At 45.5% G+C, this 142,368-nt stretch overlaps 2 protein-coding genes across 9 annotated transcripts; both read left to right on the top strand.

Annotated features, from left to right (window-relative positions):
• Positions 1 to 2,010: 2,010 nt before the first annotated feature.
• Positions 2,011 to 25,636, top strand: TTF1 (transcription termination factor 1). Of its 5 annotated transcripts, none has more exons than XM_047700025.1 (11): positions 2,057 to 2,092; positions 2,777 to 3,843; positions 5,660 to 5,886; positions 7,520 to 7,705; positions 9,001 to 9,079; positions 12,841 to 12,971; positions 15,219 to 15,453; positions 17,616 to 17,705; positions 18,818 to 18,883; positions 22,037 to 22,122; positions 22,989 to 25,636. In XM_047700025.1, exons 2-11 carry the CDS (start codon positions 2,840 to 2,842, stop codon positions 23,168 to 23,170), a joined length of 2,286 nt encoding a protein of 761 aa, XP_047555981.1. In that variant the 5' UTR covers positions 2,057 to 2,092; positions 2,777 to 2,839; the 3' UTR covers positions 23,171 to 25,636. The 5 variants fall into 5 exon arrangements, 4 of the variants coding, with proteins under 4 accessions (XP_047555983.1, XP_047555982.1, XP_047555981.1 ...); XM_047700024.1 differs by having other exon boundaries at positions 2,074 to 2,159; positions 2,821 to 3,843; XR_007122276.1 differs by lacking the exons at positions 22,037 to 22,122; positions 22,989 to 25,636 and having other exon boundaries at positions 2,011 to 2,092; positions 2,776 to 3,843; positions 15,219 to 15,446.
• An 18,677-nt stretch (positions 25,637 to 44,313) lies between these two features.
• Positions 44,314 to 129,147, top strand: SETX (senataxin). 4 transcript variants are annotated; one of them, XM_047701124.1, is made up of 27 exons: positions 44,315 to 44,481; positions 45,214 to 45,327; positions 45,715 to 45,883; positions 51,059 to 51,242; positions 52,444 to 52,654; positions 54,569 to 54,678; positions 60,754 to 60,973; positions 61,716 to 61,835; positions 64,969 to 65,140; positions 65,254 to 65,338; positions 65,815 to 70,008; positions 89,429 to 89,528; positions 98,480 to 98,653; positions 100,843 to 101,075; positions 102,047 to 102,214; positions 102,761 to 102,917; positions 106,195 to 106,296; positions 106,488 to 106,603; positions 108,356 to 108,427; positions 110,518 to 110,667; positions 111,894 to 112,001; positions 115,038 to 115,225; positions 116,411 to 116,503; positions 118,378 to 118,542; positions 122,567 to 122,665; positions 123,735 to 123,822; positions 126,984 to 129,147. In XM_047701124.1, the coding sequence occupies exons 3-27, from the start codon at positions 45,816 to 45,818 to the stop codon at positions 127,725 to 127,727; spliced, it is 8,121 nt and encodes a 2,706-aa protein (XP_047557080.1). In that variant the 5' UTR covers positions 44,315 to 44,481; positions 45,214 to 45,327; positions 45,715 to 45,815; the 3' UTR covers positions 127,728 to 129,147. The 4 variants fall into 4 exon arrangements, with proteins under 4 accessions (XP_047557084.1, XP_047557080.1, XP_047557082.1 ...); XM_047701128.1 differs by lacking the exon at positions 118,378 to 118,542 and having other exon boundaries at positions 44,314 to 44,481; XM_047701126.1 differs by lacking the exon at positions 45,715 to 45,883.
• Positions 129,148 to 142,368: the final 13,221 nt, after the last annotated feature.

The raw sequence follows: 142,368 nt of genomic DNA, 5'->3' as shown, positions 1-142,368 counted from the left end.
GTTACCACTCGGCTAAGGGCAAAGGGCAGTCTTAGCCCAACCCTGAGGATCCTAGAAGTCTACTTTAATATATAAAAATTCCTTTGGAAACTTCCTTTATCTCCATCCCCCAAGATATATGTTTGTTGGCAACCATCCCTGAAGCATATGACCTATCGATATACATCTGAAGGGTCTCATGACTCGTTTTCTTAGACAGTAATAAATGATCTTTCCCTAACAGCAACTAGCATCCTCAAGGTCCTGGAAACTTTGCTTCCAAAATTCCCTAGAGACTTACGCTAGCCCTAACCCCCTCCCAACTTGAAAGTATATAATCTGCCACTCCTCGTTGTTACGCCCCCCAAAATAGGTCCGTGATTAAAGGAGCGAGACTGATATAAAGCGAAGGTCAAGCAAAGCTTTATTTCGCGCCAAGCATCAAGAATCAAACTGACTGGCCAGGGCCGCACCTCTTACAGAGAGGGGTGACCCTTCTCTGTTTCACAGACTAGCTTCTAAGGGCAAAGGCCATGCGGTTGGGCCTGGCCACGCACAGGTGGACAATGAGATTGTCAACACACACAGGAAACTCCACAGTGATACTAGGTGACCAAATGAATTACAATTTACTTTAGTAGACATTTGATTTAGCCTATCACACCTTGGTTAGGATTGGTGCCAAAAGGCTCCCAAAGGGCAGGGGCCCATACTCCTTGGTAGCTAGGGAGACAGTGTGCAACACCGCACTGATCAGAAGTCTCCCCCTGGCCTGACCCACCCCTGTATTTGAGCTTTGTTACCTGGAGCTGGTTTCTGGGACTTGTTTCCAAGTAAGTCCCCTGGGGGAAGGGGAGCAGGGACAGTTTAAGGGTTAAACAACGTTATTGTTTTAACCTTGATGGAAGCCTCTTGCTAAATAGGTCCTTACACTCATCACCCCAGTGCAGCTCTTTCTGCCCACAGGTCCTGTTCCCATGCTTTTAAAAAACCATCTCTGTCTCTTTTTTTTTTTTTTTTTTGCACCAAAGGTATCTCAAGAATTCTTTCTTGGCGGTGGGCTTGGAACCCCAACATGTTTCCTACATCACAGGGAGGGGCAGGTAGTGGAGTAGTGGAGAGAACACAGGTTTGAATCCTGCCAGGCCACCTAAGTCCCCTTGGACAAGATACAGGAAGCCTTGGTTTTCTCATCCAGAGGGTGTGGCTGATAACACCTAGTAAATAATAACAATCCCACGATACCCACGTGGGGTTGTTGCAGGATTCAGGGGAAAACTAGCTGCCAACATGGTTATGTTCACAATTCAGTGAGTCTAAATGTTTGAGTGGCTTATATACCGGCCTCGACTTAAAAACTTTACTTTGAACCATAAGTCAGGCTTCTTCAGGGCGCAGTTGCACCGGGAGGACTGGAATACAAGGCTCCTTCTAGCTTCATGCAAGCGTAACCCAGCAGCCTCCGCCCAGCGCCGCCTTCCCCGTCCGGCACCCTCCGCGGCACCCACTCGGCTCCAGCTGCCCCGGCCGGCTTCCGGCTCCTCCGGCGACCAAGTGCAGAGCCTTGGCCCTTGCTCCCAGGCTGGAACAACCTTCCATCATGACTTCTGCTCGCCGTCTTCGGTTACAGCTCAGCTCCAGGGCTACTCCTCGAAGAGCCTACCCTTCGGTCTGCAGTGGCATCGCTGTCGCCTCGCTCTCCCACACAGCGCTGTTTCCCTTTTCTCCTCTCTCTGCAGGAGACCTGACCCGGTCCGGCTCGCGGTGTCACGTCTTCCCCAGGTCCGGAGCTCCCCGCCGGCCTCGGTGCTGCGCGGGCACAGGGCTCCGCAAACACGGAACTCGGCGGGGCGCGCGCGCGAGCGAGGACGCCAGGAGGGGATTCGGTCCCCTCTCTCGGCTTTGGGACCACGCTCCACCCCACCCTCACGCGACTCCCCGATGACCCCCGGAACGAAACCCGCGGGCTACTACGCCTGCGTCACGTCGCGGCGGCGGGCGTGTTGCCATGGCAGCGTGACGCCGAGGCGGGGCCGGAAGCGACGCACGGCTACTTCCGCTTCCACCGGGGCAGCACTTCCGGATTGGGAGAAAGGTGGCGGCGCTTGGCGCGGTAGCTTGAAAGCGCTTTCCGGGTTTTCGGTTGTTGGGGTTTATTTGATCCGCGTGTGGAGTCCGAGGTGGGTGGTGGTGTCTTCGCCTCGCAGAGCTGGCTTTGGCGGAGGTCTCCAGGGTGGGGAGGCAGCGGAGAGCCTTCTAGAAAGTGGAATTGTGTGCTCCAAGACCTTGAGCCAGGGGAGGATTGTGGCGGGTTTGAGGAACCCAGAAAAACGCGTTGTGTGGCCAGACCACAGCGTTGGACGGGAGGTTAGAGACGAGGCTGGAGGGGAAGACGGCCTGATCCTGCCTGGCACTGTTCCCCGTTAACTGTTTTTTGTGTTTTTTTTTAAGATTTTATTTATTTATTTGACAGATCACAAGCAGGCAGAGAGGCAGGCAGAGAGAGAGGAGGAAAGCAGGTTCCCTGCTGAGCAGAGATCCCAATGCGGGGCTCGATCCCAGGACCCTGAGACCATGACCAGAGCTGAAGGCAGAGGCTTAACCCACTGAGCCACCCAGGCGCCCCCCTACCCCGCTTAACTGTTTTTTAACCGCATCGTAAAGGCAGCAGGACCAGACCGTAAATTACACGGAGCCTCCTGAGCGTTCAGAGTAATATTACATTTATAATCGTGACTCCACTCTTGACATTGTCCTGCAGTCTCATTTTTCTGTGTTTTTTTTTTTTCTCCTGAGGGTGGTATTTAAAGACGTTTTGCCAAAATAAACCATTGTTGTCAAGTTGCCCCACAGGAACAGAATGGAAGGAGAATTGAGTAGACTGGAAATTCACACTCCAGTTTTTGACAAGAAAAAGAAAAAGTACTCTGTATATAAGGAAGGCCATCTGAGGCATCCCCATGAAAGTGTCAGAGACTCCCCCCTGGCAAGCGAGCCGTCTCACGGAACCAAGAGTAAAAAAAAAAGAAAGGATCGCCAACATCTTCTTCCTCCCCCTTTGGAAAAATCAGAAATTTGTGATGAGATGGAGAAGGCCACTTCTAAACCCAAAAAGAATAAAAAGAAAAGGCTTAAGGCTTCAGAGATGGATGAGCAAACAGGTGTGGTGTATGTCGTGGTGGATAAAGAAAATATTGAGAACACACCAAAGAATTTTAGGAGGGACGTTGACGTTGTATATGTTGACGTGAGCCAGGAACAGAAGCCAACAAAAGAGTCTGAAGCAGACGAACCGCACTCAGTTCCAAAGTCACAGAAGAACGAGTCGGAAGAGCTGCACCATAAAGTTAGGGAGAGAAAGAGGAGAAAACATCAGAGGCACATGGCCTCCTGGGGTGCCGAGCAGGAGAGCCTTGCCGCCCTGCCTGAGTCGGAGCCCTGGGAGCAGGAAACCCCACTTTCTGTGGGCCCAGGAGGCGGAATCCCACAACACCCAGTATCAGCTGATAAAAAAAAGTCTAAGAAAAAAAAGCGAAAAATTGCACATGACCAGGAACTGGAGGCATTGCCCGGGCATGAGAGTCTCGAAGTCACGTACTCTGAGGGATGGCAAGGGGTCAGCAAGGTCGGGACTGCAGAAGGCAGTAAGGAAGCCGGCCGGGTAAAGAAAAAGTCTAAGAAAAGGAAGCGAAGGGCTTCTGTTGAAGGTCCTGTAACTCCTGGGGGTGATTTTGCAGCGCCTGCTGCAAGCTTTGAGGACACACACTCGGATTCACTGGAACGTAGCAGTGCCCTGATTGAAGAAAGCGCGAAACCCAGGCCACAGGAGAAGAAAACCCAGGCCTGTTTGGGAGAGGAGCAGAGGTAATGTGAGAGTGCCGTGCGTTGCGATGTGTGTGTCTTCTGTGTGAATTCTGCCTGTGACCTCTTTATCCAGCACGCTTGTAGTAGATGGCAGGATTCATAGACACTGGATGGGTCAGTTGGATAGAACAATGTATATACATTGTAACAGAGTAACTTGGCAGGAACTTCTTTTCTTCATGTATAAAGTAGGGCAGTTAGATCAGGTTTTTACTGAGAACTATTCCAGCCCTGAAATTCTACAAATAAGTTTAAAAGGGCATTTTAAGGGGCGCTTGGGTGGCTCACTGGGTTAAAGGCTCTGCATTCGGCTCAGGTCATGATCTCGGGGTCCTGGGATCAAGCCCCGCATTGGGCTCTCTGTTCAGCGGGGAGCCTGCTTCCTCCTCTCTCTCTCTGCCTGCTTCTCTGACTACTTCGAATGATCTCTGTTTGTCAAATAAATAAATAAAGTCTTTAAAAAAAAAAAAGAATAACGTAAAATTCTAAAAAAAAAAAAAAAAAAGGCATTTTAAGTCCCCCACATTATCTTTGTTTGTCCATACACATATACATAGAAGATAGAATTACATCGAATTTTTACAGAGCAGGAAAAAACCTTGAATTAGGGTTCTCCATAATAAAATAAATTTAGATGTCATTATTTATATAATTACTGTTTAAGTTAGCTCCCGATATAATAAGCACAGCGTTTTTTTTTTAATTTAACAGGTTTTTTTAAGGATTTTATTTATTTATTTGGCAGACAGAGATCACAACAAGTACGCAGAGAGGCAGGCAGAGAGAGAGGAGGAAGTAGGCTCTCTGCTGAGCAGAGAACCCAATGCAGGGCTCCTATCCCAGGACATCGGGATCATGACCTGAGCCGAAGGCAGGGGCTTTAACTCACTGAGCCACCCATGCGCCCCCAATTTAGCAGTTTTTTAAGCCACATTATCGTTATGGGTTCCTAGGACTTGGGACAGATTTTTCTCTCCATTTTTACTCAATAGCTTTTTTTTTTTTTTTTTTTTTAAACATTTGTTAGGTTGTCCTGGCCTAAAATAGTTCCACCAAGAAGTTCATTGGGAGAGGATGGCACTTCATCTTCTGGTGGTATCAGAGTGGCCCACTCACTCACCTCCTCTCATCAGGGCTAATACTGCTATGAGGCAGGCATGTCGAGGGCAGTGGTTTTGAACTTGTACTGGGCTGTGGGCCCTGTGAAAGCTGCTGACCCTTTGTTCAGACAAATGCATAATAATTTTTAAAGTTTCCTGCCTGTCTGGCTAGCTGATAGGATTGAGCACAGTAAGGGGATTCGGACATCTGGAGGAAAGTTTGGGGATGAATTAGTGACAGGTGCATAGAAAACTAAGCAGAGGGGGAAGATGTGGCCATTGTTACCTGCAGCAAAGCAACTGTAACTATAGGGACCCCGAATGGTGATTTAATTAATTAGTAACTATTATCACAAAAATTAAAATCCCTGGAAGGGTTGGGGGGGGAGGTGTCTTTAGTGTCCATGGGGTAGAAGAGGGCTTAGCTCATTAGGAAGTCAGTGTCTAAAGCCAGAAAAGTTGGGAAGTAGTGACCCAAGAACTAACACGTGCTGAAAATCAAGCTTCAGGCCACATGGGTCCCTGGGAGAGCGCCTCTGAGTCCTGCGCCTGTTAGTCACATTACCTGAGTCCACGCGTCACAGACCGAATTGCTCCAGTGTCCCTCCTAGCGTTAGCACCGGCCTTGTCTCCATGAGGCTCCTTTTCAGAAAAGAACTGGAACGCCACGAGGGCAGGTGACAGGTGAACGTGAGTCAACTCCGTTTTCCCCGCAGGTCGGAACCGACAAATGAAGAGGAAAGCCGTTTGGAATTGGCCAAAGGTTCCAAAACAAGATACTTATCAGAAGACTCGAGAGATTGGGGTGACTCGGATGTGGACTTGGACTCCGCCGTAAGGCAGCTCCAGGAGTTCATCCCGGACATCAAGGAGAGGGCCGCCACCACCATCAAGCGGATGTACCGGGATGACTTGGGGCGGTTTAAGGAGTTTAAAGCCCAGGGTGAGCTGGTGGCACTTTAATATTTGTCGTTCTTGCCTGTCCACCTAAGGAGCTCCTGCCTTTGTTCTGTGAATGTTGCAGATTTCTAGAGTTGCAGGAAGCATCCGCAAGGATCCTTCCAGAATTGTTGTCCGAGCCATAAAATGCACAAAATGAAGGGCCCTGGTTTTGCTCTTCTCCACCTCGCTTCTGGTAGGAAAGAAGAGGAAGAAGAGGCTGAGTGGCTGAGCCCTTGGGGAAGATGCGGGAATAAAAGAATGAAAATGCTGTTGTCAGCTTTGATGAGCTGCAGCTTCGTCCTGAGGCACTGAGTGGAGGCTAAGCCAGTTGTAGTGGCCTTGGTTCCCATGAGACCCAGCATGGCCTTTTTTTTTTTTTTTAAGATCTTATTTATTTGACAGAGATCACAAGTAGGCAGAGAGGCAGGCAGAGAGAGAGGAGGAAGCAGGCTCCCCACTGAGCAGAGAGCCCGATGTGGGGCTCGATCCCAGGGCTCTGGGACCATGACCTGAGCCGAAGGCAGAGGCTTTAACCCACTGAGCCACCCAGGCACCCCTCATATGGCTTTTTGATTTCACTGTGTTGTAAGAACCTCCCAGAAAGCTTATGGAATTCGAGTCAACTACACATTGAAGGCTGTGTGCTCCAAACGAGTGATACTGAGTGGCTGTGTGAGGCCCGGTATGGCTGGTCACTGTGAAAAGTAAAATGTGGAGCCTTAGGGAGTTAATCGTGGTGAAGAGATTGGTTTTAAAAAATAGCCAAGTTAAGGAAGAAACAAGTAATTCACAGAGCAGTAGCTATAAAATGGTCCCAGTTCTACTTGTGTATTCTCTGTGCAAACATTTGTGAGTGTGTATCTTATAAAAGGTACTCTTGAAGTAAGTCTAAGAATAGAAAAACACAGTATGGGATACCTGGGCGGCTCAGTTGGTTAAGCGGCTGCCTTCGGCTCAGGTCATGATCCCAGCGTCTTGGGATCAAGTCCCACATCGGGCTCCTTGCTCTGCAGGGAGCCTGCTTCTCCCTCTGCCTATTGCTCTGCCTGCCTGTACTCCCTCTCTCTCTCTGACAAATAAATAAATAAAATCTTAAAAAAAAAAAAAGAAAAGAAAAACACCGTTTGTAAGATTGTCAGTACATAATAAAATTTGGTTGATTTGAATTAACAAGAGGACTAGCTTGGATCCCATTGCTACCCCCACCCCACATACATATGCACAGAGAACGTATGCGAATGTTCGTGTCCTTGCTGGCCAGTTCCTACCACCGCCTTGGGGGGAGGAGTGAGGCAGAAGAAAGTAAACAGGAGGTTTCTTTTAAAAGTTTATTTCCGTACTGCTTGAATTTTTAAATGAACATATATTCCTTTTTAATATAAAGAAGAACTCTTCAAAAAGCTGATTGATAAATGGGGAAGGACGCTTTGGAAGGGGATGACCTGGGAAGACTTTGGGAGAGAAGGGTCGGGGGTGGTGCAGGGCAGGGGAGCTAAGGTCAAGTGCACAGCTGGGGCTGTTCCCAGCAGGGGGGAGCTGCCAAGCCACTGTGTCAACTGCTGAAGACCAGGTGGTAGGTTTGCTTTTTCTCCGTGATTGACAATGCATGCTTTTTCTCCCCGCCCAAATTCTAGGTGTCGCTATTAGATTTGGCAAGTTTTCTGTAAAGGAAAACAAGCAGTTAGAGAAAAACGTGCAAGACTTTCTGTCCCTGACAGGAATTGAGAATGCCGACAAGCTGCTGTACACAGACAGATACCCAGAGGAGAAATCTGTGATCACCGACTTAAAAAGAAAATACGCATTTCGATTGCATATTGGTAAGTTTCAAACCGTTCCCTCTTTGACCCTCCACAGCCTTCCAGCCCTAAGCGCAGAGCCCTCGGCGGGAAGCATTTAGCAAAGCGCCTGGCCCAGTCAGCGTGCATGAGGCATGCTATCTGCTGCCATGCAGCCTGCACTTTTGAGGATTTGGAATTTGTTCGTGTCTCTCAAGTGTAGTGTTTTTACAGATTTTACAAAAAGTGACACGATCAACTTTCCTACTTGGTAATAAGTATCATTTTGGTTTCTCTTTATTTATCTGTTTATTCTTGATTATGTGTTGTTTCACATATGCTGCACAGAGCACACTTTTTTTTTTTCAAGATTTAATTTACTTATTTATTAGGGAGTGCGGGGAGGGGCCAGAGGGAGAGAGAATCTCAAGCAGACTCTGCGCTGAGCACAGAGCATGAAGCCGGACTCGATCTCACAACCCTGAGATCATGACCTGAGCTGAAATCAAGAGTCAGACGCCCAGGGGCGTCTGGGTGGCTCAGTGGGTTAAGCCTCTGACTTCGGCTCAGGTCATGATCTCAGGGTCCTGGGATCGCAGGGAGCCTGCTTCCCCCTCTCTCTCTGCCTGCCTCTCTGCCTACTTGTGATCTCTATCTGTCAAATAAATAAATAAAATTTCAAAAAACAAAGAGTTGGACGCCCAACCGACTGCGCCACCCAGGCACTCCAAAGCATGTTCTGATATGCACCAGGATCTTCGAAGTTTTCCGAGTATAGCCTTATCTGTGCTTTGTGTCTGGAACCCTCCTCCTACAGCCTTGCTTGGAAAGTGAGAGAGTCTTGCAGCAACATGGGATTGGACTGAAAAAAATCCGTGAATTTAAAGAGGATGATTTCTTAGGTGTTCTCCTGCATGTGCAAGGGGAAGCAGGCCAGGGCCCCCCTGTTGAGGGCCTGTTCCGTCCTTAGAGTGAGGAAGAAAGCCAGTCTTGCTGGATTACAAAGCTCTTCGTCTTAATGGAGAACTGTGGGCATGTGTACCCCACCTTCGCATCCTTTCCTCTTGATTCAAATTTTGTTAACATTACATTGCTGTATAAGGGCTTTTCACTGAAATTTAGTAGACCAGAAGCTGGAGCCTTGATGTATTAAGTGTGTCGTTTCCAGAGCTCTCCAAGGAGACTGGAGATTCTGTGCGGAACGTGTGAAATCCCAGCCTTGACACAGGGTCTAGGGTAGTGGTGGTAACAGGAGCCACGCTGGGTTCCTTTTCTACTACTGACTCCATTCCAGGCTGCCTTGTGGGCCCCTCTGACTGCCTTTCTTCTGACTTTAGGAAAGGGCATTGCCCGGCCTTGGAAACTCGTTTACTATCGAGCAAAGAAGATGTTTGATGTCAACAATTACAAAGGGAGGTAAGAAAAGGTCTTAGCAGCTGAGACAGAACATTTTTGCTGATCGTGTAAATTAAAACGTCCACAACAGATGAAAGGTAAAAAACCATAAAGACTTTGTGTGTGTGAAGGTAGACTGTGTGTCTGTTGTCAGTGGTATGTCCTCAAAGCCCATTTCGGTTTCTGCCTCTCGAGTAACGTTTGTGCTGTTCCCTTTTCTAAATCCGTGGCTTTTCTTTATACTTTCCTTGGCCCTCAGCCTGCAGTGCCTCTTATATTATTTATGAGGTTTTCTTTGCTAGTTTGTGAGCTCCCTGTGTACCCAAACGTTCCTTTTGTTTTGTTTTTAAGCTTTTATTTATTTGAGAGGAAGAGACTGAGATAGCGAGAGATAGCACAGGGGGGAGGAGAGGGAGAAGCAGTCTCCCAGCTGAACAGGGAGCCTGCCACAAGGCGCGATCCCAGGACCCCGAGATCATGACCTGAGCGGAAGGCAGATGCTTAACCAACGAAGCCCATCAGATGTTCCCTTTCAATGCAATGGTTCCTTCAGCGCTCAGCCCAGTTCTTTGGGTTCTTAGTGAATATTTGAAATTCAGCTGAGCACTAAGGTAAGGTCACATAGGAGCAGGTCAGTACTGACCATACAGAGTGTCCTGGGGTGATAGTCATTCTCCTTTTCTCCCCAAGCAAAATACCCAATTATATCTTGTTCTGAACATTCCAGATAAAAGCGGTGTGGATCAGGTGTCGGCTGTGGGTGAGCACTCTGCCTCAGGCCAGAGGGTCAGGCAGCAAAGCATCCACGCCCCCCTGAGGGCGCAGCCCACCAAGCAGCAGCTCAGCTACTCCTCTCACTCTGGAGGCGGATTTAGTAAATCTGACAAGCCCAGTTGCCTTCTAGTTAGCTGCATGATTTTAAACCAACGCATACATATCCTCTGACCTCCAAGCACTGATACCATCTTGGTTTCTTAACTTTTGACCAAAAGAAAGAAACTGTCAGCAGAGGCAAAGGTTGCCCACAAACTAGTACCTGCCCTCACCCTTTTCCCGCGGCCCTGGGCTTGGGCATCTGTAGACAGAGCTTTAAGGAAATTCACTTAAGGTATCATGTGAAATGGGACTTGAAAGAATGCTTTTGGCAAATGAATAGCGGCAGCTGAGGTGACATTTTTCTACCTGTGAACTAAGCGTGGGAATGAAAGTTTTAGAGCAAGACAAGTCTGTCATTCCAGTGAGAAAGTTCATTTGTTTGCACCATATGATTTGTGTGTGATGACCATTTGCCCCTAAGACTATCCTTCCTAAGTTAAGGAATTCTTAACTGGAAAAAAGAAAAAAAACAACAACACAGCCAAAAATCAAAGAATTTTGAGGCTCTGGGGGATGTCAGACATCAGTACACCTGTTTTCTCATTTTTATGCACTCACTTTCTCTCTGATGTCCTCCTTCGTATAGCTTCAAGGGTGCCTTTAAGTTTGATCTCAGAAACTGGGTGGCTCAGTTGATTAAGCATCTTTTTTCAGCTAAGGTCATGATCCTGGGGTCCTAGGATCAAGCCCCTCATCGGGCTCCTTGCTCGGCGGGGAGCCTGCTTCTCCCTCTGCCTGCTGCTCCCTGTGCTTGTGCTCGCGTGCACAGCTTTCTCTCTTGCTCACTGACAAATAAATAAAATATTAAAAATAAATAAAGGGAAAGATCCTGCTCGCCTTGAGAAGGAAACTACTAGAAAGCATGAGTCTTCACAGTGAAGGATTACACGTCTCTACTTACCACGCTCTGCATTTGTAGATGACTTTCTGAGAGTGCTAGGCCCTTACTGTCGGATGTAATTCTGCATCACCGTCATCGGGAACGGTTAGTATTTTGCTAGGGCTTCTCTTGGGTTGAGTTAGCAGAAACCGCCATTCCCCGCCCCCCTGGCACTTCCTGACGGCACATGGGAGAAGAATGAGGCACAAACAAATCAGTGGCAGGAGAAGGGGAACAGGGGACCACAGGAGAAAAGACTGTCGCCCCGAACAGCTCCTTAGTCCCGTAGTTATTAGATACAGACAGTAATCAACAAAGGAGCCGACGAAGGCTACAATTAATCATATGCCTTGTAGATAAACAAGAAGGAAGGCGAAATACATCTGGGCTAGCAGTAAAGCTTACAGTTGAGCAAGCACATTCAGAGGGCTCGTCTGGTTAGTCACAGGTGCTCCCCGGGGAAGGGGAGATAACGGGAGAACGAAGCAGGCGGCATCCGCCTTCATCGGGCTGGCGGCCCCAGATGCTTGGCTTCAAGGACATCCGTCGTCCTCTCCCCCAGAGGCCTGTTGCCAGCATGTGTTTTTGTTAAGGCCGTACCTAAACATGCTTGGTAACTAGTGTAATTTCTCACGGGTTCTGTTGTAAGTAATACATTGTTCTGAGGGACACTTACAGCCCCCTGTATGAAGAAATTCTAGAATGCCCTCAGGATTGCTTTCCCTTCACTTAATCACTTGTGTTTCATCTCCAAACCCACCGATAGTGTTTTCTGGTGCTTTTCCTTAGTATATTTGTTTTTTGTTTTTCATTTCTAAAGATTTTATTTATTTATTTAGTTGACAGAGATCACAAGTAAGCAGAGAGGCAGGCAGAGAGAGGGGGAAGCAGGCTCCCTGCTGAGCAGAGAGCCCGATGCGGGGCTCGATCCCAGAGCCCTGGGATCATGACCTGAGCTGAAGGCAGAGGCTTTAACCTGCTGAGCCACCCAGGTGCCCCCAGTATATTTGTTTTCATGTGGGACGAGTACACCGTACATTCCTTAAATAATTGTGCACTCATGTGAAGTCAGTGTCTGTTGTCTGTCAAGCCTTTGCAGATACCGTGGTGTAGAAAACCAGTAGGGCTCCAGCCCTTGTAGGATGTCCCCTCCAGAGCTGTGCTGTGCCTCACAGTGGCCACCAGCCTCACAGGGCTGGGGAGCCCTTGAAATACATTCAGTCCAAGTTGAGAGACGCCGTAAGGGTGGTGCCCATGCTGGAGTTGGAGGGAGAGAACGTAAAATACCTCATTAATGTGTTCGGATTCTGATCGCGTGTTGAAATGGCTGCATTTTTAATAGAATGGGTTAAGTAAAATATTTTATTAGGTTCATTAAAGTGAAATAAAAGTCATTTTTACGTGGCTACTACAAGGTTTAGGTGACGTGTATGGTGCATATTACGTTTCTGTTGGGCAGCACTGGTCCAGAGGCAGAGACGGGCCAACAAGGGGACCCCTCGATGTCCAACCGCCCGTCCGAGGGGTGCAGTGAGGGGGCAGGGCTTTCTCTGGGGGAGAGCGGGGCAGGGGGGTAGGGTGTTCAGGTATCCAGGCAGCCTCACGGATGATGGTCCACCTGCAGGGTTTATAGGGGCTGTCCAGGCGGGTGGAGAAAGGCCGTTTCCACTGCAGCAGGAGGCCCTGAGAGGAAAAAGGCCTGAAGGCCAGTGGGGCTGAACCGTAAGGAGCGCCGGGCTCTGCGGGCACATGGAGGAGCTCGTGTTTGGTGTGCGCGGTGCAAAGCTTTTGGGGTTTGGATGGGGAATACGTGACCCAGTGACTTGCTCTGGCCCCTGTTTCGCTGAGCCAGGGCCCTGGCCTGGGACTGCGGTGACTCACAGGATGACCACAGTGAGGCGCTGGGGCAGGAGCTGACGGGACCGTCTGCTGGACAACTTTTCCCAGGACCACTGCGGACGGCCGTGAAAGTAGTTTTTAGTCGTTGCCCTTCAGCGGGAATTGTAACACGTTTTCACTTTTTCAGGTATAGCAAAGGAGACACAGAGAAGTTAAAGATATACCATTCCCTGCATGGGAACGACTGGAAAAAGATCGGCGAGATGGTCGCTCGGAGCAGCCTCTCTGTCGCCCTGAAGTTCTCCCAGATCAGCAGTCGTAAGTGGGGGTCTTGGTGCCCCACCGGGTGAGCAGATGAGCCCCTGCTCCCCACCCCGCCCCGCGCCGGTGCGGGCCTCCTTGCTGGCTTGTCTGCTGAGAGAGCGGTCATGTTTTAAGCCACTCTCTGACCGATCCACTGCATTTCCTCCTGCGCGTTCATGAGACCGCACGGCCTTCACTCCCACGACCGATGGCGGCCGCACCTGAGGTCCTTCGCGTTTAGCGAAGCTCTTGCGCCAGCCTGACAAGACCCTAGGGAGCTGCGGGGGAGAGAGCCCACCAGAGGGCAGGGGAGGCTGCAGGAGGCCAGAGTGCAGTTCGTTTGGCCTGTTAGGCAGGGACTTTTCCAAAACCTCGTGTGTCTTTTTCTCTTTTTTCCTAAAAAGGAAAATTTCCTTGGGCATATTCCTTGCATCATAAAATCCGAGGCTACTTCAAGAAGACAGCCCACAGGCAGTGTCTCTGTCGGCACGGGGGGGGGCGGGGGGGATGTGCTCCGTCACGTGGCAGAGTGCGCGTGGGGCAGAGCGGCCCGGGGGGGGGGGGGGGCCGGGCCCAGGGCCATGCCTTTTGTGCTCCCACGTCCAGCCACTGGTGCCACTTGAGGACTCGGTGTGGCCAGTACTTCCGGTTTCCAGGAAGTAAGGCAAAAGTTTGCATTGAGGGGTGGGGGTATGTGTACGTGTTGGGGGGGGTGATCTACGTTTTTTTTTTTTTTCTTTTGGAACTCTTGATCTTTAAATATTCACCAAAATTGTTGAGAAAAAGTAATAACACCACTCTGTGTGCCAGATCAGACAGTCGTAGACTGCTGGTTTGAGGCGTCTTCCTTTGCCTGATGGTGACCCCCTAGATGTGGAGGATGAACCACCGATGGTCTGATGCCCTCTCAGAGGCCAATTTGAGGCTCGGGGTCTTTGTCCCTGTGATCTGAGGTCCCATTTGCTGCTTAGTGCCACACTGGGAGTTCCTGGGAAGAGTTATGGTGGCAGTGTGAAATCGTTCAGTTATTTTTGTCCCCGTTAAATGTTTGAGAATCTACCAGTTTCACACAAGAGACATTACTGTCAGAAATGAGAAGAACATTTTTTTGAAGTTAAGAAACAAACATTGCTTTAAGAAAGGACTTTCCTGGCATTGGTTCTTTTTTTTTTTTTTTTTAAGATTTTATTTATTTATTTGACAGACGGAGATCACAAGTAGGCAGAGAGGCAGGCGGGGGGCTGGGGGAAGGAGGCTTCCGGCTGAGCAGAGAGCCGGATGCAGGGCTTGATCCCAGAACCCTGGGATCTGACCTGAGCTGAAGGCAGAGGCTTTAACCCACTGAGCCACCCAGGTGCCCCAGTTTTTTTTTTTTTTTAAAGAGTTATTTATTCCAGAGAGAGCATGCACAAGCAGAGAGGGTGGTGGGCAGGGGGAGATAATAGCCAAGCAGACTCTTGCTGAGTGTGGAGCCCGATGCAGGGCTTGATCTCACGAGCCGTGCCGTGATTTCGGGATCTGAGCTAAATCCAAGAGCGATGCTTAACCAGCTGAGCCATCCAGGTGCGCCTCACATTGGTTCTTAAAAAGAAGGGGATCCGCTTTAATTTCCATCTAGCTGTGTTTGATAGCTGTATGTCTGTGTCATCAAGATGTTGCGCTCCGTCATCTGAAAAGTGCCTGGTTTATTTACTTATTTTTTTCAAGGGTTTATTTTTTTTTTTAGAGAGAAGGAGAGAGAGAGTACGTGGGGGGAGGAACAGAAGGAGAGGGAAAGAGAGAATCTCAAGCAGATTCCACACTCAGTGCAGAGCCTGACGCAGGACTGGATCTCATGACCCCGAGATCATGACCTGAGCCAAAATCATGAGTCAGACGCTTAACAGACTGAGCCACTCAGGTGCCCCTTTAAGACTTTATTTTTTTAGAGCAGCTTTGGGTTTGCAATAAAATTGAAAGGGAGGTGCAGAGATTTCCCATAGCAGTCTGCCCCCACATACAGCCTCTGCCATTGTCAGCATCTCCCCCCAGGAGTGGGACCTTGGTTCCAGTCCGTGACCCTACATTGCCACATCATCATCTTCCAGGGTCCATAGTTCACGTCAGGATCCCCCCGCCCCCCCCCCCCCGGTGGTGGTGTCTGTGCTGTGGCTTTGGACAAGTGTGTAATGACGTGTATGCACCATTGTCATTTTTTTTTTAACACCGTGCTTGAAAACAAATAGATTAGTAACTATAAGATCGTTTCTTTTGGGTCTGTAGCAAGAAATCATGGTGCTTGGAGTAAGACGGAAACCCAGAAACTAATCAAGGCCGTCGAAGAAGTGATTCTAAAGAAAATGTCTCCCCACGAGTTAAAGGAAGTGGATTCTGAACTCCAAGAAAACCCCGAAGGCCGCCTGTCCATCGTGAGGGAGAAACTCTATAAGGGCATATCTTGGGTAGAAGTAGAAGCCAAAGTAGAAACCAGAAATTGGATGCAGTGTAAAAGTAAGTGGTAAGTTTTAAGGTTTCTTATGTAAATTTCCACAAGATAGTTCCCTACCCCCTCCCCACACCTCGCACACCGCCGGAGCGGGTACATGAGTGGGCTTAGTGGGGAGAGCTGTGTGAGTATCGTGTGCAAAGCCTTCATGTCAGGAAGGATCATCTCCGGCAGCCGTCCCAGCCCCTTCAGTGTCCACATCCGATCTAAGTTAGCACATAACTAACCCTGATTCATCGTGTGGTTTCCTCCAAAGCTTGAACCTTTTTAATACTGAATATTGGCTTTTGGTTTCTTCCTTAAGTTCTGGTTTCTTCACTCTGTCCCTTGCTAAGTCTTTAGTAAAACAAAACAGTTCTCTCTGCAGCATTAAAAAACAAACGAAAACAACAGGAAACTCCCCTTTGGCAGAGAGATCACAAGCACTTGATGTGCAGGAACTTGCCCCTCCCCTGAGCCTGTCTCCGCCGGGGTCCCCTCTAGCCTCACTGACGCGAGGTGGCTGTGTTCACTGCAGAACTTGAGACTCGCTAGTCACACAGAAGCATTTTCAGGCCTGATCTCGCTGCACCATCTTAGCTTGACGGGGCTTTTTCGAGCCCCAGAGGGTCTCTGAGCGGGATGTTCCGCTGCTGCAGGAGCCCCTGGACCGGCGGTCCCGCAGCTCACGACCCACGTCTGGTGCAGAAAATGGGTGCGGTCATTGTCAGCATCAGATAAGAGAGCCACTAGTAGGTATGTTTTATATTAAAAGCACATTCCTGAATTACACCATTTATTGTTACCTTGGAAATCTGCTGTGGGATTATCTCTATTTTCATAGGAGACTACAGTCAGGGGCATGAACTCCACAGAACAGATAACGTGTTGGGGAAGGAAGAGTGTAACACAGAGGAACCAGAGTCCTTTCTGCCCTTGGAGTTTATAAAAGGAGTGTTTGTTAGCATCAGTCAGAGATGATTGATCGGTGCTTAAAAGGGAAGTGCTACAGAGAAACCCCGTATCAGGAGCAATGTAATTCAGATAACGCGTAAGGGTGACAGCTTTTTAACGAGAAGAGAAAAGCAACAAACTTAAAATCTGAATGTAGATTTCCCTCACGTACATGGCAATGACCGCAGATGGTGCATGTCTTTTTTCCTTGAAGATGGATTTATTAGAGAGCGTGGGGGAAGGGGAGAGGCAGAGGGAGAATGGGAGAGAGTCCAAAGCAGACTCTTCCCGAGCTGATCTCACAACCCTGAGATCACGACTTGAGCTGAAACCAAGAGTCAGATGCTCACCTGCCCCCCACAGGCACCCCAAAGGCTGCATCTCGAACGAACGCATTGGCCGCTGGTACAAACAGCAGAGTCCTCGCCTGTGTATCGTGGACCCCCTACTCCAGAATGTAACAGCTCGCGATCTGCTGTCAGATCGCGACACACTTTGCGATTTGAGATGAGTACTTAAAACATACTTCGAGCTGGGTTGCTGCTCTCGTTAGGACCTCTGGTCACCCTTCCCTTCAGCCATTAGCTGTGACCGTCAGAGGAGTCGTTGATGACTGTATCAAATCTCCCTTGGTGTTCCGACAGCTGGTGACAGTCCCAACAGCAGTGTCCCCCTGTTTTCTAAACAGTCAGGAACAGAGTTTACAGTTCCCCTTAGCACCTGCTAAAGGGCTTATTCTCCTCTCGTGTTTGTAACTTTGTATTACGGAAATTTCACAACACACAGATTTAGATAGAACTCCTTGTGTCCCTCATCCAGTTTCGATAACCATCAACTTTCTTTCGTCTTATTTATCATTTGCCTTTTTTTTTTTTTAAGGTTTTATTTATGTATTAGACAGAGATCATAAGTAGGCAGAGAGGCAGGCAGATAGGAGGAGGCAGGCTCCCCGCTGAGCAGAGAGCCCGATGCGGGGCTCGATCCCAGGACCTGGGACCATGACCTGAGCCGAAGGCAGAGGCTTTAACCCACTGAGCCACCCAGGCGCCCCTCATTTGCCTTTTAAAAGAAAAAAAAATCAGCCTACTCTCCATGGTGGTCAGTGTTAGCAGTGATGAGTCATACAAGTTAGAGACTGGTTCTGAGTAGGGGTGTCGTAGGTGAGAAAAGTGCAGGAAATCACAGTGGAAACTTCACCCCTGAAAGTTTAAAGTACATTATGTGTGTGTTTCCTTGAACAGGACGGAAATCCTAACCAAGAGGATGACGAACGGTCGGGACGTGTACCGCGGAGTTAACGCCCTACAGGCCAAAATCAACCTCATCGAAAGGTAGGGAGCTCGAGCGCAGTGCCGCGGGGCTGCTCCTCTCTCCGGCCAGAGAGTGGCTCTTGAGCACCGGGATCCACGTGGCCAAGGCTCAGATCCATCTTGCCTACCCGTATGGCCCTGGGGACGTTCCCTGCCTCTCTAGGTCTCGGTGTGTGCCTCTCCAGTGAGGGCGTTCATGATAGTACCTGCCTCTTGGGGTTATTGGGAGGAGAAACAAAATAACAGAGTGATTTTAGTCTTTGGAAGTTTCTGGGTAGGTGGAATTTGTTTCTGTCCACTGGAAGGTAGAGGTGACGTAGTTCGGGCTGAGCCCCGCCACTCTCCTGCACGCCTAAGTGCAGTCGCTGTGGCCTGGTCTTTGGTTTTGTCTTTGGTCCCTGGTCCATGCAGAGTCCTCCCTCCGCTGAAGGCAGGGAGGCGCGGGCCTGTTTTGCAAAGCCTTCCCGGCTCGTGGGCTGGGCTCGGGTCGAATGAGTAACAGCAAAAAGCAGAGGACACTTGGGATTCTGGCCACCCCGTAGGCTCCGTTCTTCCCGCTCGCTGTCCTGAGCCCCGCTGGAAGTTCTCCTCGCCTGCCTGGCTCGTGGAGCCTCCACTTCTCTTCCCCCCAGAGGCAGAACGTAGACCAGCAGACCTGAGGAGCCATCGTGTCAGGCAAGCCTGGGCTCCAGTGATGGCAGCCCCTGTTAGTCATGAAACCTTGAGCCACTGACTAGGGCCCTCGGCCCTGGTTCCTTCCCCGTAGACCAGAGATACTCGCCTGACCTCAGTAGCTGTGAAACTTTTCACACGGCTCTGTCCCACCATGAGGCCGAGCGCGTGCTTACCATTACGATGTGTCTACACTCACTGTCGACTGTGGGGAGGCAGCACGGTTTGGTGGGAGCTGCAGAGGGCCCAGAAGGAGGAGAGATGGCTTTTCTTGTTGGGCTGCAGCTCACTGAATGACCTTGGGCTAACCTTGGGCTGGCAGGCCAACCTCGCCGGGCCTGAGGGAGCTGGGACAGGGGTGAACACGTTGGTGCCCCCGAGCGTTTCACACATGTGAGTCCGTGAAGGCGTCTATCGTGCTGACTTGTGCTTGAAAACCTCGTGTGTATTTTTTCCCGTAGACTGTATGAGATCAATGTGGAGGACACGAACGAGATAGACTGGGAAGACCTTGCTAGCGCCATAGGGTAAGGCTGTGTGTTCATTGTGAGGCTAATTAAAAGGTAAGACGTGGCCTCACGAGTGACAGATTGGACAGGACTCACGTGTAGACTGTCCTGTGCGTGTGTGTTTGCCTGTGCGTGCGTGTTTGGAGCCTCCGCTCTGGGTGTTGTGGGCCAGCCGGACCCTCCCTCCTCCCCTCCCCTCCCTGAGGACACGTAGCGATGATGAGTGGAATGTGTGCAGAGTCTCCTGAGAGCTTCAAGGAGCTAACCAGTTGAATGACCGGTAGACGCACCGCACACTCTTTGCCCCAATTCGTATTTTCTTCTTAAGCCTGCACGTTAGCTCCACCATCCGCCCGCCCCCTCCCGCTCCCGTGTCTAAGGGAATAAAGTCATTTTCCTTCCTTAACCACTTGAGAGTTGGTGGTGGGCAGTGTGGCCTAAACAGGAATGTCATTCTGTGTAATCACAGTACGGTTGTCAGATGCAGGACATCAGACGCTGGGACAGCTCTGTGCTCTAAGAAAGCTCACGTTCAAATGTCCCCACTAATGATGTCCCAGCAATGGCCCTTTTATTTTCCTTAAGATTTTATTTATTCATCAGAGCAGAAGCAGGGAGCGCGGGGGAGGGAGAAACAGGTTCCTTACCAAGCGGGGAGCCCAACTGCAGGGCTTGATCCCAGGACCCCAGGATCACGACATGAGCCAAAGGCAGATGCTTCACCGACTGAGCCCCCCAAGGCGTCCCATCCCAGTAATGGCCTTTATAGCATTTCCCCCCAATGTACCATCCAGTCCAGCACCACACATTAAAGTGTCCTGTGTCCTCAGTGGCCTTCCGTCGGTAAAGCTCTTCCGCCTTTGTCTTTGATGCCCTTGAAACTGTGGGCGAGCACAGGTCAGTGGTTTGTCGCTGCTCGTGAGGCCCAAGATTCTGATTTCTAGTCCTTTGGCTCTGGTGGCATCTGGCGCGTTCCCCACTGTATGAAAGTACCAGTCGTTCTCTTGGGGATAAGAAGGGGCCGTGGGAGATATTTTGAGACCATGTAAAGATCCTCTTCCTCTTCGAGCTCTCAGGGCGGGTTCATTTGCATCTCTCATCTGTGGGGTGACGTTGAACTTTGTTTCCTGTGTTTGTGAGTTGCCTCCTTTTGCCTTCACTGGGAAACTTTGTTGCACAAGGTCCTTATATTTTGAATCCCTTCCTGCTACCGAAGACTGAGGCCACCACTGTCCATATCTGAATTTATTGCTTACAAAGCACGGCCCCTGTACACAGAGAAGATCATTGAGGGTTGTGGGGTGCGGGGCTTGGGGGGGCTCTCGGAAGAGGGGTGTTAGGGGTTGTTTGGCCTTCAGTTTTGGAAGGGTGGATAGTGGGGCAGGGCGGCTGCCGCCTGGCTGACTTCAGAAGTGTGACGCTGTCCTTGGTCCACGAGGAAGGGCTTAAGCTGGTTCTCGTGGTTATTTGCTCCTGGGGATCAGGGACAAAGAACAATCAGTTTGGTTTTCATAACTTGGAGAATGGAAAGTTTGTCACGACCCAGACATCATGCTCATGGTTCCAAACCCTTCCCTTTTCCAGTTGACATAAGTGAGAGATGGGGCTCCCACTGCTCAGAATCATGGGTCCCTGAGAGGTGGGGGTGGCAGGTGCTTTTGAAAGTGGGGACCTTGCTCTGGACCCACCAGCTCCCATCCTGAGAAGCACCCATGGCTCCGAAGCCCTCCCTTTGTAATAGCAAACCACTTTTTGAAAAACTGGACGTTTCCAGTAAATTCTTGTGCATTTTGTGATGTTGCTTCAGATCACAAGTTCTTAAAGTTTTGAGTAAAATTATATATTTAAGAACAGATTGTCTCACTTAAGATTTATTAATCTTATATAACGGTGATTATGGTGTCGTTCAAATACTGTTTGAAAGAATACGTTGTCAAGTTTTAATAATCAACACAATGAAAAATGATAAAATGACGTGTTCAGTCTCTTTGGAGTCTTAAAGCCTTGGGAATTATTTTGGCAAAATGTAAAGAAAGCGCGTCCGGATAATGAGTTACAATGCGTGCTTGGTTTGAAAATGTCCAGATCCATGATCGTGACCTCAAGCCCTAGTTGGGTCCATGGCCGGTCCCATGGGGTGCATGGCACTACGGGAAGAGAGAGGGCGTGGGGGCCTTAGAGCTTGGCCTCTGCTGTCGGACTGACCTGGCGTTGACTCCTGGTACTCATTTAGCCGTCCTCGGGCACGTTGTTCCTAACTTGTGTCTGAGTCTCGGTTTCTTCATCCACAAAATGTTTTAACGGGACCATAGCGAGGACCAAGGAGATGGCACGTAGAGGACACGTAGCCCGGTGCACGCCCAGCTAGTGGTTAGTGTTAGGAAGAACCCAGTAAGAATAAATGTGTTCACGTGAATTACTTTAACTGCTAGATTAATTATTGAAACAAATAAGTCATGCTTTTGTCGTCTAAGAGAAAGTGGCCAGGAAGTGAAGTGAAGAGATTTTCATTTAAAAAAAAAACAAAAAACTTAAGATTTGGTGGTTTCTGTCCTACTTACAGTAAATTGCAAGTATATTTGACTCACTAAAACATCATAAGCATCTGCTTTTTTTTAGTTTTGCAAAATTAGAAATCGGGGGACATCTGCCTCTGGATTGTGACAGATAGGCGTCTGTCCTAAGTGCAGTGGTGACCAGTGTGCGGAGTTGGGGTCAGGCCACCCCGATGAAGTCCCGGCTCTATCACTTGTTAGCTGTAAGATCTCGGGCTGCCTCTGTATCCCTCAGTTTCCCCACCTCTAGAATGAGGCATAGAGCAGTAGCTCCTCACAGAGCTGCTGTGTGGGTTGTTTTCGGCTAGACAGGAAACTCTTAGGGCAGGGCCAAGTACAAGGTGAACGTCAGCATATGTTAGTGTTGTGATTTATACAGGATCTGTCTTGTGCTTTTCACTTTCTTTTTTTGGTGTGTATTCTTCTGACCGAAATGAATGACAGCATTTTGATATGTGTCTTATTTCTGTCACGCATTTGTGGACATGATGGTTTCCTGTTCAGGATTAAGAAAGTTACTGATGTCTGTAGATTCCCCTGAATCAGTGTACTTACTACATGTAGTGAAGTGGCCCGTTTTTAAACTGATACTTTTTTTTTCTTTTCCTTTCTAAAGTGATGTTCCTCCGTCCTATGTTCAAACTAAATTTTATAAGCTGAAAGCTACCTGTGTTCCCTTTTGGCAGAAGAAGACTTTTCCAGGTCAGTATTTCCAGTATTTAAATACGTAAGAGGACAGCAGGTGGTGCGGGGTGCTGGCAGCGTGACCCTGGGGGCGACTTTACTTTTGGGAGTCTCGGTTTCTTCGGTTATAGAACGGGAGAAATCCTCACCTACTCAACCCCCCACCCCAACCAGGACTTTGAGAAGTTCTAAACCAGATAACAGGTGAATGGTGGTCAGCAGGGTGCTGGGGGCGTGGTCAGCCCTCAGTAAATGACGGAGTGCTCCTGGCTGGCCACACGCTGGCACACGCAGTTCCAGAACAAACCTGAGGTACCCAGTTCCTTCCTGGCAGCCCTTTGTGGGTGATTTCAGTATTCCCAAACTCAGATCCTCTGAGTCCTCGTGGACCTTGTTGAACACATGCATACCCGGGCCTCATCCCATACGTACTGAATCCTAACCTCCACGCTGCATCCAGAGGCCAGATTTCCTGAACAGGCTCCCAGGAGAGCCTCAAGCGGTCTGCCTAGCACCAGCATTTGGGAACCATGAGTTTGGGTGATGCTTTGCCCCGGCGTGTGTGATGATTACTTCTGACCCTCAACAGACAGCCCCGCCTGGGTTTGAATCTGGCCACATTTGCCCCTACTAACTCCATGACCTTGGCCATGATTCATAACGTCTCTCCACCCGTTTCCTCATTTGAAGAATGGGCTGACAGTAAGGCCTGCCTCCTAGGATTTTGAGGGGACTGGTCAAGTGAGTACAGGCAAACCAGTTAGAAAAGGACCACACACACAGTAACAGCAGCACCAGGCCACCCGCACCCGTGCCCTCTGCCCTTTGACCTTGGGAAGGAGGCTTTGTACAAATAATGTCAAAATTACATTTTTTGTCTTTAGAGATTATAGACTACCTTTACGAGACCACCCTGCCTCTGCTTAAGGAAAAGTTAGAGAAGAAGATGGAGAAAACGGGTACCGAAATCCAGAGTCCCGCGGTGCCCAGGCAAGTCTTCCTGTTCAGAGACATCTTTTATCTTGACGACGACAGTGAGGGAGAAGACGGGGAGGAGCGGAGATAGGGGACGGTGTTGTGTCCTGTCCGCCTCTCCAGGTTTGGTTGGGTTCCTGTGCCTGGGGCAGAGCAGCTGCTTGCAGGACTGGTGTTTAGTAGAGAAGGGGCGGCGGCCAGAGGAAGGGGACGGCGGCCATGCTTCTTGTTACGGAGCCTCCGGAGTGACTCACCCATTCAGACTCTGGTGTGTTTGCACGCACGGAGGAAGGGGAGCCTCGGAGTTGGTTTGCTACAGCTGGACCACTGAGGACAAGCACAACCGGTGGACTTTATGGAACAGTGTCCCCCGTCCCTCTCGTTGTGGCAGAGGGTAGAGTCACGTCCCGTGAACGTTCCTGTGGATTTCACCGCATGCACGCTCCCCAAAAGGGGGACCGCTGACAGTTTTAGTAAGGCACACCAGCAGGTTCCTTTCCGTTTTCCCATTTGTTATCTCTGTTCCCAGAGTATGTGAGTGCGGGATAAGCATTGTGAGGGCGTGGATCTGCTGGTCTCTCAAACCGGCTTCTGTTGGCACGTCCCTGACTTGGTGCGCGGAGCTCCTCTTCCTCACGTGTTTTGCATACAAGATGCCTTCTCGAAGCCAGTCGCTGAGTTTGTCTGGTGTTCCAGCTGGAAAAAAAAAAAAAAACCAAACCACAAACCCAGCAGTCTCTTCCACTGCTTCCAGAAAATCTGGCTCTGTTACACTTATGGAAGGATGCCACGTGGGTCTAAGGCACAGCTCACACCTCTCGGAATTGCGAATCGCAAGGATAATTTACATGTTGGGCTATTCTGTCAAGTCGGGCAAACGAAACCACTCTAGGTGTTTCAAACAGAGAAGGATTTAGTGCAGGAATTAGGTTACAAAATTGTTAAACAGGATTGAGCGCACGTGGGAAGGCTGACTTCCGGAGCCCTGGGGGACTAGGGGAGTTGCTGCAGCCCCTGATGTGCCCCCATCCCGGTCCCGCCCCCACCACTGCTGCCTCTGCCATCTCTGGGTTGTGTCCTGCCTCCCTCCTGCCTTCCAGCGTCTCCCGAGTGCCTCCCATGGGCCGCCCCTCAGCAGAACCCTGCCGGCAAGGGGAAGGAGCGTTCCAGGCTCCTGGCCACACGTGAACATGGAAGGAAGGGCGAGTGAGCGAGATCCCAGGCAGCCATGTCCCCATCTGTGCCAAGACAGAACTCCACCATCTCCTGAGAGTTCTGCCTGATGTCATTTATCTCACATCATGATGTGTGTGCCGTCTGTTAATTTCATCCACAAAGCTAGACATTTTTCCAAAGCAGCCGTACTTGGAGAAGGAAGAATACAGAGACAAGTCTAGGAGGCTGGCCAGCGGCATGTCGCCAGCGGCATGTCCCCAGCACCTGTCACCCTGGTTGCACGCGTAAGAGACATTCAGTACATATGCAGCAAACAACTGGGATATTTCTTTTTAGCACGCATTTTACCTTTAGTCACTTCCTGTCTGTCAAATCTGCCCCATGAAGACGGGAATGAAAGTTCCTTTTGGAGGACAGTCCAGTGAAATATATCAGAGCCTTAAGAATGTATTTTATGATCTAGCGATTTCATTATAGAGATAAAGCAGATTCACTTTCCAGAAATAAAAAAACTCGTGTATATGAATGGTGTCTTTCTAGTTTGAAAGGCAGACAAAAATGTAAATGTTCCTTAATGGAAATCTGTTAAATTATGGTATATTTCTAGAATGGGATATTATCCAGTAATTAAAAATGATTGTGATAGATTGGGTCAACATGAAAAGTAAACAATATTATCAACTAAAATATTTCAGAAGAATATATATTTTCAGTTTTATAAAAGTAAGAAAGGAAATGGTGTATACATAGATGCATTAAAATGTACGGGAGAAATTAAAACTGTAATGTCAACAGTGTTTCTCGGGGCAGTGGGACTGTGAATTTATAGGGTGGAATTTTGGATTTGCAAGTGCCAGAAAATGGGACCCACATGGATCTAAGGAATCCGGGGACTATAAGGACTGACGCAGCGACTTGTGGTCATCAAAGATGGGGTTTCTGGTGGATTCTCTGCTCCCCCTTCGCCATTGTCCATCTCAGCATCTGTCCGCACACGGGGGCTCCTTCCCATAGTCACGTGCTTTGGCGGACCTGCTGCCCCTGCAGAGGAAGGGAAAAGGGTCTCTTCCAATGGCTCTTGATTAAGCCCGGGGTTCTGCTCCCCGTGTCCAAATTAGGGTCTGTGCCCAGCTCTGAACCATCACTGGAGCCTCGAAGGCAGGACTGTGTTCAGCCGGTCTGGGCTCAGCTCTGGAGCTGGGATTGAGCGCAACACGCCCAGAGCGGCTGAGAGGGTAAAAACCCCAGTGGGAAACCAGGGTCCCATCAGCAGAGGAGGGGAAGGGCACTCCGAGAAGCAGCCCACAGGTGTGCGTTGACCGTGGGTGTGCTCCTGTCAGTGCTGTGAATTGCCCAATAAACTTGTGTACTTTTTGTAAAAGTTCTATTTTTGTAATTTTTTCTCATCGATATCTCCATGCCTACCCCCCCCCGAAAAAAACTGCACCAGACAAATGTCTTTGCCAAACACTTTTTACATATAAGAGTCCAGGAGTATGGAAGAAAAGGAAGGGTAGGGTCGTAGACTGTACATGTCGAATGCAGGTCCAGGCGAAGAGAGGATTGTGCGGGAAACCGTGCCTTTACTCTGGGCTCTGCGGGCTGTGCGGAGACCCCTGGTCTGCGGCACGAGGAGGAGCAGCCCAGCGAGAGAGGCGGGTCTGTCAGCCCCACGCGGGTGAGGGCTGATCCGCTTCACGGATCAGTTTAGTCTGAAAAGAGGGAAAGTTGTGTAAGGGCCATACTTGGGAGGATGTCAGACCAAGACCCCGGTTCTCCTCCACGCCACTTTCAGTTCCACGGGTTTGACCACACAGTGAGTTGGGCTCTGCTAGGAGCCGAAGATGCCAGAGGGAGCCGTGCAGACTTGCAGGCGACACGATCTGGAGCTTGCTGAACACCGTTGCCCGTTCATCTCCTGAAATACACGCCAGTCCTAATCTGACCTCATCAAACAGCGCATCCGTCCACCAGTTGGCTCAGAGCCTGACCAAGCTGTCACCAAGTCTGTTGTTACCGCCTCTCTCTTCCCAACACCCTGTGCTCTGTATTCTCTTCCTTGGTGGCACGTCCCTGTTCAAGATGCCACGCCTGGGTGGGCCCTTCCATCTGCCTCCTCCTTGCCCCCAACAGGTGACTATTTCTGGAAGAAAACCCTGCAGCTGGGTGGTTAAGTATCTGCCTTCAGCTCAGGCCATGATCCCAGGGTCCTGGGACTGAGCCCCGCATTGGGTTCCCTGCTCAGCGGGAAGCCTGGCTGTCCTCAGTCTCTCTCCAATAAATAAAATCTTTGGGGGGAGCGGGGGAAGAAAACCGCTGAGCTGGCTGATTTCACTTTAGTGACTGTCCGCCTCAGACACTGTCACCAGAGGATCTGCTTGGATTGTCTGATACGTTTGCTGTTCTTCCCCCACATCAGCCGTTATGCCCTCAGCCCTCCCACACTCTTCTGCCCTTTCCACGACTCACGGAGCAGGTTGAAGGCGGTGGACATCAACTCCCTCTCCCCTGCACCCACCAGGTGAACCTGCCTCCATCTGCACGTGCTCCTCCTGCCAGAAGCCATGCGCGAGCCGGAGCCGAAGTCTGCCCTTTACTTTGTCTCGGAGATTGTGATCTTTTGCTGATCCCTCCTGTAACTTGTCAGTCTCTCCTGTTCTGGATCATCATGACTATAATCATGCTCCCAAATCACGCATATCTCTCCCTCTCGCGTGCACGCTCTGTGTGTGTGTGTGTTTGTATAAGTGTGGAATCAGCGCTTTCCTCTGTGCTCCCCCTGCCGCACCCAACTTCTAAATGTCTGTGGTCCTTGGGACTTCTGGGAGCTCTCTTCACATCCTCAGTGCCTTGGAGTAACCTCTGCGTGCTGACGGCTTCCAGTTGTGTGGTTAGAGATCAGATTCTCCCCTGAACTCCAGGCTAAAAAATGCATCTGCAGGTGTGGGGGTGAGGAGTGGGGCTCCTGGCTGGTGCAGTCGGTAGAGCGTGCACTGTGGTTCTCAGGGTTGTGAGTTTGAGCCCTATGTTGGGGGAAGAGATGACTTAATAAATAAAAGGGTTTTTTTGAAAAATGAAAACCACATCTGCTGACTTGTGTCTCACATCTTAAGTCTGACTCGTTAACAATGTTTTAGTCACCCACAGACACCTCAAAGTACGTCACCTGCCCAGGCTTTCTCATCTCTGCTGGTGGGATCACGTTCAGGTAGTTCACATCAGAAACCCAGGAACCAACCACTGTAGCTGCCTCCATCCCTCTACTTCTAGGCCCTTAGCAAACCCATCCACTCTGCCTCCAGTCAGTCATCTGGAATCTGTCCACCCCTGCCACCCTCTGACATGGTCTCAGACATCTTCCCCTCTGAACAACACTGATCTCCCTCCTTCCACTACTGGCCCTTCTCCAGTCTCCTCCCACAGCTGCAGAATCGGTTGCATCACACCACCCTGTTTAAAATTCATGACGTGGCTTCCCTGTGGGCTACCCTGCACTGTGGGCAATGGTCAAACCTTGTCATAGTGTCTTCAGAGGAATGGGTCCCAAGGCTGAGATCAAGATGTCCCCAGGGCTGCACTCTCCTGGAGGTTCTAGGAGAATCTGCCTCTTGCTCTTTCGGCTTTGTTGGAACAATTCAGTTCCTTGTGTTTGGAGAGCTATTTTCTTGCTGGATGTGAACTCAAGGTCATTCCCAGCTTCTAGAGTTTACTGCACTCCTTGGCTCGTGGTCCGCTTCCTCCATCTTCAAAGCCAACAAAGAGGTCGAACCCTCATGTAGCTTCCCTCTGATCCATTCTGCCTCAGTCGTTAGCGTTAAGCTACGTAGATAGGGCTCTTCTGGATAATCTCTCTGCTGTAAAATTGTTTGATTAGCAGCCTTAATTGTGATCTGCAAAGCTTTTTTGTCATGTCAGATTTATAGACTCTGGGGATTAGGATATGGTCACCTCTGGTGGACCAGTATTCTGCCTGCTACAGTCACCATTTACAATTACATGAAAAAGTATCACATTCTTAGGAATGAATGTGCAAGTTCTCTGGGCAAAAGAAGTGTAAAATATCATTGGGAAAAATTTTAAAGGGTGTGGAATCTCCTTAAGGTAGAATTTTGAGACTATTTGTGCATTGGAACTCTACCTGCTTTTGGACCAACCAAGGAATAAAGAGCCACATTTTATATACATGCAATTGTGCTTCTGTGTTAAACGTCAATGACTTGCATGAGGAAATTTAAGTGGAGAAATATGTTCTTTTAAAAAGCATATGAGGGGGCGCCTGGGTGGCTCAGTGGGTTAAGGCCTCTGCCTTCGGCTCAGGTCATGATCTCAGGGTCCTAGGATCGAGCCCCGCATCGGGCTCTCTGCTTGGCAGGGAGCCTGCTTCCCCCTCTCTCTCTGCCTGCCTCTCTGCCTACTTGTGATCTGTCTCTGTCAAAGAAATAAATAAAAAATATTAAAAAAAAAAGCCATATGAGGGGTGCCTGGGTGGCTCAGTGGGCTAAAGCCTCTGCCTTCAGCTCAGGTCATGATCCCAGGGCCCTGGGATCGAGCCCCACATCCGGCTCTCTGCTCAGCAGAGAGCCTGCTTCCCCTTTCTCTCTCTGCCTGCCTCTCTACCTACTTGTGATCTCTCTCTGTCAAATAAATAAAAATAAAATCTGTAAAAAAAAAATTTAAAAAGCCATATGAATTTCTGGGAGCTATCTTGCAGTATTATAAATCCATCATTAGAAAAAAAAATCCATCATTAGCGTCTACATTGTTTTGATTTGGTACTTAAATCATACTCGGAGACTGAAGATTATCTTGACAGCAGCATGTGACTCCAGAAGAAGTATGACTTTATTTTATTAAACACTAGTGTATTGATGTAGGGAAATGTTGCAACTTGGTAAAGGTATTCCCTCCTTTGGAATTGTGCTCCCCAAGGTCTTGATGATTTAGTGTGCTGTACTGTGGGCTGGTGATCTTATCTGGAGATATTAGGTCATTATCTGAGTTTTGCAGAATTACACACTTTAAGGAGAGGCAAGACTGATCACATATTTTACCATTTCACGTTTGCCTAACTAAGAAAATTGCCACGTCTCCAAACGATGCTTCTGTCCTTGCTGAAGCAGGCTATGTCAGGCTGCTTGAATATAATTAACTTTTTGAAGTAGTTGTCACCGCAAAGCTTCTTTTTAACACAAAGAACTATGTATCATTTGAAATTACTCAAATAACGTCTTCATAGAAGGCATGAACCCCAGGTGCTTCATACGTCCAATATCATGGTGCCCCAGTGAGAGGAGGCAGGAGGGAAAAAAAAGAACTAAAAAAAGATTGATACAAACTAATCATTAAGTGAATTTCACTGCAACATATTTTTAGGGGAAATCCTTTCGGATGCTAAAGGCAGCTGTAATCTGGAAGACAATTCAGTGAAGATATTTTGTTACGAATTTGTGGCAGATAAATTATCAACCACTGTACTCATGGGCTGGTGCTACGGTAACAGTGTGAGTAACAGCGTATCTCAGTCTGAGCGGCTTCAAGGACAGAAACTTACTTTCTCACGGTTTGAAAGGCTGCAGTTCCCAGATGCAGGTGCCAGTAGGGTGGCTTCTGGATGAGCCCTCTCCTTGGCTGGCAGGTGGCACCTTCTCCCCGTGTCCTCTGCGGACTTTCCTCTCTGCGTGCCCTCCTGGTGTCTCTTCCTCTTTTTTTTTTCTTCAGATTTTATTTATTTATTTGACAGAGAAACAGCGATATCACAAGTAGCCAGAGAGGCAGGCAGAGGGGAAGAGGAAAGCAGGCTCCCTGCTGAGTAGAGAGCCCGATGTGGGGCTCGATCCCAGGACCCTGAGTTCATGACCTGAGCTGAAGGCGGAGGCTTAACCCACTGAGCCACCCAGGTGCCCCAGGTAAGCAATCTTTAAAAAAAGAAGAAAAAATATTTAAGACTTAATAAAAAATGGCTTAAATCCAGTAAAGGTTTTGATTGTTTTTTGTAACAGGAGATGGCTTTTTTTACTGAAATAACATTTCAAGTAAACGAAACACTGGTAGGGGCGCCTGGGTGGCTCAGTGAATTAAAGCCTCTACCTTCGGCTTAGGTCATGATCTCAGGGTCCTGGGACTGAGCCCCACATCGGGCTCTCTGCTCAGCGGGGAGCCTGCTTTCCTCTTCCCCTCTGCCTGCCTCTCTGCCTACTTGTGATCCCTGTCTGTCAAATAAATAAATAAATCTTTAAAAACAAACAAACAAAAAAACGAAACACTGGTAAATACTGATATTTGACTTTTTTTTTGTTACGTTATATACTTTCTTTAAATAATACTTTTCTTTAAAAAGGTGTGATGTGAAGCACCTGGCTGGCTCATAGGTCCCACATCAGGAATGGAGTCCCACATCTGGCTCCCCGCTCAGCAAGGAGCTTCCTTCTCCTTCTGCCTGCTGCTTCCCCTGCTTGTGCTCTCTTTCTCTCTCTCTGACAAAAAAAAAAAAAAAAAAAAATCTTTAAGTAAATGAATAAATTTAAAAAGGTATAATGTCTTAATATTAAAGATTTCTAAATAAAACAAATATATGTATATTTACATGTATATATACATATTACTGACAGAAACTTAAAAAAAAAACAAATAAATGGGGAAATACAGTATATTTAATGATTGGAAGCCTCAATTGTAAAGATGTTAATTCTCCCCAAATTGATCTATAGAGTCTATACAATAAAGTAACAACATCAACAGGATTTGCTATGAAATGAATAAGATAATTCTAAAACTTATGCGGAAAAGCAAAACGTAGCCAATACAATCTTGGAATAAAATAAGGTGGGGATATTTTCGAGAGTTACCGTAAATCTACAATGTAGCACTGTTGGAAGACAGACCAATGCTTTGACAGCAACAGCGCACAGAATTGTGGGCAATGATATTTTCATCGCTGACCCCGCCCCCAGTTTAGATGACCAGTAAGTATGTGATGAGCGAATGGATTGATGGATGCGGAGGAGAACGGCCCATGAAGCTGGTAAAACGGCCCATCCAGCTCCGGGGGCCATCATTTTGCAAGGGCCCTTTCTCAGGTGCTGGGAGAAGCATCAGTCATGTATGCAGAAGGTTAAAAAATTTTTTCTTTTTAACTTGTGTGTTTTATTTTCCCTGCCCAAGCTCAGTAACAGAGTCCCTGGGTACTGCCCCTCTTCGCTTAAGAACACGTCTTTCATTCGGCAGATGGAAGGATGAAGCGTGTCCTTCTCTGTCTCAGACCAGTCATTGCCTCTAGGGAGCACTGACGTCCTTCCTGAAAATGCGGTTCTGTTGAGCAGTTTCCGCCTTGGGACCGAAGGACACCTGTCACACTCAGGCTTGGTCTAGTAGCACAGGCTGGCCCATTGTGGGGGTCACCATTGTTTGCAAGCAGAGGAGGCTGGGCAGCCTGGTTTCAGGAGTGTTGGTAAAGCTAAGGGGAGAAGGGGAGCTACAGCGAGGACTGCTAGAAGACCCCTACCAGCTCCAAGCTCTCTGGCTTTCTTGGAAGCCCTACGGCTCTCACACTGTATCAGATACCCTCTGGCCCCCATCTGAGGATATTTGTGTAGAATGGTGTGAGTTGAAATAAATTGCAGTTGATGGTTAGACATGTTTCTTTTTGTAAAAGCTTCAACATGTGTTGGTATCAGGATTATAGTTTAAGATGTTTCATTCAGTAATTTCCTCCAGAGTGGCAACATTCTTGCAAATTCCAAAGCCCCAGGGTCTGTGTTCACAGATCCAAGGTTTAAAAGGACCTGTTGCCAACTCTCACTGCTGGGGAGGAGAAGGTTTTGGAAGAGGTGTGGAGGGTATGCGGAGGGCCTAGGGGGCAGGGAATAGAAGGGCATGGGACTGAAATTCAGCTCAGTCATGATAGTAATACCTCACTTCCTATTTGCCCGGGACCAAGTTTTCCACCAAATACTGGGAAAAACTCTATTTGAAGTTGCTGCATTAGGAGGTAAAACATTTTTATAAGCATGATATTTCAGTTTCAGCTGATTTAAATTTCTGTCACTTCTAGGGCAGGTGGCACTGGAAGGGTGGCAGACAGTTTGGGGATGCGTTTGGGGGGAATTTCATGTAAAACTACTACTTTTGGTAGTAGTTTTTTTTGTTTTGTTTTGTTTGTTTGTTTGGAGGGAGTGGCTCAGGCAGTTAAGCATCTGACTCCTTGGATTTTGGCTTAGGTCGTTATCTCAGGGTCGTGAGATTGAGCCCCATGTTGGGCTCCGTGCTAGGCATGGAGCCTGCTTGAGATTCTCTCTCTCTCCTTAAAAAAAAGAAAAGAAATACAACTTTTGGATTTGAAAAGATGCTTTGGAATATTTCAATACCATGACTGAGAATTTTAAGTTCTTGCCTTGAAGATGTCTGAAGGGTATAATTTCTAGTCTCTTGGTGCTTTCTTCGGTTTTTCTGTATACAGACTCCCATCACCTATGTTTAGAGATAGTTATACTTCTTCCAGTCCAGTATGGAAGATTTTTACTACTTTTCTGGCCCAGGTGCTCCAGGTAGAAACTCCAGCAATGTCGAATAGCAGTGGTGAAGGTAGCCACCCTTTTCTGATTCCTCTTCGAAGAAGAAGGAAAGCTCTTAGTCTTTCACCATTGAGTATGATGTCTGCTATGGGTTTTTCATATATGTCCTTTATGATGTTGAGGAAGTTCCCTTCTATTTCTGGTTTCCTGAGTGTTTTTTATCATGAAAGGAGGTTGGATCTTGTGAAAGATGTTCTTTTCTGTGTCAATTGAGATGATCATATATTTTCCCCCTCCATGCTATTAATGTGGGGTATTACATTGGTTGATTTTTTTCCTGTCTTGAACAACCCCTGCATTCCTAAATCCCATTTGGTCATGGTATACAATCTTTGTCATATGCTGCTGAGTTTCGTTTGCTAGTATTTTGTTGAGGATTTTTACATGTCTCCTCATAAAGATACTGGTCTATAGTCTTATTTTCTCGTGATATCTTTGTCTGGCTTTGATATCAGGGTAATGCTGACCTCGTGGAATGACCTCATCTTCTTCTGTTTTTTGAAGACTTTGAGAAATATTGATGTTAACTCTTCTTTAAACATTTGATGAAGGGACGCCTGGGTGGCTCAGTTGGTTGAGCGTCTGCCTTCAGCTCAGGTCATGATCCAAGGGACCCGGGATCAAGTCCCACATCAGGCTCCTTGCTCAGCAGAGAGTCTGCTTCTCCCTCTGCCTGCTGCTTCCCCTGCTTGTGCTATCTCTCTCTCTCTGACAGATAAATAAAATCTTAAAAAAAAATAAAAAAAAAAACATTTGGTAGAATTCACCAGTGATCTGTTCCTGGACTTTTCTTTCTTGGGAGGTTTTTAATTACTAATTCAGTCTCTCTAATGTTAAAGGTCTTTCAGACTTTCTATTTTATCTTGTTAGCCCTGATAAGTTTGTGGGTTTGGGTTTTTTTTCTTCTTTTTTTTTTCTTTTTAGGAATTTGTTCATTGCATCAGGGTTATCTACAATTCTTAGTATTCTCATGCACCGTTCCGACTTCTGTGTTAATGTCCCCACTTTCATTTCTTTTAATGATTTGGGTCTTCTTTTTTGTCAGGCTAGCTAAATATTTGCCAATTTTGTTAACCTTTCCAAAGAATCAACTTCTGGTTTTGTTACTTTTCTCTCTTCTTTTTCATTTCTCCCCACTCTTATCTTTATTTCCTTCCTTTACTAACTGTGGGTTCTCTTTGCTCTTCTTTGTTGTTGTTGTTTTAAGATTTTATTTATTTATTTGAGAGACAGAGTGAATGAGAGAGAGTGAGCACAGGAGCAGGGGCAGAAGGAGAGGGAGAAGCAGACTCTCCACTGAGCAGGGAGCCCGATGTGGGGCTTGCTCCCAGGACCCTGAGAGCATGACCTGAGCCAAAGGCAGACACTTAACTGACCGATCCACCCAAAGTGCCCTTCTCTTTGCTCTTTCTAGGTTTTAAAGTGCAAAGTGATTTGAGCCTTTTTTTTTTTTTAAGCGATGTTATCTACAGCTGTCATTTCCCCCTCTGAGCACTGGAAACTTTGGAAACAATGGAAATCTAGACTCTTACTTTATTGCATACACATTGAAAAAAAAAGAGTTAACATTGCAAGACTTCTGGCAGAAAACAGAATCTTTATAAATTCTTAGGACACAAAAAGCACTAACCATTAAAGAGGCGGTCGGTGAATTGGACTTCATCAGAACTTAAAACCTACATTCGCTGATGATACTGTTGAAAACAAAAATGTAAGCCAGAGGCAAATACCTATAGCGAAGTCCAGTTCTACACGTAAGGAGCTTGGAAACCACTGCTCCGGCCTAAAAAGTAGAAAGCTGAACCGACTGAAAAATCAGCAGCTCTTCTGGGATCTGGAAGAGAGAGGAGGACGTAGGCAACATGCTGCCTCAAAGATGAGAGAGACAGACAAATAGAGTAACAGCTTCTATGACCTGCAACCACAAACAGAAATCACCATGGGAGCAAGTGCTGAGTGGGAAGGCCGCTGTGACTGAGGAAACGCTAGAGGCTCGGTGTGGACAACTGAGGATTACAAAGTCCTGGGCACTGATTCATGGGGTCCCCCACAGCTTTATGAGATTGGCCTCCAGGAGCTTGACCAGGCTTCCACAGTAAATATCAGAGGAAAAACCCCCTTGTTCTTCCAGTAGGCGGACGGGAAAAGGAACCAAATGTGAAATACACCAGAGCACCCTGTTCTCACGTGACCTGCCCTCAGGAGAAACTTGTAGGAGCCTAATCTGCCCTGGGTAATACCAGCACCTAAATGACCTTGGGGAAGGACAAGACCCAAATCCTATCAGTTCCAGCGACTTGGGGGAAGGGAAATGCCCAACTCCAGCCCACTCTGGCCATCCTCTCCTAACAGGAAGAAAAAAAATGATAAACACTTTTTAAAGTTAACAGTCAGTGGTAGAAGCTCAGTAAAAGACTGAGACCTAACCACAAGGCTTTAGAACACTTGCCTCACACCTTGCCATCACGTTACTAAAGGCCTGGTTACAGCCCTTGCACATACATGGTGCATCAGGCCCCAGTGTCAAGAAAAAAATCCAAGGCATACCAAAGGGGAAAAACACAATTTTTTGAAGAGAAGGCAAGCTTCAGAACTAGACGTGGCCAGGACTTTGGACCTAACAGATGGGGAATTTTTAAAAAGCTATGATTAGGGCACTGGGTGGCTCAGTCGGTTAAGCATCTGATTTTGGCTGAGGTCATCATATGTGTTACAGAATTTTTACTCTGTTGGTGCTCATGGTTCTTGGTCAACCTGCTTCAAAGAATGAAGAGGTAGACGAGACAGAGTGCTGGGCAGCAAAGCAAGGTTTATTGAGCGATTTACTAGGAGACAGCAAAATGACAGAACAAAGCTCCCAAGAAGTGAGGGGGCCCGAACGGGTTCCCACCAGAGTTTCTGCTCTAGGGGTTTGTATGGGCTTGTTGGCAGGCTGTTTTAATCAGATTAACCCTCCCTGTGCTGTCATCCAATCAGATTTTTGTCACCTATCTATCGTTGTGGAAAGGGCTCCTTCCAGGGTGATGTAAAATCCTTTTAATGGTGGTTTCTTCTTGGGTGTGTGTATTTGGGGGGTGGGAGGGCCCTTGTCTCTGTCTGCCTCCCTTCCTGCTATCTTTCATCATTAGGGTCCTGGGATCAAGGCCCATCAAGCTCCATGTTGGGCTTCCCACTTGACAGGGTGTCTGTCCCTCTCCCTTTGCTCCTCCCCCCCACCATGCTCTCTCTGTCTCTCAAATAAATAAAATCTTAAAAAATAAAAATAACACAACTATGATTAAAATGCTACAGGCTGTAAAGGATAAATGAGATAGCTTGAGAACAGGTGGGCAATGTAAGTACAGAAGTGGAAATCCTAAGAAAAAACTAAGAAGAAAGGCTAACAACAACAACAACAACAAAAAAAAACCATTGTAAAAGAAATGAAGAATGCTTTTGATGGGTTTAGTAGGAGGCTGGACATGGCTGAGAAATGAATCTGAGCTTGAGGATATAGCAATTAAAAAAAAAACTATTAAAACTGAAAAGCAAAGAGAACAGAGACTGAAAAACAGTATCCAAGGACTGTGGGACAACTACCAAGGTATGACATATACATAATGGGACTACCAGAAGAAGAAAGAAAAGCACAGAAGAAATATTTGAAATAATGATAGAGAATTTCCCCCAGATTAATGACAGATACCAAATCACAGATCCAGGAAGTTCAGAGAACACCAAGAAGATAAATGCCAAAAAACAACAACTAGGCATATTATTTTTGAATCACAGAAAATGAAAGATAAAGAAAAGTTTTTTTTTTTTAGATTTTATTTATTTATTTGTCAGAGAGAGTGAGCACAGGCAGACAGAGAGGCAGGCAGAGGCAGAGGGAGAAGCAGGCTCCCTGCCGAGCAAGGAGCCCGATGTGGGACTCGATCCCAGGATGCTGGGATCATGACCTGAGCCGAAGGCAGCTGCTTAACCCACTGAGCCACCCAGGCGTCCCAAGAAAAGTTTTTGAAAGAAGCCAGAGGAAAGAGTTAAGTAGCTTTTCCCACTCAATGGTGAGAAACTCAAGGCTGGGGCACCCGGGTGGCTCAGTAAGTTAAGTGTCTGCCTTTGGCTTGGGTCATGATCTCGGGCTCCTGGGATCGAAACCTGTGTCAGGCTCCCTGCTCAATGGGGAGTCTGCTTCTCTCTCGCCTGTCGCTCCCACTGCTTGTTCTCTCTCTCTCTCTCTCTCTCAAATAAATAAATAAAATCTTAGGGGAAAAAAAAGAAAGAAACTCAAGGCTTTCCCACTCAGATCAGATACAAGGCAAGGATGTCCCTTCTTACCATCCTCTTCAACATCATACTGGAAGTCCTTGTTAATGCATTCAGGCAATAAAAGGAAATAAAAGTTATACAGACTGGAAAGAAAAAAATAAAACCATCTTTGTTCATATGTGACTTTATCACCTACCTAGAAAATCCAAAAGAATTGACCAAAACAGCCCTGGAACTAAGAAGAGATTATAGCAGGGCTGCAGGATTCAGGTTAATATACAAAAGTCAATTGATGTCCTCTAAACCAGCAATGCACAAGTGGAATTTGACAATAAAAACCCAACAGCATCTACATTAGCACCCCCCCAAAGTGAACTGCTTTGGTATAACTCTAACAAAATGTGTACAAGGTCTCTGAGAGGAAAACCACAATGCTCAAAGAAGCAAATAGATGGAGAGGTAGTCATGTTCATGGATAGGAAGACTCAGTATTGTCAAGATGTTGGTTTTTCCCAGCTCAGTCTATAGACTCGATGCAGTCCCATTGAGACTCCCAGCAAGTTCTTTGTGGCTATTGACAAACGGATTCTAAAGTTTATGTGGAGAAGCAAAAGATGCAGAATAACCAACTCAATACTGAAGGAGAACAGGGACACCTGGGTGGCTCAGTGAGTTAAGTGTCTGCCTTCAGCTCAGGTCATGATCTCAGGGTCCTGGGATCAAGCCCCACATCAGGCTCCCTGCTCAGTGGGGAACCTGCTTCTTTCTCTGCCTGCCAATCCCCCTGTTTGTGCATGCTTTCTATCTGACAAGTAAATAAAATTTAAAAAAAAAATACTGAAGAACAAAGTCAGAAGACTGATGCTACCCAACTTCAAGACTTACTATAAAAGTGCAGTAATCAAGACAGTATCATGCTGAAACGAGAATAGACAAGTGGGTCAATGGAACGGAATAGAGAGCCTAGGAATAGATCCTCCTAAATGATCAGACCCATCAACTGATCTTTGACAAAAGAGCAAAAGCAGCACAATTGAGTAAAGACAGTCTTTTCAGCAAGTGGTGCTGAACAACTGGACATTCCCCCCCTCCCAAAAATGGAGGTAGACAGAGACCTTCCACCCTTCACAAAAACTAACTCAAAATGGTTTATAGATCTAAATATAAAATGCAAAACTATAAAACTCCTAGAAAATACCACAGAAGAAAACCTAGATGAGCTTGGGTATGGTGATGACTTTTCTGATACAACACCAAAGGCATAATCCATGAAAGAAATAATTGATAATCTGGACTTCATTAAAATTAGAACCTCAGCTCTGTGACAGATGATACCAAAAGAGTGAGTAGAGCGGCGCCTGGCTGGCTCAGTGGGTTAAAGCCTCTGCTTTCGGCTCAGGTCGTGATCCCAGGGTCCTGGGATAGAGCCCCACATTGGGCTCTCTGCTTGGTGGAGCCTGCTTCCTCCTCTCTCTCTGCCTGCCTCTCTGCCTACTTGTGATCTCTGTCTGTCAAATAAATAAATAAAATCTTTTAAAAAAAAGAGAGAGAGAGAGAGTGAGAAGCCACAGACTCAGAAAACATGTTTGCATAAGACACAACTGACAAAGAACTGTCATCCAACATATATGCAAACCTCCTAACACTCCACAGTAAGAAAAAACAAACAGGGGCGCCTGGGTGGCTCAGTTGAGCATACGACTTGGTTTTTGGCTCAGGTGATGATGTCAGGGTGAAGGGATTGAACCCTCTGTCAGACTCCATGCTCGGATGGGAGTCTGCTTGAGATTCTTTCTCTCTCCCCTCTCCCTCTGCTCCTTCCCTCACTCTCGCTCTCTGTCACTCTTTCTCTTAAACAAACAAATAAATAAGAGAAAACAACCTAATGGATAAATGTGCTAAAGACTTGAACAGACACTTCATCAAAGAAGATATACAGGTTGCAAATTAATGTATGAAAAAAGGCTGCATTTCCTATGTCATCAACGGATTGCAAATTAAAATGAGATGCTATTGCACATCTGTTAGGCCAAAATCTGGAACACTGACACCACCAGATTCTGGTGGATGTGGAGCATGAACTCTCATTTATTGCTGGTAGGATTGGAGAACGGCACTACCGCTTTGGAAGACAGGTGGGTGGTTTCCTACAAAACTAAACATGCTCTTAGCCCAGGATCCGGGGGTTGCGTTGTTGATATTTATCCAAATGAACTGAAAACTTATGTCCATGCACAAACCTGCCCATAGATGTTTGTAGCTGCTTTATTAATAATTACTTAAACCTGGAAGTAACCAAGAGGCTCTTCACAAGGTTCATGGATAAAACTATGGTACATCCAGAGAATGGAGTATTATTCAGTGCTTAAAAAAAAAAAAAAGAGCTGTCAAGACATGAAAAGACATGGAGGAACTTTAAATACACATTACTAAGTGAAAGAAGCCAATCTGAAAGGCTACATACTGTGTGGTTCCAGTTATATGACATTCCGGAAGAGGAACATCTATGGAGACAATAAAAAGGTCAGTGGTTGGCAGGGCTGAGACTGGGGAGGGGTGAGAAGGCAGAGCACAGAGGATTTTTAGGGCAGTGAAAGCCTTCTAGGATATAATGATGCGTATCTGTCTATGCATTCGTCCAAGCTAGGTAGAATGGACAATTCCAAGAGTGAATCTTCAGTGTTAATGATGGACTTTGGGTAATAATGATGTATTCATGTGGGTTCATCAGTTGTAACAAATGTACTCCTCTGGGGAGGGAGGCTGACCATGCATATATGGGGGCAGTGAGTATATTGGAAATCGCCGTACTTTCAATTTTGCTGTGAACTTAAAACTGCTCTAAAAAATTAAGTCCTTAAAAAAAAAATGGTCAAAGGAACTCATGCAGACAATTCCCAAAGAAATATACTAATTCCCAAGAAGCACATGACAAAATATTCTCTATCATTAGTTATCAGGAAAAAACAAATGAGGTACACTTTTAACCCAGTGGGGTGACTGAAGTTTAAAAGATTCAGTGGAGAAACTGGAAATCTTACACTTGCTATAGGGATGTAAGGTGGGAAAATTGCTTTGGAAAGTGGATTGTAAGTTCTCATAACGTTATAAAGACACACCCTGTAATGTAGCAATTCCACTCCTTGGTTATTGATTCAAGTTAAATGAAAACATGTCCATTGAAAGGCTTGTACAGTAATATTCATAACAATTTTATTCATCATAGCAGAAAACTTAAAATCACCCAGTAGCCATCAGTAGATGAGTGAGAAAAATTGTGGTATATTCACTTAACGATATCATACTCTACAGGGAAAATGAATTGCTGATATATGCAGTGACATCTCTGATCCTCACACACTTCATGTTGAACAAAAGAAGACTGAGAAAAGAGGGCATAACATATAATCCCATTAAAACGAGTTCTAAGGGCACCTAAAGTTCTAGGTGGCTCAGTTAGTTAGGTGTCTGAGTCTTGATTTCAGCTCAGGTCATGATCTCAGGGTTGTGACTTTGAGCCCCTCACCAAGCATGGAGCCTGGCTAAGATTTTCTCTCTCCCTCTGCTGCCCCCCTCCCCCAAAAAAGAAGTTTGAAAAAGACTAAATAAATCTATGGTGATAGGTAAGGTGATATAAATGAGATCCCCAGCTCCATTTGGGTGAGTGTGGAGAAGCGGATTACTAAAGAGTGAAAAAAAAAGTTTTATATCATGTTTGGAGTTGGTTACATGAGATTATGGAGTTGTTAAATGTCCTCAAACTGTGCTCTTAGAATCTCTGTATTTTATTGTGTATAACTTTACATAAACTACATAAACTTGACAAAAATTAAAGGCTTATGAGGGAAGGGGCGCCTGGGTGGCTCAGTGGGTTGGAGCCTCTGCCTTAGGCTCGGGTCGTGATTCCAGGGTCCTGGGATTGAGCCCCACATCGGGCTCTCTGCTCAGCGGGAGCCTGCTTCCTCCTCTCTCTCTGCCTGCCTCTCTGACTACTTGTGATCTCTGTCAAATAAATAAATAAAATCTTTTAAAAAAAGAATTATGAGGGAAAAGGGAAGATGAATAATGTTGAAATCGGTAGAAATTATAACAAAAAATTCAATAATTCATTAAGAGATCAATTTCAAATAGAAATAATGAGCAAGAGATTCTCGGGTTGTTGATAATGTAAATGATGAAGGATGAGTCATATGATCAAACTGGAGAAAGTATTGAAATTTTTAAAAAGAGTTATTTATTTTAGAGAGAGAGAGCATTTGAGCAGGGAGACAGAGGGAGAAAGAGAATCTCAGACTCCCCACTCAGCATGGAGCCCCACATGGAGCTTGATCCCAGGACCCTAAAATCATGACCTGATCTGAAACCAAGAGTCAGACCCCCATCTGGCCACCCAGCCTTGCCAGAAGTACTGAAATGCTTTTTTAAAAAAAGATTTTATTTGAGAGAGAGCTCATGTGTGAGAGAGTACAAGTATGCTGGGGTGGGGGTTTGTGGAGGGGCAGAGGGAGAGGGAGAAGCAGATTCTCTGCTGAACAGGGAGCCCAACACAGGGCTTGATCCTAGGACCCTGAGATCATGACCTGAGCCGAAGGTAGATGCTTAACCGACTGAGCCACCCAGGGACCCCAAAGTATTGACATTTTGACATAAAATACTGACATATAAAAGTTACAATATGTTTCTAAAGATGAGAACATCTATGACAACCTTGTAATAAATGTGTCACCAATTTTAAATATTTAGACTCAGTCACTACATCAGAAGCTATGTGCTCTGGAATCTTACAGGTCATATGTGAAAAATAAAAGTTGGTAGTAATTTTGACAATCCTAAATATTTACATGACATTATCAGATGGAATCATTAATTTGAAACTTTTATAAACTTTATTTTTAAGCTTTTATTTATTTAAAGATTTCATGTATTTATTTGAGAGAGTGTACCTGCACACAGAGTAAGAGGGCGAAAGAGATTCCCCACTGAGCAGAGAGCCCCACGCAGGACTCAGTCCCAGGACCCTGAGACTGTGACCTGAGCCAAAGGCAGATGATTAACTGACTGAATCATCCAGACACCCACCCCTATCCTTTTTCTAAAAAGATTTATTTATTATTTGAGGGAGAGACAGAGATCGAGGGAGCGGAAGGAAAGGAAGAGAGAGAAAATTTTTCTCCAGCAGACTCCCTGCTGAGCACAGAGGCTGACTTGGGGTTTGATCTCACAACCCTGAGATCACCACTTTAGCCAAAATCAGGAGCCTGACACTTAACCAATTTAGCCACCCAGGCACCCCTAAGATTTTACATGATCTCAACACCCAACGTGGGGCCCAAACGCACAAGCTCAGATCAAGAGTTGTGTCCTCTACTGAGCCAGCCGCGCCCCAAAACTTTCATAAACTTTTTAAGATTTTATTTATTTATTTGACAGAGATCACAAGCAGGCAGAGAGGCAGGCAGAGAGAGGAGAAGCAGGCTTCCTGCTGAGCCCGATGTGGGGCTCGATCCCAGGGATCATGACCTGAGCAGAAGGCAGAGGCTTTAACCCACTGAGCCATCCAGGCGCCCCAAAACTTTCATAAACTCTTAATAAAATTTCACCACCCTGGAGCGAAAAAAGACTGCATTCCCTTTGTGTTCGCTGTTGAGAATGAGCTTCGACCTTATGGTTGAGGCAATTAAAGTGCGTGAGGCAAAAATACACAATTTTAGTAGAGCTGTGTTTGAGGTTTGTTTCTTGGGGGGGGGGATTTTTTTTTAATATTAGTGGGTTTTGTCTGTTTAAAAAACGGATAGTTTGTGCGAGTCACTCCAAATACTCATTTTATTGCTAATTTTGTATTCATAACCGGGGGGCACTGGGGTCCTTCGACGGCAGGGGCTGCCGGACCAGTCGTGCAGGCTCCCGGCCCCGGAGCGCACCCCCGGTCAGGGTGTCACAGGACACAGCGTCGCGTGTCGGAACCTGCGGGAAGACGCCTTCGGTGGAAGTCGCGAAGCCGGGGAGCGGGCACACGCACACGGGCAGCGGGCACACGGCGGCCGGACTGAAAGGCTCCCGAGCCTCAGAGGCGGAGGAGACCGTGAATCGAGCACTTTCCGCCTCCGCGGGCAGGTGCCTCCTTCAATCCGCGAAAACGCGTCTCGCGACCCCCACGCAGCCGCTCACAGACCTGTCCCCAGCCCAGCCTCCCGCCCTGGAAGTGAAGCCGCGGGCGCGTCTGGGGTCCCGGACCCGCTCGGGACTTGGGGGACACGGAGGTGATCCCGGGGGCGGGCGGCGCCTTCCGCGAGAAGCCAGGGCCGCACCACGGCGCGACGTCGGCGCCGAAGGAATCCCGGCCGTCCCTTCGCGGGGACACGCGCTCACGCGTGTAACGACTACGACCGTGTAACGGTCCTGGGCGGGGGAGGGGCGGCACGAAGGCTCGAGAATTCGGGCGGGTAACGGTCGCGCCTCGCGCCGTCGCGCGGCCGGGGGACGGTTCCGGGGCCACAACGGCCGCGCGGGGGGAGGGGCCGCCGAGCCACGCCCCCCGCCGGGAGGGTCTCCCCGGCCGCGCACGCCCCCCGCGCCCATTCAGTCTCCGGAGACGGCCCCTGCGTGGAGGCCGCCGCTTCTGCCCTCCGCGTCGTCGTCTGGCAGCGGCCACTGCGGCCCGTTCCCGCCTCCGCCGTGCGAGGGGAGGCAGGTGGACGCCCCCTCGCCCTCCCGAGGCCGGGGTAGGCGGTCGAACCCGGACGGGCTTCCCGGTGGTGGTTGCTGCTGTCTCTACGGAGTTTCGGGAATCCTTTTTCTGTAGTCCCAGGAGTCTCTAAGCCCCCAAAGTAGGTGCTGATTACGTATTATTATATTTTAGGTATTTAAAGGCGATCAAAAAGAAAAAAGTCCTCCTCGATCTGTAGCACACCGTGTTGAAGCACCTGAGGCACTGAAAAGAGAAGACAAGGGACGGAACCAAAAAGGCAAGAGCGTCCGAGCCCGAACCCCTCGGGGCTGGGGGCCGGCGTGCGGCCCTTACCGGAAGCAAGTCCTGGGCGGGGCTGCGTTCTTTGCTCCGCAGCCGATGCCACGCCCTCCGCAACACGGACGCTCTCCATTGGCCGAGCCCGGCAGCCCGGAAATTGCGTCAACGTCACGGCCTCGCGGCGGAGCCCGAGTGCGCCTCTTCCTACACCCCGCCCCTCGGCACACCAAAACAAGCCCGCGGCAGTCGGGGCGGGGCCTGCGTTGGGCCGACGCCGCGCGCACGCGGGGGGGGGGCGGGGCCTTCGCGCGCGGAGGCCCCGGGTTGGGCGACCGGGTGGGGACGGAGGCGCCGGGTGCTGGCCGGTGCATCCGCCCTCGGCCGACTGTTGAGCCGAGGCATGGAGATGGGCTAGCGGCCGACGCGAGGCCGAGCGGGGTGAGGACAGCGGTGGGCTCGAGGCCGCGACCCGGCGGGCGTGAGCGCTCGTGCGCGACTAGTGTGCGCGGGGCCGCGTGGAGTAACCGCCGCGGCGCGTGAGGCCCGGGCGGGTGGGGGAGGGGCGGCGCGAGCGGGGCCGCTTCCCTCAGGAGGGCTGCGGCGCCAGAGGCGGGAGCAGCCCGCGGGCGCCGCCTGCAACCCGGGGTTCCGGGCGTCGGGACCCCTGCCCCTTCCTCGCTGTCGTCTCCTCTGCGGTCTCGTGCGAGCTGCCTTTGGTCTGGCCACTGCGTAGTTTCTTCGGGGAGCCGTCGGGGGCTCGCGGGAGACCGCCTCCCACTTCCGGAGAGAGTGCGGGTCCCGGGTGGCCCCCCTCCCGGCCTGGAGGCGCCGGCGGCCGGCGGAGGGCCTCTGTCCGCCTCCGCGCCTGCCGGGGCTGCGAGGGGCCGAAGACGCGCTCCGGCTGGCGGGAACCGGGCGCGGGGCTGGCAGGGGGAAGAAGCCCCGGTGAGGAAGAGTACTGGCGGCCCGAGGGCTCGGCTCCCTGCTCTCCGGACCGGGGGGGTGTCGGACGTGGTGCCCCGCCGGTCCCCTGCGGAGTCGGAAGCGCACGCACCGTGTTCCGAGCGCTGCCCCCGGCCGGCCGGCGGACCTCCCCGAGCCGTTTGACCGGCTGGTACCGTCTGCCTCCGCTTCCCAGGACTGATGAGGACGTTTTCTGTCTTATTCCAGAAATGCTCTCGTGGGGCCGGAGTCTGGGTATGTGTGAGCGCAAGTCCTCACCCGCTCCCAAGTAAGCCTCGGAATCTCGGCTGAGCATCACTTCTCTGTAGGCCGCTAGCCCAGGTATTTGTTTTTTAAAGAAACGTTTAGGACACTTTCCCGCCCCTTAGTACGTGTGAAGCACTGGAGCAGAAACCTGCCCGACAGCCCTTGCCCTGACGGACTCGGGACTGGTGAGGACGGAGCCGGTGGGGGTGGGAGACCAAAGTGAACCGCCCCAGTGAGCGCTGGGAGCGCCGGGTTTGATGGAAACCCGTGCCAGGCCCGAGAGGACAGCGGAGAAGTCCTCACAGGCAGACGGGAGAGGACGGGTCCCTCCCGACAAGCCCAGGGCTGTGGTGACGCTCAGGGTCGCCCGGCAGGCAGGAAGCGCTCAGATCTTTTTATCAGAATCACTGGGGACGTTCCTTTAAAAAATGGAATCTGAATTTTACTTATCTCCTCTCTTAGTTCCTTTGGTGACTCCGGTGTGCATTTCGGGTGAAGAACCAGGCGGAGGGATGAAAGGCGGATGTTGAAGGCAGTTGAAGGAGCTTGTACAAAGGCAGGGGATGCCACATACCACGAAGCGTTTTCGGAGGAGCAAGGGAGGGAGAGTGGCAGGAAATGCCAAAGCCAGGTTAGGGAGGCCTTCTGTTGGGGAGGTCAGAAATTAGAACTTTATCCCCGGACTGTAAGAATGCAAAACTCAGTTTTTGGTTTGCCCTTCACCCGCATTTTGGAGGAAATCTTGGTGGTGGATGAAACCAGAGGCAGAGATATTTAGGCTTCTGTAATCCACACAGATGGTGAAAATAGATTCATCCTATTCAGGCGGTGGCAGTGTCACTGAGAATAAAGTGCAGAGACGATAAGGGAGATGGACTTTACAGAATTCATGAAGATGGGGGTTAAGGGAGGGAGACTGTAGGATAATTACCAGGTAACTGATTCGAGCACTGAAGGGATCCTAATGTCAGCACACAGTGTGAGTAACAGATTTAAGGGGAGGGTCTCACTGTGTTTTGACTTTGTCGTGGTTGTCAGGTGAGCTTGGCTTCCCGAGGTTGGATATTGACTAGAAACTGTAGGTTAGGTTAGGTTAGGTTAGGTTACTGATTGAGCTGTCACTGATTGAGTGGCTCCGTTAGAGTGAATCATCACACTGAGAGTGGTACCTGCATCCTTGGTCCTTGGGTGGCTTCATTACAGGTGGTAATGGAAGCGTGGTTTGAATTAGGTCACTCAGGAAGAGGATGTCGAGCGAGGAGTGCTGAGGCAAGCCTTCAGAAACTCCGGAGAAAAAAAGGAGGTGATTGTGAAGGAGATGAGGTAGAGGAAGTGAGAGGAGGTTGGTATGTCGTCCTAGCTGAAGAACGGATGGTGGGCATTCCATATGCTCCAGGGGAGGTGAGTCAAGAACGTCTGGGGACTCTGGGAAGACACGCAGTGAAATGTGAGGGTAGAAGCCAGATTGCCAAGGAGTCGAGGAAGTGAATCTAGATGACTTTTTCAAGAAGTTTATCTGAGAAGGGTAGAGGGAAGTGATTGCTCTTTGAAGTTTCTGGCCAGCTAATATTGAGAAAGGTATCCTCAGGGCAAGTCTGGAAAGTCGGTGAAGCATCCTGTATTTCTGACAAATCCGCTCTCTTTCTGGTGGTGCCCAGAGTGCGGCTCTTATTTCTGTTAGAGGGGTCCCTGGACACCACCGTCTCTAACTCCGTAATGGTTCCAAGCAGTTAAAATCCAGCAAAATCAACAAAACTGACTTTCAGGAGACCTGAGTTGTGCAAAAACTTAACAGGATTTAGGGTCATCTATCTGCCATTTTCCCGTAAAAGAAACATGATATACTTCATTTAGATTTTTTTTGGCGTAAGTATCAGGCCAGTGATGATTTCAGATTTGGCGACATAACCACCTATTTATGGCCTTTTGAGAGGAATCCTAGAAACTGTTTCTGTTGTTGACATGCTCTGTCGCACTGTTTTCTGTATTCTAGGGCCCATGGCATTCATCTCTTACATGACAGGCAAGAAAATTGAGTTCTGCTTTCTGGGGTATGGAAGTAGGCTAGCTTTCTGAGTGAGTGAAGTAAGACTCCTTAATTTTCTTAGCAGAAAGGGTTTTATTGTTGTCGTTAAGTGTTATTTTAAAGTTATACTAGCTTATTTGTACTTCACATCCTTAATTTTTCCAAAGTTTTGATTGACTGCATAAATCCTGCTTGATAGAACTGATGATGTTTGAGAAATTTCCAGGGCGTTTCACTTTCTGTTCTCAGATCTTAGATCTTTTAAGTTCACGCCCCACTTTGAATGAGATCACCGGAAGAAAACAGCTTCTGCAGACTTTGAATTTCATAGTATTTATGTTACTGGCATTTTAGGTATAAGGAACTCTTCCTTGAATAAAATAATTTTATATTCTGCAGAACCACAGTATCCATTATGTTACCTGGTATTCCCTAGTTTGCTGCACACGTGGGCAGGATGTAGGATGTAATTGAATTAAAATTAGGTCAGGAAAGAGTCGGACTCTCCAGCTGAATTAGCAGACTTTTTCTATTTTTCAAGTGAGGACTGTGTAACTCACATTATTTTTATTTATTTATTTTGCTCTTTTTTTGGAAGCTCCTAATTTAGGACTTAGTGAAATTTTCTTCTAAATGAGTTTTGATTTCTCCTTTTTAGTGTCCTTTTCTGTATGTTTTCTAAATGTCCCTTTTTATATGTCCTTTTCAGCTTTAATGTTGAAAGTCACCCTGAGTTCTTTACAGAAGCGTGAAGAAAGCATAGTTAGTACTTCAGTAAATTAAAAAAATTCACAAGACAAATGCATGTATTTGATTTTACTTATGTATTCATAAATAATTTTTCAACAACGATATGAGAAGAAAATAAGGAAAGAAATTTTTAAAAATCAGCCTATTTTAGGAATTGGCATTATGCCAAAAAACGCTCAGCAGTGAAATACACTTTCTATCAAGATGTCATTGATTTCCTGTTAGCAGAGATTTTTTTCACTCTTGAGTTTTAGGATGATAATGCATTCAAAAACATCACACTGCTGCGTTTCCATATCTGGATATTCAGTGACTTGGCCGTGTTTCTTAACCTTTTATTGTTCCTTTTCCCTCCCTGAAAAGAAATGTTTTAGATATTTCTTTCCTGTGAATATCCCATGAATTTTAAACCACCAATACATTATATATCTCTTTATGGACTTTATGTATGTCTGTGCTTTTCACATTAAAAAAGGTAGGATTTTTTTATGTCCTGCTACCCAGTTTTCATTTTCTTGAGGAAGATGTCACGTCCAGTTAGGAAAAGGACTTAGTTGTTGGTGGATAGTTTACAGTTGGGTTTGCAACTTGATTCGTCTTATATAGGATGATATTTTATATTTGTTGGATAGTTAGTTTAAGGTCAAATTTCCTTTCTTTAATAATTTTTATTATTATGTTAGTCACCGTACAGTACATCATTAGTTTCTGATGTAGTGTTCCATGATTCATTGTTTGCATATAACACCCAGTGCTCCGTGTGATTCGTGCCCTCCTTAATACCCATCACTTGGCTTACTACCCATCATCTCCACCCCTCTACAACCCTCAGCTTGATTCTCAGAGTCCATAGTCTTTCATGGTTTGTCTGCTCCTCTGATTTCCCCCCTTCATTTTCCCCTTCCTTTTCCTGATGTCCTTCATGCTATTCCTTATGTTCCGCAAACAAGTGAAATTATATGATAATTTTCTCTCATTTCACTCAGCATAATCTCCTCGAGTTCCATCCACGTTGATGCATATGTTGGGTATTGATCCTTGCTGGTGGCTGAGTAATATTCCGTTGTACATATGGGCCACATCTTCTTTATCCGTGCATCCGTTGAAGGGCATCTTGGCTCTTTCCACAGTTTCGCTATTGTGGCCATTGCTGCTATGAACATTGGGGTGCAGATGGCCCTTCTTTTCACTACGTCTGTATCTTTGGGGTAAATACCCAGCAGTACAATTGCTGGGTCACAGGGTAGCTCTATTTTTAACTTTTTGAGGAAACTTTACACTGTTTTCCAAAGTGGCTGTACCAGCTTGTATTCCCTTAAGGTCAAATTTCTGAAGATCAGGCTTGGATATTTTTCTGGCCCAGTTCCCAATAAATCATTTCCATATGAAAGAGCATTTGCTTCATTCTTGGGTGTAGTTTTCTTCCTTCTTGCAGACTGGCTGATAGCTGTGTAGACAATTGTCACTTTGGGTTTGTCTGATGTTTTTCTCATGCGTAGAAGGGAGGGGGTGGTTTGGAGAAGCATCGTACAATTGAAGTTCCTTCCTCAGTACATTAGGTGAGGGGTTATCAACTACAGTGAGGTGAGCCTTGATTACTTGGTTAAGTGTGTGTTTGCCAGCTGTCTCCACTGTAATGTCACAGTATCTCCCTTTCCATACTCTCTTCTTTGGCGGTGAGTCAGCAAGTCCAGCCCACACTCAAGATGGGGCGGGATTAAGCTCCACCTCTTGGAATGGAGAGTATCTGTAGGTATTATTTGGAATTCTTCTGTAAAGAAGGTTGGTCTCCCACCCTTGTTTGTTCATGCAGTCATTTAGTGATACCTGGTAGACTCAGGTGCATCTGTGCTATGGGTTATAATCCACAGTTACGTTGTTCGTTTTATTGATCAAATTGTTTCAGCTTTGGCCATCCAGAGCTCTTTCAAGTTGGCTGCAATTATTTCTTTGACATGCCCACAAACTTTTGGATTTTGAGTTCTTTATGGTATTTGGAGGCTCCCCTTGTATTTTTAGCCATGTTTAGCCGTGACACACTGTTTACTGATGGCGAGTTTCGTATTTACTTTTATATGCATTTAGTTAGGAATAAAAACATAGTATCTTATTTTTATTACATTTTATTGGAATTGGAGATCTCTTTGGATTTTGGCCTCCATTGAACCATTTGCTAATCCTAATCCACGCATTTCCATGCTGTCTGTAGTTTTGATAAACCTTTCTCATTTGTGTATCTTTATGAAAACTTTTGATGCGTTTGGTTCTTGGGATTTCCTCCTGTTCCTGGTACTGTCCTGTTACTTTGCTCTTTTTGAGACTGCTAGGATTTGGAAAATTAGTTTAGCTTAACCCTTTCACATGAGTTTGGATGGTGGAGGCTTGATGGTATTATACAAACCGAAAGTTGCAGATAGTCAAAAATCGTTAAATATCAAACTTAGTAGCAATAGGTTAACATTTGTAGCTAATACAGCTTACAGTGGGTTATGGGCAGCAGTTCATACGCAATGTGTGCAGATTCTTGTATCTGTACTTTCTAAATCAGAGAAAGTTCTCTTGTGTTTTTGTTATTGGTATGGATTAATACTTAATGGATATTTGTATTTCCATGAATTTCTGGGAAAATGTCTTCTAAGAATGTAAAGGTTCCCTGAACTTTTGACTTGGCTCCAGTACATCACTAGAAAACTCCAAAATCTGTACATTGAAGGCATTGACAAGTTTTTGTCTCTGTAATTTTCTATCCGTACCACACAGTTTTGAGCTTGCTTTATAGTACAGTTGTGTATTGCATGATGTTTTTTAGTAACAAAGTGCTTTCGTTTCGTCATATTTTTTATGTGTCAAAGGTAAAGTTCTTCAGAGTGGGTTCAGATTTGAGGTTAGGCAGTAATTGATAAGCTGGCCAGCAGGACTTTCTCGATGTGGTGGAGGCACATTTTAAATTGGAGAGGAGAGTCCCACAGAAGAGGCCTGAAGTGTTGTTACTTTTCTTTAGTGTTTAGAGGTTGTCTTTTCTGGATGCAGGTGCAGAATGAGCACATGTTGTTGGTGTACACCAGGTGGCATTTCCACCGTTGACTTCCTGAAAAGCTATGCGTCCAGGACCCACTCCGGCGAGTTTCAAACAGCTGATGAAGACCTCTGCTACTGCTTAGAGTGTGTGGCCGAATACCACAGAGCAAGGGACGATTTACCATTCCTGCATGAGGTAATTTACATCCGATGGACAGTACTTTTCAGAGCTTGGTAACAACGAAGAGGAGAAGCCTCAACTCTTTTGGAAACATTCAGGAGCCAGGATTGACGGATGGAATTGAATGAAAACCTAAAGCAGAATTTTAGGATCCTTCACTTTTAGTCATTGTGATATAAAACAGCCTTAAGAAATGACGTATGGGTTTTTTTCAGTTTATGTTTTTAAGTCTGTATATTCGGTAGTGTTACTTTCATGTATCTGATTGGCTTGGGTTATTTTATTGGTTGATTCCTTTTTCCTTTTTCTTTTTTCATTTTTTAATGGGTAAATGGTATAAACTCTTAGGGTGTGTTTGCTGGTCATAGTAACCAAAGTGAAACGTATAATTTAAAACATGTGGCTTTGATTATTTGGTTTATTACATGAAAAACACAGCCAGATTGTAGAGTTATGTATGGATATATAGAAAGGAGGAGAGGCTGATTACTTACGAATCTGTTGAGGAAAGCTTTGCATTTATATAGTTTCCTAGTTATGAACCTAACCAGTGTCTTTACGCTAAAGCTAATGTTTTAAGGTGGGTACTTATGGCTGGGCCATGGAAGTGAAGCTAGAGAAGGCCTAATCATGCCTTTGACAGAGACTCTTCAACTTCTCATCCCCCCACCTCTTTAACTTAGGGCTTAAACTCACAACCCTGAGATCAAGACCTGGAGGCTTAACCAGCTGAGCCGTCCAGGCTCCATATCATTCCCTTTTGATAAGGGATGTTGAAATATTTATGCAAAACTCAGTGTTTACACATCTCATGTTGTATGTACTCATATCTTAAAAGTGACCTTGTTTAATGACTCTTTTCTTCAAATCTAATGTGATATTTACTATTTCTTTAAACTTCTGTATTTTTTTTTTCAATTTTATTTATTTGACAGAGAGAGAGAGAGAGAGATCACAAGTAGGCAGAGAGGCAGGCAGAGAGGGGGAAGCAGGCAGGCTCCCTGCTGAGCAGAGAGCCTGATGTGGGGCTTGATCTCAGGACCCTGAGAGCATGACCTGAGCTAAAGGCAGAGGCTCAACCCACTGAGCCACCCAGGCATCCCTAAACTTCTGTATTTTTATACTTAGAGAGCTTTCTAAAAACATCATGACATCCAGTATTCTGTTGATAATAAGGTATAAAGCACACTGCCCCCAAATTTTCCTTTTTCTGTAGGTTTTATGGGAATTAGAAACCTTACGTCTCATAAATCACTTCGAAAAATCCATGAAGGCAGAAATTGGAGACGATGATGAATTGTATATAGTAGACAACAATGGAGAGGCACAGCTGTTCGACTTTACTGGCCAAGACTTCGAGAATAAGCTTCGAGTTCCTCTTCTTGAAATACTGAAATATCCTTATCTGCTTTTACATGAGCGTGTTAGTGAGTATCATGAGTGTTCTACAAGTTTTATCAGTCTTTTTTAAGAATTGTAAAGGCTTAGTTTTATCGGTATTGAAAATCTGTTAAACACATAATTAGGATACGTCATACTTTTCCCCAACAGTTTAGTACGCAAGTTTCCAAAGATACAGAAAAGCGAATGATACGGTGAACGCGTATGTATATCGTGCAGTTTCTACAGTTGCTAAAGTCTTGCTGCATTTGTTTTATCACACATTTACTCATCTGTCCTTAAGTTAATTTTCATTCCTGTAATTTGTCTGTAGCAGAGTTTCTCAGCATTGGCATAGTGACATTTTGGACTGGGTGCTTCGTCATTGTGGGGCTGCGCTGCCCGCTGTAGGATCTTTAGCAGTATCCCTGGCCTCCATCCACTGGATGCCAGTAGTGTTTCGTTCTTCCCGCTGCCCCTGTTGTGATGATAGCCAGACTGGTGCCACATATTGCCAGATGACCCTGGAGCGTTGAGGGCAAAACTATCCGTGGTTGAGAACTATTGGTCACTAGTAATTTTCACTAATTACTACTGTGTGCCACATTATGGCTGCCTAGATTTGGGTCATTTATATTTGCATTTCTTAATATGAATCTCATAAAAATGAAGACATTTTTGTGATCTAGCAAAAAGCCATACCTTCCCCGCACACACCAAAAAAACAATTACTTTAAGCTACCTAGTATCTAGTCCATATTCAGATTTTCCCAGTAGTTGCAAAATGAGGTTTTTGGCTGGTTTGTTTAAATAAGAATCCATTCAGGGACCATATATTGCCTTGGTTCATATTTTGTATATCTCTCTGAATGCAAAACAGTCGACCTGTACACGTACACAAATTTATTTATTTATTTATTGCCATAACCTTGACTTCTTGAGACCATATAGTTACCCTGTAATGTATGTATAATTCACTTTCTGGATTTTTTAGATTGTTTCCTTGTGATGTTGTTTAACTTCTTTATGCTCTGTATTTTCAGCACACTGAAAAGTAGATCTAAAGATTTGTTTACATACATCAATTCTTTCTAAATAAGTTCTAGATAATTAGGTTTTAAAATTCTAACAAGTCTGTTTTCAAGCATTTATTAATGGATACTCTGTTCAAGAAAAGTACATAAATGTTGATTTTTCCCCAAACACACCTGTATAGCCAGCACCCAGATACAGGAACAAGCCATCAATACCCAAGTGCTTCCTTCATGCTTTTCCTGTTATCATCACTGTTTCCCAAAGCTAGTCTCCATCACTAACAATATTCTTTGAAGTTTGAGAAAGTAGAGTTGATTGATTAGGTGGGGTAGATTAGTAGGAGTCTATTGAGGACACTTCTGAAAGGGTACTGTAGAGATTTCTGTAAAGCAGCAGGAATCAGAACAGTGCAAGCATGGTTCAACTTGCGGAACAGCATCGAGTCCAGAAATGAGCCAACCACGTTTGGGAGGCTTGTTTGATGATGGTAACTTTTCAAACTAGTGAAGAAAGTGGATTATTCAATAAATCAGAGTAGGACAAAATTGTCATTTGGGGGGAAAGCTCACTTTATCACTAGTGCTAAACAAAGTCCATGTGGATAAAAATGTAGAATCCTAACGGAACTGGACTTATATCCATACTTCTAAGAAGATACGCTGTGGATATAATTACGCCAGGTGTAAGAGAAGAAGTGTGTATCACTAAAGTCATGGTAGCTTATAGGAACACATGATGATCAGTCACACTGGGTTAGGCTTTTAGATGGGTAAATACTGTTACGTGATCAGCATTTTTAATGCCTCATTTAAAAAAAAAGGAACAACTTTATTTACTCAGAGAACAAGCAAAAGAGCCAGATTTAGGAACTCTTGATAAGCTAAGATCTAGGTCTTTATATTTACTGTGTTCCTTCTTCTGTTTAGATGAATTATGTGTTGAAGCACTTTGTCGGATGGAACAAGCTAATTGCTCCTTTCAGGTTTTTGACAAGCATCCGGGCATCTATTTGTTTCTGGTCCATCCCAACGAAATGGTGCGTACGACTGCTGGCGGCGAGACGACGTGCTTTTGCGCATACAAACAGCTGTAATAGAGGGTTTGCGTATATATTTTGTTTGAAATATTAAACTGTTAAAAATGTATAATCACCCCTCTCAAAAGGTAAATGTTTCTGTGGAGCAGCAATGGAGCAGAAACACTGAGCGATAGATGGTGGAAACCCGGAGGCCTGGGTGGCTTTAGGTAGCTGGAGGTAGTTTGTCAGGATAACAGGAACTCAAGTGTACTCCAGGCGAGGCAGAGGACCGGCATCAAGGCCTGTGCTCAACAGAAAGCTGAGACTCCCCTGCCTGTGAAAGAAAATGGACAGAAAGTATAGTAAGGTGCCCTCTGGGCCTGGTCTTTCTTACACCTGCATAGCAGTAGAGGAAGCAGGTCCAGCCAAGCCCCCAGGACCTGGGCGAAGCCCTCAAAGGCTTTGTGATCGCGTCTGCAGTGTCCCTTAAGTGACCAGTGGTTGAGAGTCTTGCACTGCTGGTGTGAGACTGTCGAATGAAATCCTTAACAAAGAAGAATTCAGAAGATGTTGTCAGGAATGTATGAAGTTGATTGAATACTGTGATAAAGGTTATTATTTAAAGAAAAACTAAGTTCAAGGAAAGTGAAAACTTGGACTAGGTGGTATCAGTGTGATGAGGTTGGCAGGCAAGGAGACAAAAGAGGGGAGAGCGTGCATGCTAGGTTCTCATCTGGTTAAGGGCAGAGCTAGGTAGTGACTTATCTTAAATAATGAATTTATATAGAAAATGCTTTAAAAGAAATAGAAGAAGTTCATACATACAAACAGGTTTAAAAATATCAGTATATAATAATATAAGTGGGCTGAATTTGTCAGTTAAAAGACAAAGATTGGATAACAAAGTCCATGTAGCTCCTAAGACAAACACTTAAAACATAGGGTGCAAGGAATGCCTGGGTGGCTCAGTGGGTTAAGCCTCTGCCTTCGGCTCAGGTCATGATCCAAGAGTCCTCGGATAGAGCCCCGCATTGGGCTCTCTGCTCAGCGGGGAGTCTGCTTCCCCTTTCTCTCTGCCTGCTTCTCTGCCTACTTGTGATCTCTGTCAAATAAATAAATAAAATCTTTTTAAAAAAATTGAATTAACACATGAAAGAACTTAAATAAGTAAAGAAAGACCACGTGTTTGTAAATAAGAAAACTTAGATCTGTCTTTTTGCTCCAGATTGATCTATAGATTCAGAGTATTTTTAAATAAATTCCAGCAGGGTTTTTAATGTAACATGTTAAGATGTTTCTAAAATACATATATGGAAGAGGAAGGATCCAAAGTTGCCAGGACATTTCTGAGAATGAGGGAGACCTACTACAAAGCTCTGATAGTTAAGACAATGTGATATTGATGTGCAGACAGACAGTTTGGCCGGTGGAATAGAATGGAGACTCAGACAGAGTCATTCATATTTAAATCTTTGGTATTTGTTAGAGATGATGTGTCAGATCAATGGGGCAAAGAAAGACTGAAATGGAAATGATACAAAGGTATCTCTATGGAGAAAATCATATTTTTAAATCCTATCCTTAAAACATCAGGTATTTAAAAACTCTAGATTAGATGTCAAAGATAAAATGGCCAAACTCTTGGCAGAAAATAAAGGTAGAACTGAGATTTTAAGGAAAGGAAAGCTTGCTTTTTTTTTTTTTTCTGGAAAGGAAAGCTTTCGTAAAAAGAAAGCATTGGGCTTTGGTTATAAAGAAAGGCTGATAAACGTGACTATATCAAAATGAACTTTGGTTTATCAAAAGAAATCTTGAAGTGAAAAGACAAGTTACAAGTTGGGAGAAACTATAGGCAACACTGACAAAACCCCAGAAGAAAAATGGAAGAAGACCTGAACAGGCATTTCCCAGAAGAGGAATTTCTGTGGCTAATAGACCTATGAAGGACAGTTTGACATTAACAACAAGGAAGTAGTAAGACCGCAGTGAGAGTTCTGCAGTGCGCACTAGTCTGGGGCTTCGGGTATTAGGATGTGGATCTGCAGGACCTTGTTGCTGGTGAAGGTGCAAATTGGGGCAACACCTCGGAGATTAGTTTGGCTTCATCTGCATTTGCACATTCCTTTGTCCTGTGATCTGGCAGTTTCCTACCTGAGTGTATATGTGAGAGACAGACTCTTGAACATTTGTAACAGGCGGCACGTGGAAGAAATTCCATAGCACACTCCTCAGAGTTCACCAAAACCTGCAAGCAACCTTCGGTGAATAAATTGTGAAGGGTCTTCACATAGGAATATCACGCAGCAATTCATACAGTTGACTCAAAACAAAATGGATGAATTCTGGTAATAGAACATTGTAAGTGGAATAAAGTTTCCAAAGATGATGTATAGGAGGAAACCCTTTTTATTTATTTATTTATTTAAAAAGATTTTACTTGTTTATTTGACAGACAGAGATCACAAGTAGGCAGAGAGGCAGGTGGGGGGTGGGGAGGAGAAGCAGGCTCCCCGCTGAGCAGAGAGCCAGATGCGGGGCCAGATCCCAGAACCCTGGACCATGACCTGAACCGAAGGCAGAGGCTTAACCCACTGAGCCACCCAGGTGCTCCGGAAGAAACCCTTTTTAAAAAGTTGCAGGTAGGTACCATGACTGTATTAAAACCCTTTTTAAAAAGTTGCAGGTAGGTACCATGACTGTATTAAAAAATAAGCAAGGGGATGAAGAACGTGGTATTGGAGATGATGGTGACCTCAGGTTGGAAGGCGCAGGAAGAATAGGGGGCGTGGAGGGCCCCATATAGTTAGATGCGTGTTAGAGTGAAGGGACCTTAGTTTCTGTGTTGGATGAGGAGTTTATGGATACATGTTGCTTTAATAATAAAAATTAAAAATGTGTTGGGGTGCCTGGGTGGCTCAGTGGGTTAAGCCACTGCTTTCGGCTCGGGTCATGATCCCAGGTCCTGGGTTCGAGCCCCACATCGGGCTTTCTGCTCAGCAGGGAGCCTGCTTCCTCCTCTCTCTCTGCCTGCCTCTCTGCTTACTTGTGATTTCTCTCTGTCAAATAAATAAATAAAAAAAAAAAAAAAAAAAAAAAATTAAAAATGTGTTATGCATGGACCAAAGATGAAAGTTTGTTGTGAATAAAAGGTGATAGTCTTAATTCTGAGGTCTTACTCCCTAACCCTCATCCAAAAAAGGTGTTCAAAGGAATGTTCAAATTTAGACGAAATTTGGGTTTAACAGATGTATATTAAGGCATTGGGATAGGGAGTTAAAGGCTCTACCATAAAATAGACTTTTTTTTTGTTGTTGTTGTTTTTTTAAAGTTTTTTTTTTAGTTATTTATTTGACAGGCAGAGATCACAAGTAGGCAGAGAGGCAGGCAGAGACAGAGGAAGGGAAGCAGGCTCCATGCTTTAACCCACTGAGCCACCCAGGTGCCCATAAAATAGACTTTTGATGGGCCATCTCTCAAGTCAAAAAGGTAGTGGAAAATAATCCACAGGTGACAGAAATGTGTCTGTTTCTGAAATCTGGGTGAGGAAAAAAGGTTTCCCTGAAAACTGTAACCAAAGCCCTCTCTTCATAAGAGAAGTTCCTGTTTGCCTGCTTGCTCAACGCTTGCAGAAACCATTGCAGATGTTTCCAGTGGGACACATCAACTGAGTCCTTGCAAGATTCCCACAGACACATCCCAACTGAAGATGGCAAAATTTTAAAACAGCAAAACCACTATGTATGAGTAGAAATAAAAACAAGAAAGGGGACCCAAAGAACTCTTTACTAGAATGATCAGACACAGAATATAAAGTGCTTCAATAAATGAGACTTGAAAACTCACGGTCCAAAGACTGGGAATAGTTTTTAAAGATTCGATTAAAATATGTAGAAATGAAACACACAAAATTAATTTTAGATGGATTGAATGGCTAGTTAGGTGTGGCTGAAGAGTTAATGAATTTAGAAGACAAGCAGGCTGCTTAGAAATCAGACAGACAGGGATGGAGAGGGAAAGCTGGCGGCAGGTATAGTGGGAAGATGTAATCTCCGTTTGCCCTGTGTTGGCGAAGGAAAGAATCAGAACGAAGAGATGATGGTGCGTTGCTTCTTAGAGTCCATGAAAAAAACAGAAGCATTCTCCAGATTCTGAGGTGGAAAAATGAAAGAAAAAGCCAGACCAACACACACTAATAATACCACAGGACACTACAGACAGAGGTTTTATTTTTTATTTATTTATTTATTTATTTATTTTAAAGATTTTTATTTTATTTATTTGACAGACAGAGATCACAAGTAGGCAGAGAGGCAGGCAGAGAGAGAGAGAGAGAGAGAGAGGAAAGCAGGCTCCCCGCTGAGCAGAGAGCCCGATGCGGGACTCGATCCCAGGACCCTGAGATCATGACCTGAGCCGAAGGCAGCGGCTTAACCCACTGAGCCACCCAGGCGCCCTTTTATTTATTTTTTTAAAAGATTTTATTTATTCATTTGACAGACAGAGATCCCAAGTAGGCAGAGAGGCAGGCAGAGAGGGAGGAGGAAGCAGGCTCCATGCTGAGCGGAAAGCCCGATGCAGGACTCGATCCCAGGACCCTGGGATCATGACCTGAGCCGAAGGCAGAGGCTTTAACCCACTGAGCCACCCAGGTGCCTCTGACAAGGGTTTTAGAGGAGCCGGAGAAAAGACTCCCTGCGGGAGAGCTGCAGTTAGCTGCTTGGTGACAGGAATAAAACCAGAACAGTGGGACGGTATCTTCCTCGTGCTGAAGAGTGGTAGCTGTCTGTCTAGAAAGGTGCCCAAGAGAGAAGGCGAAACAAGACCTTTCAAACAGCGGGGGTCCTTTACCGCCTGCAGTCTCTGTGCAAAGTCGGCTTGTGCCTTTTCGCATCGTTCGGACAGTCCCTAGTGTTACATGACACACTGCTTTCTCAGATGAAGGCTCTTTGTGATCATAAATGTTCAGGTCTGCTGTGTTTTGGGTACAGTGTTGCATGGTTTCCAGATGTTAACTTGTTAAAACCTTACAGCCCACGTTTCTTAGATGAGGAAACGGAGTCAGACTTGTTGTCCACAGTCGTCTGACTACGTGTGTGGTGACCAGGGTGTATAGGTACGCACAGAGCCCCTAGGTTTGGTTTGGTTTTTTAACTGTTTGGAAAGTCCCACTTTCAGAAAAATCTCAAGAATAAAAACAGTAGGAGATACCTGTATCACCTTAAGCCATATTCATGAATTGTTAAGTTCCCAGTATCTGGGCCAGGATCAGCTCTTACACTTAGTTACGCTCCTTGAATCTCCCTTCATCTGGATTGCTGTTCCCCCAGCCTTTGTCTTTCATGACATTTCTGAAGTGTGCTGTCATCCCTGCCTCCGCCCCTTTTAAAAAAATAGAATGCTCTTCATTTTGGGTCTGTCTGCTGTTTGCTTATTGTTCGAGTCAGGCTGTGTATTCCCAGCTGGGGTGCTCCATAAAAGTGACGTGATGTCCTTCTCAGAGTGTCCTGTACAGATGCAAGCCATAACATTTGCCCTTCGTGGTTATGGTAGTTTTGATCAGCTAGTCACGGTGTTGTCCAGTTTCTTCACTTTATAATTTCTGTTTCTTAGATACTGGAGATCACAGAAATGCATTTCATCCATAAAATACTTCAGTATCTCTTTAAAGACAAGGACTTTTTAAAAAATCACCACACCTAAAATAATTCCTTAGTATATGTATTTTTTTTAATGAAAAATTTTTATTTCTTATTTGAGAGAGAGCGCACAAGCAGGGGGAGCTGCAGAGGGCGATGGAGAAATGGGCTCCCTGCAGGGAGCCTGATACCGGGCTTGATCTCTTAAAACTGACTGAACCACCCAGGCACCGTTCTATATTTCTGATTGTTGTTTAAATTAATCAAAATGATTATCTCAGAAATGCTTTTTTAGGGTTAGTTTGTTCAAATCAGGATAAAATAAGGTCCACCCATTGCATGTATTAATATCTCAGGTCTTTAAAAATCTATAGAGAATCCTATTTTCTTAATTAGGTTCTTGCTGCATGTAGACAATTATCTGTTGAATGAAGTAGTGAACATGTTATGCTCTTAGGTTCGGCGTTGGGCTATCCTGACCGCAAGAAATTTGGGAAAAGTGGACAGAGATGATTATTATGACTTGCAGGAGGTTTTGACTTGCCTTTTTAAAGTCATTGAGTTGGGACTTTTGGAAAGTCCAGACATTTATACTTCTTCTATTCTCGAGAAGGGTAAACTGATTCTTCTGCCCTCACACATGTATGATACCACCAACTACAAAAACTATTGGTTAGGTAAGTATTGTTTTACACAAACATAACGCTGTTTTTCTATAATTCTTAATGAGTATCATGCAAAGGAAGTGATTTCTTGTGATCTGATCAAGGATTTCATGGCTCCCAATTTTTGTTCTGTTGTTAAAATTAACTGAGTCATTACACATCCTGTTCTTAAACACTATTTATCCTAGAAACCATCTTTGTAAGAGGTAGATGTTCAAGTACGGCAAATCTCTTATTTAAAGCAATACTGCGTATAACAAAACATTAGTATAGCAGTTGATTTTAATGAGGTTTGATATATTTTAAAAGGGATTTTCCCATCTGTAAAATATTTCCTGGTTGAAAGGGATAATAGCTTTGGTTTTCGGTTTTACACTGACCCAGAATAGTTCTACCCTACTTACTTACTCTGAGTCTTAGAGTCATACGTCATATTTAGTAGGATGAGTACTCAGGATATGGTGATCTTAAAATTGAAGGCACCTTAGATTTGAGGAAATAAAAATTGTGTGGTAGTCATCTTAGAAATTGTTTTTTAACCAAGTTTGTGCCATTTCCTCCTTTTACTTTCAAGTCAGTCTAAAGTTCTGTTACTTGGGAGCAGTTGGGTAGGACTATCTCAGACTTAAGTGTCTGAGGAACTGGATGCTGGTTTACTTCATTTTACCGCCTTGTTACTCTTCCCGACTGAGCCAGAGAGGCATGAGCGCTGTGTTTTTTAATCAAGTCAAGAAAACTGCCAATGATCTTACAGGTATATGCATGTTGCTGACCATTCTGGAGGAGCAGGCCATGGACTCACTGTTGCTGGGCTCAGACAAACAGAATGATTTCATGCAGTCAATACTTCACACCATGGAGAGGCAGTCAGATGGTAATAACCTTTATTTGCGAAATGCTTTCAAATACTGTGATGTACAATGTTAGTGTCATTGCAAGAATTTGGGTGTATGGTGTGGACAAAAGAAGAGTGAACATTTGTCTGGTTAACAGATTCACATTTCTCAATTGGAAGGGGCCTTTAGAGTTTAAATTTCTGTACCTTAACCTTCATAAAATTGGAGACTGAAGCCCACGAAAGTTAACTGTTTCATGTTGAAATGCCCAGTTAGTGGTAGAATCAAGACTAGCAGATATATATATGCAGATATATATACAGATATATACATACATATGTGTATATCTGTATATATATCTAGATATATATATTGATATATATATCAAACCTCATATATATGTGTATATACACACACACACATCTATATATATGTATATATATTTTTTAAGATTTTATTTATTAAAAAAAAAGATTTTATTTATTTGATAGAGATCACAAATAGAGAGGCAGGCAGAGAGAGAGGGAGAAGCAGGCTCCCCACCGAGCAGAGAACCTGATGCAGGGCTCAGTCTCAGAACCCTGAGATCATGACCCAAGCCAAAGGCAGAGGCTCAACCCACTGGGCCACCCAGGCGCCCCTAGCAGATACATTTCTAATGACATGGTAGTTAAAATTGTGAAGAAAGCCTTCCCTGTCTCAGGGTCTTCCTTTTTCCTGGTTCTTCCTTTCGCTTTGGTTCTCTAGGGTTCCACTTAAACTAATTACAGTTAAATAAAGAATTCGGTTTTGCAGTCCCACAAGGTGTGTTTCCAGTGCTCAGTAGCCGCATATACCCGGTAGCTACTATATTCTACTATATTGCCCAGTGTGGGTCAGGGACCTTTCCATCAGCACAGAAAGCACTCTTGGACAGTGCTGTTCAGATAGTCTAGAAAACAGAGTGTAAAACTTGTAGTAATATTTATTATTATACCCTCACTTTCTTGTGCTCATGGTTGTGCCAAGCTGATGAGGAAAGATCTGTACTGAATGTTTCTAATCTTTTTTTTTTTTTAAAGATTTTATTTATTTATTAGACAGAGATCACAAGTAGGCAGAGAGGCAGGCAGAGAGAGATATGAGGAAGCAGGCTCCCTGCTGAGCAGAGAGCCTGATGCAGGGCTCGATCCTAGGACCCTGGGATCATGACCTGAGCCAAAGGCAGAGGCTTTAACCCACTGAGCCACCCAGGTGTCCCTGAATGTTTCTAATCTTGATGAAGTAGTAAATATCAAGCGTGTCAGATCCTTTGATATCATTTTCCCCCCACATTCACTTCTCTTTAGGCAATTCCCGTGTGGATATAAACTCATTTGTACAAGATTCTAAGAGAGATATGTAAATGTTACTCTTTGGGGTGGGGAAAGAGCTCATGTTCACCACAGATGGAAGACCAGGTGGGGAGAAGGTAGCAGGTAGCACAGCAACCTTATACAGCATACTGTCCCTGGTGCACCGTCAGACCACTGATGGCCTCAGTTCCGTCACTCCCAGGCTGACTCTGGCTCCTGCCTGACTCTGCCTGGCCACAAGCGCTCGGGACCATTCAGAGGCATCATTGGAGGGTGTGTGGTTAGTTGAGCAGGTGAAACGCATTCCTGACTCCTCTTACTATATGTGTGCTGCCGAAACGAGCACCTTGACTCCTCTTATGAACAGGTTTCATATTGCTTTGGGGTGTTCCTGGAGCCTGGAAGGGGTCGGCTCGTTCCTTGGGGGTATCAGAAGGGGCGTCTCTGTGGCTCCCCTGCACCCCTCTCTGCTGCTGGCTGGGGCGCCCACATATGCTGAGCTTCCAGTAGTGTGTCTGAGCAGCTGTGGTAAGAAGCTGGGTCCTCTGCCCTGCCTTTGGGGGCTGGCGCATCTCATGGTACTCCTGCTCATCCTGGAGCTCCCTCGACCATGGCTTCCACCACCTGACACCCATTGCCCCTTTCCCCCGTGTTACTTTTGTGATCACATACCTTTTCTTGCTATGTTATTCTTAAAGTTACTACTAATTCATTTACCAGTATTTACTACATTTGTAGTTCATTCCATTGTGCCTTTCCCATACAATTCTGTCTTCTCTGTTAATCCGACTTCCCTAACCACCTTCAGAATGGGAGTCCTCTCTTTAAGAAGCCTTTCATAATGGTCTTCAACTGATGACTTTGTTCCTTACTTGAGAGCTTACTGGACATGAGACATTGTGTCATCTGCAGGAAAGGAAGCAAGTAGAGTTTAAGAGTCCTGAGGAAAATAAAGCAGGAAGTTCTAGGTGACCAGATAAGCTCTCAGTGAGATAGAGAGGGAGCAGCTGTGTCAGAAGAATGCTAGAGAAGAGTAAGGGACCAGGGAACGTTTGGTGTAGTAGGAGCATCTGAGCTGGGGCTTGAGGAAGGATGATTCTGATGGGTGGTGCTAATAGTGAAGGCATTCTGGTTCTTGGGAAAAAGCCAGCGGTTTTTGCTGTAGATAAGGTATGATTATGGAAGTGTGAAAAATGAAGCTGAAAGAAACAGAGTAGGATCTTAAAAGTAAGGGCATGACAGAGGGCTTTGACTTCTTGGAAGACATTAAGGAGCACTTGAAGGCCTTTGAGTGGGGCGGTCTTTTGCCACTGCGTATCTGGTAGAGAAGAGGGAGAGGACTGGGGGCAAGAGCTTCTCAGTAATGGGAATTCCTGCCATTTGGATGAAAAGTAGGTAACAAAGCCACATTGAGATATGGATGAATGAAGGGGTGTGTATCTGCTTAGCCTAATATTAGCTAAAGGATTCAGTCCTTTACTGCGGTCCGATGGCACACACAATTCCGATCACGCTAAACCAGGATTTCTTGTATCATGCGCTTTGTTCGGTAGGAAGAATTGCTTCCGGTATGCAGACGGGGTGAGAGAGGGGAGTCTACCTCGACTATCTCAGTTTGTTCCCCATTTAAAAATTTCTTAGTGGTGTATATATAGCTTGAAAATAATGCACAATGAACTTGAAAGTTTACCAGGCTTCTGAAACCCTGTGGTTAGCAGCACTTCGTTTTAAATTTGCTGCTTTGTTCTCAGTTTTGTTGCTGCCCGGATAGAGAATGCTTCGTCCTCATCTTTTTCTGACGGTTTTGTAATCCAGCACTCACTCTGTTGTGTTTCAGATGATAGTGTGGATCCTTTCTGGCCAGCGTTACACTGTTTCATGGTGATCCTGGATCGCCTCGGATCCAAGGTTTGGGGTCAACGTATCGATCCTATTGAGGCATTTCAGACCATTATCAACAATGTGAGCTACAATAAGGAGATCCAGAATATACGGAACAGCTCCGTGAGGTTTGTTCAGTCATATAATCTCAACGAGGAAGTCTGTTGTAACTGACTTGCAATAGGGTTTTCTCCTTTTTGTTTTTCATTTCAGTAATTTCTATATATTCTTACTCTTTAAGGACCAAGTTAGAACCAGAGTCATATTTGGATATGGTGACTTGCAGCCAGATTGTATACAATTATAATCCCGAAAAGACCAAAAAGGTACAAAGCATTTTGAGAATTCACATGATCCTGTATTACCTTTGTATTGTGTAGGCAATGTTGTACATAATTAGTTGAATTACTGATCTTACGATACATAGCTGTTCGGAATCCATTGCTGCGTAAGGGGTTTCTGACTGAACAGATACACATGGGGAAAATGGACTCTCACTACAGGGTGATACTTTGAAAAATGAAGGGCAGTTAGGAAGGGTGGAAGGGTTACAGGATGAGGGAGGTAAGTGACGTGACTGGAATCAAAACCTGCTAATGGAGAGAAGACCAGAGTGCATGGAGGGGTACTCATGAACCCTTGACCTCAACATGGAACTGTGTTTTCCATTTTGGGGGGGCATGTGTATATATGTGAACCAAAGTGGGAAAACTAGGCGATATATATTCTTGTTTATAGCTATGTATTAAATCTGTCATGAATTCTGTTTGCTTGTCTAACGTCTGTATTTCTTTCATTTTAGGATTCGGGGTGGAGATCAGCCATTTGCCCAGATTATTGTCCTAACATGTATGAAGAGATGGAAACATTAGCCAGTGTGCTTCAGTCCGATATTGGTCAAGACATGCGTGTTCATAACAGCACGTTTCTGTGGTTCATCCCTTTTGTTCAGTCCCTCATGGATCTTAAGGATTTGGGTGTGGCGTATATAGTGGAGGTCATTCATCATCTGCACTCCGAAGTCAAAGATGTCCTCAACCAAACAGACGCTGTGTGTGACAAAGTTACTGAATTTTTTCTTCTAATTTTGGTGTCTGTGATTGAGCTGCATAGACATAAAAAATGTCTGCATCTGCTGTGGGTTAGTTCCCAGCAATGGGTAGAAGCCGTTGTAAAATGTGCCAAGCTTCCTACCACTGCATTTGCACGGAGTTCTGAGAAGTCATCTGGAAATTGCTCCAAAGGAACAGCAATGATATCATCTCTGTCATTGCATTCAATGCCATCGAATTCTGTACAGCTGGCTTGTGTACAGCTGATTAGAAGTCTCCTTAAAGAAGGTTATCAGCTTGGGCAGCAAACTCTATGTAAGCGATTCTGGGATAAGCTCAATTTATTTCTGCGTGGAAATTTATCGCTAGGTTGGCAGTTGACTACTCAGGAAACCCATGAATTACAAACTTGTTTAAAGCAAATTATTAAAAACATAAAAGTCAAAGTACCTCAATATAACACTTTTGTGGATCTGAGTCCTGCATGTAAAAGCTCTCCTGCATCTTACAGTAAAGAAGAAAATGAACAAATAGATAGGAAGTCTAATAAAGACCTGCCCTGTTTAGAAAGCTCCAGCCCAACATTTCCTAAAGAACCAATGAAAGCGGAGACCTATCAGATGCAAGAGAATATATTGATCAAAGCAAGTAACACTATAGAAGAGGATAATGAGCAAAATTTTATAAAAGACTGGAAACTAGAAGATCATGTCCCAGCCGAGTCATGCATAAAGAAGAGTAGTAAAAACCTTTTCACTGAAAAAGGTCAAGATCAAGTTAAAAAAAGTACAGGGAAGCAGAAGTCTGTGAAAGAGAATTGTACTTCAAGGAATGATCCAGAAAGGGGATGTGACAGAGGAATAATCATGTCAACACGTTTGTTAACCAGCTCTAGCACTGAATCTCTGGAGAAGGCATCCACATCAACTGATGATTTCTCTTTCAAGGATGATGCTCTTGGCAAAACCTCAAAATCAAAAACTAAGGCACGTAAAGATGAAATCTGTGCTAAGTTATCACATGTAATAAAGAAGCAACACAGGAAAGGTACTTTGGTCAGTAATACTGGCAATTTAGAGGAAAACCTGGCTGTGTCTAACATGGACCGTTTCTATTCAAGGAAAGATTCAGGAGGTCAGAAAGGGGACGGCTTCATGCACAATCTCTCTTTAGATCCTAATGGCATTCTGGATGATAAAAATGGGGAACAAAAATCTCAAAACAGTTTATTGCTGAAAAAGAAGCCACTGAAGAGTGAAGAGTTAGATGTTTTCTCTTCCCATGAAAACAGCTATCAAATACAGGAATGTCACATTGATGATAAAGATTTGGTCTCATTTACGGAAGTGACCAACACTTTTGTGAAGAAAACTTCTCCCTTCAAAGATCCTGTGACTGTTTTTGAATCAAGAGATAAGGAAAGTAGCAAGAACAGTAGTCCGTTGTCTTCTCACTTGAGAGAACAGGCTCTTGGCCTAAGTCCTCAGTCTGACACCTTAACAGATTCTCAGGTAGACAGAGACCTCCACAAGTTATCTTTACTAGCTCAGGCCAGTGTTATTAAGTTCCCATCAGATTCAACTCAAAAAAGCTCATCCCAGCTACAAAGAAGAGTGAAAGATGACAGAAGGTGTGTCCTGGGTGACCAGAATAATACTGGGGAAGCCTGCCGGGGCCAGATTATTATTATTTCAGATTCTGATGATGATGACGACGATGATGAAATTCTGGGTTTTGAGAGACCTATTAAGCAAGATAAAATAGGCATCAAGAAAGAATGTCCGGAGCAGCATACTTCAATAGGTAGTGCGAATGTGGAAAAGAAGCTAATAAAGGAAGAGGAGACAAAGTCCCTTTTGCAGTTTGAGGAATCGGATTCTCAGTTTTTTGAGTTTGAAAGTCCATGTGAAGTGTTTTCTGTTTGGCAAGATCAGGAACCAGACAAGAATTCAGTTCAAGAGAATGAGAAAAATTCTTTTTCAGCTGACATAGCTGATATCACAAATGATTGGGGTTATGAGACAGATTATGTATCTGAAGAGGTTATTAAGAAAGTAGCAGAAGGCATTGAAAAGCACACAGAACCGCAGAGCAGTATTTCTGTTGGGGAAATTCATGAAATTGAAGTAAAAAAACGTAAGCGAAAACGATTTGAAAAACCTATGGCTGAAGATCGTCCAAGACCTTCACCTTCTGATAGAAATGAGGACCAGCCTGATATTCTTAATGAGAGGAGTCTGACTGAAAATGATTTTGAAAGTGTGGACCTAAGGACAAGTCCCAGTTCAAGTGTTCAGAGAGACAAAGACACTACAGTTGCACTAAAGAAGTCTTCTCCAAAGCTTCGTACTTATTCCAAACCCATTAGGAGAGTCCCACTTTCTAAAACTCCTAAGAGAGCGCATTCAGATACCAAGAAAGGGCAGAATAAAAGTTCAAATTACATAAGTTGTAGGACAACTCCTGCTATAGTTCCACCAAAGAAATTGCGCCAGTGCCCTGAACCAACTTCAGCGGTTGAGAAACTTGGTCTAAAGAAGGCTCCTCGTAGGGCATTTGAGTTGTCTCAGCGATCTCTAGAGTATTTAGTTCAGTTACGCCACCATGGCAAAACTGTTGGAGTGGTTGATACTAGAAAAAAGACTAAGTTAATTTCCCCTCAGACTCTCTCTGTCAAAAATAATAAGAAACTGCTGACAAGTCAAGATCTTCAGTTGCGAAGGCAGATGAGATCCAAATCACAAAAAAATAGACAAGGACTTTCGGATTTTGAAAGTAAAGAGACTACAAGAGCAGGGCCGTGTGCAGCACAGAATTCTGACATACTTGTCCCAGAATCAGATGGTTCAGATTACAGTTATAAAGGAGGAACTGAGGTGGTTGCTCACACCACTGGGAAACAGTCAATAAAACGTGTGTCTTCAGAACCAGAACCCATGAAAACAAAATATGTCTCTCAAGTGACAGATGATACTTGCCTCTTGAGCCCCTGTGCTTCTGTTGTGTTAAATGGGAGAATACCAACAAATGAAATAAATGTCTCTGCTTCAGCCGACCCCTTAGGTGGAAGTGACCCAACAGTACATCGTTCAGAGTTGGCAACTTTGAAAGACGGAGAGCTGGACTCGAACAGTGATACAGAAGATGAGAATATATTTCTGACACAGCACAATCCTGAAGATATGGATTTGTGTTCACAGATGGAGAACGGAAATGAGAAACTCATTGAAGTAATTCGTGGCAAAGATACAGCACAGGCGGAAGAAGATTCTGTAAGTCGGCATCAGTTGGAATCTTGGAGTAGCACAAAATGTAAGTACAAAGATTGTGTTGAAACACCGAAAAACCAGGGTGAATACTGCGCAAAACACTGTGAAGCCAAAGCAGCCGATGAAGATGTATTTCGTAAACCTGGTTTGCCTCTTTCTGCATCTAAGCCTTCGAGACCTTCCACTGCTAAGATTTTTAGCTCAAGTAGTACCTCACGAATTGCTAATCTTTCCAAGTCTTTGGAAAGTACCCCTGCACTTCCACCAGCTCTGAAAAATAAGTCAAGTGGGGCACAGGCTGTTTTGAAAGTCCCACAGCCAGCCTCTGTGTTGTCTCCAAAGCCGGTGGGTGAAGTGAAGAGTTTGTGCAATATTCTTCATCCTCAGACTCTAAATAATTCCAACAGGCAAGGTTACAAACTGACGTTTGGTGAAAGCAAATCCTTCTCCGCTTCCACTCCAGTCAACATTCTCTTGTCATCACAGTCCATCTCTGACACCTTTGTCAAAGAGGTTTTAAAATGGAAATACGAAATGTTTGTGAACTTTGATCAGTGCGGGCCCCCAGCAAGCCTTTGTCAGTCCATCTCAAGACCTGTGCCTATCAGATTTCAAGATTGTGGTGATTATTTTAATGTTTTTTTCCCTTTGATGATACTGAATACTTTCGAAACAGTAAGTATATTTTAATTGTATACTTGCCGAGACTTTGAAGTTGCTTCTTTTTTTTATTTTGGTAGTGATTAGAGTACAGTTAAAATAACTGACCTAGTTTTGATTTAGATGGAGCTTTGAGATACGTTGAACGGACGTTTATGCCAGATGCTGTTCTAGTTGCTGGTGATACAGAGGAATACTTTCTTAACCTCTGCCCTTCTGGGGCCTCCAGACACAATTCAGAGTGCTAATGAACCAAGTCCAGAGGTAGCACAGGAGTGTTTTTTGATACAGAGGTAAGGGAAGACTTCTCAGAGGAGATGGTTTCCCTTCTACATTTATTTTTAAGTAATAACAAACCTTTACTGAAGTTTTCTTGAGGAGGTGGCATGGGGTAAATTACATTGAACAACACAAAGCAGTAAATTCTAAATTCCTTTTTCTATATCTGTCTTCCCAGTTTCTCACTCATCCTAGCAATTGCTCTCTCCCTTTAATTGCCTCCCCTGTCTCAATGCGTATTCTGGTTCTTCTGTCTTCCTTACTCTCCCTGGTGAGGATTGCCAAGTAAAATACAAGATTCCCAGTTAAATTTTAATCTCAGAAAAACAGTGAATGATTCTTTCAAGTGTAAGCATCCAACTGCATTTTGAAAAACAAAGCAGGTTGGGGTGAGAAGTTACATTTTTACTTTTTCAAGTTACTTTAAAAAAAAATGAGTGTGTAACAACCTGAATTTCTTAAAATCATAAGCAAGAACACTGAGGTAAATATTTGTGTACTCATTTACCTGCAAGGTATTTGGGTGGCCCATACGTGTCAAGTTTTATTACAGGCCTCTGCCTTCTGAATGTGATCATTTCAGATTAGGAGAAGGGCCCTAGTGTATCTAGCACAAAGGGCATAGGGCATTTCTGACAGAAAGGTTCAATAAGAAATAAGTGTTTACACTGGTACCAGAAGGAATCCAGCATGGGAAGTATATTCCAGGCAAGCTGAGGGCAGATACTAAGGGGGGGGGATCCCGCTCAGCATGTTGAAGGAAAAGGAAATGTATCACATGAAGGGGCAAGTGTGCTACGTAAGATCATCAAGTAAATTGTGAATATTTGTTATAAAACTTGAATCAGAGCATCCTTAAAATATACTTTATATCAATTTATGCCCTCAATTTTAGCCATTGTTTAAGATTTAGTTTAATAGTATTTCAAAAGCGTTAGAAACAACTGACTGACAAAGGGTCTTTAATATCTCCAGAAAAGCAAAGTGAAATACTGATGTGGTATTAGGAGAATTATTTTCTTCCCATAGAAATATTCTTAGCTTAGTGAACAGTATATGTAGTTAAATGTGCTTGGGAAAATACATTTTATTCATTTTGAAGCTAATTTTTTTTTAAAAAATCTTTATTCTTCCTGAAAAACTCGCTGGGAAGCCATTCACAGCCCTGAAATTTAGGACAGATGTATTTTTTATTTACTCTTCCCTAAATTAAGAGCTAATCCTATATATTCCTTGATAAGATTTCTTCCCTTCAGGACGTTTTTGTAGCTTTAGCCTTTTCAAAACAGAATAGGCACAAGTTCCATTTATAGATACACAATAGTTTATTTTTAATTTTTTATTATTTGAGAGAGAGCACAAGCTGGTAGAAGGGGTGGTTGAGGGAGAGGGGGAAGCAGGTTTCCCACTGAGCAGGAAACCTGACATTGGGCTTGATCCCCAGACCCCTAGATCATGACCTGAGCTGAAAGCAGACACAACTGACTGAGCCACCCAGGCACTCTTTACATATATAAAGTTTGAAATAGTCAAATACTTTTGTAAAAAATGGCACGTATCCCTCATCCCCTCAGTAACCATTTTTTATTCTCAGTGGATCCTTTTGATGTCTACTTTCTACTTCCATATTTTTAAAACGTATCACTCGTGTGACATCTTAATTTTTCAGTTTTAGGCATTTTCTTTTGCTATAGGAAGTACCCTTTCTTCCAGCCCTGCGTTTGCACTCATCTTTCCTGCCCCTCATCCTCATTACAGAGCTGTTTTATGATTTTTAGGTCAGTGTTTATTGTTGTTTTGACTTTATAAAAGGTATCCTTTTCTACAGCTAAGTCATATAGTATGCTATATGTTTATGCCAGATGTAACTACTTTTCCTTTCCTTCTCAACTCTTGTTTTTTTCTGGGTTTATTATCTCATTTAACTTTCTGTATACTTAAAACTAAATTAGATTCAGACTCTCTTGGATGTTTAAATCTCTAATGGTCAGGTACACGCAGTAATCTGTAAGTTTCATATTCTTGGTTTATGGTGGTTATCCCAGAGGACTCCCCACCCTCATCCCGGGCCTTGCGTTTCCTTCTTTCCTGTGTAGGCTCTCTTTCTCTTGTGCCCCTAGTCCTCTTTCTTAGTTATGCCATCATTTTAGGAAGGTACAGCCTTCCAGCTTCCTGAGAAAAGGATGTGTGGATGATAAAGTTTTGACACCTTTCGTGTCTTAAAATGTCTTTGATTTTCTCATTTTTTTCTACTTTCCATCTCACTTTTCTTTTTCTACTTTTTAAATCTTTTTTTTTTTTTTTTTTTTTTTTTTTTTTTTTTTTTTAAAGATTTTATTTATTTATTTGACAGAGAGAAATCACAAGTAAGCAGAGAGGCAGGCAGAGAGAGAGGAGGAAGCAGGCTCCCTGCTGAGCAGAAAGCCCGACGTGGGGCTCGAACCCAGGACCTGGGATCATGACCTGAGCCGAAGGCAGCGGCTTAACCCACTGAGCCACCCAGGCGCCCCTTCTTTTTCTACTTTATTGGAGGCTTTCTCACCTATTGAATTTTTTGAACATACTGAGTTTCATGGGACTCTTGGTCTCTAAGGATTCTATTTTATAGGATCCTGTTCTTTTCATGGGCATGGCATTTCTTTATTGTCTGCAATTTGGTAATGATAGTTTTAAAGTTCGTTAAAAAGTTCTCTTTGCGTGGTTCCTGTCCCCCCAGTTGCTTTTTGCCTGTTCATTTTAGTGTCTACAGACCTTTTACATTAACTCTTTAGATAGCTAATGATTTGGGGTGATCTACTCACAGTTAAGAACAGGACACTGAAAAGCAGATAGGAACATTATTCCTAGTAGCCCAAAAGGGGAAATAACCCAGATATCCATTAGCTGAAGAATGGACAAAATGTATTAATGTCCATACAATGAAATGCTATTCAGTTCTAAAAAGGAGTAAGCCATTATCTGCTACTTTTACGTGTTTGTTGATGAACCTTGAAAAATTATTATATATTATAATGTAATTTATATAATATATGTTGTTATTGTTACTATTATGCTGATACCTGCAACTAATATTAGCTGTCCGGTATACTTCAATTACAAAGAAAATATATTGGTAAGTGAAAGAAGTCAGACACAGATGGCCATATATTATAAGATTCCATTTATATGGAATGTCTAGAATAGGTAAATCCATAAAGACGGAAAGGTAGATTATTGGTTACCAGGGGTTGGGTGGAGGAGGGAAAGGAGACTCCCGGTAGGTATAGGGTTTATTTTGAGATGATGCAAGTGTTCTGGAATTTAAGTAATGGTGATAGCTCCATGAAATAGTGAATATACTGAAAACCACTAAAAGGGTACACTTTAAAATGGTAAATTTTATATTGTGTGAAATACATCTCAGTTTGTGAAAATGCTGTAAAAAAAGGCGGGGGGATGAATTTAAATAGTGATGGGTTAAAAGAGATGCTTAGGAGTACCTGAAACTCCTCCTGTGCTAAAATGATCCTTTTTATTGCACTCTGCAAATTAAACGGGATCTGAAGGACACCAGAACATGGTGGAACCCAGCGTTAATTTCATTCTTTGTGTGAAGATTGTATGATTCAGTGTAGTTACAAATCTATTTTGTTGTGTATAAGATTAAAGAGAAGCTCTGAGTGAAAGGGTAGGACAGTTAAGTGTTGGCATTTTGTTGTGAAGCCCCATTCCCACCCTTACATGTCAACATCTGGAGTCTTTTTTCCTCTCTTTAAGTGAGGTCAGGTTTCCCAAAGGATCTTCAGATATTTCTGCCCGGAAGGGGTAGGTCTGATGGGGAGCTGACTGGGGAGCTGACTGAGGGATGAGGGTCAGGGGACAGAGGGAAGGGGGTCCTGGCATTCAGTGTAGAAGCATTTGGCTAATTTCCCTCTTTGTCAGTACCGGATCTCCACCATACCTGCTGCCCCCAAGGCTGAAGACTGTTTTTTACCCTCTCCACAGACAAAGTCTCTGCAGTGTTTTGCGGGTAGCAGGGAGGGGCTGTCTCCCTTCAGCCCTCCTTCCAGATCAGAGGTCTCCATCACATAGCTTACCGGCTGCAGCTCGGCTTCTTGGGCTTTCTGAGTCCGCTACCGTTCATCCAGCTGCTTTCCAGCTTCCAGCATTTTGAGACATGTGTCTTATGTTCTTTGTCCTAATGAACTAATCCTGTTTTTAAAAATTTTCTTTGGTGTTTTGGTGGGGTATCAAGAGGGGTGAAAGGGGAAATGGCTGTGTTCAGGCTCTCATTTTTATTTGAAATTTTCTTTTTCCTTTTTTAACCATACAGCTTAAGCTACATTGCTTTAGCATTTCTTTTTTTTTTCCCCCTTTTTTAGATTTTATTTATTTGACAGAGAGATAACAAGTAGGCAGAGAGGCAGAGAGAGCGGGGAAAGCAGGCTGCCCACTGAGCAGGGAGCCCGATTTGGGGCTCCATCCCAGGACCCTGAGATCATGACCTGAACTGAAGGCAGAGGCTTAACCCCACTGAGCCACCCAGGCACCCCATTAGCATTTCTTGTGTTTATTCAGGCCAACAGTTATTGGTGGTATTAAGATGCCTTGATTCCTTTAAATTTTATTCTAATGAGCCACAGACTGTGGCGTCAACCACAGCCCTGGACCAAGGCTCATTACCCTCATTCTGATGGAATTTGACTTCATAATGTTTGTTAATAGAATGCTGTTTGGTTGGTATCTTATTTAGGACATAAAGCATATTTAGTCACTATATCTTACTGCAGGTGAAATGACATTATGTAAATTAACACTTGGTGCGAAAGACAGGTGAGAGCAAATTCAAGTTCTAGCAATAGGAGTCTTTTATATACTGATGTGCCTGATAGAAGATACATTTGTTTTTTAATCCTTACATTTAATGCATAAAAGTACCAGATAAATGTTTGCCATTTTGGCAGGTTCCCCTTTTTTGGGGGGTTGTGGCAAATGCTCTTTTATCTTAATGTTTATATTTGCTGTCCTTGTCTGCAGTTCTCTTCTGTCACCAGGCTCATTGTAGGCTGTAGGATAGGGAGCAGGTAGGAAGAAAGTGCTCTTCTTGGGTCCTAACTTTGATTGTCAGTACCTAAATCCCCTGTAGTGAAATTGCTTCATTTCTTTAGCTCATCTCAGATTGTAATTTGTTCTGAAAGGAAGCAAAACAGGTTGAATAAATGACATTGGGAAGCTGCTCTTGAGACCTGGCAGGGAGCTGAAGAAGAGCATTCTGTGCAGGGTAGAGGAGCATGTCAGGAATGTGATGCTTTGAGATGGGAACTAACTGAGCATGTATGAGCAGAGAGATTAGGCTGGTGTGGCTGCAGTGAAGGAACTGAGGGGAAAGGGGAAATAAGATTGGAGAAGTAGGCAGGAGCCAGATGGTATATGGCCCTGGAACTATGGGTTGGGGTTTCATCCTCAGTTGAGTGAGAAAGTGCTGGAAGATGTTTAGTTGGTGTTAGGGTGGGGAGTAGTAATATGCAGTAGATGGCAGTTTTTTACCCATCATTCATGGTTACTCCATGGAGAATAATCTGGAAAGGCAAGCATAGATGCTATAGATGTGTTAAGGGGCTGTTAGAGTAGCCTGGGAGAAAGATGATGGTACTTTGATTTGGGTGGCAGCTGTGGAAGTAAAGAGAAGTGAATTCATTGTGGGTAAATTTTGGAGATGTATTGATGGAATGGATGTTGGAATTAAGGAAAGAGAAGATGATTCGGAGGCTTTTGGCTTAAGCATCTGGTTGGGTGATGATGCTGTTTACTGGGCATCACATGCATTTGGGCTAATGGCTGTCTCTTCTACAGGTGACATCATAGAAGCCACAGGGATGTAGTTGAATGTGTTAGACGAATATATATTGTGGGAAAGCCTAGGGGCGGGTAGGACATGATGTGGGTCTCAGAGTGGGAAGGAAATGATAGACCAGACTAGAAGAACTGCCACAGATGGGAGTTAGAGTGGATTTTTTACTTTGCCCTTTTTCCTTCCTCTCATCCTGCTGGGCTAGAACACTGCTTTGATGTTACCGTGTAGTGCAGAGCAGAAAAATTGCAGCTAGCTCATGTCTGCCAAAAGTAGTAGGTAGCACTAGGGTTGTTCTATATAGCCCAGCCCATATGAGGCATGGCTGACAGTAAGAGTCTTTGAATTCCTGGGTTCTTGAAAGTTCTCATCCCTAGGGCTAGGTTATTGTAACCAAGGGAGTCAGAGTTTGAAAAACATAAGTGCTGGGGTAGATTTGCTGATTATAATATTACCATGCTCATTCCATGAGATATGCTCCCCCCATTACTCCCTACCCCATTCATAAGCAGAGGCACAAAAGCTAGAGTGGTGCTGGGATTTAGTCCCTTCCCCTCCTCCCCTGCCCCATGTACCTATCCAAGTGATGTGCCTAGTATCAGTGGGGAGTATGAATTCAAGAGGGGGAGAGATGAGTCTCCTTGGAGTATAGTCACTATAAGGGAAAAGTAGCAAACTGGAAAATACAGAGAAGATAAAGCAAAAGTAGTGGAGCAGACAGAAAAAGATTTTAGTCCTAAGCATGTTAAGTATTTTCAGAGATAAAGGAGAGAACATGAAACATGAAGCAGGAGAAACTGTAACAATGCAGAGAAGATAGTGTGGCTGAAAGAGATAATAGTTGAAATCAAGAATTCATAAGTGGCATGAATAATATACACAACCTGAGGGATCAGGAAAGGATGAAAGTGGGAAATAGAAGAGAAAAGGTACAGGTTTGGTACAAGTACAGTTCTGTGTGTAATAAGGATCTCAGGAGGGAAAAAATGAGCTGAGATGATAAAACTGAAAATTTACCAGTTAAGAGTTTGGGTTGAGAGGGTTCTTATATAGAGAATATAACTAAGCACACATATACCATAACAGTTGCAGCAAGACCTTGATGTACTAGTCTTGCTGCAACTAGAATGTACTGAAGAGGCAAGTTCCAGTAGTAACACTCTCTGCCAGAGGCATGCGTAAAAAGAGCTAGAAAAGTTATAATGGAAGGATGGAAAAAAGATGGTAACAGAAGAACATGAACAAAAGAAAGCAGGACTGCAGTTTTACAATCAAAATTAAACGTGAAAATAGTTCAGAAACACAAAGACAGTAGGTACTATAACCCAAGAACATAGAACCAACCATGAGCATGTGTGGATGCAGTGGTTTAATCTCAAAATATTCAAAGCAGCAACTGACAGAGCGGTGGTTGTGGACAATGACAGCTACTCCAGCTAATACTCCGTAATACAGTTAGGAAGGTAAAGAAAACAGCGGTGAATAATTGGAAGTGTCATAATCCTGATCATTTGCAGATGGTATCGCTATCTACATAGAAACTCCGGTAGAATCAGTAGTTGGGTACAAGGTGATGTGCAGAAAAAATGTTCCTTTATAGCTGTAATAACTAGCTAGAATGTATGAAAGAAGTATCAGTTATAATCAAACCCAAACTGCAAACATGTTAAGAGCTTAGCAGCGAATGCATGAGGTATTTATGGAGAACAATTGAGTCTTAACTCTATTTTAAAGGCCATTAAGAAAGAGTAAATAAATGAAGAGAGGTACCATGTTCATGGATAAGACAATTTAACATTATAAAAATATGACTTCTCTCGGAATCTATACAGTTGATACAGTTTCAGTTAAAATTCCAGCAGGATTTTTTAAAAAAAAAGCTGCAGGGAGGGACAAAAGCAAAGGGAGAAGCAGACTCCCCGCTGAGCAGGGAGCCCAACTTTGGGTTCTGTCCCAGAATCCTGGGACCATGACCTGAGCTGAAGGAAGATGCTTAACCAGCTGAGCCACCTAGGTGCCCCCAAGCAGGACTTTTTTTGAAGAGCTTTATAAGCATTTTAAAATTTATGTGAAGAATAAAATATTTTAATAGTCATTTTGAAAAAGAACAGCGTGATGGGGAGAGGGGACACTCACCTTATTTAATATGAAAACATATTCAAAGTGTTGTAATTGGAGGGCACGGGAATGGGCAGACAACTCACTGAAGTGGAACAGAGATCCTTTAGCTCCTGAGACCTACCCCCCGCCCCCACCCCTTGGCCTATATGACAACCTAGGATAAGAATGCTAGACTGCCACAAGTCAGCAGGGAAAGGATAAATTGTTAGATAGTACTGGGGAAATTGTCCTACTCTAGTGGGAAAAAATTAGCTTACATTACTGTCTTATAGCACATAATCGTCAACTAACACGTGTATTTGAAAGAATTACATGAGAGAATAAACAATATCAGAAAACACATGTCAGTTTAGGTGACTGAAGTCCTAAAAACCCAAGAAGTATTAAGCACAAGATGAAAAATTTGGGTTTTACCCTATCAAAGTTAAACATTTTTCAGTGAAGGACCCCATATTCATAGTTAACAGGAAGAAGAGTTAAAATATTCCAAAAGTGACAAGAGACAGCTAGAATATACAAAAAGCTTTTGTAAATCAACAAAAAATATGGGGAAATCAGTAGAAGATGGACAAGAACTAAAACTAGCCATCCATCAAAGGGAAGACTAAATGGTGAATATATGTAGTGCTGCTCTAACTCACAAAGAAGAAAAGGATGTTAACAGAGTGGTGAGCCAAAGTTTGTGATCCTAGTTGACCTCTTAGTTTCAGACTGAGGTGTATGCATCAGAACATGCACATGTCCGTCCCTGTAGCCTCAAGATGTTATTAAAAGAATTGTTTACAGAGCGGGAATCAGTTAGGTTGGATGAATAAAATATGGCAGTTCTAACTGCAGTCAGTAGCAACACTTTTTTTTTTTTTTTAAAGATTTTATTTATTTAATTGACAGATACCGCAAGTAGGCAGAGAGGCAGGCAGAGAGAGAGAGAGGAGAAAGCAGGTTCCCTGCGGAGCAGAGAGCCTGATGTGGGGCTCGATCCCAGGACCCTGGGATCATGACCCGAGCCGAAGGCAGAGGCTTTAACCCACTGAGCCACCCAGGCGCCCCGCAACAGACTCTTAAGTACTGACTGAAAACAAGTAGGCACGTTTACACCGCAGTGTCCTTTGGGTAAACACACACTGCACTGGATTTTTTTAGTGATGCTCGTTCTAGACACAGTGAGTGTGGAGGGTGGAAGTTCTGGCCTTGCGGGTAGAGGAAGAGAGGCCTTGCATAGAGTGTTGATGGGAGTACATCTTGCACTGGAGGTTTTGATGAATTCTGTTGACCTGACATCAAAAGAAAGGCAAAAAGAGGGCAAGGAAGTAATCTTTGAAAGTGGAGTATGCCACATGGATGAGACATATTGGTGGGTTGGTTAGGACAGAAGCCAGGTAGAAAAGACGGGAATAGCAGGACTGTTTTTGGAAAAGGAAGGGGAGCAGAAAAATGGGGCAGTAGTTGGATGGTGATTCAGGAATTAAAGAAAGGTTTGTTTTGTTTGCTTCATGGTTCTTTTTTTTTTTTTCCCCATTAATAAACTTTACTTTATAAAGCATTTTCAGATTTACAGCAAAAGTGAGGACAAAGCACAGAGTTCCTATATTACCCCCCCCCCCTCCCGTCTCCACATGGTTTGGGTTGGTTTTTTGTTTTCCAAGAAGTAGGTCAAGGTGTATGCTGATAGGAAGAAGCAATGAGCAGGAAGAAATTGATATAAGACAGTGGATAACTTCAGAAATTGTCTTAAGGAGGTAAAGAGGGATTCAGAACAAAATTAATGGGTTTGCCTTTGACTCTGTAGAGAAAGGGAAGACAGGATGTACGAGTATGAGTGGCAGTTGCTTCGTAGGTTTTGGGTTTGGTTCTATCTTCTCGTAACCTGTAAGGCAGGCGTGGCACTGGTTATTGGGAGCCACCGTTGCACAAACTGTTTTTCTGCAGTGAAATAGCTGTTATTTTAATAATGGGATTTTTTTTAAATCAAGAGAATTATCTTAACCATCTCATTATAATAAAAGAAAATGTATGTAGTGGTAACATTTTTATAAAAATGTAATATTAGAATACTTGATCTGAAAAATTACCAAATTTTTAGAAACCTACAGTTTTATAGAATAATCCCATTCTCTATATTTATTGAAAAAAGAAGACCGGTATGTCCTCTGAGTACAGGGCCTGACTGGACATGTTTCCCCCTCCCCCCCCACCCAGTGTAAAGAAAAGGGACACAGTATGTTTTTGAAGTTACAGTGTGTTATATGATATTACACCATTTCCACTCTTCTGTGATAATTTGAAGAGCCAGTGTTAGTTTCTGCTCAGTGTGTTGTAAATGTTCTACCCAGGGAGCTTACTTTCTAACTATATGCGTGATTATTTGTCCTCCCTAGGTGATTTCTTACAAACTTAATACTGCTTTAATGGACCACAAGCATTCACTTACTTGTACCTTTAACTACTATTTCACTTAATGTGAAAATATTAGCACATGCCATTCATGATGTTTCAATTTTCCAAGTCCAGAAGGTTATGAAACAGATAAAACTGTAACTTCATCAAATGTACAAACCAGTGTATATGTGGTATATTGAGTATATTCATTAGTACTTTTTTTGAGTTTCCCTGTGATCTCTCAATAAGTTTGGCCTCTAGTAGGCCATTATAGCTTAATGATCAGAGATCCTCTTTATTTCTGGCTCCTAAGGTTGCTTTGGAAATTAAAAACCTGCACATGTTTATAGCAGCTTTACTCGTAACTGCTATAAAGTAATTATTTTTATTAAACTATTTTTAGAGTAGTTAATTGGTTTACAGCAAAACAGAGCCGAAAGTACAGAGTTCTCATATATTCCTGTCTCCACATGCATGCGTGCCCTCCCCTGTTATCAACATCTGGTGCCGGACTGGTACATTTGTTAGAATTGACAGATGTGCGTTGGCTCATTGATTTCCATTAGGGTTCACTCTTGGTCTACAGGTTTTCACAAACGTGTGATGTCCTGTGTCTGCCATTATAGTATCAGACGGAATAGTTACCCGCCCTAAAAATCTCCTGTGCTCTTCATGTGCATCTCTCCCTCCTCCCTAAGCACTGACCGCCACCCTTTTCACTCCCTCCTCCCTAAGCACTGACCGTCACCCTTTTCACTCTTCCCATGGTTTTGCCTTTCCACAATGCCATGGAGTTGGAATCCTCCACTCTTCACAGGCTTCTTTCACTTACTGTGCCTTTTTTTTTTTTTTAAAGATTTTATTTATTTATTTGACAGAGAGAAATCACAAGTAAGCAGAGAGGCAGGCAGAGAGAGAGGAGGAAGCAGGCTTCCTGCTGAGCAGAAAGCCCGATGTGGGGCTCGAACCCAGGACCTGGGATCATGACCTGAGCAGAAGGCAGCGGCTTAACCCACTGAGCCACCCAGGCGCCCCCTTACTGTGCCTTTTAAAAAAAAGATTTATTTTGAGAGAGAGAACATGCACGCACGTGAGTGGGGGTAGGGAAGAGGGGGAGAGGAAGACAGTCTTAAGCAGGCTCTGTGCCCAGATGGAGCCTAACGTGCTGCTCAGTCCCATGACCCTGAGATCATGACCTGAGCTGAAACTGAGTCAGAAGCTCAACTGACTGAGCCACCCAGGTGCCCATCTTTCATTTAATACGCATTTAAAGTTTCCTCCAGATCTTTTCATGGCTTAACAGGTCACTTCTTTTTAGTGCTGGGTAACATAGCCCTTGTCTAGATGTACTTCAGTTTATTTATCTGCTCACCTACTGAACAGTGTCTTGGTCACTTCCTAACTGTCAAAGTGACAGTTAGGAAGCTCCTGTAAACATGGGCGGGTTTTTTTTTTTTTTTTTTTAAGATTTTATTTTTATTTATTTGACAGAGAGAGATCACAAGTAGACAGAGAGGCAGGCAGAGAGAGAGAGAGAGGGAAGCAGGCTCCCTGCTGAGCAGAGAGCCCGATGCGGGACTCAATCCCAGGACCCTGAGATCATGACCTGAGCCGAAGGCAGTGGCTTAACCCACTGAGCCACCCAGGCGCCCCATGGGCGGGTTTTTAATGTATATAAGTTTTCAGTCCATTTTAGGTAAATGTCACATGCAGTTACTGCATAAAAGTGTATTATAGGAAGGGGCACCTGGGTGGCTCAGTGGGTTAAGCCTCTGCCTTCGGCTCGGGTCATGATCTCAGGATCCTGGGATCAAGCCCTGCATCGGGCTCTCTGCTCAGCTGGGAGCCTGCTTCCCCCTCTCTCTGCCTGCCTCTCTGCCTACTTGTGATCTCTGTCTGTCAAGTAAATAAATAAAATCTTAAAAAAAAAAGTGTATTATAGGTTCTGTAAGAAACAGCCTTCCAGGGGCGCCTGGGTGGCTCAGTGGGTTGAAGCCTCTGCCTTCCGCTCGGGTCATGATCCCAGGGTCCTGGGATCGAGCCCCGCTTCGGGCTCTCTGCTCGGCGGGAGCCTGCTTCCTCCTCTCTCTCTGCCTGCCTCTCTGCCTACTTGTGATCTCTGACTGTCAAATAAATAAATAAAATCTTTAAAAAAAAAAAGAAAAGAAACTGCCTTCCATAGTGGCTTAAGGTACATATTTTGCATTTCTACTAGTAATGAGACTTTGCATTGCTCCATGTCCTCCTCGGCATTTGGTGGTATCAGTGTTTTGGATTTTGGCCATTCTAATAGGCACTTGGTGGCATCTGATTTTCAGTCTCTAATCGCATAGGATTGTGGACATCTTTTCCAGTGTTTACTTGCCATTGTATATCCTCTTTGGGGATATCCTCTTTTGCCCATTTTGGGGTGATTTTCTTATTGTTAAGTTTTAAGGGTTCTTTATAAATTTGGGGTAATAGTCCTTTGTCAGGTGTATCTCTTGCAAATATTTTCTCCAGGTCTGTGGCTTCTCTTCTTATTCTCCTGACATTGTCTTACTCAGAGCAGAACGTTTTTAATGACGTCCAGCTCATCAGCTCTTTCTTTCATGGGTCATGCCTTTGATGTTACATCTGAGAAGTCGTCACCATACCCAACTTCTCTAGGTTTGCTCCTGTGCTACCTTCTAGGAACTTTATGGTTTTGCATTTTACATTTAGATCTCTGATCTATTTTAAGGTAATTTTTTGAAGGGTGTGATATCTGTGTCTACCTTCATTTTTGTGGGTGCTCAGATGTTTAGCACTGTTTGTTGAAAGAGATCGTCTTTGCTCTGTTGCATTGTTTCTTGCTCCTTTGACCCATTGACTGGGATTAGATCATTTATGCAGGTCTGTTTCTGGGCTCTCTGTTCTGTTGCATTGATCTCCTTATTTATTCGTTCATCAGTACCACACATCTTGATTACTGTAGCTTTATGGTAAATCTTGAAATTGGGTCCTCTGACTTTGTTCTTCAGTATTGTGTTAGCTACTCTGGATGATTTGCCTCTCCATATAAACTTCAAAATCAGTCTGTTGATACTTTGCTGGGATTTTTATTGGGATTGCATTGAATTTATACATCAAGTTGGGGAGAATTTTTCACATTTGGACAATATTGACTCTTACTACCTTTGAACATGGAATATCTTTGTTTATTTAGTTCTTTGATATTTTTCATCAGAGTTTTGTGGTTTTTCTCATATAGCTCCTACATGTATTTTGTTAGATTTATGTTTAAATATTTCATTTTGGGGAGTGCTAATGTGCATGATTATATATTTCAAACTCCACTTATTTATTATTAGTACATATGAAGTATTTTTGTACTTTAGCTTATATCCTGCAGCCTTGCTAACCTGTTGATGGTATGGATTACAGTAATTGATTTTTGAATGTTGAACCAGTCTTACATGCCTGGGATTGATTGCACTTCATTGTTGTGCTGTGTGATTCTTTTTAATACATTGTTGGATTCCATTTGCTAATGTTTTGGTGGGGATTTTTACTTTTATGTTGGAGATACTGAGCTATGGTTTTCTTTTCCTGTAATGTCTGTCTGGTTTAGTATTCGGGTAAAGTGTTGGCCTCATAGAATGAGTTAGGGGCTACTCTACTGCTTCTGTATTCCGGAAGAGATCATAGAGAATTAGTATAATTTCTTCCTCAAAAATTTGGTAGAATTCACCAGTGAAGTCAGCTGGCCTAGGTATTTTCTGCTTCAGAAGGTTCCTTTTTTTTTATTGATTGAATTTCTTTAATAGATGTTGGCCTTTTCATGTTATCTATTTCTTGTGTGAATTTTGGCAGATTATTTCTTTCTAGGAATAGGTCCATTTTACCTAGGTTATCAAATCTGTGGTGATAGGGTTGTTCATAATATTTCTTTGTTATCACTTTTGTGTCTGTGGGATCTATAGTGATGTCTCTTCTTTCATTTCTGATATTGGAAATTTGTGTCTTTTTTTCCCTCAGCCTGGCTAGAAGCTCATCATTTTTATGATCTTTTCAAAGAACCAGCTTTTGGTTTCATTGATTTTTCTTACCAATTTCCTGTTTTCAATTTCATTGATTTCTGCTCTTTTATTATTTCTCTTTTTATGCTTGCTTTAAATTTAATTTGCTTTTCTTTTCTAGTTTCCTAAGGTGGAAGCTTAGATTACTGATTTTCTAATATATGCATTCATTGTGGATAAACTTCCCTTTAAGCACTGTGTCTGTTTTTCACAAGTTGTGTTTTTCATTTTTAGTTAGTTCAATATATTTTTCAAATTTCTCTTGAAATTTCTTTGACTCTGTGTTACTTAACAATGCGTTGTTTAATCTCCAGATACGTTGGGCTTTTCCAGTTATCTCTGTCGTTGATTTCTAGTTTAATTCTGTTATAGTCTGGAACAGACAGCGTATGATTTCTGTCCTTTTAAATTTGTTAAAGTGGATGTGGTCTTTTGCCATGTGAGCTTGAAAAGAATGTATGATCTGCTACTGTTGTGGAGTAGTCTATAGATTTCACTTGTATCTGGCTGATTGGTGGTGCTTTTGAGTTCAGCTGTCTTTCCTAATTTTCTGCCTGTTAGATCTGTCCGTTTCTTATTAAAGAGTGTAAAAATAATTTTTTCTTGCAGTTCTGTCAGTTTTTGCCTCACTTATTTTGATTCTCTTTTGCTAGGCACACACATACGAAGGCTTATTGTGTCTTCTTACCCATGTAAGGTACATGGACCCATGTATCTTGGAGTGGTGACTTATTTGTCCCTCACATGATGCCCCTCTTCATCCCTGAGAACTTTCCTTGCCTTGAGATCTGCTCTGCCAGAAGTTAATATAGCTACTCCCTCTTTCGCTTCTTTTCTCTCTTTCTTTCTTCGTTCCTTCAAGTGTTTGTTAGAAAATGTAGATAATAAGTTTTCTAAAAAATTCTATCTGACCAGTTACTAGCTGTATTGCTTTGGGCATGTTATTTGAATATTAGTTTTTTCCACTAGAAATGGCATCTTCTAGCAGGTGCAGTGGTGTTAAGAAGTACATGGAGGGGCGCTTGGGTGGCTCAGTGGGGTTAAGCCTTTGCCTTCAGCTCAGGTCATGATCTCAGGGTCCTGGGATCGAGCCCCACATCGGGCTCTCTGCTCAACGGGAAGCCTGCTTCCCCCTCTCTCTCTGCCTGCCTCTCTGCCTTCTTGTGATCTCTGTCAAATAAATCTTAAAAAAAAAAAAGTACATGGAAATTGCCTTGTGTGCTATGATTTCCTTTCTACGACTGTTAGCATGATTATCTTTCTCTGTCCCTTTACTTAAAAAAATTTTTTTTTTTAAGATTCATTTATTGAGAGCAGGCAGAATGAGGTGGGGGATAGGCAGAAGGAGAATCTTAAGTAGGTTGTGCTGAGCACAGAGCCTGACGTGGGGCTCGATCTCACAACCCTGAGATTAACAACCTGAGCTGAAACCATGAGTCGGATGCTTAACCAGCAGGCACCTAGGTGCTCCTCCATCCCTTTACTTTAATCCTTAATGTGTCTTTACTTTTTTTTTTTTTTTTAAAGATTTTTATTTATTTGTTCCACAGAGAGAGATCACAAGTAGACAGAGAGGCAGGCAGAGAGAGAGAGAGTGAGAGAGGGAAGCAGGCTCCCTGCTGAGCAGAGAGCCCGATGCGGGACTCGATCCCAGGACCCTGAGATCATGACCTGAGCCGAAGGCAGCGGCTTAACCCACTGAGCCACCCAGTCGCCCCACTGTGTCTTTACTTTTAAAGTCAGTTTCTTGTAGACAGCATATAGTTGGGTCTTGTTTTCTGATTCCCTCTCACAGTTTATCTTTTATTTGGTGTATTTAATCATTGACATTTAAGGCGACTATTGATATAAGTGGATTAATTTCTACGGTTTTTTCCTTTTTTTAGAATAAGAGAGCACGCACATGAGCAGTGGGGAGGGGCAGAGGGAGAGAGAATCTTAAGCAGGCTCCACGTCCGGCCCAAGGTGGGACTCAGTCTCACAACCCTGAGATCATCACCTGAGCTGAAGTCCAGCGTTGGGCACTTAACCGAGCCACCCATGTGCCTCCCTGCCATTGTGGTTTTTTTGTTTTTTCTTCTTTTTTTTAAGATTTTTATTTATTTGACAGAGAGAGGGACAGCAGGAGAGGGAACACAAGCAGAAGGAATGGCAGAGGGAGAAGCAGGCTTCCCACTGAGCAGGGAGCTCCCCCCACCCATGCAGGATCCCAGGATGCTGGCATCATGACCTGAGCTGAAGGCAGATGCTGAAAAACTGAACCACCCAGACACCCCCCACCATTGTGGTTTTCACTGAGCATTTTATATAATGCCATTTTCTCTTTCTCCTTAGCATATCAAATTATTCTTTACATTTTTTAGGGGTTGCCCTAGAGCCTGCAATACATATTTACTACTAATCTGAGTCCACTTTGAGGTAACACTTCATGGGTGTGTAAGTACATTATAATAACAGAATATTACCAATTCTTCGCCCCCACCCCTTGCGTCATTACTGGCGTTTGTTTCACTTATGTGTCAACATACATAAGCATATATACACATGTAAACATACATAATTGAATAAATCATTGCTATTATTTTGAATAAATTATTAGATTAGTTAAGAATAAGAAACATAAAGGTTTTAATTTCGCCTTCACTTATTCTCTGATGCTCTTTGTTTCTGTAGATCCCAGTTTCTGACCGATATGCTTTTCCTTCTCAAGATCTTTTCTAACATTTCTTGCAAGATAAATTTAATGGTGACAAATAACCCTCCATTTTTCTTTGAGAAAGCCTTTATTTCTCCTTCACTTTCGGAGAATAATTTTGTAGGTTCAGGGTTTTACGATGGTAGGTTTTTTCCTCTCAACAGTTTAAATATTTGCTCCACTTTCTTCCTTTTTACATGGTTTCTGAGAATTTATTTTTTATTTTTTTTAAATTTTTTTTTAAATTTTATTTATTTATTTGACAGAGAGAGAGATATCACAAGTAGGCGGAGAGGCAGGCAGAGAGAGAGGAAGAAGCAGGCTCCCCGCCGAGCAGAGAGCCCGATGCGGGGCTCGATCCCAGGACCCTTGGATCATGACCTGAGCTGAAGGCAGAGGCTTTAACCCACTGAGCCACCCAGGCGCCCCGGTTTCTGAGAATTTAGATGTAATTCTTATTCTTACCTTTTCTGCTCAGTAGGTAGGATGTTTTTCTCCACTGATTTCTTTCATGATTTTTTTATCTTTGCTATTTCAGGTTTCTGAAGTATGAGTACGATACGCTTATGTATAGTTTTGGGCATTTGTTCTGCTTGGTGTCCTCTGAGCTTTCTGGATCTGTGATTTGGTGTCAGACATTAATTTGGGGGAAACTCTCAGTCATGATCACTTCAGGTCTTGCTTCTGTTCCTTTCACTCCTGCTCCGGGTTGTCCCATTTCTTTGGCCCTGGCCCACAGTTCTTGGGTATTCTGTTCTTGTCCCCTGGTCTTTGTTCTTCTTGCCTCGCGGCTTTGATGGTTTCTGTCGCCAGATCCTCAAGCTCAGCAGTTCCTGGCTCAGCCATGTCCAGTCTCCTGGCGAGCCCACCGGAGACATCATCCTCATCTCTGTCAGTGTTTTCTGGTCTCTGGCATTTCTTTTGATTCTTAGAATTTACATTATCATCTTTTTTTTTTTTTTTTTTTTTTAATACAGTGAGGGAGAAGGAGAAAGAGAATCTTAAGCCAGCGCCATGGCCAGCACGGAGCCCAAGGCAGGACTTGATCTCACAACTGTGAGATCATGACCTGAGCTAAAATCAAGAATTGGATGCTAAAATGATTGAGCCACCCAGGCCACCCCCATTATCATTTCTTCCATGCTCTACTTTTTCCATTAAACACATAGTATATTAATTACCATTTTTAAAAAATTTCCTGGTCTGATAATTTCAACATTCTTGCCATATCTACCTCTGATTCTGATGCTTATTCACTCTCTGTTTCTGGCCTTTGTTGAGTGTACCTTACAATTTTTGTTGTAAGGTGGACATGATGTAGGTGAAAGGAAGAGTCAGCAGTAAGTAGGCCTTTGGTAATGTGGTAAGTTATGGAAGAGGGGGACCTTTCTGTAATCCTGTGATAGCCTCTCAGTCTTCTGGGGAGGTTTGGCTCCTGGACTATGAACCATACACATGCTTCTCAGTTCCCCCCACCCCCCTAGGGGGGACAGGATGGCCAGAATGGGCTGTAGTTGGTTATTTTTCTTCCCTCAAATAGTTCTATTCTGGTAATAAGAGACTTTCTCCAAGATCAAGCCTTGTTAAGATCGAAATGTTCTGGTATATTTCAAAGTCGTTTATTTCCTCCTCCTCGTGCTGGAAGCATGAATGCATTTTCTCCATTACTGCTGTGAGGGCCAGAAGGGCTCCTTAGAGGTAGAACTCAACAAAGTGTGGGGGTCCCCCTTAAGATGTGTTCCCCCTAGAGTAGTTATCTCTCAGAGCTGTCCACACTGAGCCTGAAGCAGCCCATCAGTTCCAGTTCAGTGTTTCCTCTCCTGGCCCTGAGCTTTGTGCTCCTGTCACTTGTGATGATGGGAAGGTTTGAGTTTTTAGCTTGCTTTTTACTCATTAGGATCAAGTAGTGACTTCTAAGTTCCCTGCATGCCAAACTGGAAACCAGAAGTCACAAATGAATTTTTCATGTTCTGCCACTTGGGATTTTAGGTTCTGGGCTTTATTTATTACTTGTTTGGGGAAGTTTTGCTGTTTAGAATTGGCTTTCCAGAATGTTTTTGCTCTCTTAATATGCCTTTTTACTTTGTATAGTTGGCACAGGAGTGGACCAGCTCTCCAAACAAAGAGAAATTCTATCAGCTGCATTTACGAAAATTTCCTGCTGATTATAAAAAATACTGGGAGTTTGTGGGTAAGTTCTTTCCTCTGTAATTTGAAATATACAGTAATTGGAGATTTCTGTTTGAGGAAACCTTATCGTCATTTGAATTTTCTGAGACATAGGTTTCCTAAGCTGAATTTGTAACCTCTTAAAAGGAATGTTTTTTTTTTGTTGTTTTTTTGTTTTTTAAAGATTTTATTTATTTATTTGACAGAGAGATCACAAGCTGGCAGAGAGGCAGGCAGAGAGAGAGGAGGAAGCAGGCTCCCCGCCGAGCAGAGAGCCCGATGCGGAGCTCGATCCCAGGACTCGGAGATCATGACCTGAGCCGAAGGCAGCGGCTTAACCCACTGAGCCACCCAGGCACCCCTTAAAAGGAATGTTTTAAGTCTTAATTAGAGGGGTGCCTGGGTGGCTCAGTCGTTAAGCGGCTGCCTTTGCCTCAGGTCATGATCCCAGGGTCCCGGGATTGAGCCCCATTTTGGACTCCCTGCTCAGTGGGGAACCTGCTTCTCCCTCTCCCACTCCCCCTGCCTGTGTTCCCTATCTCACTGTCTCTCTCTGTCAAATGAATAAATAAAATCTTCAAGGAAAAAAGAAGTCATAATTAGAATAATTACTGGGACAGTTATGAATATAAAATTCATGGTTTTGACCATTCTGTAGTTAGAGTACCACAGGCCAGAGTGGAAGCTGGACATGGAAAAGACAGTGAGTGAAGGGAGCTTGACAAGATTGGTTGGGGGAGGGCGTCCCCAAAGCCCTCCCCCAAATAATAGTGTTGATAGATTCTGAGTAAATCTTCCTATTTTCTCATTTCATCATTGGTCTGAAACACATATCACACTTAGGCATTAGTTATTAATCAACCAAACATTCAGAACTCTTTAAAACGAGAAGTATAAATCCTCTTTTGCCTCCCGCTCTTACCCCCAATCCATCCTGCGCCATAGAGGCAGTTAAGATAAAAAGCACATGTGTGTATATTTTGGGGGAAAGGTACTATATGTTCATTGTAGGACACTGAAATAATATTAGTCAGCAGAAAAAGAAATTTCACCAATTCCAATCATTCCAAGATAGTCCTATGAAAATAGTAGTGTATATCTTACTGTGAGACTGTCTACTCACCAGTGTGAATTGTGTGTATGTGAATGTAGTAGGGTCATTTTACCTATACGTTAATGACATTTTTCATTCATTCAGCAAATGGTTATTATATTTATAGTTCCTTATAGGATATGATTTTAGATGCTAGGTATATAGCTGTGAAGAAAACAAAAGATTCCTGCCTTCATGAAACTTATATTTTATTTAATTTTATTTAATATAGTGTGTCTTTTCAGAGTTACTAAATAACAGTATATTTAATATTTGTGGTTATTCCATTGTAAGTATATTCTACAAATCACTTAACCAGTGGTGTCTAGTTAGACATGTACATTGTTTATAGTTTTCCCTGTTAGGAACACTAGGTCAGACAGTGTGTATATTTTAAGACTTGTTCCCTATTGGCTCTGCCTACCGAAAGGAACATCAGTTTCACTTCTAACAGGAAGATGTAAGATGTAAGAATGTACATCTCCCTCATTTGCTAGCTTCAACTTTGTTTTCCAGTTTTATGTATGTAAAGTGTATCTCATCTGAGGTTGTAATTTTGTTTCCAAATCTTTTTTGATCATGAGTATTCTTAGTGAGGGGAATGTGGCGATAATTGTTCATGCCCTCTGACCCTCCTCCTCCTCCTTGCCTTTTTTTTTTTTTTTTAAAGATTTTATTTATTTTGAGAGAGAGTACAAGAGTGAGGGGAGGGGCAGGAGGAGCAGAAGAGGGACAGAAGCAGACTCCCTTCTCTGCAGGGCTCCATCCCATGAAAGTTGATCACTCAACCTACTGAACCACCCAGGCGCCCCCCCACCTTTTTTTTTTTTGTTAGGGATGTTGTTTTCTTCTTAATGTATGTGCGTTGTAAATTGCTTTTCGCAGTTACTGATTTTGAGGCATAGTTTCTACACGTGTTCAAAACTGTACTAATTTCTTTATGGTTCTGACTTTGGGTTTTTGTTGTTCTTTTTGTTTTTTGTTGTTTTTTAAGATTTTTAAAATTTATTTTTGTGAGAGAGAAAGAGTGTTCCGAGCATTGGGGTGGGGGTGGTGACGGGGCAGAGGGAGAAATAGACTCCATGCTGAGCAGGGAGCTCAATGTGGGGCTCAGTCCCAGGACCCTGGGATCCTGACGGGAACCAGAGGCAGACGCTCAACCCACCGAGCCACCCAGGCCTGAGTCTGGTATTTCTCGTAGTAGTTTTGTATTTCTTTTAAATATTTAAATCACGAATTTATCTGGCATTATCTTGATCATAGTATCTACTCTTTAACTTCTTTCATTTAACCTGTGTGTAAACTTGACCAGTTTTGTGTGGCATCACAACGTTCAGCGATTCACTAGGACAGCTCACAGGAATTAACATATATTCATGCTCATGGTTGTGACTGTTATGGTAAGAGGCCACAAAGCAGAATCAGCAAGGCGAGAAGCACATTGGCGTGATGGGCGGACGACACCGGGAGCAAGCCCGAGAGTCGTCTCCCAGTAGAGTCACGTGCAGTGTACTTTACTTCCTAGTAATGAGCTGCACAATGCATGGCTGGCAGAATGTTCCCCACTAGGGAAGCTTGTTGGAGATTCAGTGCCCAAAACACCCTCTGCCGGCCTGAATTCCTGACTTCAGAAGGATAGCAGGCGTTTGGCACAGACCATATTCTTCTTGCAAACACTTGAGGCACAGCGAGCCATTCTCATTAGCAAATGATAATCCCAGGATCGAGGATCCCACATGCCAAGGGCCACCCTTGAATGCAGACCTTTCTAAGGACAGCAGCCTTGGGTGTGCTATATTAAGTCTGTGACACAGCATTTCATGAACAGTGCCACTGCGATGTTCCTGTCTCAGTGTTGGTGTGAGGGCATTTTGTTGCATCCTGTGGTGGATTGTGGAGTCTCTGGGTATGTGTGTGTTCAGGCTGACTAGGTCGCGCCCGGCCCGTTCAGCATCACACCCCACCGACAGTGTGCGAGAAGTCATGTGGTTCCAGGTCTCCACCAGCACGTTTGTATTGACCGCCATGTTAGTTTTACCCATTGTGCCATGTTTGTATTGATGGCCTTTTGTGGTTTTATTTTGCCGTACCCTTGTTTCCAGTGAGGGTGAGCACCTTTTTATGATTTAGTAGATGGTTCAGTAATCTCTTTTGGGAAGTGCCTGTTCAAAGTTATTGTTAATTTTCTGTTACCTCTTTCTTACTGATTTGTAGGAGTTCCTGATCTGATACACGCCATTCTCTCAGTTTGGCTTGCATTTTGACTCTCGCTGATGTCTTTAAAAGTTTTATTCCTCTTAAGAATTTTATTATTTATGTAAGTCATCTGTACACCCAATGTGGGGCTCAAACTCATGACCCCAAGATCGAGAGTTGCATGCTCCCCCAGGCAAGGCTTTTTATTATTTTTTTTAAAGAATTTCATTTATTTATTTGACAGAGATCACAAGTAGGCGGAGCAGCAGGCAGAGGGGGAGGGAGAAGCAGGCTCCCCGCTGAGCAGAGAGACTCATGCGGGGCTTGATCCCAGGACCCTGAGATCATGACCTGAGCCGAAGGCAGAGGCTTTAACCCACTGAGCCACCCAGGTGCCCCTAGAATTTATTTTTAACATAGCAAATGCATCTTTCTTTCTTTCTTTCTTTCTTTTTTTTTTAACTCACAACCCTGAAATCAAGACCTGAGCTGAGATCAGTAGTTGGACACTCAGTGGACTGAGTGAGCCACCCAGGTGCCCCTCTCTATTTTTTTTTTTTTTAAAGATTTTATTTATTTATTTGAGAGAGAGACAGTGAGAGACAGCATGAGCAAGGAGAAGGTCAGAGGAGAAGCAGACTCCCCATGGAGCTGGGAGCCCGATGTGGGACTCGATCCCGGGACCCCAGGATCATGACCTGAGCCGAAGGCAGTCGTCCAACCAACTGAGCCACCCAGGCGTCCCTCTATTTTTTTTTTTTTAATGGTTAGTGTTCTGTACCTCATTTAAGAAACCTTTCCCTGCTGCAGATCATAAATGTATTATCTTAACATCTAGAACAGGTGTCCGCAAACTCCAGCTTGCAGATCTACCCCATATCCTGTTTTTGTACTGCCCTAGAGTAAGGTTTTTATGTTTTTAAAGATACATTTTTTTTAAGATTTTATTAATTTATTTGAGAAAGAGAGGATGCATGAGCCAGGGAGGGGCAGAGGGAGAGAAAGATGCAGACTCCCTGTCAAGCAGGGAATACGACGCAGAACTTGATCCCAGGACCCTGGGATGCTTTAACCGACTGAGCCACGCCGGTGCCCCAAAGAACTTTGAAAAAAAGATGATGAATATGCTGCAGACCCTGTATGTGGCTTGCAAAGGAGAAGTTTGGCTCTTCACAGAAAAAGTTTTCAGCCCCTTTTCTAGAGAGTTCATCATTTTGTCGACCTGGAATTTATTTTTACGCATGAATGGGATGTGTAGGGGTCATGTCTCATTTTTTTTTCCAAATGGAGTTGTGGTTATCCCAATATTATTTATTGAAAACAACATCGTCTCCATGCTCTGCAGTGCCATATTTGCCGTAAATCTAGTGTCCATTTTACTCACGATTTCTTTTCTGGACCCCGTTCTTCTTTGGATCATTTGCCTACCCTTGTGCCCACATCACATTGCCTGATGACTTAGTCCAGCTTTATAATGAGTTTTAATAGCCACTGAATAGTGTCTTGTACATGGTTTTGCCTTAAGAGTGCCTTGGCTCTTCTTGGTTGAGTTCCCATATAAATTTTAGAGGAAAAAATGGGGAAATTGGGCAAGAATTGACCTCTTTCTAATAATTTTCTAATTTGTGAATAAGAATTATATCCAGTTATTTTGCTTTATTTTCAGTCATGTTTTAGAGTCTCTGAAGGAGAGGTTTTGTAGATCTTCTTTGGTTTGATTTTTGTGGGGCTGGGGCGTCATTTGTCATTCAGTGTAATTCAGTGAATTTGATCTAAAAGATACATCTAAGATTTTATAATAAGATAACATTTTATTGCTAAAGTATTAAGTTATCCCGTAATGTCAGATAGCTAGTCAGTGTTCAGATTTCCAATTTCATTATTTTTTTCAGCCAGTTTGAAATAAGGTCCAAGTTAGGTCCACACATTAACACTAGTTGATGTCTTTTTGAACTGTAATTTTCTAATTATGCTTTTTTTTTTCCCCCCTTTGTAATTTGTTGAAGAAGCTGAGTTGTTGATCCTTTAGAATTACTGTCTGTACTTGTTGATTGTGTCCCCCTGGGGTTTGGTGGTATGTTTTTCTCTCCTCTGCATTTCTTAGAAATTGATAGTTGTATCTAGAGATATGGTCCGATTCAAGTTTGATTTATAATTTTTGGCAAAACTGTCTCATAGATGGTGGTATTTATTCTTTAATCAGGAGGTGAGTGATCTCTAATTTCTCTTTTAGTAATCTTTGTAGCTGTGGATGCTTAATACCTAAATTAGTTTATTAAAGGTACAAAATGGTGACATTTTTATTTGATCATTTCATTTATTAGTTGGAATAATTCCATAAGGAAATTTCTATATATTATTTGGTTATTCAGTAGTGTGCTTTATAAAGAAAGGTAGAAAAGTACTTGACTCTTGACCAGTTTTTAAAAAGTGAATTAACCTGAATTAATTCATTGCAAGCACTGGTGTTGACCAATGTGCTTTTTTCTTTTTAATTTCATAAATTCATGGACTTAAATATACTTGTGTTTCTATCCAGTATAGTTTAAGCCCTTTAGATAGGACCCTTACAAGTCTTTGAGAGCTGACTTGCTATCTGATAGGACCAATATCATCTGTATTCTTTTATCCTGTATCTGAACTTGCACTTTTCTAAGTAGTCTTAGAATCCTGTAGAAGAAAACAGTATTTCAAGAATAATATGATTGATAGAGTAATACACTATATGTATGAATAAGTAATACATGTAAACATAAGAATACAGAAAGGCTGAAAAAAAAAAGTTTGGAGAAGGACACTCACACAAACCCTATTAAAAAAGGATGTGTTTAGGGGTGCCTGGGTGGCTCAGTGGGTTGGGCATCCTGCTCTTGAGGTCGGCTCAGGTTGTGACGTCAGGGTCACAGGGTCAGCCCCACATCTGGCTCCGCGCTCAGCAGGTAGTCACCCATATGTGCACACACTTTCTCTCTCTCTCTCTCTCTCAAATAAACAAAATCTTTTTTAAAAAGATGTTTAGCTTTGTTAATATCAGACTAAATAGATTGTAAGACAAGAAGAAACCTTACGTACAAAGGGAATTTTGCATGAGTTTATTTCAGCAGAAGAGATGACAATTCTCAATGTCTACATACCTAACAGAATATATAAAGAAAAAACTAAGTGGCACCTGGATAGCTCAGTCAGTTAAGTGCCTGCCTTTGACTCAAGTCCTGGGATTGAGTTCCGTGTCGGGCTCCGGAGCGTGCGTCTCCCTCTCCCTCTGCTGTTTCCCTGCTCGTGCTCTCTGGTGATCTCTCTCTCTCTCCCTCTCTCTGTCAAATAAATAAAATCTTTAACAAAAAACCTGATAGAACTAGAGTATACTTTGTACAATATATATGAGACTTTGAACTGTTAAATAACCAATTTTTGAAAGTGAACCATAAAATGAAACACAATAGAAGTAAGTGAACCTAATCGTATATTACATGTATTACCTTTTGTTTTGGTTGAATCCTTCTACTTTTTTCCTCATTTTAAAATTTTACTTTTTCTTCTTGTTTGGAAATTGTATCTCAATTTACACATCTTTTGCTATTTTAGAACAATAAAGTTAAAACTTAAAACATGCACCCTTGAGTTATAAAAATCTATAGTTTTTTTTTCCCAAAGATTTTATTTATTTATTTGACAAAGATCACAAGTAGGCAGAGAGGCAGGCAGAGAGAGAGGAGGAAGCAGGCTCCCCGCGGAGCAGAGAGCCCGATGTGGGATTTGATCCCAGGACCCTGGGATCATGACCTGAGCTGAAGGCAGAGGCTTTAACCCACTGAGCCACCCAGGCGCCCAAAATCTATAGTTTTAGTAGCTCTTTTGAGTGTCTCCGTAGGTGAGGCAAAACCTTTTAAACTGTGTGAGATATAATCTATAGCTGCCAGACAGTCCTTGGTTGTTTATGAATCCTACCAGTTGGTGTGTTTCTTCTCTCCATGTGCCTTGCTTATCTCTGGCAAGTGTTGGTCTTTTGGAAAATCACTTATAAAACTAATTTGAGGCCTGGGATGATATTATCTTCCTCCAAAGAGGATTTTCCTCTGTTTCTGCCAGACTTCTGGGGGCACCTGTGATGTGGGATCATCTAGATCTGGTTTAAGGGATTGGGCTTTTCTAAAGTGCCCAGCTGTTTGGAAGCTGGGCTGTCGCCCATGTCAAGGCAGGTTTGCTGCTTCCTCATCCTGGGGCATAGTCCTGAGGCCTCCTTCATAATCCCAGTGTGAAGCATATAGAGGTGCCTGGGTCCCCACTCCCATTCTGTACAGGCCCTGGGCTCCAGTTTTTGTCTTTTTAGTCCAACAAGGCCATCCCAGGTATGGCCTGGCTTCTTGGCTATCACTCCAGGAACGGTTCACATGTCTCTAGGGGGAAATGACAGGGCTGCCTCCACTGGATTTCCACATTCCTCTGGATCTCAACGTAGTAGTTCTTCACTGTTGTAATTGCTCTCTGATATCTTCACATAGATCTTTCTTGCCTGCCAATTTTTATTTATTGTTTTAAAAATATTTATTTTGAGAGAGAGGGTGCGTGCATAAGCAGTGGGAGGGGCCGAGGGAGAGGGAAAAGCAGACTCCCCACTAAGCAGGGAGCCCGATGTGGTGCTCCATCCCAGGACCCCTGAGGTCATCACCTGAGTCGGAGCCACCCAGGCGCTCCATACCTGCTACTTTTTAAAATCTTGTCTGGAGTTACTGGTTCTGTCTACCTAAACCTAGTGCCTCATATTTTAGTTCACTGTTACTGGATCTGGTGGTTGGTGCTCAGCTTTTTTGTTGTAATACTCGCTGTTTTCCCAGCCCCAGTAGTTTACAACTAGCCTTTCCGCCTTGTTTGAAATGCCACAAGTAGGCTCAGATTTCTTATATGTCCTTGGATCTGTTTTGGGGTATTCTTCTGGGATTTTGAAAGTGAGGAACAAAAAAGAATTTCTTGGTTAAAAACTAAAACTTTGGGACGCCTGGGTGGCTCAGTTGGTTAAGCGGCTGCCTTCGGCTCAGGTCATGATCCCAGCGTCCTGGGATCGAGTCCCACATCGGGCTCCTTGCTCAGCGGGGAGCCTGCTTCTCCCTCTGCCTCTACCTGGCACTCTGTCTGCCTGTGCTCATGCTCGCTCCCTCTCTCTCTCTCTCTTTCTAACAAATAAATAAAATCTTTAAAAAAAAAAAACAAAACTAAAACTTTAAGGAAAGGAAATTTACTAGCTGCTTTTGAATATTGTGATTTTATTTTGGCTTTTTAGCTATTTTTTGGTAAAGAATTTATTTATTTATTTGACAGAGAGAGATCACAAGTAGGCAGAGAGGCAGGCAGAGAAAGAGGGGGAAGCAAGCTCCCTGCTGAGCAGAGAGCCAGACTGGGGGCTCGATCCCAGGACCCTGAGATCATGACCTGAGCTGAAGGCAAAGGCTTAACCCACTGAGCCACCCAAGCGTCCCCTTTTTAGCCATTGTTAAGAGGCATTTTATAATACTGTATAATCTGTATTTGAGAATGTTGACTGACTCAGAATATTACTTTGAAGGATATTACAACATCTTGTGCTGTATACTTGGTTGAACTTAGTACAGGGGTTTAATATCCTTTAAGTTAATCTCATTTAAAAATAATTCTGTTAGAATCAATGCCAACTTCTTATCGTTTCATAGTTCATCTTGAGGAATGCGAACTCGCTAAACAACTTCATCCAAAGGAAAATGATTTGGTATTTTTGATTCCCGAACGACAAAACGGAGAGAATAAAGATATAGAGAGAGATCACATGGAAGATCTCCGTGATTACCACTGCGCGTATGTTCATAAGTTTCGCCGCACTTCCGTCAGTAAGTACATGATGAGACTGTGAAGAGCAATCTGTGAGATAGAAGCTCGTCTTTTAATTCCCTCGGAGCCATGCTTTACCAGCCACATACTTGTTATGCGTATTCGAGACATGTATTTGCCAGGTTACTTGCCTTCCAGAGTCCTTGTTTAGTTTTTCTAGACTTACCTGGGAAAGGCCCAGTACTTACTGGGCTAGACTTATGATTTAAAAGCTTTCTTTTGTAGTGTCCTCTCTTTCTGACACATTCCTTCATCTGTCGTTGGGTTTGTTATTAAACAACAGTTTGCAAACCAGCTGTTTTTTGTATCTTAAATCACAACCTTGGTGTCGTGGCTAAGTATCAGTGAGAAGAGCAAACACATAAGTCACTGCAAGGCAACTTGAAGATTTTGCTGTTTCCATTGCTCCCATCCCTGGTGTTGTAGGGACCGTTCTCCTGGGAGTAGCATCATAGAAGTAAGGTCAGCACCTGCTGTGTGCCTGGCCGCATGCCCTGTCCTTCCTGTGCTCTCTTATCGTCTTCCTTAAAGCCTTGCAAAGCAGTGAGAGTTGTGTATTCTCTGCTCATCAGGAAAGGTAGGCTCAGGGCTTCAGTGCTCACCCAGGCGCATGCTCAGTATCGCGCAGTCGGCCCGGAAATGAAACTTGTGTGTGTTTGACTGCAGGGTCGCCCGCATTCTTCATTGTATGCCAAGCGGCCTTTTTAACATTGCTGCTTTCTTAGTCTCACTTATGTCATGAGAACATGAGTTCATTATTCCTTCGCCTTTTTGCAACTAGTCTTAAAAACGAAGCTCCTTGGAGTTCAGCACCATGCTGCACTGTAACTGGCGGGCTGCACTTCGGGTGTGGTCCAGCCCAGCTCTTCCGTAGACTGCATTTGGGCGAGTAGCCGGAGGGCTACATAGCTCAGTAAGTGCTTTTGACTCTTGCAAATGACGACATGCACAGATTTCTATTTCTGAGTATTCTCCTCCTAGCTCCTCAAGCATCCAACTGTCTGACCTCTCCATTTGCGAATCTGTTAAACAAAAATACTGAAGGAAGCACGATTTTCTGCCCGACGTCTACTATTCCTTCTGTTTTTCCCACGTCAGCAAGTGGGGCCTGTGTTTTTCTAGTTGCTCAGACCCAAAACCCCAGGCGTCCTTGATGCTTTCTTTGTCTCACACCCTACGTGTAATTCATCAGGAAATCATGTTGACTCTTAGCGAAGTATCCAGGATCCAAGCTGCGCATCTGCTCCTGCGTCCTGGTCCGGGCAGCCGTCCACTGCACTGCCTCCTGGTGGCTTGTTTGCTTCTGTGCTTTTCCCCTTGCAATTCCATCTTCCCCCACAGTGAGAGTGATTCTGCTAATGTGTGACTTCAAGCGTGTCCCTCCCCGGTACTGCGCTGCCCTGGGGCTTTCTACCTGACTTGAGGTGACATTCAGTCGGTATCGTGGTCTGCAGAGCCATATAAAATGGAGCCCTGTTCTCTTCTCTGACTCTCGCAGCACTCGTCTCCCTGCTCCCACCCCCACCCCTGCCCCGTGCAAGGCTTGTCCCTGTCCTGGAATACTCCAGTCACACCCTTGCTTCATGGCCTTTGCCAGTAAATACCCTCTCCCCAGATAAGGTCGTGGTTTTCTCATTGATTTCAAGTTTCTGCTCAGGCGCAGTCTTACCAGGAAGACCTTCCCTGACTTGCCCTTGATGGTAACACATCCTCATCACGTTGTCATCCCCTTTCTCTGCTTTTCTTTCTTTCTTTCTTTTTTTTTTTTGAAGATTTTATTTACTTATTTATTTGAGAGAGAGAGAGAGCATAAGAAGTAGGCAGAGAGGCGGGCAGAGGGGGAGGGGGAAGCAAGGAGATGGATGTGGGGCTCGATCCCAGGACCCTGAGATCATGACCTGAGCCGAAGGCAGAGGCTTAACCCACTGAGCCCCCCAGGCGCCCCGTTTTCTCTTCTTCATGCTGCTCCTCACCGCTGACGTTTTTGCTTGGTTATCTGCTTCCCTCTTCTAGGAAGAAATTAGCTGGTTCTTGGGAACCATTCAATAAGCATTTGAGTGAATTACTTGAACAATATGTCATACAAAAGACATGAATTATAAAATACTTAATTCTGAATAACCTTATTTTAGCTGGACAGTATTATTCACTGGTAACTGAAATTGCTTTTTCTCCTTCCTGATAATAGTGCGCAATGGGAAATCTGAGTGTTCCCTTTCCATCCAGACTCAAGATAATTTGCCAGTCAATTTAAATGAGCTTGTGAAATGCATTGTAATCAGTTCTCTGGTAACTACACAAAGGAAGTTGAAAGCCATGTCTTTGTTGAGTGGACGGAACCAACTGGCCAGAGCTGTTCTGAATCCAAACCCTATGGACTTCTGTACGAAAGATTTACTAACTACAACGTCTGAGAGAATTGTGAGTCATGATTAAATGAGAATGAAAAGTCTGACAATTCTGTGTCAGAACGTGACAGCCTCGTGTTGTGTTTCTTCATCGCACATTCCCGTACGTGCGGGACAGAGCTGCGTCTCTGCGCGCACAGCAACAGCATGTGGCGCTTCATTTTCTTTGATGTGGCAAAGTCTGTGTTTTGTTACTCAGCTTACCTCAGGAAAAAGGCATAGTGCAATAAAGAATTGAAAATATGGTTCGAGAGGAGCCCTAAAATGTGAAATGAGCATCCTACTTAAATGCTTGTTAGGTGGTGATAATTCAGAGGTAGCAGTAGGTTAATAGAGTTATTTTTGCAATTAAAAGATCGATGGAGAGTTGACGGGTGAAGTTGCCATTTCACTTGGGCCCGTGTTCTCCCTGTCAGAGCTGTGTATGTTCGTTCCAAGGGAGGAAGAGGAAAGTGGTGGTGTGTGGACTGCGGTTGTGTGCGAGGGATTTCCGTGCAGTATCACTCACTTTTCATCCTCCCAGGAGTGTCACATTTAACGGATGAGAAAGGCATAGGCTCAGAGAGGTTAGGAGTTTGGAGACCTAGCTTATGAGTGAAGCTGAGATTTAAACTTAGATCTGATCCAAAATCTTGGAATGTTAGGAAAGAATATCTTGGAATTTTTTTTACTGTCTAAGTAAAGAATAAATAGAAGAAACGTACAGAACAGTTTATTGTGATCCTCTTTGTAAGAATCACAGATAAAAATGCAGTTGTAGTAGTTGTAGATGGGCTGAAGCCTACAGACACTCACAAATAACTTTCTTTATAGTAGTGAAATTGGTTCTGTCGATTAAAGATCATTTGGGGTCTTGCCTGATCATAACCAAAGCTTCTGTCTGATAAAGGCTAGTAGAAGAAATTAAAATGGAGTTTTTCTCTTCCTCTTCTCCTGGGCCACTCTAGGAAGAGCAACTCACTCTCACTAATGTCTTTTACATAGATCACCTACTTAAGAGATTTCAACGAAGACCAGAAGAAAGCGATAGAAACTGCATATGCCATGGTCAAGCACTCTCCGTCTGTTGCCAAGATCTGTCTGATACATGGACCACCTGGAACAGGAAAATCAAAAACTATTGTTGGCCTCCTGTACCGCCTCCTGACAGAGGTAGAGCATGTGAGGGCATCAGTGCTGGTAGCGGAGAGCGTCGCTTCATGCGAGTTAACTGACACGTGTAAATAACTACTACAGGTCTCTCTGCCTGCACGTCTGTGTAGCTTCTTGATACTTTGTGGAACTGGGTCCGAGAGAGGTAGCAGAAGGAGAGAAGGGTATAAAAGATAACAAAACAGAAAATGCTGTCCTGTGTGACACTGATCTGAAGGGTTAGAATGGTGGTCTTCTGGCTTAATTATGTGTCACGTCTAATGCCAAGAAATTGGAATGTATTCCAGGGCTACATTTTGGTTGGATTGAGTATGCAGTAAAGTAAGTGGATAGTGAGGTGAGGCTCAGAGAAGCCATGATAAAATGTCCTGCTAGAGTCATCTCAGTGTCAGTGTAAGCTGTAGGTGCTGTTACTTACTTTTAAGTGTTTATAAGGGGAACTCTCGAACGTACGTGGAAGTAGAAGAAAACTGGAAAACTCTGTAATAGAGCTCATCAGTATCTTTTGTCTGTCTGTCTATTTGGCGTGTGTGTGTCAAATTGTAGAACCAGAGGAAGGGGCATTCAGATGAAAACTCCAATGCCAAAATCAAACAAAACCGTGTCCTTGTGTGTGCGCCTTCCAACGCGGCTGTTGATGAACTTATGAAAAAAATCATCCTCGAATTTAAAGAAAAATGTAAAGACAAGAAGAATCCTTTGGGTATGATACTTACATGGCTTTTCATTTGTTTTTGGTTTTGTTCTCAGCGTTTAGTGTTGGCAGCTTTGGATGCCAGAGGGCAAGCCAGTTCTGATAATAACTTCTGCTTGGGGCCGTGGCCCATATGTACTCATCAATTCATTTAGCAAATTTTACTGAGCATTTATTCTCTGCCAAGGCCCTGTGCTAGGTGCTGAGGTTTCAGCAGTGAAACCTTCCAAGAGACAGTAGTGAGGAATTGGATCGGTGAGCAGTAGGAGCATAAAGCTGGACATTCTGGAAGAGCAGGGCGATGTGGCTATGTTCAGACACCTTAAAGTGGCCCTTGGTTCAGTCGTGGGAGGGTTAGGGAAGGCTCCTGGGGGAGATGATGTCTAAGATGAGACCTGGAGAAGAGCAGTTAGGGGTTAGCCATGGGAAGAATTGGTAGGGTGTGGGGAACTCTAGCAGAAGTTTCTATCAACAAAAGGACCAGAATCGAGAGATCCTCCATAGGGTGCAGCTGGAATGTGATAAGCCCCACAAAGGCGGGGGTTTGGGCGTTGGTTTGCTGCCCTCTCCGGGGAGCTTCAGGCAGTGAGGGTGCGCAGGGACTCTGCTCTTTCCTTGGGGAGGCGTGTGAGTTCTGTATTGGGTTTTGACATCACGTGTACTTCACGTGCTAGGTCAAGAGTTTATAAAAACGCTGGCCTACCACAGGTAGACCTTGGAGTGAAAATGTTGGGTTGAAGGATTTCCTGCATCTTCGGTTTTCTAGATAGTGCCAAATTCTCCAAATTCTCCTCAGAAGTGGGTATAGCAGTTCACACGCCCACAGCTCCCCTGCCTCCGCAGTGCTGTGGTTTGAACGTGCCTTTCCCTGCAGGCTGAGGGAAGGTTGAGGGCGCCATCGTGTGCTGCCCGTGCAGCTGGGCCGGGATCAGGACAGGCCAGCCGGGCGTCGGGTTGGAGCTTCCATTCTGTTAGAGAAAAATTGCTGTCTTCTGGCCGTAGAAGAGAACTTGGGTCTTCTGTACCACATTTTCTTTCCACTACTTCCAGCTGTCCTGGGCGTCCTGAGAGAAATGCCTTGGACATCTCTCCATTAAGGAAGCTGTTGATTTCTGGGCTTTAGTGTTTACCCTCCTCGGGATAAAGAAGTTCCCTTGTCATTGGTTTCTGTCCTGAAGGGCTGTTGAGATTTATTGCATGCATTTTTCTTGTTGCATGCGTTTAAATGATAATGAAATCTTTTTCTTGAATCTGTTAATGGGGTAAATGGCAGTGTTTTTCTAATGTTAAAATATCTTCGATTCCTAGAATAAGGCCAACTTGGTCATGTATTATTATTTCTTAACACGTTGCTAGATTATTAATGTTTAATTTAGTATTTTAAAATTAGTATTCATGAATAAGGGCAGCCTGTGATTTTTCTTTGTCATATCTTTGTCTAGTTTTTATAAGACTGACTTTGAAAATGGAATTGGGGGTAATTTTTTATTTATTCTTTGCAATGTTTTATATACGACCGAGATCATCTATTCCTTGAAGATTAATTTGTTTTTGGTGGTGTTTTGTTTGTTGCTCTTTGTTTATTGACAGATGGGTAAGTTTTAATCTACTCTCTGAATGTCGTAACTATTAAAGTTCTATTCAGGTATCTGTACTTTAGTGAGTTTGGCTAATTTGTTGTTTTTCAAGAAAAATCAATACTCATCGTAGGTTTTTAAGTATATTGGCATAAAGTTGCTCATTGTATTCTCACTTTAAAACTCTCAACTGTATTTTGATTGGGTCATCTTTGTCATTCCCTGAATTCTATATTTAGTCCCTAAATCCACATGTGGCATGGGCCTAGGGTTAGAAAGTCCTGGAAGAGAACTTAGTTTTTCCCAGCTAAGCCCAGGCATAGATGGATTCATTTCCTTTTTTATCCTCCCACCTCTTCCCAGGCCCTTTCCCTTTCCATTGGGCTTTAAAATCCAGGCCTCCATTATAGAGTTCCCGTGTCTTCACTGGAATGGTAGTTTTGCCAGTGTAGACATTTGTCAAACTCTGTAGGACTAAAGATTTTGAAGCATCTGCATGTTATTGAATGTACAGTAAAAAAAAAAAAAAAAAAAAAAAAAAGATTCTGAGCACCTAGACAGTGCCAGCCCTGACTCCTCCTGCTCCCCTGGGGAAGCCTCAGCAGCCTGTGGACTTTCAACTCTGGTTTTGAGTTTTCTCTCTGCTTTTGGCCCCTAGGAATTTCTCTTCCATTTCTGTGAGCTTACCCTGCAGTTTGAAGGAATCTGTTTTAATTTATGGAGCATTTCTAGATATTTATAGGAGGGGAGTGTCTAGGTAATTTCATTTACCTTTCTTGTGAAAACACAAGTAAGTTAGCAGTTTTGAAACCTTCAAGTAAATGTTGACCAGAGAAGGTGGCTTCAAATTTAGAAAATTGAGCTGAACTAGAAACAAAAATATGTTGTAGACAGCTGCTTAGTAAGTCATTCATTCTCAGTACACATTGATTGTACTTCCTGCCAGCCACTGTCGTAGCCAGTGACCACAACAAAACCCTATTCCGGGGAGGGAGATTGACAATAAATAAGTATGTGATCTGTCAGACTGGGATAAGTGCTGATTGCTGTAATTTAGCTCAGTGATGGAGTGAGAGATGTTTAGCTTAAATAACACACCAAATATGGCGACCTAAAATAAAGGTGTGGTTGGCTGCCACTTCTGTGACATTTCCACTGTTTGCAGTTATCTACTCCACAATTTCCAGCCCCTTGTGTCCCTTAGATTCTGGAGCAGCAGCATGATGTGGAATAGAGTTTCAAAAAATTTGTTGTGACTGCTCCACAGAAAAGGATTTGATAGTAAAATATCCTGTCTTGGGAATTCAAGTATGTATTCATAAATGAAAGTCTTTTATATATATGATATATCCTGTGGTTAAGAAATCTGTCTTATTTAACTCCCCTTCCCCAAATGTACTTTACAGTGGAATAGTGTTCAGAACATAGTTTGGAGAAATGTTGGCATAATTGAATCTCAATTTCATAATGTCCTGTTTATGCAACCTCTGTAGCTTTTATTGGGTGGAAATGGTAAGTACTCCCCCTGTAGGGTGATTGTGAATATCTAAAGTGTATGAAGCCTCTAGTGTAGTTTCAGGTGTGGAGTTCTTGATAGTTAATGTTGGTTCCCTTCCCTGATTGTTAATATGCTTGCTGAGAAATAGATACTACACGTGGAAATTGGCAGTGTCCTTATTAATCTCTAAGTATGATGTTTTTATCAACAGGAAACTGTGGAGATATAAATTTAGTACGTCTCGGTCCAGAAAAGTCTATTAATAATGAGGTCCTAAAATTCAGTTTGGATAGCCAAGTTAACCACAGAATGCGTAAGTACCATTAAGGCACAAACTAACATTACTTCTGTTTCCTTTTATGTGATAGGTAATGTGTTGGCCATTAAAGGTAATTTGGAGAAACTCAAAATAGCCTTGCTTTGAGAACTAGTTTTTCTTCTCATTGTGTATGCATATGTGTATATTTATGAGAATTGTCATATCATTCTTTTTTTTTTTTTTAGAAAAAGACTTACCTTCTCATGTTCAGGAAATGCATAGAAGAAAGGAATTTCTAGATCGTCAACTAGATGAACTTTCCCGCCAGCGTGCTTTATGCCGAGGTGGAAGGGAAATGCAGGTACCTAAACATTTCTTGATGAGTATTTTTTAATAGCTGATAAGTACAGAAGCTAGTGATGAGTATTTGATACCATTGTTTTATTGTGGGATAGCATAATTTGTGTATAAAGATGTATACAAAAGCGATATGCCTTATATTAGGGATTAAAAAGCTCTCTAGAAAGGAAAGGTAGAAATAATTTAAACTTTGCAGGCCATATGGTCTCTGTTTCAGCTACTCAGCTCTGTTGTAACATAAAAGTAGTGATAGATAATACATAAGCAAATGGATGTGGCTGTGTTCCAATAAAACTTTATTTATAAAAACAGATGGTGAGCTGAATTTGGCCCACAGGCTGTAGTTTGCTGTTGTCTGGCTTGTATTAAAGCTGTAGTGAATTTATTAGATATGTTTCAGTTGCAAGTTAAACCCAAGTTAGACAAAAAGGGAATTGACTCACTCATATACCTAGGAACTCTGGGAGGGGTTAGCTTCAGCATGGCTGGTCCAGAGGCTCAGACGCCATTTTTCCATGCCTTGAGTATTCTGTGTGTCAGGCATTTCTCATCTTGCAGAAGACAAGTGCCAGCATTTGTGCGTGCCACCGCCCCAGCTTAGAAAACCCAGGGGAGGGGCACCTGGGTAGCTCAGTCAGCTAAGCATCCGACTCTTGATTTTGGTTTGTGGGATTGAGCCTGCGTTGGGCTCTGTGCTCACCAGGGAGTCTGCTTTCTCTCCTCCCTCTGCCTCCCCACTCCCCCGCTGCCCACACTGTTTCTCTCTTTCTCTCAAATAAATCTTAAGAAAGAAAGAAGGGAGGAAAACCCGTAGGAAGGGAAGGGGCTGCTTTCCCCACCATCCGTGTCAGTGATATAGCGGGTGTCTGATTAGTCCCTGGGTGTGCACACAGGTCTGATCCCTGATTATAAGGGAATGTGAGCCATAGTTTACCAGGCCTGTGTTCTATGCCCATCACTATGGCTAGAGGAATGACTGGGTTGTGATGAATAACCTGTTTGAACCACCCAGAAATTAATGGAGGAGTGAGCCCCAGGGGTTAGACTGCTCAGTAGACAGAAGTAGCACACACGGGACGCACTGGGCAGAACAGCGTCTCACACAGTGTTAAGGCTTGTTCTCAGACTACACTTAAGTGGCGCTCAGGGTGCCAGACCCTAGAGAAACTGAATTAGATACATTCATTACGCTCAGTCCTGCAGGAAGTACACGTCCCTCCTCCAGGGGCCACACAGGGAAGTCAAGGCAGAGTGTGGACAGAGAGGCAGGACCTGGGGTGTGTGTCTTCGTTAGGGTCTACGGAGGGAGTGCTTTCTGGGTCCTGGGCTAGGGCCATGTTGGGCCACTCGGACCAAAAGAGTAGGGCTTGGATAAGCTGCATGGGCGCACATCAGGCACACAAGCACTGGAGGCAGTGGGGACTGCTGGTCACGAGGGCAGTGCTGTTGGGGCTTCCATTTGCAGGGATTCTGGTTGCTCTCCTGCCCGGGACCTGTGTTCTTGTGAGGGCTGGTGTCCGTGGAGGGTCTCTGCAGGCTGCCTGGCTGGACGGTGTGCATGTGGGCCAGTGTGAGCCAGGGTGGCCTGAGGCACAGCCGGAGTGTCAGGACTCCCGGGGAAGAGAGAAGGAACTGGGTGAAGAGCGAGCCTCTCTTGGGCAGATTAGTGTCACCTGAAAGGCAAGACAGTCAGCTGGAAAGCATTTGAAAATGCTCATTTTAACTTTAATGATTGCATTCTCACTTTTTCCAGAGGCAAGAATTAGATGAAGAAATTGCAAAAGTTTCAAAAGAGAGGCAAGAACTAGCTTCTAAAATTAAAGAGGTAAGTGGTTCACCTGCAGCATTTTCCACGTTTTTCTCTTTCTCTTTATTATGAATTATTTCACACAACTGATGGGCTCTTCTCAATTACATTTAAAAATCTATTTATCATGGGGCACCTGGGCAGCACCTGGGCAGCTCACCTAAGATCACAAGTAGGCAGAGAGGTAGGCAGAGAGAGCAAGGGAAGCAGACTCCCCACAGAGCAGAGAGACACATGTGGGACTCTATCCCAGGACCCTGAGATCATGACCAGAGCCAAAGGCAGAGGCTTAACCCACTGAGCCACCCAGGCGTCCTTAAAAATAAAATCTTAAAAAAAAAAAAAAGAGCAAGATTTTGATTGATCAAAGCAAGGATGAGCCAGGTATATATTGTCATAACCAGATTGTGGCCCTAATAAACCAGTGGGGGGGTCAGGGAGAGCAGGTTCTAGCAACTGGTGACGTGATTAGTATTTTTTTTTTAAAGGTTTTATTTCTTTCAGAGAAAGAGTGAGTGAGAGAGAACAGAGGGGAGAGGGTCAGAGGGAGAAACACACTCTCCACTGAGCAGGGAGCCCGATGTGGGACTCGATCCCGGGACTCCCGAGGTCAAGACCTAAGCCTAAATCAGTTGCCCAACCAGTTGAGCCACCCAGGAGCCTGATGTTATTAGTATTTTTTTTTAATTTAATTTATTTGACAGACAGAGATCACAAGTAGGCAGAGAGGCAGGCAGAGAGAGAGGAGGAAGCAGGCTCCCCGCTGAGCAGAGAGTCCGATGCGGGGCTCGATCCCAGGACCCTGAGATCATGACCCGAGCCGAAGGCAGCGGCTTAACCCACTGAGCCACCCAGGTGCCCCGTAATTAGTATTTTTAAGCTGAAATTTTTCTCTTGAATGTATTTCCCTTCCTGGTAGAGCTAAATAAGTGACAGCTGAACTTAATTCATATTTCCATTGGCTGTTGGTTCATTTAAATAAAAAGTTATGTGGAAAGATTTTTATTAAATTGTAAACTGAGCCCAAAATTACTTCTCAAATTTAAGGCTGAAGTCTGTATTTATTGAAGTCTGTTTTTGCATATACGGTGGGTTTGCTGCTCGTCACCTTGTTCTGTGGCCCACGGAATTCATCGTACTTGGCACTTTTCCTCAAAAGGTGGCTGAGAGGTGTGTGTCGGTGCGTTCACATGTGCCCCTGGGAGGGCCATGGTTGCCACCATCTCCCTGACGCTTCCACACGTGGTTGCCAGTCCACGTCTGTGGTTGACCAGATGTGCAGGGATGAGCCCCTGTTCATAAGCCGGAACGGGCTCACCGAGTCTGATGAGAAAACTGGGTTATCAGCTTGGATCCTAAATGGGACACGCACTGCCCCGCACTGTGACTCGGTCCGTGCAGTGGTGGCGGACTGAGGAGGGCTTTCTTACCGCATGAGCACAGGGCTCCTCCTCTTCACAGGCGGCGGTGTTGGTACAAGCCTTTGTAAAAGAAGGAATAATGTTGTGTACTTAAAAACTGACAGAAAAATGTGTATTCAAGCTGAGTTCTGACCCTAGTTTAACTCCGATAATTGCTTCACAACTATCTCTACGCGTTCTGTACCTGCCCACATACATCTGCTGTAAGAATTATAATTTGCTTTGACCAAATCAAGCCTGAATAAATTTTTCCTAATGAGCTTTAACTCCTGTTCTGAGCTTAGACTGCACTGCAGTGCACAGTGTTGTCTCTGGTGGTTTCTTGAGCGTTTGTGCCGTTTTCTAGATTTGAGGTTCCTGGGACCTCTGTGCTCACTAAATATTTTTTTTTTTTAAAGATTTTATTTATTTGACAGAGATCACAAGCAGGCAGAGAGGCAGGCAGAGAGAGAGGAGGAAGCAGGCTCCCTGCTGAGCAGAGAGCCCAATGCAGGGCTCGATCCCAGGACCCTGAGATCATGACCTGAGCCGAAGGCAGTGGCTTAACCCACTGAGCCACCCAGGCGCCCCTCACTAAATATTTTTATTGTATAATAAATGGTGGATGTTTTACAGTAAAAACGGGCCTACCATAAGCAAGAATTTATATACGGTGAAATATTGATTCTTCTTTATTTGTTATCTTAGGTTCAAGGGCGCCCACAAAAAACACAGAGCATCATCATCTTGGAGTCCCATGTCATCTGCTGCACACTGAGCACGAGTGGTGGCTTACTGCTCGAGTCTGCTTTTCGTGGGCAAGGGGGTGTCCCCTTCAGCTGTGTCATTGTGGATGAGGTCAGTTGGCGCTCAGCGGTATGAGTTGGATGGTGCTGTGAGGGCTGAATCTGGGGGGCTTTGCTGCTGCTGAGCTAGGGAGAGCAGGGTTCCTGTGCCACTAGTGTTTACCTGCTGTCCTGTGTGTGTAGTCTCGTATGTTGAAATGTGTTGCTGACAGCCCCTCACAGTTAAAACGGCTTTTCCAGAATTGGGATTCTGGAATCCCTGACTGTTCAACAGAACGCTCCCAAGGAGTATCTCGCTTCTGCTTGGAATAGCCCTGGTTCCCTTTTGAAGCAGTTTTAATATAACTTTGGACAGCTCTGAGCCACAATATTTTCAGCTAACATCCTTTATCCGTAGTTCATTCATTGAGCAAGCATTTGTTGGGTACCTACTGTTTGCCAGAATGTAGAGCCAGAAGACAAAAGACGCAGAAAATGAGATACAGAGGATCAATCCAAGATCCGTTTTCACCAAACGAAAGAACAGAAACCATGGAAGTGATGAAATAATTGAAGAAAATGGCATTGAAGAGAAACCTGAGTCTTGCAGATGATGAGGCCTGCGGGAAACAAGGAAGAAAGGGGGTGGCAGGGAGAGGGGGACTCACAGCCATGCAGTTCCCTTGGGCATGTGCCCAGAAGGAACAAAGAACATAGAACTGGGGCATTACATGCCTTCCAGCTGGCGGCTGGTTCCCAAGCGGTCATGGTGCCCGAGTGGTGCTGGCTTCACAGCACCCCTGCGGTGGTGGTTCTTAATTGACTGTCGAGAGTGTTTGCTTCTTTGTTGTTTTATTTTCTAACCAAAAAAACCCCCTTTTTTTTTTCTTATTTTTCTTATTAAGTTATTTTAATCACCTGGTGCTCATCACAATAAGTATACTCAAAAATCCTTATTTTTTTTTTTTTAAGATTTTATTTATTTATTCGACAGACAAAGATCACAAGTAGAGAGGCAGGCAGAGAGGGGAGGAAGCAGGCTCCCCATGGAGCAGAGAGCCTGATGCGGGGCTCGATCCCAGGACTCTGGGATCATGACCTGAGCCGAAAGCAGAGGCTTTAACCCACTGAGCCACCCAGCGCCCCCCCGCAAATCCTTATTTTTGATACTCAGTGCAGAAAGAGAAAGTGATACTTTTCTGAATGTTAGAACTTATATGAATTAGATAAAGTGCACACGGATAAAGAAACGGCAAAGATGATTAAGAACACCTCCTCATTCTGTACTTTCTTCCCAAGGCCGGGCAGTCTTGTGAGGTTGAGACTCTCACTCCACTCATCCATCGTTGTAACAAGCTCATCCTCGTGGGAGATCCGAAACAGCTCCCTCCCACGGTCATTTCTATGGTAAGTTAGTTTCATGTTCATATTGGTTTAAAGTGGAAGGGCCTTCTTTGTTACTGTGTTTGGAGGGGTCTTTCTTGGATCATCATCTCTTACTTGGAAGGAAAAGAAGGGAATGGCTAAGAAAAGAGAACCACTGTTTGAATTTTAAGAGTAAGAGCCTGTAAAAATGTCCCTTTGTTCCTGATTGTGCTTCTGTGCACGTGTGACGTGAGCAGGGTGTGTGCCCCCAAGACCAGAAGGCGAAGGCGAGAACGACCGTGTTCTGTGTGCGGCCTGCTCATTCTTGGGGAAAGGCAGTGTGCAGCTGTTTTAAGGGCTGTATCCAATCCATTTTAGTAACATACACACCAAAACAATAATAGAAGAAAAATTTTAGAAGTTTCCTAACCTCCTGATTTATATTTAAATGTATGCAAATTTGAAAACATTATAAAGAGTACTTTAAATGTATTTTTAAGAGTACATTTCCAGTGCTAGAATTTTGTGTCCTGTCATACCCCCCCAAAAAAAAAACAACAACAAAAAAGTGCTTCTCCTGTCCTCTGAAAGTATGGTGTCAGGAAGAGAGAAGGAGCCGTGAACCCCATTTGTGGGAGGAAACAATCCATGCCTGGAATATGCCCGCCCCTCTCTGCTGCTCCCTCACCACAGAGAGCTCCTACTAATGCACACCAGAATCAGGACGTTTGATAGAGGGTTTGTAATCTGAATAGGTGTAGACCATGGCTTTGAATGTAATAATAGTTGAATATTTCACTGATCTGTGGATTGTTGGTACAGAGTGGTGGTTGCATAAATGACCCCAGAGAACAGATCATTTCAGAGCATTTCTGTTCAGTTGTGGAATGAAAGCCAGTGGGTTGGTTGGTTTTTTGTTTTTTGGTCTTTTTTTGTCATTACTGTGTTTTGACTTTGGATTATTAAAAATGATAGTGCAGCTCTTTGACATCTGAGCACACATGCGCGACCACACTGGGCCTAGAAGCCCACCCATCTCCGAGTGGAAACCTCGGAAGGAGTGGGGGGAAACAGTATTACTTTCTAAATCATGGGTTATTTCTTTTTTTTTTTTTTTTTTTTAAAGATTTTATTTATTTATTTGACAGAGAGAGATCACAAGTAGGCAGAGAGGAAGGGAAGCAGGCTCCCTGCTGAGCAGAGAGCCCAATGCGGGACTCGATCCCAGGACCTTGAGATCATGACCTGAGCCGAAGGCAGCGGCTTAACCCACTGAGCCACCCAGGTGCCCCAATCATGGGTTATTTCTATACATGATTTTAAATAGGTCTGTGTAACTAAATAAAATGTTAGTAGTAGACATTCAACAGTTTCATCTACATCCCCAGAAGCTGATCTACTCGCTAAGTTAGCCAAACCTATTTTGAATCTCTTTGGGGAAAAAGAAAAAGTAACAGTTCACTTGTAGAAAAAAACTGAGTACATCCTACAAGGTGATGCGGATTTCTATGTTCTAACACGGAAGGATATTCCTGATCTGTTTACAGACTAGGAAAAAAGACAATCTGACATGGAATGCTTCTGCCCCTTTAAAGCACACCCTATATACATACGGCCGCCACACACAGACCTTCCAGCCACCTGACATACCACATCTTAGCAACGTACGTACTGTCTGTTACCCCCTCAATGCAAGCTCCATAAGGGCAGGGACTCTTGTCTGTTCTCTTCATTGTTTTAACACCAGTGCCTAAAACAGTGCCTGAATTAGGCTGGCACTCGATGACTATTGATGGAAAGAAATAAACACACAACAAATGCCCAGCAAAATCTGTTAAAATACTCAACTAAGTTGTTTCCAGTAATTCTTCTTAGAAACAGGTGGACAGAAAAGCATGTTGAGAAAATTAACTTTGTAATTTTCTAAATTTTTCTCAATAAGCCCATATTATTTCTATAATAATAAAAAGCCCAAGCAGATTTTTCTCATTTTTGCTGTTTTTATCCATCACCAAAGCAGTGAAGTTGGGGCCCATCAACAATCCGTTTTCACTACATGCTGAGTCCCTTCAAGAAGTTCAGTCAGTAAATTTGCAGAACACCATGTTATTTAGAAGAAATGCGGTCTGAGTTGGTTCTTGATTATTCTCCATGAACAGAATCACCGACAGCTCCCCTAATTTGTGCAGTAGGTTTTTGAACCTCGTGTGCACGGCTTCCACATCATGTGTGGTGATCCCATCTCCATTGTCTTAGTGCATTCTTGAGTGCACGTTTGTTTCTAGATGATGTAAGACGCAGTACTTTTTGAGTATCTCTATGATTTGACATTGAAAAGTATATCCCAAGGCACAGCTATAATAACTTTAAAACTGTTCTCTTCATTTGTCTCTTAGGTCACTAATTTTTCAGGTCTTAACTCATTAATAGGTTTATGAAATCAGTTTAGTAATTATTGTCACCTGTCTTTCTCCTCCACTGAAATACAAATTCTGTGACATTTGGTCTAATTTACCTTAGCAGTCTCGGCACCCCAACTTTTAGGTGCTCAGTGTTATGTTGGAGAGACAGACGGACGGATACATGGGGGGACCGGTCTTTCTAAGACTTGTGTACAATGACAGCCAGTATTTCTGTTTGTGAGAGAACACCTTAGAGTGGTTAAAGTCTGTGTTGTGGTTCTTTGTGTCTTTTATTATTGATTCTTTCAGGTGACCTCTGTTAGCATCAAAATAGCTTTAGTTGTGGCCATTACACGATCACATCTTTTCCTTTTTTTTTTTCTTTAAGTAGGCTCCACTCCAAACATGGGGCTTGAACTCACAACCCTGAGATAAAGGCTCGCATGCTCACAAGCCAGCCAGGTGCCCGAGATCACATTTTTCTCATAAGCAGTATATGGGTTTTCTAAATAAGCTGTTAACAGTCGAGCTGCATGGCTCTCGAAGGCCTGAAGTCAGAAACCTCTTTCTCTGAATCTGCTTGTTGGTCATACATTTTAGCGCTCAGTCACTGTTTTTACAGTAGTGGGGAAAGTATGAACAAATGCTTGGAGATCATTGTTCTCGCCCTTTCCAGAAAGCTCAGGAGTATGGCTATGACCAGTCAATGATGGCGCGCTTCTACAAGCTGCTGGAAGACAGCGTGGAGCACAGCGTGGTCGGCCGGCTGCCAGTCCTGCAGCTCACCGTTCAGTACCGGATGCACCCAGACATCTGTCTCTTCCCCTCCAGCTACGTTTACAACAAAAGCTTGAAGACGAGTAGGTGAGTTCCGCTCCTGGCTTTGTAGCTTGTTGTACTTGTGGGCTTGGCTGCTTAGGAAGAAGAGCTGTCTTACCGTGTTCTTAAGTTTGTCCTAAAAAGCATAAATCAGAGGTTAATACTTTTTTCTAGTTACAAAAGCCATGTTGATTTTAGCAAATGCAGATAAAAAAGAAGAGGGGAAGATTACCTTTATTTGTGCTGCCCAGAAATAATCACTGGTAACATTTTGGTATATCTATTGCTAGTCCTTGTACTATGCATATCTTTTTTTACTTTTTTGGTTTTTAAATTTTTGAAAAAAAAAAAGAATCACACCATACTCAGCATAGTACGGATCTTTGACTTATGACAGAGTTATGTCCCAATAAACGTATCACAAATCAAAAGTGCATCTAATACACTAACCTACCAAACATGGCGTAGCCTGGCCTACTTAAGTGTACTCAGAACACTTACATTGGCCTGCAGTTAGGTAAAAATCCTCCAACACAAAGCCTGCTTTATAATTGTTGGTTATATAACATATATAACTTATCATATAACTTACCAAATACTGTACTGACAGTGACAGACAGAATGGTTGTTAGTGTAGAAGTTGGTTACCCTCGTGACCGTGGGGCTGACCAGGAGTGGTGCCTCGCTGCTGCCCAGTGTCTCGTGAGAGGATTGTACTACATGTTGCTAGCCCCGGACAAGACCCAAGTTCAAAGTTCCAAGTACAGTTTCCACCAAAATGTATTGCTTTTGCACCGTAGTTAGGTCACATAGTGGTAGGTTGAACCGTCCTAAATTGTGGACTGTCCGTATTCTCTGGCCGGCTTTTTTCACTTATTGTATTAGGAGTGACTATTACAAGATCACATCTTTTCCTCTTTTTTTTCCTTAAAGTAAGTAGGCTCCACTCCAAACATGGGGCTTGAACTCACAAACCTGAGATAAAGGCTCACATGCTCACAAGCCAGCCAGGTGCCCGAGAATTTTTGATTAGTTATCTTTAATTGCATAGATCACTCTTCCTGGCCTAGAACAGAAATACAATCTGTTTTTTATCTTTTACTAAAACACATTTTGATAAAATAAGGTAGGTATTTCTTACCCCCAGCTCCCTCCCTAACAAAAAAATATTAATAAAATAAAATATTTTCTGATAACTTGTATTCTGAATGGTGGCTGCTTTTTTTGTAGACAGACTGAAACCAGTCGGTGTTCATCAGACTGGCCATTTCAACCTTACCTGGTGTTCGATGTTGGAGACGGTTCAGAAAGACGGGATAATGAGTATGTTCTCCTCTCTTCAATCCCCAGGGATGGTCCCAGAGTTGTTATTTTTGTTCATATTTACATGGAAAACATTTTCCATACATCTCTTTGCCTTGTGTCAGGGCACAGGCATTCTGTAGCTAGGCTACTAGCTTTTCCTTTATTACCCTAAATTACTAATATCTTTCTCTATACGTTTTGGCCTTTTAGTTTTTCTTAATCATGTAATGGGGATCATAATCCCTAGCATGGTAAGCACTTGAGTAAACACATGCTAAGATTACTGCTGTCGTAAAACAGATATGGCTGTTGTGCATGGCTCTTGTGATCTAAGAGGAGACACAGACACAAATGGGAATCCCCAGGGTTATTACTTATTCCAGCTGGTTATGTGGTGCGAGGATCAGTGTAGATCCATTTGAATTAAGGTGGGAGACAGAGGGTAGACAGTACCTGATGTATGGGATTGTGAATAAGGGAACATATTCGTGTGGTTTGTGAGGGACGAGAAGAAGTGGTTAGCACAGGTCCTAGCATGGAGTACAGGGAAATACAGGTGTCACTGAGTGCTCTGTAGAGCAGGTGGCATCCTCAGGAAGGGTTACGTATTAGTTGAGCTACCGAGGTGGTGGGAGAAGACATTGAGTGAAGAAGTTAGGGATACAGAGAAGCAGTTGATCATAAGTGTTGTGGGGGTGGGGGTCACAGAGGAGGGTTGACCTGAGAGGTGACCAAAGAAAGTAAATTAGACTTCAGGGATGGAAGAGCTAGCTGGCTAATGGTGGGGGGGTGGGGGGGTTGGTTTTTTGGTTTTTTAAGATTTTATTTATTTATTGGGGCGCCTGGGTGGCTCGGTTAAAGCCTCTGCCTTCGGCTCAGGTCATGATCCCAGGGTCCTGGGATAGAATCCCACATCGGGCTCTCTGCTCCGTGGGGAGCCTGCTTCCTCCTCTTTCTCTCTCTGCCTGCCTCTCTGCCTACTTGTGATCTCTCTCTGTCAAATAAATAAAATCTTTAAAAAAAAAAAAAAGATTTTATTTATTTATTTATAATCTGACAGGATAGTGAGAGAGGGAGTGGGAGAGGGAGAAGCAGGCTTCCCGCAGAGCAGGGAACCCAACACAGGGCTCGATCCCAGGGTCCTGGGATTGTGACCTGAGCTGAAGGCTGATGCTTAATGACTGAGCCACCCAGGCACCCCTAACAGGATTTTCTATAGACTTAAGTCGGAAGTTAAGGTTATGGGTATTAAAGGCCCTTGAAGTGAGACCAGTAAGGTGGCCTCAGGTGCAGTGCATGTAGCTCCTAGAGCAGTAGTGAAGGGGTCGGTGTAGTTCAGGAGGTGGGTAGGGAGAGCAGGACGAGGCCAGTAAGGAGGCAAGCCCACTGCAGGATTCCATGTTGTTCTCTAGGGGCCGTGTCTCGTTCAGTCTGTGTGGACGGCATCACCTTGGCTGTGTGGTGCATGGTTTGCACAGCCAGCGGTGGGAATTAAGGAAGATAATATGACTAAAGCACTTTTTTCAGTGTGTGGAAGATAGTAAATTTCTTAATTTTAGCTGTTGATCATTCATATCTTCGTTATCATAAATGCTTTTGTTCTTACTGTTGCTGTCCCTGTGACAACAAATGAAGAGAGCGGTGAGTAACCTTTAGTTGATTTCAGAATCTTTTCTTTCTTACATCTTCTGTTTCACTGGGTGGTTATAGGTCTGCAAGTCTGCAGTATTAATGGTCATTATAACAGCTTCTTTGAGCCGCTGATGACTGAATAAAGGTGAAACTTAACCTGCCTGCCCTTCACTGTAACGGAAAAGAAAGTAGGACTGAAGCTAGCAGTTGGACTGCTATTAGTTTTGATGTGTTTTGTTTTGTTTTTTCATCTTATTTAGCTCATATGTAAATGTTCAAGAAATAAAACTGGTAATGGAAATAATTAAACTTATTAAAGACAAAAGAAGGGATGTTACTTTCCGGAACATTGGCATAATAACCCATTACAAGGCTCAGAAGACGATGATTCAGAAGGATTTGGACAAAGAATTTGATAGAAAAGGGTGAGGCATCTATATTTTTACAGATATTTCCAGTTTTTCTGTTGAATTAAAAAGAAGGAGGAGGGGATAAAAGGAAACCTAACTCTAGGAAATGGTCTTAGGCTGTGGTGATACAGCAGGAGAAGACTCAAGGCTTTGGTCATGCTGGGTAGGGAACACTCACACTCCCGGCCCTGCAGACCAGCCGTCTCCAGAGCGCCTCCTGCTGGCCACAGTGTCCTCACCGCCACTGGCAGTGGACCCGTCTGAGAAACCCTCAGGCCTTTTCCTTTAGTTCCGTGACTTGTTAATCTGAATTCTCATTCTAGTAAGATTCGCAAAGTAGCACTTTCACTTAGAATAAAGTATTTAATCCAAAGTAACACTTTCACTTAGAATAAAGTATTTAATCCTTTTCATGCCTTTATGTACAGGGTGAAGCTCATGTTTTTGTCTCCTCCTTACCTCAACAATAAAATTAAAGATTAATTATTGGAAATCCATTAATTCAAAAATTTCTTAACCTAGGAACACACAAGCTACCAAAATTGGCTCTAGAAAAAATAGAAAATTTGAACAGACCTGTACAAAGTAAAGAGATGGAGTTAGTAATCAAACACTTTCCAACAAAGGAAAACCCAGGACCAGGTGAATTCTACCAAACATTAAGATCAGAATTAATACCAATCCTTCTCAGACTTTTCCAAAACATAGAAGAGGAGGGAAGACTTTCTCACTCCTTTTATGAGCCCAGTATTACCATACCAGAGCCAAGGAAAGACATCACAAGAAGAGAGAAACTACAGGCCAGTATCCCTTATGAATATGGATGTTAAAAATCCTCAAAAAAATATTGGGAACTGAATTCAGCAACATATTAAAAGGATTATACACCAAGACCATAGTGGGATTATCTCAGGAATGCAAGGTTGGTTCAGTATACAAAAAAATCAATTGTGTGACACACTGTTATTAATAGAATAATGGGAGAAAACCCGCATGATCATCTGAGTAGATATAGGAAGAGCATTTGACTAAATCCAACACCTCTCATGATGAAAACATTCAACAGACTAGGAATAGAAAAGTACTTCCTCAACCTAGTAAAAGACATCTATGAGAAATCCTCAGCTAGCATACTTGATGGTGAGGCTGAGTCCTGTCCCCCCAGGATCAGGAACGACACCAGCTCTCACCACTGCTGGGCGGCACTGTATTAGAGGTTCTAAGCAGGATAATCGAGCAAGAAAAGAGATTAAAGGCATCCATATTAAAAAAGAAGTCAAACTACCCTTTCTCATAGTTGGCAGGACATTTTATATCAAAAAACCACATAAACTATTCATTTTTAATGAGTTCAACCAACTTGTAGGATGAAGATCAGTATACAGAAATTAGTTGTATTTGTATTACAATAGCAACGAGCGGTCTGAAAAGAAAATTTAAAAAACAATCGTTTGTAATGGCATCAAAAAGAACAAAATAGGAATGAATGAAGTAAAGGTGTATAAAACTTACACATCAAAAAATACAAAACATTGTTGAAGGAAGTTAAAGAACACCGAGGTAAATGGAAAGACAGTCTGTGTCTGTGGTTCAGAAGACTTCCTGGTGTTAAGGGGGCAGCACTCCCCAGAGTGATTGATCCTACAGAGTCATTGTTGTCTCTGGCAGAACCCAGCTGCCTGTTTTACAGAAATGGACAAGCTTAACCTAAAATTCATGTGGAAATGCAAGACACCCCAAATATCTTGAAAAAGAACTAGATGTTGGAGGGTTCACACTTTGCTGTTTCTGAGCTTACTGGCAGAGCTGGTTATCAGGACTGGTACTGTCCTAAGGATAGGCCTATAAACCAGTAGACTAGAATTGCCAGTTCAGAAAGAAACCCATTCATTAATGGCCAGTTGCTTTCCAACAAGGGTGCCAAGACCATTCAGTCGGGAAAGACTAGTCTTTTTTTAAATGGTGCTGGGCCAACTAGATCTCCATATGCAAGAGAATGAATTTTTTTTTTTAATAGTGTGCACGTGGGGTGAAAGAGGGGCAGAAGGAGAGAGAGGAGGAGGATCTTAAGGAGGCTCCATGCCCAGCACAAAACCAGACACGGCCTCCATCTCACCATCCTGAGATCATGACCTGATCATGCCGAGATCAAGAGTGGGAAGCTTAACCTGCTGAGCCACCCAGATGCTGTGAGAATGAATTTTGACTCTTGTCCCACAGCATACAGTGCATGAAGTCAAAGTGGGTTAGAGCACTGAATCTAAGCGTAAAATTATAAAGTTCAAAGCTATAAACCTGTCTGACCTCAAATGAGACAGCAGTTTCTCAGCATGACACCCAAGCACAAGTTACCAAAGGAAAAATAGATAAACTAGGCTTCATAAAAATTTAGAAACTTGTGTGTGTCAAAGTACACTGTCAAAAAAGGGAGAAGACAGCCCCCAGAATGGGAAAATAGATAGTTCCTGATTAACCATGGTTTGACTTAGAATTTTCCAACTTTATGATGGTGGCAGAGCAGTACACATTCGGTAGAAGCTCTACTTCAAATTTCGAATCTGGATCTTTTCCTAGCTGATGATAGGCAGCACGGTCCTCTCGTGCTGTTGTGCAGTAGCGGCCACAGCTCCTGGTCAACACCGCAGTTAAGAGGGTGCGTCTGATGACACTGACAGCCATTCTGTCCTGGTTCCAGAGAAGTTACATGACTTACAAACAGGCTTTGCCGAACTGTAGGCTGATGTAAGCATTCAGAGCCTGTCTGAGGTCTGCCAGGCCAAGCCAGTGTTCGGTAGGTTAAGTGTAATAAATTACATTTTCAGCTTAGGATGTTTTTAACTTATGGTGGGTTTATTGGGATGTAACGCCATCCTAGGTCAAGGAAAATCTGTACTTGCAAATCATGCATCTGAATTATATAAAGAACTTAGACAACTCAAAGAGTTAAATAGTCTACTTTTTTTAATGGGCAAAGGATTCAAATAGCATTTCTCAAAAGTAGGTTGTAAACAAATAGTCAACAAGTATGTGAAAAGATGTTCCACATCGTTTGTCATTAGGGAGATGCAAATCAAAAGCACAGTGAGATCCCATTTCACCCATCTGAACGACTAATAAGCCAGACAGTGAGTGACAAGTTTGGGCAAGGATGTTGAGAAATTGGAATCCTTTGTGCATTGCTGGTGAGAATTTAAAATGGTAGATCATGGTGGAAAACACTTTGGCAGTTCCTCAAAGAGTAAAGCATAGGGGCACCTGGGTGGCTCTGTCAGGTGTCCTCTTGATTTCAGCTTGGGCCGGGCCTAGTCTCAGGGTGTGGGATCAAGCCCCGTGTCCGGCTCTGTGCTGGGTGTGGAGCCTGTTTGGGATTCTTTTCTCTCCCTCTCCCTCTCCCACTCCCCCATCGTTCACATGCATGCATTCTCTCTTTCTCAAAAAAAAGTGACGCCTAGAATACCCGTATCTTTGAGGTGTGTCCCTGAAAGCACTGAAAAATGTTCGCACAGAAGCTCAGACCGAGCGCCGCAGCGGCGCTGTTCACATCGCTAACAAAGGGAAAACAGCCCAGATGTCCATCCGTTGTAAGTGCATGAACAAACCGTGCGGCATCTGTGAGTCAAGTACGCAGCCCTAAGAGGATGTGGGGCCGTTACACGCCGCAGCAGGGCGGAACCCTGAACATGGTCGAAGTGGAAGAAGCCGAGCAGGAAAGGCCGCATATGTATAGTTCCAGTCACACGACATTACAGACAAGAAGTCTGTCTGTCGTGGATGCCAGGCCTGGAAAGGGAAAAATCGAGACTAACTGCTAGTAGGTCCAGGCAAAAGAAATACAGAAGTACCCGGTGGTGATGTTTGCATAGCCCAGCGGATGTGCGAAAAACCACCAAATGCTCTACTTGAGGGTGGTGACGTGTAGGTGACATGATTACATATTGCTAAAAGGATGAAAAAAGCTGAAAAATGCCACTGTATAAATACGCATGTTTAATAATTATTTTAGCGGTTTCCGATAAGCATGTTTGTGTTCTGTGAATAGGCCAGCAGAAGTAGATACCGTGGATGGGTTCCAGGGCCGGCAGAAGGATTGTGTCATTGTCACGTGCGTCAGAGCGAATACCGTGCAGGGCTCAATTGGGTGAGTGTCACGGGCTCTTCGCTTGTCTGTGATCTCGAGTCAGGTCTGTTTCCGCTTGCTGCTGGGGAATACCATTCGTTGTTCCGCTTGCTGCTGGGGAATACCATTCGTTGCAGTATTTCCCTTTGTTAAAGCTTGTGTCACATCATGAAACTTCGTTGTTGCACTTGTAGAGCTGATCCACTGTCACGCCTGCTTCTCGTGGACCTTGTCTGTTGCCTGCCTCCAAGGGCGGCCTGTTCTTTGGCTTCCTAAGAGTGACCATCTCTGGGCTCGGGGTGGTCGGCCTGTCTTCTCCATGATCGGTCACGGAGTGGCTCTTCATCTTCCCTGTGTTTTTGTGCTTTGCTAACTTTGTGAACCTTAACTTCTGTCAGTTTACTCACTGAAGATGCCAAGGACGCTATAGCAAGTGACAGGAAACTCCCAAGTTTCAGAGCCCTGACACTGGTGTGGCTGCTTTCGCCTCCTCTTGAGGAATGGGTGAAATTTGCAGATTAGAAATGTGTTTCCTTGCTCTTAAAGGAAATAGTGACGTGAGTTCCCTCCGCCCCTGTTTGGAGAGAGTCTACACAGACAGGTGGGGCCCTGGCATCTCTGGGGCGTCCTGTGAAGCAGAACGGTCGCCACCTTCACACAGCCGTTCTGTTATCTCCGAGCCCTCCTCAGATCTGCTGGTACCTTTTCCTGATAGGTGTGTGCTTCTGCTCGCCTCCACAGCATTTTACTGATCCTCACACAGATTCCAAATAACTGACTAGTAGTGTATTTTTAGGATGTCTCTAAAGCTTAAGAATGCCACCTTAAATTTCCCAGTATCTCCTCCAAGGCGGAACACGAGCTTGGCAGACGGATGCATCACTTTGAAGGAAAGCTCCAGGCCTTTCGTTTCCAGGTTTTAATGGGAATGGCTGCTTTGCCGGGGACCCTGTGTTGGGAAGAGGGAGGAAGTGATGCACTGTTAAAGGAGGAGAAGGAGCCCAGGACAGCCGTCTGAAGCAGCGTCTGTGTCCCCGCACTCACGCTAAGTCACTCTGCGTCAGGAAGTAACTTTGCTTTTGTCGCTTAGGTTTCTGGCGAGTTTGCAGAGACTGAACGTCACCATCACACGAGCCAAGTACAGCCTCTTCATCCTCGGACACTTAAGGACCCTCATGGTAGGTGCATTCTGGGAGCAGAGTGCTCCAGAGTTCGCCCAGCGTGACTGATACTGGGTTGAGCTTTTGTCTCTATTTTCCATGAGTGCGGAATTGATGCGGGTTACAGAACAGTGAGCTGCTTCCCCCGGCTGCCCTGTCCTTCAGCAGCTTCTGCCTGGGAGCTTTTGCGGATGTAAACCACTAACCCTGTCCCAGTCCGAGGCCCACACTCTCCACAATTTAAAAAAAAATACGTCTCCGTCCTAGGACTGTTGAGCTCTGTAAAGCCACCCATATGTGGAAAGTGCTAGCACAGTTGCTGGCACTCAGCGGACACTCAGCTACTGGGGCTGTTACTGGTCCAGCTTAATGCCAGCTCGAGGGAGCTTGGATCTTTTCTGTCTTGGCACTGGGAGCTCGCTGCCTGCTCTGTGTCGCTTGGGTGGGGGGAGGCGGAGTAGGTTCACATCTGACCAAGGGTGCGGCCTCCGTTGGTGATAGCACAGCTAACCGGCCCGGGTGTTTGCTGCTTGCCTCGTTAGCGGTTGTTAACTTTGAATTCTTCTCATTTTTGTGTTTCACAAAGTCTGTGGTTATGTTAGGAGAGGAGCGGAGCTAATGCATTAGATTTTTTCCACTAGTTTTCCCGGTGTTTTCTGGTATATACCACCAGAGGGCATTCAAACACAGTCTTTCTCATTCAGTTTTTCCCTACATCTGTGGTCTTCAGTTTCTGTAGTTTGTGTGCTCCCTTGAAGGACTCTTTAAAATCTGCATACCACCTATTTTTAAGTTGATATCAAAAATTTGTTATGGTAAGTTTAAGTATTGTTTAAGATTTTGTTTTGAGTATATTACAAATATTGACATTGTAAAATAAAACTTAAAAATAAATCTTTACATCACTCTTAAATGAATCCATTGGAAAAAATTGGACTCCTGGTCCAACTTTTTATAGAATTGTTTTCCCTTGTACCATGAGGATCTAAGTGTTAAAAAATGGTTTCTCATCAGTTGATGAACCTATTAGAATTACTTTTTTTACACAGTTGAATGTTTTAACCTGAAAGTTAAAAGGTGGTTAGAGCTGTGTGTCTCCTAGCGACACCCTGATTGAAGGAGCCTTCCTGGGCACCCCTGTTTTCACTGCCCCCTCAGGCACCCAGGAGTCTGCTTGTGCCCTGGCGGCCGCATGGCGCCCCATGGAGAGACTGGGGATGGGCAAGTCGTGACTGTGCAGGACGGAGTCGGGGCGGGGGAACCCCCAGGAGCAGGCAGGGAGCTGGGGCGTCTGCACCCTTGGAAGCCAGTGGCACAGAAAGGCACAGGAAGAACAATAGGAAAACTCCCAGTGTATCCCTTGGGCTGGTTTTTTGTTTGTTTGTTTGTTTTTAATTCTTACCCCAGTTTCCTTTATAGAAACGGAATCAGTGGTGAAGGCACTTGATTTCCTCTGAGAAACCAAGAGTCACAGCCCATTCCCAAAACTGTTTTTGTGATCCTAGGATCGGATTAAACACCAAGTTGAGGTGCTGTAGACTTGGCAGAAATAGCAGCAAGGCCATCTGCTTCACGTCACAGCTGCGTTTCAGCCTCAGGGGGAGACGCTCTGGTGCGCTCCAGAGTGAGGAAGACGTCCGAGCCCCAGGCCCGGGAGTGCTCCTGTGGACTATCTGGTGCTCCCCAGGCCTCTGCGTGTGCATTGTATGCAAGCCTTTTGCCCTCACAGAATCCCAGTCCATCCGATCCAAGAAGCCATTATGAGAGGAATCATTATTTTATGTACTACTATTAAACTGTGATATTTTATTTTCACATAGAATTTTTATATTTATTAAAAGGACTCTTCTAGGCTTGTTTTGACAAGACAGACTTTTATCCTATCGCCCTTGTTCATATGTAAAAGAGAAAGTACAAGCAAGATGAGTAGGCCGCAGAATTCCTGAAAGGACTTCACTTTCTGAGTCTAGCACTCCAGAATCGTTCCCCAGGTCACAGTCACACATGTCCTCGTTCCTGCCACAAGACTGTTCCCCGCGCAGTCAGAAGCGTTGGGAACTCCGCATTTCCCAAGGGTGCCTCCCCATGGTCTCCGGGCTCCTCTTCCAACTCCTGGTCTCATTCTCCCAGGCAGTAGTGCTGCTACTTTCTTGTCTCATCAGAAGGTGCTGTGGGTAGGTTTTTACGCGTGCTGGGACTCATTCTTTAAATGGTTTATTGACTGAAAGTCAAGGAGTTGCTGTTGCCGAGCCATGAATTCCTCCAGGGTTAGCTACTTAGAAAGTGCTGCCTGGCCAGGAGGTGCCGCAGATCAAGAAATGGTAAAATGTGAAAACGATGTGCATTTTAGAGTTAGTTAAATAAAACATTATGCCCATTTTACAGATGAGGAAACAGGCTCAGAGAGGTTAACTTGACCAAGGTCATGCCGCAAGTAAGTACTGCTACCCTCACCCAGTTTTTTGAATAGGGCAGGAGGCCCTGCGAGGGCCGCTGTTGTCTTCTTTCTAAAGAGGCCCACGTTCTGATGGTTGTGAAGCAGGTTATTGCTGAGGAGAGTCTAGCGGGAAGAGAGGAGCGAGGAGTGCAGCTGGGGTTTCCTTCTCCTTGGGCATGCTTTCGTGACTTAAATTCCTCCAGAAAAGAGACCAGACCATGGGAAGAGTCTGTGGAATAGTTGTCTCCGTGGACGAAGACAGTTTAGCCCTTTGGAGTCTGGGAGGCCTTTGGGAATTCAGTGAAGGCTGTGGGACTCTTTCTAGAATAGTCACACACACACCCAAAAGTTAGGGCTCTCTGAAACCAAGCCTTCCTGCTCCACAGTGTTAGCCTTTCGAGAGAGAGGCAGGACTCTAGGTCAAGTGTCCGGGGGATCTTCCTGGGGTGACAGAGCTGTCCTGTGTCTGCTCCATCCAGCGCACGAACCGCTAGGCACGTGTGGCCCCCGAGAGCCACGTGGTGAAACGGCGGACATTCTTTGTCCCAGGCGGTGACCGGTGCTCTTTTCTGGTAACATGGCTTCGGGATTCTGTATTTGAGCTTACTTTTTCTTTAATGGATTCTTGAGAATCTGTTCGCGAAGTGTGTTTGTTGCTACTCAGAAACGAGAGCAGAAACAACGCTTCCCAAGCCTCTGAGTATTCTGGGCCTGTGAATGTTTCTCCCTCCTCTGTTTCCAGGAGAACCAGCACTGGAACCACCTGATCCAGGACGCCCAGAAGCGGGGCGCCATCATCAAGACGTGTGACAGGAACTACAGGCACGACGCCGCCAAGATCCTGAAGCTGAAGCCAGTGCTGCAGAGAAGCGCGACGCACCCCCCCGCCGTCGTCCCGGAGGCGTCCAGACCCCCGGGTGGCTTGCCCAGCAGCAGGCTGGACAGCGAGCTCGCCAAGACGTCCTTCACGTCCCTCTACCACACGCCCTCGGACTCCAAGGAGTCTGCTGGTACCGTCACGGCAAAGGACCCTGAAAGGCCCCTTATTCAGGACCGGCTTCGGGACCCACGACTGCTTAGGAGGCTGGGCCTGGACCCTGAAGCCAGAGGGCCGTGCCTCAGGGATCCGCAGCCCTCGAGCCCCCAGCATCCCGGGGCGACACCGCCCTCGGGGGAGCCGGGCTTCCCCGGGAGTCCCCAGGATCTGGGAGGTGCGCAGCCGTCCACTGCCAGGGGGGCTGTTCTGAACAACAACAAACCTCAGGCGCACTGTGAACCTCCAGCTGCTGGGACCGAGGTCTCTGCAAGTAAAAGAAGATGTGACTGGGAAGAAGGGCTCAGCTCCAGGAGAGAGACGCGGGCTTTCAGTGAGGGGGACCAGGAGAAGTGGAGCCCGGAGAGCCACCACTCGAAGAGGAACCCTGGCTGGGACAAGAGGGGACTGGAGAAGGAGGACGGCAGCTCAAAGAGAAGAAGGCTTTTATAGTAAAGCCACGTGGCACAGACTGTCAGCCACCGCGTTGTTGCAGACTTAAGATGACCAGCTCACGGCACTGTCCAGATGAGATGTTTTTTTTTTTTCTTTCCTTAAAGGAGTTTGCGTGCCATTGGGAAACATGGAAAGTGCACCCTGACCCCTGGGCCTCGTGGTTATCTGCCGTGCTATCAGTTGCAGACGCTTTCAGGGCCTTTGTGTGTCTGCAGTATTGTCCTTGAAGTCGGAGACTTCGAATGTTGATCCCTTGTTCTAAGATAAGGGGTCAGATGGGGCGGGTGTTGTAGAAGTTGAAATGTATATTTGTATAGCAAATAACAAATCGTTTTAAAATTTAATCTAGTAGACCGCTTTTCTTTCTCCTGCTTAAAATGTTGGTCACTTTCAAGAGAACAAACTTTATATTCACAAAAAAAAAAAAAAAAAAGGCAGGAGGAGGACAGGCCCTTTTCAGACCTGCGCACAGCACAGGTTCTGGAGGAGGCCGAGTTCAAGCGGTGGGTGGGTCAGACAGCTCCGGTTCTAGTTCAGAAAACAAGTGTCGTCTCCTGGGGGAACCTGTGGGCAGCTGAGTGGTGTTAGGTGCAGATCTGCGGACGTCGGACGTTTTCCGATGAGGCTCCTTGGCCCAGGGTAGTCCCCTGCCCTGCCGAGGCCAGCCGCCTGCTCCAGGCCGCGCATGGTTTTCTAGCTGAAATCCGAGTTCCCCTTGAAATAGACGAAGACGAAACAAAAGAATGATTCTTGACCCACCATTCAGGTGCGCCCGGCGTAGTGTGGATGTCCCGTAGCTGGTGGGTGACGGGTCCCATGGTTGCCGGGTCTGGAGTCCCACTGGGGAGCCTGGGGAGCTGCATGTTAGGCGTCTCCCCAGGGGATCTGGTCACTGGCCCGGTGGCTTAGGATCCAGGAGGGCCGGCCAGATGGAATACTGTAGGCGGGAAAGAAACAGCCCTTCCAGGGAGAAGGCTGAAGGGAAGTGCAGACGGGAAGTTGGGACCAGGAAGAGAGTTGACAAGTTTCCTGTGATCTTTGGAGACTGTGCTGCCTGATGAAAAGACGCCACTGTTGCAGGGTCGTCTGTTAGAGGGGCTTCTGCTAGGAACGTGGTGCCCTGGGGAAGGGGATGTTTGAGGACGTGCACGGGGTGGAGGGCGGGTGGTCTCTCGTGGCGAAGTCCAGCTTTCCAAACACACAGAGACATGAGAATGTTGTAGCCACAGATGGCGCTTGTCGGAACTAGTGGTTTGTGGGGAAGGCTGTGCTGCCCATCAGCGGATTTGGGGAGGGCAACAGATCGCGCAGATCAGCGGGCACCGTTTGAAATTTTCCCAGCTGCTTTTAGGCAGAGGGTTTTGTGTCAAATTCTACTGAAGCGTGTTATTAAAAGCTTTAAATGTTTGTCAAAAGTGTAAACATTCTGCTTCTTCATTACCCACATCGCCCCCATGGGGGTCCGGACACCTGGTGACGTCGAGTGGACACCCCCGGCCCTCCGGGAGCACATCTCCGGCCCCACGGTCCCCCTGCTCCCTGTGTGCCCGCAGAGGGCGGGTCCTCGGCCGTCGTGAGTGCAGGGCGAGCCACACCCCGGCCAGCCAAGGCCTCTGTGAGCCTCCTGCTTGTGCCTTTGGCCAGAAACGTCTTTGTTACTTTGATTGACTTTCCTATTACTCCTCTTGAGCAAATTCTTGGTGTTAGCAGTTCAAAGGGTCTAAACTCCCGTTTAGGGAGTTCCCCATTCCCAGGCTGTGGACTTCACTGCCATGCCCGGACCAAGTCCTCGGTGAGCCTGTCCTCACCCACCTGTCCCATCTGCTGGTTCCCCATGCTCCCCTGGAGGAGCCTGTGTCTGCCAGCCTTGCCCCACGAACACAGCCTACCTGACGCTGCACTTGAAGCTGTTTTTCCGGTTGGTAAGAAAATGTTGGCATAAAGTGTTTCACATGCACCGTCCCCACGTGTGAGTGGTACTCGCCCTCCTTGCAGAGGGAGGAATACGGCTCTGCTCCGTCCTTAGCCATGGTGCTACAGGGACTCGTCCTGTCTCCACTAGTCATTCTTCCGCGAGGAGGATATTCTGCTTCTTAGCTTGTTTTGCTGCTCTGTGTATGATTTTCCTTGAACTTATGTGCTGGTTTCCTTGGCTCTATGTTTTCATGTCTCACCAGGAGCGAATGTGATAAGTGCATATGAGTAACCTCCTGTAAATGGATTTTATAACAACTCTACTAAACTATTTTCTTAAAATTAGTTGTGCAGATGATAACGTTTTGCTGCAGCTTTGACTCTTTCCGTGCTCTGAGTTCACAGCGGGGACGTAGTAAACAGTAGCCCTCTTTGTGAAAACGTCCATTTTAAGAGAAACTGGTGAAATTGAAACCAGAAAACTGGCCTGAATTAGGTGGGATTCAGGGTCCGTGAGCTCAGCAGCGGGCTCGGCCGCTCAGCCGCCACGTGGTCTGTCCAGAGGAAGTGTGTGGCAGGGATTTGCTTTATTCAGGTCTGTTCTCCAGCCCCCCTGCCGCCCCTTCCAAGCTCTTGGCGTAATGGAGTGTCATCTGTGAGGTCACAAGGTGTGTCACCACCAGCCCTGTGGCCAGTCCTCTTTGGGAGCTTGGCCCGACAGAAAAAGACGCTCACCTCCAGCAGAGGCTGGGGAGGGTGGGGGAGGCCGGGCGGGCGCGAGCGGAGCTCCCAGAGGCAAGACGGGTGCAGACGTCCCAAGTCGGGGTAACTGCCGGTGGCCACAGAGGTGGGTTGCGCTTCCTACGAGCCGTGGCTGCAGGTGCGGTGTGGGACTCGGCCACGGTCGTAGCGGAGGGCGCTGGCTGGCTCGTTCCAGATGCGGGAGCAAGTCCCCAGGAGGGCGAAGTGATGGGGGCAGGGTGAGAGACCAGGGCTCCGATGGCTGTTTCGTCCGTGGAACTCATTACCGCCGCATCTGTGCCAGGGATTTTTAAAGGCCCTCCTGCCACCTCCCAGGGGTCGCCATTCATTCTTTGAGGAATGAATAATTCAGGGAGGAAGCTGAAACTGAGCTTCGGCTTAGGCAGAATTTACGCCTTGTGCCACACAGCAGCACTCTGTGTACTCAGGGGACCCGTCTGTCACCCACCCTGGCCTGTACGGAGGCATCTGCCACGTCAAGGGGCATAAATGGTATCCGTAGACAGATGGGGTGCTGGAGGCCCGCTGGGCAGTCCGCGTGGGCCCTGCTCCCGGGTGCTCAAGCTGGGCTGTGCTGGCGGACGGGGCCACCTTTGTGCTGCAGCCACGTTCCCGCAAAGAGAGGTGTTAGCGTGTCGTTTTCTTTTTTTAAATTTGCGTTTATTTTTTAAATTTCGGTGTTCTGTTGTGTCATTTTCAACCTGGGGACCCACTTCGGAGTCACCCGGAGAACTCTGGAAGAGTTCCACTCCTAGGCTCTGCCCAAGGGTTTCTGACATAAGGGGTCTGGGGCCCAGCACTCACTGCCTGTTTTGTTCCTTTCTTTTTTTTTTAAACTCTTAAACTCCCTCGCAGGTGATTCCGCGGAGCAGCCTGGCTCCTAGGGGTCAGGAGCAAGGAGCAGCCCTCAGGCCCGTGGGGGTCACATCTGCCTCCCTCAACGCGTTGTCTCCCCCAGGAGCCCCAGACAGGGCCAAGCCCACCACGAAAGGCCATCAGGGGGCCTTCATTTTCGCTCAGATGACGGTTCCCAAGGACAGCAGGGAGGATGGGCGGGGTGGGGGGAAGGAGAACGGGAAACCACCCGGGGGACTCTGGGCCGTTAGAAGGGAGGACATCCGGAGGGAGTCCGCATGGCCAACGAAGCCTCGAGAAGGCAGCCAGTCTGGCGCTGGTCCAGCGGGGAAGGCCGTGTAGCTGTTGTTTAGGTGAGGGGACCCCGGCACCGGGGCTCCATGTGGGATCGAAGCCACGCATGGCCAAGTCCACTGGGCACATGCACTCCCCTTCGTGATAGCTGGAGTTTTCCCACCAAGCGCTGACCTAGAGCCGCTGTTGTCCCTGCGGGGACTTGCCCGGGGTGCTGGAGCTGAGAACTAGAGGAGCTACGGTTCCGGTGACCGGAAAGCCGTTGCTCACGACCCCTACGGTAGGTGCCAGCAGGACAAAGGGCCAGGCTGACCCCGCGCACACAGACGGGCCTGAGAGGGACTCGGTCTTGACTGGACGGGAGCAGCTCGGCCTTAGTTCCGCCCTGGCCACCGGCAGCCTCCAGGGCCTTCACTCAACCTGAACGTGGAAATTGGGGTTTGAGTTCTTTTTCTGATTCTTTTCACCAGTAGGTTCCAAAATCAGGCCCCCATCCCCGGGGTTCTGGGGAGGAAGAGGCTAAGCGCGCGCGGTGGGTTTCTGTCCCCACGCATTCGGGCTGCTGTAACGAAATCCCAGGGACTGGGCGCCTTCCGAATGTCCTCGGCCCGCTCCGGAGCCCGGGAGTCCCAGGTGTCTGGTGGCGGCCTTGTCCTGCCGTGTCCTCACATGGTGGAAGGTGCGAGGGAGCTCTCCGGGGCCTCTCTCTCATGAGGACACAGACGCCTCTTGTGAGGTTCTATCTGCATCACCTAATCACCTACCACAGGCGCCACCTCCTGTCACCATCGCTTGGGGGGCAGAATGTCGACGTGGGAACGGGGGAGAGGGGGACACAAACATCGTTCCACGGCAGTCCGCACGTTGTCGGCTTGGGTGGGCAGAACTCGCTGCAGGTTTGCTTTCGGACGGGGCGCGGGAGACCCCGCGTGACACCAGAGGCGAGAAAAGCTGCAGCCTCTGGTCAGCTTCTCCAGCACCTGGGCCGGGAGACTGTCCGGCTCCAGGACAGAGGAACCCAGCTTCTCCCGGGGGACAACCCCTGTCTCCGGCAACGCTGGCAGGTGGACAGGGGCTCCAGTCCACCTCACGGCTTCCAGCTTGCCCTCGCTCTCCCCCTCCCCCTCCCTCTTCCTCCCCTAACTGCCCGCCTGTGGACTGAGCTCCAGCCCGAGGCTTGAACACGACCGCCTCAGCCATATAAGGCCAAGTCCAGGAGATGATACCTGATGTTGATTTCTTTTTAAAGATTATTTATTTATTTATTTGCTAGAGATCACAAGTAGACAGGCAGAGAGAGAGAGGAGGAATCAGACTCCCCGCTGAGCAGAGAGCCCGATGCGGGGCTTGATCCCAGGACCCTGAGACCATGACCCGAGCTGAAGGCAGAGGCGGCAGAGGCTTTAACCCACTGAGCCACGCAGGTGCCCCTGATGTTGATTTTTGACAGGAATTCTGCTTAACCGAACTCCCAGACACGGAGAGCTCTGGTCCCTCCCAGTAGCAGAGTGGCTAGTCCCTCCTGCGCTGAGGAGGGCTGACTGTGGGAGCAGTTGGGTACGGTGGGAACAGAGGACTGCAGGGGTGCGTGCTCTCTCTTGGATCTTCTGCTCTGGGGGAAGCCAGGTCCCTGCTGTGAGGACACTCAAGAATCTGCATGGGGAGAGGTCCTCATGGGGAGGAACCTCCTTGTGCCAACAGTCAGCGACGTCAACGTGGGCAGTGAGGGCGCCATCTTGGAAGTGGACCCTTCAGCCCCGGTCAGGCCTTCGGATGGTACAGGCCTAGCTGATGCCCTGACGGCCACCTCATGAAAGTCCCCGAATCAGAACCACTGAGCTGAGCTGCACTGGAATTCCTGACACAGAACCTGTGTGACCTAAATGTGGGCCCACGTCCCCCCCCCAAAGTCAGTGCTTTTCCTCAAAAAAGAATGAGCTAAAAAAAAGACACACGGCGTTATGCCGTGCAAAGTCAGCAGCATTCCAGCTCAGGGAGGCAGGGAAGGCTGAGAGCTGACACAGGGGCAGACGCTGACATTCCAGACAAAAACTGGGAGCCCCACTGAAGAGAGCACGGGAACCCAGTGGCGGGAGCTCGCAGTGAGGCGGAGGGACTGGCCAAAAAACTTTTTTTTCAGCTGGCGAGCAGCCAAGCCTTACCCTAAGGGCAAAAGGGAGCCGTGGAAGGTTTTCAAGCAACCTAAATGCCTTGATCAGAACCCCCATAGCCGGCACTCTCCTCCCAGGTAATCTTGGGGCTTAGAGACTGGCCCTCAGCACGAGCCACCACGTTACAACCATCAGCAGGGGCGTGGCTAATGATGGCACCTCCGGGGCATGGTGACAGACCCGCAGTATAGTTTTCAGTCATTTTTTTTCTTCTTTTTTAAATAATTTACTTGACGGAAAGAGACACAGCGAGAGAGGGAACACAAGCAGAGGGAGTGACAGGCAGAGAGAGAGGGAGAAGCAGGCTTCCCACTGAGCAAGGAGCCCGATGTGGGGCTCGATCCCAGGATCCTGGGATCGTGACCTGAGCCGAAGGCAGAAGCTTAACGACGGAGCCACCCAAGCAGCCCTTCAGTCGTTTTTCTTGACCTGGAAAAGCTTCACAATATCACGGTAAGGGGCTGTTATATTTTTCTTCTCTATGTGTGTGCATGCATGTGTACATATAATGCACAGATTTTTTTTAATAGGGAAAAAGAAACCCTAAAAAGACATTTGCCAGTATGTTTAACAAGGAGTAGGTAGTTGGGGTTTTTAAAATAAGTTTTATTTGATAGAGCATTTTAGGTTCACATCAAGAGGAGAGGAAGGTACGGAGTTTTGTCCGAAGACCCTTCTCCCCACACACCAGCCTCCCCACCGCCCTCCAGCCCTCTCCGGAGGGCACATTTGCTGCGGTCCCTGAGTCCATGGTTTGCATTAGGGTTCACTCACCTGCATTCCATGGGTCTGGACGATCGTGTGATGACACCCGTAGGCCATTCCAGTGTCACACAGGATGGTTCCACCGCCCTAGAAATCCTCTGTGCCCTGACTATTCCAGGGAGTAAATGCAAGTTTATTCCAGATATACGTTTTTTTTTTTAAAATGTTTCCATTTGTTGTATAATGAGTGTGAATTATTTTTATAATAAAACTAACTTTTAAAAAAAGATTTATTTGACAGAGAGAGAGAGAGAGAGAGAGAGAGCACAGGCAGAGTGGCAGGCAGAGGGAAAGAGAGAAGCAGGCTCCTGGGTGAGCAAGTAGACAGATGTGGGACTCGATCCCAGGATCCTGGGATCATGACCTGAGCCAAAGGCAGCTGCTTAACCGACTGAGCCACCTAGGCGCCCCAAAACTAACTGTATTTTAAAGGAAACACCAGTTCTTCTGGTCATTCTGTCTTAAAAAAGGCATCGTCCCAGAGCTTTCAAGAAAGACTGTGTTAGCAGTATTTTCCTCACTCCCTGTGAGCCACTTCCCCGAGGTGGGCTCCGGGGCCGTGGCTGCCCTGCACAGGTGCTCACCGCCCCCAGGGCTCTTGGGGTCCCCTCTGACCACAGCCACCAGGTCTCGGGGCCTTCCTACCCAGGACCCCCAGAGTGGGGGGCACTGCCGGAGCTGGCGCATGCATGGCCAGAGGGGCAGCTGCGCTACAGGGGACAGGAGCAGCCTTCCCCAGCCAGGATCGCGCCATGTGGGCTCCACTTCAGGAACAGCAGGGATCCCCGCCGTGCCAGGTGCGCGTGCCAGTGCGCACCAGCTGCCCGAATGCGAAGGAACTTGCCACGGGCAGGGCGGCGCTGTTGGCCCGCTCCACGCTCCCTGGGGCCCGCGGAGGGGACCCGCCTCGGGATCTGACCCCCAGCTTGGCTCCAGCTCCGCGTGGGCGGTGGGGACAGTGACCCGCGCTGCCGCCCTGCGGCCTCGGCGCACGCAGAGCAAGAGGCAACGAGCCGGGCAGAGCCGGGAGGAGCTCGCAGGTAGGTGAGCAGGTTTTCCCTCAGAGACGCCCCCTGCGCCGCGGCGCGCAGCGATAAATGTTATTTGTACGAGGGACTCCGGGAAAGGGGCGGACACCGCCCATCTGCATGGGTTGACCTGGGGCCCTTTATGGACAAGGGCACGGGGAAAATTCCCGTATATAAACCTAGGGGCTGACTTATCCGAGTGGCACACACGCGCGTCGCCACGGGGCTTGCGGCCCCACTCTGGCTCTAGCGGGGGGCTTTGGGCCACTTGCCCCCCTCTCTGAGCCTCATCTGGGTAACGGAGATGCATTTGTTTTCTCTGTTTCAGCGTTTGTATGAAGGATACGGTGCCGCCTCTCTCCTGTGGTTTGAACCGTCCTTTAGGGTCTCTCCGTGGGGACGCACACAGCTCCGATTGAGGGGTTCTCGGCGTGGGGGGGGGTTGCAATTTGGGGATGGCTGGGCGCCACTTGTGTCTGTCGTGAGCCAAGCGTGCAGCGTGACGTCGCCTGGTGCGCAAAGACACCCTCGCGGCAGAACGATCCGCTGCGAAAGGTCAGTCGTGCCGCGGCTGAGGGGCCCCTCCCGGTCACCCAGGGCCACTCGGGCTGCTCTCCCGGGCCGGGGCTGCCCTGCAAGCCGCTAGCTGGGCTCCTGCGGCGCGCAGCCGGGTTTTCCCGCTACTCGCTCGCCGTCCAGTGACCAGTACTGCGGTGGTCACTCGCGCGCGCACGCTGCGGTCCCGGGCGCTGGATTTTCTCCGGGCCGCGCGGGGCGGAGGGACTGCGGGGCGAAGGGACTGCGGGGCGACGGCACATTAGACTAAATCGTGCGCTGATGGACACTCCCGCCAGCACGGCCTGGGAAATCTTGTTGTCTCACGGACTCGCAAACACTCGGTGCTACCAGAATTCTTAAAAAGCTTCTTTGCTAATCTGATGGGGGTAAAATTTGTATTTCCTCTATTGCCACCGGGTTGGTCTTCTCAGGTTTGCTGACCATTTTCTTTCCCTCCTCCAGGGTTTGCGGGCTCTGGTCCTCCCCTCCTCGCTCTCTTGAGCTGTTCAGTTTTCTCCCTTGATTTTTGTTGTTGTTGTTGTTGTTAGAAATTCTTGTATTTTCCATGTTAATCCATTATCTCTGTCATGCATTTCCAGTATCTTGTCTCGATCACGGCTTGTGCTTTTTTCCTCTTGTCTTTTATGGTATAGAAGATTTTTATTATAATGTGGTTGAATTGATCAGTCTCCTAAAGCTTTCAAAACGTTACTTCGCCTTTAACCTCTTGAGTTTATTTTAATGTGTGGCATGAGGAAGGGATACAGTTGTATTCCCCGCTTCTCACAAATGCACCTTTATTAACAAGTTTATTTTAAAAATTTTATCGTTTTTCGGGGCGCCTGGGTGGCTCATTTGTTAAGCGTCTGCGTTCGGCTCTGGTCATGATCCCAGGATCCTGGGATTGAGCCCCGCATCAGGCTCCCTGCTTGGGGGGAGGCCTGCTTCTCCCTCTCCCACTCCCCCTGCTTGTGTTCCCTCTCGGGCTATCTCTCTGTCAAATAAATAAATAAGATCTTTAAAAAAATTTTTTTAATCGTTTTCATCCAACTTCTTGTCCCGAAAGTTTTAAATGTAAAAGAAAGTTAAAATAGTGCAACGAAGATCTACATTCAATGAAGACGTAAAGTACCCGGGTTCCGCAGTTTCCGACACCTTACCACGTTATGCTTCCTTGCTCTGTTCATCTGTATCTGCTTTTGGTTTTCTCAAAACAATGTCGAAGTGTGTTGTGATAATCATGATATCTCACCTCTAAATACTGGAGAACAGATTTCCAAGGAATAAGGACTTTTTAAAACACAATAACAGTACTGTTATCAAAATTGGATGTAATTATTTAATTTGTGTTCAAATTTCTGCCGTTATCTTAAAATGTCCTTTATTGCTGCGTTTTTAAAAAAGACTTTAATTCCTAATCCAATCAAGGATCACACATTGCATTTAGTTGCCCGGTCTCTTCAGCCTCCTGTGTGTAAAACGTTCCACTCCTTTGTAAATTTTATTTTGTGTCAGTCTGTCATGGTACAGACATTTTTGACAAGTAAACACTAGGTAGCTTTTAGAATGCCTCAGAATCTAGATTTGTCTGATTGTTTCCTTGTGATTAGAGTCGGGTTAAATATTTATTTTTATTTTTTAAAAATTCATTATTTGAGAGAGAGAGTGAGAGAGAGAGAGCATGAACAGGGCAGAGACAGGAGAAGGAGACTTCCCACTGAGCAGGGAGCCCGAAGGAGGACTCGATCCCAGGACCCCAGGATCATGACCTGGGCCAAAGGCAGACACTCAACTAACTGAGCTACCCAGGCACCCGATTGGTTAAATATTATTCGACAGACAGAGAACACAGGTAGGCAGAGAGGCAGGCAGAGAGAGAGGAAGGGAAGCAGGCTCCCAGCTGAGCAGAGAGCCTGATGTGGGGCTCGATCCCAGGACCCAGGACCCTGAGATCATGACCTGAGCCGAAGGCAGAGGCTTTAACCCACTGAGCCATCCAGGCGCTCCCCCAACTCCCCTTTTTGAAAATGAATGGGGACTGAGGGTTTCCTTAAAACAAAAACAACAGTGTGTAAAAATCTGCTGCTGTCATTTTCCTCATTCCACTCCAGTGATCTCCAGGTCCTTTTCCTCTTCTGAGCCCCCCGTACTTCATGATACAAGAGGTTTCAGGCTCATCCCAGACTTTCTTTGTACCCAGGGGAATCAGGATGGGAGACCTTCCCCATCTCTATCTCCAGGGTCCCTTCCTGCCCTTTGCCTGCACCGTCAGCCCTCACAGTCTGCTGGTTCAGACCCTGGGCCCCTGAGCGGGACCCTCCCCTGCGTACCTAGTGCCTTGGTTCTGGACATGGCAGTGAGGATGGGGGGGCCATCGCTGTACCCGGGCCAGAGCTGGGACCGGGGCCAGGGTGTCGGCCTGATTCCACATGCCCAGGGGCCTGGCACTGGAGGCACTCAGATATAAATAGAGATCGGGAGAAGGGCGGAGTGACGTGCCCCTCGCAGGTCTGTTGGGGTCGGGGGGAGAGAGGGGACCTGGGCAAGGACAGCAGCCAGCGCTCGGTGCCATGCGCCGTTCTAAGCACGGTCTCAACTTGCTGAATTCCCCCCCAATGGCCTGAGATGCTGGTACTGGTTTTACTAGTGTAACACCCCCATTGCACAGCTGAGAGAGTGAGTAACCTGAGATCACCCGGTGCTGGGTGGGGAAGACAGCAGCAGGTGGAAGCAAAGAATGAAAGGACGTGCTTTTGCATTGCTTTCTTTCTTTCTTTCTTTCTTTCTTTCTTTCTTTCTTTCTTTCTTTTAAGATTTTATTTATTTATTTGACAGACAGAGATCACAAGTAGGCAGAGAGGCAGGCAGAGAGAGAGGGGGAAGCAGGCTCCTCGATGAGCAGAGAGCCTGATGCGGGGCTCAATCCCAGGACTCTGAGATCATGACCTGAGCCGAAGGCAGAGGCTTTAACCCACTGAGCCCCCCAGGCGCCCCTGCATTTCTTTTTCACTGCCAAACACCCCCTTTGATATTCAGGGCCAGGCCATTATTGTTTTAAAAGGTCAAATAAAATAGAGGGAGAAGGTGGCCGTGTGCAGCTCAGGGTGAAAATCTTGGTTCTGCACCAGAGAGTCTGGATTTGCATCCCAGGCGCTGTTTCCTCCTGGCTGTGTAGCTCCGGGCCGCTTGCCTTACCCTCTCTGTGCCGGGTGGTCTTTGTTTCTTTGCGCCTTTCCTCCGGCTGGGGAGGAGAGACCATCTCCCTGGGTGGAATGGGAAATGCTGGGCACAAGGCTGGGCGTACCTGGTGAGGACCCAGCAGGAGGCAGACCTGGGGCTCGGGCAGGGTCCCCGGAAGCCTCTGGGTCCACAGGACACGTGCCTTCAAATAATCTCTTCTGCCTAAACTCCCCGGAGCTGGCTTTTGTGCTGTGCCTGAGCTCTCTGAGCAGGACACTTCCGGACGCGCGCGTCGTCCTCAGTCACCTGGTCATGCCAACAAAGCCCACTTCCCAGCTTCCTGGCCGGGATTCGGGAAATAAGGAATGTCAGGCCCAACCGCGATGCTTGCTACTGGGCTTTACAGCACCCACCCCACCCCGCCCCAAACTGTCCGCGTACGTTTGCTTTAAGGAAAAGTACTAGAAATGGGTATCAGATGATATTAACTGTTATTAGCTCCGAACAGAGGATTGTGGGTGATTTTAATTCTAAAATTATTATTATTTCGCTTCTTTGTATTTGCTAACTTCCCTACGGTCTGATTTGTGTTTTGAAAAGGAAAAATAAACAAGTAAAGCTTTCCTTCCCTGGCCTTTGCCCTGAACTCTTCCGGCCCGAGATGTGCTGAGATGTGCTGGGGTCCCTTTGGGGCTGCTGAGGGGGGCCGGCCTAGTCAGAACTGTGGGGCCTAGGGCAGGGGTGCAGGCGTAGGGTGACCCCCTTTGAGCCCTGCCCACCCAAGCCTGCCTGGAGATGCCCAGGGCTGTTCCCCAGGCGCCCATAAATGCCTCGTAAGTGTGACGCATGGCAGGGAGGCCAGAAATGCTAATACAGCAGTCCTACTTATTTAGAGGGGGCGAGTGGGGGCAGGGGGCGAGCCGAGGCTGCTGCAGAGGGGCGGCTGGGGCGGGGGAAGACATTTCCTGTGACAGCAGAGCTATTCGGATGAAGCCCAGCTCCCCAGGGCTCCTTGCTCTGGCTGCCGTGGAGCCCGCTATAGGGACTATGTGGGGGCACAGGGTTGAAGGACAAAGCAGGCAGGAGCAGAAGCAGCTGTGGGGGCCTCCCCACCCCTCACCCCAACGCCGGGCAGCTGCCCCCCTGCCTGGGCTGCTGGGCCCCGGAGGCGGGCTGACGACTCAGCTCCTGCCCCCCCAGCTCAGCGAGTGTGGTTTCAGGCCAGTTGCTTCTCTCCTGGCCTCCCTTGGTGGACCTCCTCTTCCCCGTCTATAAAATGGGTGTGACAGTCCCTTCTGCCTAGGGCCGTGGTTCTCCACCTGGGCCTGTTTGGCTCCCAATCTGCAATGCCTAGAAGCACTTTTGCTTTTCACCCCAGAGAAGGAGCTGCTCCTGGAATCTTGTGACCCAAGGCCGGGGATGCAGCCTCCTTCCTGGAAGTTTCCGGTCCTCATGTCAAAGGCACCGAGGGTGGGAAACCCGTGCTAGCGTGAGGAGGGCATTCGCTTGTGCGCAGTAGCGGGCGATGACCAATGATGGACGGCTGTTATCCAAGCTGCGGAATGGGGACCTTGGCCTCTTGACCCCTAGAGGCAGGGCTCCAAACCTGAGCTCGGGGACAGGACGTGCTGTTTAGGAGAGGCTGGGACAGGACGCACTGTTTAGGAGAGGCTGGGCTATGACTTTGGATCCGGCTAACCTTGTTTCTCCTTCTCCCCACTGCCTGGAAAATGTCAGAGTTTTCCAAATGGCCACTGGCATCTCTCCCTCCACCCTCCAGCCAAGGTCAGGGTCTGAGTGGCGTCCTCAGGGACTGGGGCTGCTGCTCTGATGTACATGCCGTCCACCTCCCCGGCCTCACTCAGTCCAGCCCCGGGTGGGGGGGGCGGCGAACACAGCACTGGTCTGGCCGAGAGAGGTCAGGGAGGACAGAGCGCTGCCCGCAGAGGCCCCTTTCCTCCTAGACCCCTCAGGACCCTTCCAGGGACACGCCCAGGGCGACACAAAGGGGAAAGTGTGTGTGTACATGTGCAGAGTTGTTGGTACTCAGCCCAGAGACCCTTCATGGGAGCACCCCCCATCCCCACATTGCTGTGTTGGCCTATTCACAGCTCACGGCCACCTACCTTCTGTACTGCTGGACTGACTGTAGCCCCCCAAGGCAGGATGGGGTCAATGGCCGTGCGACCTGTAGATGCCCCTTGCTTCACAATGTGATTTATGCTCCAAAGTCCCCACAGTGGACCAGGCTGATGGGGGACATCGGTGCTGGGCCTTCCCCACGCCCCACACCCTAATTCCCTCACTACCTCAGCAAATGCATATCCGAACCCCTGTCTCAGGCTCTGCTTCTCACGTGGGAACCGGACCTAAGGGGCGTGTTTGTGTGTGTGTTTAGGCATATATTACTGTGATACCTTTGTATTTAACATCGTGAGGAGGTGGAAGAAGGTGACACTTGTTTCCAAATTGTAGCCACCGGGTACTGTGTCTAGCAGTGGGTTTGCTCTGCCGGCCCACACAAGGCCGAAGGTGGCTTGAGACGGCAAGGCCTGGACACTGCAGGCGAATGCTGTAATCCCTTGTCCTCCTCATGGGCTGTGTTGGCGGGGGGGGGGGGGGGGGGGGGGGGGGGCAGGCCGCAGCCGAGAGAGGAAAGGCATCAGTCTCTCCATCCTCAGTGGACTTGGGCGCTGGGGGGTGGGGGCCCAGATGCTGGTGAGGAGAGCCAGAAGGTTAAGAACCGGAAACTGCGCCAAATAGAAAACCTTAATTCCAGTGTTTTAATCACATCAAGATTTATGTTTTTCTCACACATGAAGAAGTGCAGAGGTTGGCAAGTAGGCCTGGTGTGCTTGTCTCTGCTGGTTCCTCAGCTCCACCATCCTGAGAAGGATGCCCTCATGGCCGGGGTTGCCAGACCGGGGGCAGCAGGGGATGGGGTGGGGTTCAGGGAGTGGGGGGACCTCTCACTTCCGCTGCCTCAGCACCGGGGGAGAGGCAAAAGAGCAGGGCCAGGGCCCCAAACCCGCCAACTAAAGCTTGGTGGGGAGTAGGGAGGGGAAGGATTTTTAAGGAACTTTCTAGAAGCCCCATCCATCCTTCCTGCTT

This window comes from Lutra lutra, chromosome 13, assembly GCF_902655055.1.
Source record: "Lutra lutra chromosome 13, mLutLut1.2, whole genome shotgun sequence".
In the NCBI taxonomy this organism is placed as follows: Eukaryota; Metazoa; Chordata; class Mammalia; order Carnivora; family Mustelidae; genus Lutra; species Lutra lutra.
The sequence above is the reverse complement of the archived record's forward strand: the minus strand, read 5'-3'. Positions and strand labels throughout refer to the sequence as shown.

Coding starts and splice junctions, on each gene's coding strand:
- TTF1 (XM_047700025.1), top strand. CDS start 2,840: ATGGAAGGAGAATTGAGTAGACTGGAAATTCACACTCCAGTTTTTGAC. Junction 9,080..12,840: donor GTCAACAATTACAAAGGGAG/GTAAGAAAAGGT, acceptor TCACTTTTTCAG/GTATAGCAAAGGAGACACAG. Junction 17,706..18,817: donor AAAATCAACCTCATCGAAAG/GTAGGGAGCTCG, acceptor TTTTTCCCGTAG/ACTGTATGAGATCAATGTGG.
- SETX (XM_047701124.1), top strand. CDS start 45,816: ATGCCACATACCACGAAGCGTTTTCGGAGGAGCAAGGGAGGGAGAGTG. Junction 112,002..115,037: donor CTCCCACGGTCATTTCTATG/GTAAGTTAGTTT, acceptor CGCCCTTTCCAG/AAAGCTCAGGAGTATGGCTA. Junction 118,543..122,566: donor AAAGAATTTGATAGAAAAGG/GTGAGGCATCTA, acceptor TTCTGTGAATAG/GCCAGCAGAAGTAGATACCG.